At 33.6% G+C, this 144179-nt stretch overlaps 8 protein-coding genes, 1 long non-coding RNA gene and 3 pseudogenes across 11 annotated transcripts in view; 6 read left to right on the top strand and 6 right to left on the bottom strand.

The window, feature by feature from the left end:
* The window catches only part of LOC134279496 (uncharacterized), a 3746-nt gene extending 1036 nt beyond the window's left edge, over positions 1-2710 (top strand). Inside the window, exon 3 of the mRNA XM_062761903.1 lies at positions 1127-2710. Within this exon, the coding sequence (XP_062617887.1) occupies positions 1127-1335 (209 nt within the window). The 3' untranslated portion in view covers positions 1336-2710. The remainder of the gene's footprint in view (positions 1-1126) is intronic.
* A 497-nt stretch (positions 2711-3207) lies between these two features.
* On the bottom strand, positions 3208-9364 carry LOC134279481 (glycoprotein-N-acetylgalactosamine 3-beta-galactosyltransferase 1-like). Its single transcript, XM_062761890.1, has 4 exons — positions 8851-9364; positions 8509-8568; positions 5582-6246; positions 3208-4146 (listed from the first exon to the last, which is right to left on the bottom strand). Exons 1-4 carry the CDS (start codon positions 8957-8959, stop codon positions 3988-3990), a joined length of 993 nt encoding a protein of 330 aa, XP_062617874.1. The 5' UTR covers positions 8960-9364; the 3' UTR covers positions 3208-3987.
* Positions 9365-41190: 31826 nt separating this feature from the next.
* Positions 41191-45362, top strand: LOC134279479 (glycoprotein-N-acetylgalactosamine 3-beta-galactosyltransferase 1-like). The gene is made up of 6 exons (XM_062761889.1): positions 41191-41209; positions 41895-41964; positions 42325-42494; positions 42975-43067; positions 43602-44266; positions 44529-45362. Exons 3-6 carry the CDS (start codon positions 42332-42334, stop codon positions 44694-44696), a joined length of 1089 nt encoding a protein of 362 aa, XP_062617873.1. The 5' UTR covers positions 41191-41209; positions 41895-41964; positions 42325-42331; the 3' UTR covers positions 44697-45362.
* A 1658-nt stretch (positions 45363-47020) lies between these two features.
* LOC134279504 (alkylglycerol monooxygenase-like) lies at positions 47021-52866 on the top strand (annotated as a pseudogene).
* Positions 52867-58220: 5354 nt separating this feature from the next.
* LOC134279495 (inhibitor of nuclear factor kappa-B kinase subunit alpha-like) lies at positions 58221-85421 on the bottom strand. Its single transcript, XM_062761902.1, has 19 exons — positions 85301-85421; positions 84865-85080; positions 84334-84492; positions 83025-83114; positions 81136-81260; positions 80837-80944; positions 80361-80490; positions 79835-80026; positions 79602-79733; positions 67738-67829; positions 67400-67501; positions 67062-67114; positions 61069-61133; positions 60576-60688; positions 60397-60446; positions 59993-60095; positions 59228-59372; positions 58717-58832; positions 58221-58403 (listed from the first exon to the last, which is right to left on the bottom strand). Exons 1-19 carry the CDS (start codon positions 85394-85396, stop codon positions 58304-58306), a joined length of 2187 nt encoding a protein of 728 aa, XP_062617886.1. The 5' UTR covers positions 85397-85421; the 3' UTR covers positions 58221-58303.
* Positions 85422-86274: 853 nt separating this feature from the next.
* Positions 86275-93968, top strand: LOC134279492 (putative nuclease HARBI1; annotated as a pseudogene).
* Positions 92993-95856, bottom strand: LOC134279493 (uncharacterized; annotated as a pseudogene).
* Positions 95857-97274: 1418 nt separating this feature from the next.
* Positions 97275-110058, top strand: LOC134279491 (inhibitor of nuclear factor kappa-B kinase subunit alpha-like). Of its 3 annotated transcripts, none has more exons than XM_062761900.1 (20): positions 97275-97486; positions 99491-99593; positions 99903-100118; positions 101990-102148; positions 102414-102503; positions 102623-102747; positions 103174-103281; positions 103575-103704; positions 103907-104098; positions 104413-104547; positions 104907-104998; positions 105453-105554; positions 105651-105703; positions 105880-105944; positions 106043-106164; positions 106589-106638; positions 106822-106924; positions 107221-107365; positions 107556-107680; positions 108269-110058. In XM_062761900.1, exons 2-20 carry the CDS (start codon positions 99498-99500, stop codon positions 108366-108368), a joined length of 2208 nt encoding a protein of 735 aa, XP_062617884.1. In that variant the 5' UTR covers positions 97275-97486; positions 99491-99497; the 3' UTR covers positions 108369-110058. The 3 variants fall into 3 exon arrangements, with proteins under 3 accessions (XP_062617884.1, XP_062617885.1, XP_062617883.1); XM_062761901.1 differs by having other exon boundaries at positions 97277-97489; positions 99493-99593; XM_062761899.1 differs by having other exon boundaries at positions 97278-97385; positions 99493-99593.
* Positions 110059-113394: 3336 nt separating this feature from the next.
* On the bottom strand, positions 113395-117341 carry LOC134279490 (intraflagellar transport protein 27 homolog). Its single transcript, XM_062761898.1, has 7 exons — positions 117156-117341; positions 115676-115755; positions 115286-115345; positions 114861-114920; positions 114471-114588; positions 114082-114191; positions 113395-113575 (listed from the first exon to the last, which is right to left on the bottom strand). Exons 1-7 carry the CDS (start codon positions 117190-117192, stop codon positions 113477-113479), a joined length of 564 nt encoding a protein of 187 aa, XP_062617882.1. The 5' UTR covers positions 117193-117341; the 3' UTR covers positions 113395-113476.
* Positions 117325-120585, top strand: LOC134279489 (histone-lysine N-methyltransferase EHMT1-like). The gene has a single exon (XM_062761897.1). It carries the CDS (start codon positions 117712-117714, stop codon positions 118648-118650), a length of 939 nt encoding a protein of 312 aa, XP_062617881.1. The 5' UTR covers positions 117325-117711; the 3' UTR covers positions 118651-120585.
* A 6488-nt stretch (positions 120586-127073) lies between these two features.
* On the bottom strand, positions 127074-128398 carry LOC134279503 (uncharacterized). Its single transcript, XM_062761914.1, has 3 exons — positions 128267-128398; positions 127442-127888; positions 127074-127142 (listed from the first exon to the last, which is right to left on the bottom strand). The coding sequence occupies exons 1-2, from the start codon at positions 128396-128398 to the stop codon at positions 127595-127597; spliced, it is 426 nt and encodes a 141-aa protein (XP_062617898.1). The 3' UTR covers positions 127074-127142; positions 127442-127594.
* A 5200-nt stretch (positions 128399-133598) lies between these two features.
* Positions 133599-142405, bottom strand: LOC134279478 (uncharacterized). Its single transcript, XR_009994633.1, has 3 exons — positions 142352-142405; positions 142115-142205; positions 133599-134682 (listed from the first exon to the last, which is right to left on the bottom strand). It is a non-coding gene; the product is annotated as an uncharacterized LOC134279478 (long non-coding RNA).
* Positions 142406-144179: the final 1774 nt, after the last annotated feature.

Here is a 144179-nt window from a genome sequence, read left to right as displayed (position 1 = left end):
GTTTTCAAGTGGATTTTTTATTTTTAAAAGTTTATTCATGTAACTTTCAAAGCATCAAATGTACAGATTTTTAACGATTTTTCGCGATAAATTAAAAACTAAACTTTTTGGCACCATTAACAACTGCCTCCTTCGTAAAAACAGAACTATAATATTTTCTCTTTTAGCAAAAATAGACAAATGCTTCTTCAATAAAATGAAAGTCACATGCACATGTAAAGGGAAATCTAAATGTGTACTCCGGAGTTTGCAATAAATGTTCTGGGGTTTCTTATTTACAGTTTCTATATAGTCTTTAGAGTATGAATTTCCATGGACATAAATTGTGCTCCTTTTAAACCTTCCTCTTGTACTTGTATGAAGCAGAATTTATTAAATATTTTTTGCATGAGAAGAAGAATACGATTGAAAATATTCAAACTTGTCCTGTTGTTAATTTGAAAACAGATTATATTAATTGCCACCTGGTAAATTCAAATTTACAAGATGACGTTTAGATAGCTGTACATTAATGATTTTATTTAATTGGTCGAAAGTATTCATCTTTATTTATGTAAATTATCATTACCTCATTAAAGTATGCTCATTTTTTCTCCTGCTATTGGGATGTTTTATGAATATAGACGTGATAGACAAATAAAAAAATTATATTGCATATCATATGATATACATGTATCCTATGGAACCAATTCGACATCCCAGTTATGTAGCAATTGCATTATCAGGTGCATATATACCGGTATATATATTGTGTCGTTATGTTATAACCAATACGGTATGCAAGGTTATGATTCTAAAATTAAAACCTTGGCAGGTCACTGACAAATAAGTTGACGGTACAAGGATTTTAACAGCCTCATTTGAAGTCACTATATCTCAAAAATGGGGTATCAACTTCTGTGGTAGTTACTTTTTCAAATACAAAAGGTTACATTGACTAGCATGTTTCATACATCATGTACATGCAATTACAAGTGGTTGTTTGAGGAATGCCCGGGTATCAACGAAAGCTGGAAACGTAAAATTATTGGCGATGTCTCTGAGTGAAAAATTCTCGAACGGGACTTAAAATAACATAAAATCAATCAGTCAATTAATTACTGTAAAACTTTACTTTTTCTTTCAGTTGACAAGGATGAAGTTAGAATTATACGCCAGTGTGCCATTAAAAATCATACTGAACTCGGTTGTTTCGAGAGAGCGGGTACCTACAAGATCAAAATGTTCTACTGCGAGTGCGAAGGTGACGGGTGTAATTCAGCGCCTCACGTGACAGTTTCCATAGCAACAGTCATCAGTTTCGTGACAGGACTTTTATTGTGCATGGTTTTATAGAAAGAACTTTTTTCTGACACTTTAAATAAGCGTAAGTAATTGTAGAATAAAAGGTGCCTCTTTTGAACAAATGATTTGTATGTGTGCATGCTTCTGAAAATGGATTTCCATTTCATTTTTATGAACATTTGCTGTAAATCAGTTATATTTCGCGGGAATTTTTTTTTCTTAGAGACAAAGGAAACAAATATTTTTGAAAGATGTCAAACAGAATTTCCTGTACTATTGCAACATTTGATATTGAGACAGCATTGAATGAAAGTTTAGAAAAATAAAGTTCTCGCGAAAAAAAATGTGATTAACAGTACACAGTACTTAGTGTTTTTTTGATGCAAATTAAGCATAACGGATTGATGTCGTATTTTGATTCCTTGTAAACTCACAATTTTGTACATATTTCTGCGATCTTTCGCAATTTACATGCTTTGATGTGGTAACATAATTTTGCATCTATGTGAAAGAAGTAATAAAGTTTATAATGGACACTTTACATAATGATACGATTGTACAGCATTTTAGTTCAAAGATCAACAAGTGACTAAGAGGTAACTGTTTGAAGAATACATACTACATATTCACTGTATTCTCTACATTACTTTTTGTTTTGCATAATCAAATTTTTTTATTGTTACAAATTTTATGAGTTATTTAGTTGTTTGTATAATGTGTCTACACCATTTTCACAAAATTTATCAAACACGCTATTGACGCTACCCATAGGTTATTATCCAATATCCATTCCTTTCCTCTTCAAAGGGGGTCGAAAGGGATAGAAACAAAAATTTTCAACTTAAAACAAAAAGTATCAAATAAGTAAGGTGTCCACCCCTTTCTCTCATTTATTTGATTGCACAAATAATTAACACAATCGCTCTAATCTTTAACATTCTTTTAAAATTGTGTCTTTCATGTACGATAGAAAACCACAACTGTTTTCCTAATGTTTCTTTTAACTTTATAATTTTCGGGATATACGCATTTTTACAAAGCAATTTTGCATTTGAAATGTGTTCTTTAAGGAAATAAAATGTATAATGCATGTACCATCGTGTAAAGTAGCTCGATTTTTATTCTCAGTCATTTGTATATACTACGTAAAAACAACAAGAAATCAACAAATTGTCATCATTTTTTCTCAACGTTACAAGCTGCGATAGGAGGCAACAAATAAAATTGTCACAAACATCATGTGGTTGTTAGATTTATGATGAGCTGACATTTATTTTAATTTTTAAAAGAATTATTCGTCAAGAATATGATTTAAAAGCAATGCAAAACACGAAGGTCTTCTGTAGAATTCACTTTGTATATTTCAAAAATAGTGTTTTTATAAGATTAGTGCACCTTTTTTGCAATAAATAATGACTGGTTTTGATAGCAGTTTCATTTGTTTATTCAACTTTATTGGTATAATAGGTTTTGGGTGTAAATTTTTAATTTACTAGATAATTACAAATATTGTAAATTTTGTATTTACCTCCAGTAATTTCAAAATTTCCAACATAATATTTAAGAAAATACATGTACTAAAACCTGTCATGTTGTAGATGGGAATTTAAAATTGTACTAAATTTTGTACTTACTATCACCGGTAAATTTATAATTTATTAGATGAAATATAGGGAGATAAGAAACAATATCCAAGCTGAAAGTCCATGAAACAGTATAAAATAGGAGCAGAGCAAACGCGGACCTCCAAAACATCAGAGGTGGGATCAGGTGCCATGGAGGAGGGAGTATCCCATGTTGACCAATCACATCTGCTGTGTGCTCCTTGTCATGACAACTCCAAAATTAATACCGGCTGCAATTATATTTTCAAACTTAAAACAAAAAGAGAAAATAACTTTTCATTTTTGTTTTTTTAAAAAGTTTTATTGTAAAACAGGTAAAACAAAGAACAATTATAACAGCATATTGGAAACAAAAAAATATCAGTAAAAAGTATAAAAATGATTGATTGAAATTTGAAGTACTTTTAAACTGTATGATCAAGGCTTTTTTTAAAAACTATCCTCATATTTATCGATATGGCAATACTGATATGAACACAAATAATTATAGAAGAGATGTCTTCTTCCAAACAATCAATCTAAACATAACAATGTCCAATGGTCCAGATACGATCAACCGGAATCCCCGGGATCGTTCTTTTATTACAAAAGAATGCACCATCCTGTTGTTGATGTTTAGTATTTTACATTCTGTGAAAGACGTCATAAAAGCGATGTACATGTATATCAATCAAAGAATCCTATTCGAAACAAGTGAACAAGTTAGTACATTCGCTCTATGTAGATATCAAACTGTAAGGACTAGCCAGTATTTTTTTTTTCATTCATTAAAAAGAATTTTTTCCTACATGTAAAAAGTATTCAACACGAAAGTTAAAAAGATATGAAACAAAATATGTCAAATTTTGCCATATGTTTCGAACCCCACCGAGCTTTTCAAATGACAACGCGCTTTTCGAACCCCACCGAGCTTTGACGCTAGATTACCGACATTTTAAAGTGAAGTATTTTGATACTGAATATCAAGTAAAATGTTTTGGGACATGGAATCCCAAGATATTGAAGCTCTGCTCCGGTTTTAACAGAAATACTTTTATCTAGAAAATACACGAAAAATTGAATTTAAATAACAGCACGACTATTTGAAACTGGCCTCTTTGTTGAATGATCGTGTTTTGCGTACGTCCTGTATGATGCCGTACGGACGTAAGTGGTAAATTAGATAATCCATTACGTACATGTCGGGAGGCGACATGTAATGGAAAGATATACTGTAGTCACTACAGCATCCAAGGCCCTACAATAAAAAAATGAATAATAAATACATAAAATTATGATTTTAAGGATATTAAAATTTATGAAAATTATGAAAATTGCAAGTAATTCTTTTGAAAAACAAGGAAAATGTTAACTTTCTCATTTATATTTAAAAAAGAGAAAATCAAGATGAAAGACCACCTGGTCAATAATTATATATGTTAATACAAATTTGATGAACGATCTTGTTTGTCTAAACATGAATATATTTTGTTTCAAATTAGTATTTCTAAGGAATGTATAAAAAGTCAACATTTGATTTTGTTAAAAACTTCAAACTGAATTGTATTTGCATATATAGTTAAGATGCATTTGCAAAAAATAAGATATCTAGGAGAGAACTCAAATAAAACAAAAACTTCTAATTTTACATGGTGGTAGAAAATACAAAAAATTAAAACGAGCATTTGTTGCAAATGTTGTGTTTATACTCATCGTTAAATTCAAAACTTTCAGGTACAGTATATTTTATCATAACAGTATACAAGAAAACATTGATGTAACCATCAATTGTCGCCCAGGAAATAAATAAAGTAAACAATGGAAATGATTCTTGATCACCAAACCCCTTCGATATGTGTGAAAAAGGCATGCGTCTAAATGATGGAGACGATAGTCGAGAATATTTTGAAAACGTATAGTTGGATGAAAATCGAACGAAAACGATAATTATCCTTTTAAACTTTATCAATTCCTCAAGTAAATGTTGGCTGCATAAAATATAAATTGAAAGCAGACACATACATCACCTACATGTATAATTAAAAGTGTATTTCACTTTAAGAATATAAAACACGAACTGTGTAGAGTGCGTTTTTTATGCGATAAGTAAAATTCGATGCTCTATAAAAAAGGGACCTCTCGTTTTTTCGATAGTAAATGATAAGCAACTTTATATATTAAATATGAAAAACATACATATTTTACAGATTCACTTTATGAAAGTAAATATATTATTTATCTCGAAATTTATAAAGGGAAAGAACATTCTGATTAAAAATCTTGTTAATGTTCAGAAAACCGTTGATTTTGAATAACTTCTCCCACCCAATTCCCATACACCCAACACTTAAACTTATATGTATAGAGCAGCCCGGTCCTCCGGGCTGCAATAATTTACTTATTATATTGAAAATCAGAAATTAGTTTAAGCAATATAACATTACATTTACTAATGAAAATACACTAGAGATTTTTGAATTTATCAGGTGACAGTAAATACTTTGCAATACTCATGACGGTAACGTTTATATAAGAGTGCACTTGCTATATACATGTTAGTGCAGTTGTCATTGCAATAGAGTTTCAAACGTGAAATCTACAAGCGCCAACATAATCATTTTTGTTTCGCTCCGTTTAACAAACGATTTTAAAAACCTAAAAAATCATATTTACGAAACGTTTAATTCCTTTACCTTTTTAGGGTAACTTGCCGCGTTGTTGTAAAACCATTCAGGATATAGACCCCTTAAATGTGCACTCGGATTAAATGGATGAAAAGTCTCCTTCCCATAAATATCTAGCGAATCTCCTGCCTTGATGCCAAGATGTTGCATACATTTACCAATTTCTGCGTCTTCCGCCCCGCCATCTTGTCTACAGTTCACAGAGTCAGAGAGACCTTTAGTCACAAATTTCTTCAAGGCTTCCCTGCTTAAAATATACCCCGCCCCTCCACTGAAATACCCCTGTTCCACTATCACTTTAAACTTGTGCCCAAAATATTGCAAAGAATTTGGATCGTGATGAGAAAGAAAATATCGTAAATTCTCTACGATCATATAAGTATCATCGTCTGCTTTGAGAAACCAATCAAACTGGTCCCCATAATGTTCGTAGCAATAGCTAAACGCCTGTATTGTCTTTGCCGTTAAATGTTGTCGTCCCTCCGTTGTATTAAGGCCGATGGTCGGAAAGGAAGCGTTTGTTTCACTGCTGAAGAACAATGCTTTGTTACAGCGCTTTGCCCATGTATTTTTCACTGCGGTTGCTTTCGTATCCAAGTTTTGTGGTGACGTCATGATCCAGCATAAAATACGGACTTTCTTGGATAATCCAAGGGCTATGACTTCATTGACATCTGTACATTAAGAATACGTGAAAAATGAACTTTTTAAAAATATATTATACATTCATGCAATTGCAATATTAAACATTTCTTGATTGGGTTCGAGGGCAACATGTGTTTTGCAAGAACAAATGCCGAAGACAGTTTGGTCGGAAGGGTCAGAAGAAGCATCTTGCCTCACAGAAATGTATCTTGCACTGACTACCATGTTGTCGACAATTAATGACATAAAACTGATTCTACTGTGACTAAAAAAGTTGCTGCACTCCAATTAATATCTCATCCACAGGTCCGATTAAAATTTACTTCTCACTCAGAGGTCTTTTTTAACCAGTCAGAAGTAAAGAACAATATCTTTGTGAAACACTGATGCCCATATATGGCAGAATATGGCAAGTGTTGAAGTTTCTTAACTGTAAGTCAAACTTCAAGGTCAGAATCAAAAGATTATTTTTTCGCATTTATCCAAAGGAAGGTCTTGTCTCAAGGAATATATCGGTGAAATATGAAACATATGAAACATATGAAAGTGTTCAAAAGTTATAGCCAAAGTTAAAGATTTTCAAAATTGGGTCAAACTCTAAAATCAAGGTAAAAAATATTTATACTCATTGAAAGGTTTTGCCAATATTTATACTAATTGAAAGGTTTTGTCACAATGAATGCACATGTGAAGTTTGAAAGCTCAAGCAAAACTGTTCAAAAGTTATGACTCCAAGGTCAAGATATCAAAGGTGGTTCCAATAGAAAGGTCTTGTCACCTGTGAAATATGAATTGCATAGACCCAAACACTCAAAAGTTATGGGCAAAGTTTTTGTAGACAAACAGATAGACAGATGGACGGACGGACAGGGCAAAAACTATGTACTCCCGATCTTCAGGTATGTGGACCTAACGATACTAAATTTCCTACCGCTGGTAAAATTATAAAGCTACCGATGCTTAAATATTTGTTAGAATACGTTAAGCAATGTAAAATTAATGAATTTCAGTCATTTTATATATTTAGATTTATATATTCACATTTTCTTTATGATATTCATGTTTTCATTTTTTAAAATTTAATCTCGATTTATTCACGTAGTGAATATGTAATTTTTTAAAAGCATTTTGATCATTTTTCAATAATTCATAAGCAATTTACAGCCACATGTTTGTTTATTTTTATATTAGCTGCAGATTTGTACGTTATGGTTTTACATGTATATACATGTATTTGTCTTTGACCATAACGCTACAGATCCCGTAATGCAAAAAGGTGCAATTTACGGCGCAATATTTTTTGTGCACGTTTGGGGAGAATTTCTCCACTTTCCTGCATCGGTCAATTAACCACCTTTCACTCCCTAATTCTAGGCACATTAAGCTTATTCAACTAATCTGTATACTTTATCCATCTCCCAACCCTTTATAGTCGTCCCTACAAGTGATAAACTCGTTTGATTAAAATTACTTGTAGATTGCTGAAAATTCACTTCAAGCGAGTTTATTGCCTGTAGAGACAACTATAAATGGTTGGGAGGTGGATAAAATATACATATTGGCTACAGAATGTGTCTAGAATTAGGGAGTGAAAGGTAGTTAATTGATCGACGCTGGAAAGTGGAAAAAATTCTCCCCAAAAGTGCGCAAAAATATTGCGCCGTAAATTGCACCTTTTCTGCTTTACGGAATCTGTAGCGTTATGGTCAAAGACAAATATATAAAACCATAACGCTACAGATCTGCAGCTAATGTAAATAGTAATATTTGACAACTATCTGGAGGCGTTCATTTCAATATAAAGTAGTAAATTTGATTTATGGGAATCTTCAGAAAAGGCCAGTTAATTAATTTAATTATTATGCAGTGCCAAAAATGCAGTGATCATGATGTTAAAATATTTCACAGTTTTTTTCTCTTTCGATGTGCTTTATAAAATACAATATAGTCAGCAAATGCACATAAAATTTGTGTAGACCAGTTAATTAAACTAATTATAATGCAGAAAATAAGATGCATTGGTCATGAAATTTAAGTAAAATTCATTTTTAAACTTTAGTTAGCAAATTTATGCTCAACACGTGCAGTGAATTTCATATTGATGCAAGAAAAATTATTTCCTTTCTGCATTGTAAAATTGTTTGCCATCGCAAGGTACTATTGCATTCATAAATTATCGTCCAATATTCAAAAAATGGAAAAATGTATTTCATCATAGTTTTTTTTTTAAATACATGTGCTATAATTCTTTGAAGAATAATTTATCTTAAAACAAAAAAGATTTACTCTACCTGAATGTCTAAAGTGATCTATCTCAACTCTTCCACTAAAGTCAACTTCATACTCCGCATCTTTAAAGTAAATGCAAATATTTGTACGTATGAAAAATGTTTACATCATCTAAAAATAAGGTATTATTTATTTTCGTTTTTTTTTCTTCAATTTTTGAAAAAAATACATGAATAACAATTCACATAAAAAAAATCACCGAGTGGAAATTGAAGATTTCTAACACGATTATTTTATAAATTTATTCTTCATAAGCGTACATCAAATTACACATCAAATCATCTACAGTTAATTAATCAAATACGATAGAATATTTTGACCTGACATTTACATTGGACACCCACCTTTAGCAAGTCTTGAATACTTATCCAAAAACAATACACAAAAGCAAAAGGTAAAACATCCCCCAACAAACAAACTTCTCTGATGTCGTCTGGTCACAACGTTTAACATTTTTCAGAGTCCAGCAGGCGACAAAATTCTGCAAGTCACAGACTTATGCTACTTTCACACGTATATATCTTTTCTTTGAATTCATCAGTTATCAATTTCTTCTTTCGCGCATCTTGTCACATTTCGCAGTCTATTTCACGACTCTAACAACAAAAACTTAGAAGTACAAACTGGAAAAGAAAAAAAAATTTTTTGCACTATGCTTGTCATTTCTTCACAACTCCCAGAATCCAGGGGAAGAAATAACGGCGCGCAATATCCGTGACAGTACAGAAAAGATCATGCATACAAATGTATCTTCATGTGTTAACTCCAGTAGATTTGACTTGATTAGACAGGAATTATAGTTAATAATTAAAGTCACAGTTAGGTGAAACCAAACCGCAACTTATGATGCTACGCCTCTTGGAACGTATAAAGGAAGGTCTTTGGTTTGATTGACAAGGCTTAAATATTTCTAATTAGAGATTCAAACATAATTGTTAATGATAAATTATTTCAATTACGTTGCATTGATTTATTCTTTTATTACATAACTCATTTTTCGCAAACGGCAAACTTGAGAATAACAAGATGTGTTTGTGAAACATTGATGCCTAGTATAACAGCTTTTGGCGAAGGTTGAAGTTACTCAAATTCAAGTAAAACTGTAAGGTCAAGGGATGAAATATGTCGTAACTCAAAGAAAGGACTTGTTCTCAATTAATATAATTGTGTAATATAAAATCCAAGCACTAACCAATATAAAGTTATCGCCAAGATTGAAGTTTTTTAAATGCTGGTCAAACTCCAAAGTCAAAGTCTAAGGGTCAAATTTAAGTACCCAGGGAAAGTCTTTATAATTAAAAATACATGTAAAATCAAAGCCCTAGTACCAACTGTTTTAAGGTTATGGCTAAGGTTAAGGTTTTCAAAAGTAGGTCAAATTCATATGTCAAGATCAAAATTGTTGGTATCTAAAGGAAGGCCTTGGCACATGGAATGTGCCTGTGAAAAAAGAAGACCCATTTAGTAACTGTTTAAAAGTTATGCCCAAAGTTAAAGTTTTTAAAAAGTGGGTCAAACTCAAAATTCAAGGTCAAAATATTCCTGAAAAAAGGTCTTATTACAATGAATACACATGTGAAGTATCAAAGCCCTGGCACCAATTGTTCAAAAGTTATGGCCACGGTTAAAATTAGGTAATTTCTTCCAAAATTGGGTCAAAATCCTAGGTCAAATATGTTTCAAATATTTTGGCATATGTATGCCCTGTCAAAAGGAATATATATGTGAAATATGAGAGACATTGCTCAAACCTATCAAAAGTTTTTGATGACAAACACATGGACAAACAACAAGATAGACAGACGGACAGGCAAGACAAAAACTACCTCAGACTCTTCATAAAATATAGATTGCAACAGACACAAATTAAAATGCATATTATGAGGATCTCAACCCCTCCCAAATTACACTGGAGAAAATTTTGAAACTTTATATCTTTTTTCTTAATGGACATCAATTTTAGGCGTTTGGGATCCTGTTAAAGGTAGATTTTTTTGTAAGTAAGAGGTAAAAGAACTACAGCACATCTCCAACAACAAGAGAAAATGTCTACACTATACCAACGATACAATTATGTGTACAATGCATAAACACGGTCTCCTGAAGAAAACAACAGAGGTGGGATCTGATATCCGGTGGATTGGGACAATCACACCCGCCGTTAGTCCTATGTATTGATCAGGTACATGTAGAACATTCTGTAGTCAAAATTTTGTACAAAAAACCCCAAAACCTAAAAAAAGGCATAAAAGAAGTCAGTCAAATTACGACCCATTGATTATATATATATATGTATTTGCTAATAAGATTAATATAACGTAATGCTGACTTTAAACGATGACGTTGAAATCCCTGCAACAGCAACTTATGTGTGAGTAGCTTGCTTCGGTTTAAAAATTGATCGCATGCTCTCGAGTAGCGAATAAGTTTGGAGACATAAACGCCAAAAGCAGGTGATAGTGGAATATCACTTCATGAATAAGAAAAGCTGACGATGGACGATGGAAAAGATTAAGACATCTCGTCTGTCATAAAGTATTGTTGTTAGTTGTCCTTAGTCTTGTAAAACAACCAAATAGTAAAAGGATGTGGCAAAGCAGGCAAACTCTGTGGCGTTAAAATGAATCTAAAGATAAAAAGTTAAAAAAAAAATGAGACATTTAAACAAATTCCTAAATTTCTCTTAACACACTGTGAAACTTCTGTCCCAAAAAGGAAAGTGACCTTTTCAAAAAATCGGAACTATTACTTGTGTAGCAAGCAACAGGTTATCATAGGTACATGAATACAATTTTGTTTGTTAATTTTGTTGAAGAAATATCCCTTTTCCCTTTAAAGGGGCATAGATACAGTTTCAGTTAAATTTTCAAATTTTATTTTTCCACTTTTACAAATATTTAACTAGAGTCTTTCTAATGATCATCAAAAATTTAAACGTCAGATGTTGAGATACAAGACAGATTTACAGCTCCAAACCTTTGTTATGTAACCAAGGTCTGTGTCATGTTTCGTTTACATAGGTTAAAATGCTAATATATGTTCGTTCAAAGTAGATAATTTTAATACAAAGGTTTTCATTTTGTTATAGATATGATATTTTCTATATGTAAACAAAAACAAGGCACGAGCCTTGTTTACATTGTAAAGAACTTTAAGTTCTGTATCTCATTTGATAATCAACAAATGATGTTCAAATTTTTGCTAATCATTAAATGAGGCCTTAGGTAGGAATAGTAAACATTAAAATTGGTTTTAAAAATTCAGTGGAAACTGTGTCCATGCCCCTTTAACAGTACACGTAAAACCTGCTGTTGCATTGCTTTAACCGAGAACGATATTCCTCTGTCTGTGGTACTGTTTCAGATTCTGATCATGTATACAGACGGCTACTGCAAGACACACGTTGATTGGACCATTAATTTAATGCACTAGACACAGATTAACGGGCATATTATGGGGATCTAGTCCCAAAATAAATCACATTCTGCTGAAAGTTGCCTAAATGAAAAATTAAGAAAATAACTTTCTTACACTTTTTTCTAGACATTATGGACATTAATAATATAAGTATTTGGCTTCTGTTTCTGTGTTTAGTGAGGGTTAAAAGCATGAAATAATTTATAAAGTGCAGTCTCACAAATTATGAAAAAAAAGATTAATTCTGAAAATATTTACAAGTGTAGAATATTTAGGTAACCGTCTCTGTATTCAGTGACATTTTATGTCTGACAATTGTTTGCAACAAATCCTAGGAAACTGACAAATATTTGAATCAAACATACAGGAAAACTATACGTGATACCAAGGGTACTTTCTAGATACTAGCATTAGCATGGATTTCGATTTTAAAAAATCAAGTTGTGTGCAAAAAAATTAAAATTGTATCTTTACTAACCCATTTTCCTGATGGATTAAAATAGTATTTTGCTAGGAACTTGTTTCAAATGAAAATTTTCTGAAATAGAATAAAATTTATCATAGTAACACTTTACTAGCACCCACATTTAAAATAAGAAATATAATATTTATCAACTTTAACATTAAGGTGTTGGGTATTTTACCACATCATATTTCCAGTTGAGTTTCATGAATTTATTTCTCTTTTAGGTTTGACACGACTTATATATAATTCTTAAAATAAAGATATGACTTATTTATTTTTATTTTAGCAAACATTTTTTTCTGGACCTAATGTTACTAATAATTCAAAATACTACAAGTCATTAGCGTGCCAAAATAGTTTCGAAACCCACAAAATATAGATTTAAATTATATAATGAAACTTTAGAAATATAACAGATATATACATTTGAGTGCGATTTCAAGATATTTGTATTATATGTCTTTCCCTTTTTTTTTTAGGAGGAATGGAGGAAATATAAAAGGTAAAATTAACGAACACTGATCTATCTCAAAAATATCTATAAACAATACAAATGTGGGAAAAGGGTATAACACACGGACCTATGGAAATTCCAAAAATGGAATCAGGTGCCAAGGGAGAAACAAGCATCCCCTGTTGACCGGTCACGTCCGTCGTGAGCCCTAGTTATTGACCAGGTAGACAGAGCTTTTTGTAGTCCAATTCAGTATTAAAACAATGGCCTAACAATTGGTTTGAAAGAAGTCATCCAAAATACTGCACAGTTGCAAGTTCATTATAGCGGCCACAAAATTTAGGAAATGACGACCTTGATTGAGATTGTTGAAATCCCTTTGACATCACCTTATCACTAAGTACCATGCCTTAACTTGCCTTAAACATTGACTTAACCCAAAGCAATCCCTTGAGTAGCGAATACGTTAAGAAACATTACCACCATAGGCAAGAGTGTATGAGTTGACTTATATTCAAATCTTGCACGTTCTTGTAAACCATGGCATTATTTATCTTGAGTTTTTAACTACTTATTTTATGCACTAGACATAGATTAACAGGCATATTATGAGGATCTCGTCCAAATATAAATCACATCTTGCAGGGAAAAAAAATCTTACACTCTTATGCTTTTCTTATGTTGTGGCGATTACAGACATAGACGGATCTCCATTATACTATAATATTTACAATGCAATCCACGTACATCGAAGTAGTCCTAATGGCTGTGCATGTCTCATAATTTCAGATGGCATAATTTTGGCAAGTATTTTCAAGATGTCACGATTGCCACTAAAACAAAAATGTCCCCATTATCTCATTCTTTATCTTGAACTCTCTTCTACCTCCTTAATTGAATTTTTGGAGTGAAGATGGAAAACTTACTTGCTTTGCCCTCTTGATATGCGTATTATAAGACAATTCTTGATTAAAAATACCTTTTTTTGCATTTTCAAAGATAAAAAATGTTACACAAACAGTTTTCTCGACGATATTGCCCCGGTAAGTATAAAGCATGTATATTCAAAGATGAATTTTGGGGATACTTGTAACCACTATACATAAAATTGTAATTCTTAAAAATCTTTGTGAACTAGTACGACGTTCCAACAAATCAGGACAACCAGCTAGTGGACGTGGCCCTCTGAAGAATTCTTGTGAAAAAGTATTCCCAACATATATTACAGTACATTCCATACGACTTGTAAGTCTTCAAGACCATGTTATAACATTACCTCCAAAATAATCTGTACAAAGAGCATACTTCTTTGCTGTTTTTCCCTTCCAATATTATACAATTATGGACTTCAGTGTAGGTCGGGGGTTTTCTTACTTCACATGTCATTCATTGTGACAAGAACCTCAACTGGTTAAATATTTTAGACCTTTTGACCTTGGCCTTAGAGTTTGACCCGAATAAAAAACCTTAACCTTGGTCATATATTTTGAACAAATAGAACTCGAGCTTTCATAGTTCACAGGTGTATTTTTCATCGAGTGAACAATTCAAAATGTAAAAAGTGTAAAAAAAAAAAAATAAAGACTTTAAAATAACTATTTGTAATTTAAACAAAATAAACCTTTCAAAAACATTTTCAAGATCGAGGTCCAATAAAAAGAGTTCGAGTATTGACGATCATATAGGTCTGACACAAATATATAGTAAATAAATGGTGATTCATGTATATGTGAAATAAAGAGGAATCTATTTGTATTTTTATGATAAAATTTATGAATTTGTCATCTTAATGTTTTTCAAATGACCTTGTACATCAGAACTGTACAGTATGTATTTATTATGGGGATTTATTTTCGACAAACTACATAACTATTGTTCCATACAAAATGTTTCAAAGATTTGACGTTTATCACCTTATTAATATAGGAAATGCATTTAATGAAAGAACATAAATAAACTTACAAATCTGCTGCAGATAATCATAATTAACATGAGTATAATTAATTACTTGATTATAATACAGCTGGTGTTCTGATGATAGCTGAATTTTATTTGCATGCTATAATCATCTCTCGGATTGAGCTTTTTACTGGACCATAATGAGCTACAAGAACGATATTAACTGACAGACCAAAATCGTTTTCCCAAAAGAGAAGCAATGATTATAATTTTCTACAAAAAAGAGAAGTTATTAGAGGCAGGAAGACTGTTAATTAGCTTGATTTATATCCATTGTTTTTGATAATAAATGTAAATAAATGCAATATGATTCTACATTTAAGAATTTTATTATCTTGGTGCACCGATTATTGAAAATTTATGAAAGTATATAACAGATTTACCATGAGGAATCGCCGACAAATAACGATAAAGCATTACTAGTAACTACTATTAAAATGAACTGTTTTAGAAGGTACTTTGTGTAATTTGCACATCACGAAAAGTTATTTAAGAAAATTTTATTTATTTGTTAGACACTTTTGACGTTCATTTTATTTAAATAAGGCCAACCTGATAAATTCTTTGTAATAAAAATTGTACAGATATCAATTAAACCGAAATTGTTTCGTCAGATTTGTATGTTTTGTAAATAAGTTTGTTATGTAATAATTGATGTATTATGGTACATTTTCGGGCGCACAAGTCAACATAGATCAGCGTCTTTACTGATATCATATTATAAACAAATGATATTATTTAAAAAGTATAATATGTAAATTAATACCATAACCATTTTCTTCAAGGTTATAAGAGGTCTATATTGAATCAATTCCCTGCCGGGTAGCATAGAAAAATGTGTCTTTAAGTATAGTAACATTTTTTAGACAGTAAACTTATTTTCTTGAAGACAAGGTGATGTTCACAGTACTTCTTTTCGACTTTGGAAATGTATATATTACACTGCTACTACGCATGTGTAAAATGTTCTGAAACATAGAAGTCATTCCTAATGTATCATGCTCAAAACTTTGTCATGTATTTGTCGACAAGGTAAAAAGATGAAAAATTGTCATAACAAGTGTTTGAATGAATTATTCAAAATTATTCAAATATAGAATTTAAAAAATTAGATATTTAGATAGTCCAGTTAACCGAAAATCCTAGATATTTGTGATTCTTTGAAGAAAAAGTGACATGCATCTGTTTTGAAAAACAAATAAATTATGGTAGGTGGCCCGTTCGATCTATTTCATAAACTGTTCCATCATTCCAATATATTTCTTGGTAAAGGTTTAAGAAAACGTGTATGAAAAAGCACGAAAAGGTTTGGAATATTTGTAGATTAGAAAAACTAAGAAAACTGATACATATTTTATCAAAATGTATAATGAAACATAGTGTTATCATATTTTAAGGTTAATTTTCATAAATTATATGTCGTTTCAAACTGTAAAATATTTTAACATTCTACTTCATAAATATCAATTATGACAGATCAATAGAAAATGATACTTTATTTTATCATATTTGCTTTAATAGAAATACAGGAAAATGATTAAAAAAATTACGGATAATAAACAGCTATCGAATGTATGTATAAAATATCTGCGAACAGGGAGAAAACTACGTACCCCTGGGTATTCCAGAAGTAGGATTAGGTGCCTTGGAGGAGTAAGTATTCCCGTTGACCGGTCACAACTATCCATGAGCCATATGCATTGTTAAGCTACAATAATCTTCAAATTTACTACCAAAATCAAGGTTTTTGAAACAGTTCAACCAAAATACGACTCAATGATAAGTTTTTTTTTCAAGGTAATTTTAAAGAGCAGGATGCAAACTTTAAATAGTGGTTTTGAAATCTCTGGAATATCATTTTATCCATCAGAAACCCGCAGCGGTTTAAAAAAACATAGGTAATCAGAGATTACAGAGCTCACCTCAACGAATGTTGTCTTTAAGTAAGGCAAAGTCACACAATTCACCAAAAAAAAGTGTACATCCCAAAATGAAAATATTTATGCAATTTTGATCTGATACTTTGGAATAGAGCTATATAAAAACTTCAAATAGTTTTTTTTTTCAAAAATGTAATTAAAATCCAGCATCTGAAGCAAATTTGAGAGTTTCATCCCTTGATGCATCATTTGTGCAAGTTTGGTTTATACAATGTATATAAGCCTTATAGTTTTTTGGTAATAGACCTGCACCCATAACTTTTACCTGGTCCATTATCTGAAAAATGTATGTCTAATTCAGCATCCGAAGCAAGTCCATTAGTGTGCATCCTAAGATGTATCATTCATGCAAGTTTGCTCATTATAGTGCTCATAGTTACTTGGAAATGAAACCTGCACCAAAAACTTTCACCTGTTCACTCAAACGGAAAATGTAGGTCAGATTCAGCATCCAAAGTAAGTCTGGTAGTGTGCATCCTTAGATGTACCATCCATGCAAGTTTGGTCATAAAAGGGCTCAAAGTATGTTGGAAATGAGAACTGCACCTAAAACTTTAACATGTTCACTCAACCGGAAAATGTAGGTCAGATTCAGCATTCGAAGCAAGCCTGGTAGTATGCATCCTTAGATGCATCATCCATTCAAGTTTAGTCATTATAGTGCTCATAGTTACTTGGAAATGAGACCTGCACCAAAAACTTTAACCTGTTCACTCAACCAGAAAATGTAGGTCAGATTCAGCATCCGAAGCAGTCCTGGTAGTGTGCATCCTTAGATGTACCATCCATGCAAGTTTGGTCAACATAGGGCTTATAGTTACTTGGAAATGAGACCTGCACCAAAAACATTCACCTGTTCACTCAACCGGAAAATGTAGGTCAGATTCAGCATCCGAATCAAACCCGGTAGTGTACATCCTTAGATGTATCATCCATGCAAGTTTGGTCAACATAGGGCTTATAGTTCCTTGGAAATGACACCAACACCAAAAACTGCACCAAAAATGTTAACCTGCTCCAAAAACCTTAACCTGGTCATTCCTTTGCTGAAATTGCAGCATCTGAAACTTTGACTGGTACAATGAAACACACTAGAAGCATCTTCCAAGCATGTCTAATCAATATAGGACATAGAAGTACTTTAAAAGAAAACTGCTCCAAAAAACTTAACCTGGGACGCCGACACCGACACCGACGCCGACGCCGACGGGGACGCCGAGGGTATTACATAAGCTCCCCCAACTTCGTTGAGGTGAGCTAATAATCGTTCTCAGAGCATACTTTTGAGTATCGAAGTAAGCTGGGAGACGTCTACTAAAATGCAGGTGATAATGGAATACTACAACATAAATAAAGAAAGTCGACTATGGAAAAGCTGAAATCACCTCGTTGTTAGTTTAGTTTAGTTGTTAATTCGCCATTGTCGTCTGTAGTAAGTATAGTTAATAAAACATAAAAATATGAAACAGGTACAACAGGCTATGTTGTTTCTTATGTTTTGAGTTCACTGGGATATATCGAGTCGACACATGAATGAAAATAAAAATAAGTATATTATTGATAAAGCTATGTGCATGCAGTTGAAGGCATCAGCAAGTTGTTTTTCTTTTTCTCATACATAAGTTTTTCAATAAAACACTCTTCGAGTATGAAGAAATCTTTAACTATAAAAACGGGTCGATTAATACCGTGAATCAATTTATATCCATTTTTGGCGTAATTGCACAAGACTTCATGCGAACATATAATTTTCTCGTATATTGTTTATTAGTATAGACTGATGATATACAACATTCCAGGGTCTACAAGACTAAACTTCGTACAGCCTATGTTGAAAAAAAAATGTTTGTTTAACTGTCCCAAAAGATAAATTTGTCAACAACAGCAAAATTAAAATTATGTTCATTATGATTTAATGAGATTTCAGCTGTTTGTTTATAATTTATCGCTTTCTCACAAAAAATCTGAAAAGGTACTTGTAAAATCACTTCGAAGGGTCAAAGTCTTAATGTTTAAGAATTGACTGTAAATTATGAAATGCTATATTACAAAAAAATAATGATTACCTACAAATCACGTACTTTAGACACATGAGCGTTGCAAACATTTTCGTAATTGCATAATATCCTTCAGGTTTTTCGTCTTAAATTCTGAATATAAGATGATCACCACTATACATGTATAACTATACGTGTCCTGCATGCTCAGGTCCTAATGGCGAAAATTGTTAATTCGTTTAGTTCTAAGAGGAATTCACAAGAAAAAAAATGATTTCTTGCTTTCATTATATATTTAAATTCTTTTCTGGTTTTCTCTAAATTTGTTTTTGTTTTAAATAATTACAAAAGGATAAACATGTACCATAAGAAAAGGAATCCTTAAAGTAAATGTAGCATAGTGAAATGTGTATGAAACATATCAAAAAAAGGATTCTACAATTTCACAAGAAATGCAAATGCCTCTTGAGAAAAATTGGCTTCATAAATGAATTTTTGATTGATATTTATTTTGATTGATAAGGATAAATGTTCGATCTTATAAAAACTTCAAGCAATACAAATCTTTTAACAGGGCACGGACCTTTGGAAATTCAGGGGGTGGGATCAGGTGTCTTTGGAGAAGTAAGCATCCCCTGTTGTTTTTGTAAGATTTTTTAATGTTCATCTCGAGACTGAGACTTTTCTTTTCATATAGAGAGCACTTCTTCTTTTGACTCACTTGACTGGTCACATTGGTGCATTGTTCAATTAGACGGAACATTCCTTTTCCAAATATTGTACAGAAACAAAGATCTAACAATTGGTATGAAACAATTCAGCCAAAACAGGACTCCAAGGAAAGTTCTTATTTTCCACCTTACTTTTTTAAATGAAGAATCCAGTTGAAGGATCAAATTATTAAAGATAAAGTTATAAAAAAAAATATTATTTAAGCAAAAGAAACCCTACATAAGATTGGCGTAAGAAAAGAAGTTCGAGTATCTGACGATATCTGACACGAATACATGTTTTTTGTAAATGACTGGTGAAAGTGTTTTAAAAAAATAGTGTGACAAAATTAATGAATTTTACATTTACATAATTTTTTAAATCCCCGTGTACATCAAAACGGAACAAATTGTTTCCTATGGTTATTTGTCTTTGACAAACTACATATGCTATCGTCGCATAGAGAATGTTTCAAATATTTGACTTTTATAACCTAATTTTAATATAGGAAATGCATTTAAGGAAAGAACTTAAATAAACTTATTAAATCTGCTGCAGATAATCATAATAAACTTGAGTATAATTAATTACTTGAGTATGATACAGCTGGTGTTCTGATGATAGCTGAATTTTATTTGCATGCTATAATCATCTCTCGGATTGAGCTTTTTACTGGACCATAATGAGCTACAAGAACAATATTAACTGACAGGCAAAATCGTTTTCCCAGAGAAGCAATTTAAAATTTTCTACAAAAAAAAGAAGTTATTAAAGCAATTAGCTTGATTTAATCCATTGTTTTTGATAATAAATGTAAATAAATGCAATATAATTCTACATTTAAGAATTTCATTATCTTGGTGCACCGATTATTGAAAATTTATGAAAGTATATAACAGATTTACCTCTGTACATCTCGGTATACTGTAGAATGATTTCATTTTGGGCAAAGTTTTTGGCCCACAAACTAAAATTGTAAATGTTTTATACAAACATATGTTTTAAATTGTACTGTGATGGAAATTTAACAAACACATGGTTAGATTGTATTCAGAAAATATGTAATATATGTAAATTGTACTGTGATGGAAATTTAACAAACACATGGTTAGATTGTATTCTGTTATATTAGTATGGTAAAAAATGCCAATATGAATTTTTAACTTATTTTCTTGAAGAAATGGATGTTCTATTGTTTTTGAAAATAAATATTACAATCAATTTATTCAAAAGTGGTCTAATGTATCATTAAAATTTGTCATGTTTTTGTTACTTCAAAGATGAAAAATTGTCATAACAAGTATTTGACCTTATTCAAAATTTTGGATTTTAAAAATTATATTAATAAGTTATCTCCTAATATTTAGATTCTTTGAAATAAAAAGTGACATGCATCTGTTTTAAAGAAATATCATTATGAAATTTCGTAAACAGTTCATCCGTATTACCGATAAAGGTTTAAGAAAACGGAAAGATAAGGTTTACCACTGTAATAGAATAAAAATGATACATATTTTATCAAAAACAATCAAATAGTGCAGATGAATTTCATTATATTTTAGAATTAAAACTTTATCTAATGTGATAATTTATTTTTTATCTTCGCTTTTAATAGAAATGCAGGAAAATGATTTTAAAAAAAACTACTGATAATAAATAGCTATCGAATATGTGTATAAAATATCTACAAACAAGGAGAAAACTTCGAATGTTATTAAATTCATGGAAATTATGTCAACCGGTCAAACGAAAAAGCATGAAAAAACTTTCGTAACTTTATCCAAAAAATCTGATGCTGCTGTAATATCTTTTCCCTTAGAATGTTTTCACTCTTGTGTTTTTACCATTAATCTTTTGTTATGTTTTCTATATTGTGAATATATATAATCGACCAGTACTGTTTATATTGTATATAATGTATATATATATATTTATGCAAAAGCAATCACCTCATGTACCAAGTAGATTGGTCTGGGTGTTAATAAAACATGAAAAAAAATGAAACTTGAACTTGTTGTGTCTTATGTTTTTTTCACTGGACATAATGAATGATACAAATAACATTATTAAAAGCTATGACAGAAGGCCAAAATTGTTTTCCTTTTTCTCAAAAAGAAGCAATAAAACACTTTTGATATATAATTTTCCAAAAAAACAGAAGTTATTATAGTCCAGGAAGTACTGTTAATTAGCTTGATTTATATCCATTTATTTTGATAATAAATGTAAATAAATGCAATATGATTCTACATTTAAAAAAATGTTTATTATCTTGATGTGCACCACATTATTAAAATTATGAAAGTATATAACAGATTTACCATTTGATAAATCGCTTTCTCACAAATAATCGATAAAGGTTTACCAAAACTACTATTAAAATGAACTGTTTTAGAAGGTACTTTGTGTAATTTGCACATCACGAAAAGCTATTTAAGAAAATTTTATTTATTTGTTACGACACTTTTGACCTCTTTTTTATTTTAAAAATAAGGTTATCCTGATAAATTCTTTGAAATAAAAATGGTACAATATCAAGTAAACCGAAATAGTTTCATCAAATTTGTATGTTTCGAAAATAAGTTTGTTATGTAATAATTAATTTATCATGGTATTCTTTTCGACTGCACAAGTCAATATAGATCAGAGTCTTCACTGATACCAAATTAAACATAAGATATGATAATTAAATATGTGTAAATTAATGTCCTGACCATTTTCTTCAAGGTTATTAGAGGTCAATAATTAATAATTCTCTGCCGGGTACATGTTGCATGGAAAAAGTCTCATAAAGTTTAGCAACAATTTTTAAAATAAAGTAAACTTATTTTCTTGAAGACAAGGTGATGTTCACAGTATCTCTTTTTGACTTTGGAAATATATATAGTACGTATTTCACATTGCTACTATACGTATGTGTAAAATGTTCTGAAACATAGGAGTCATTTTTAATGTATCATGCTCAAAACTTTGTCATGTTTTTGTCGACAAGGTGAAAAGATGAAAAATTGTCATAACAAGTATTTGAATGAATTATTCAAAATTATTCAAATATAAGATTTAAAAAGTTAGATATGAAGATAGTCCAATTGTTCGAAAATCCTAGATATTTGTGATTCTTTGAATAAAAAGTGACATGCATCTGTTTTAAAGAAATGAAATCATGATAGGTGGTCTGTCCAATCTATTTCATAAACAGTTCCCTCATTCCAATATATTTATTGATAAAGGTTTAAGAAAACGTGTATGAAGAAGCACTAAAAGGTTTGGAATATTTGTAGATTAGAAAAACTAAGAAAACTGATACATATTTTATTAAATTGTATAATGTAACATAGTGTTAACATATTTTAAGGTTAATTGTCATAAATTATATGTCGTTTCAAACTGTAAAATATTTTAACATTCTACTTAATTAAATATCAATTATGATACAGATCAATAGAAAATGGTAATTTATTTTCTTTCTTTGCTTTTATAGAAATGCAGGAAAATGATTTTAAAAAAATACTGATAATAAACAGCTTTGGCGTATATTGTTTATTAGTATAGTCTGATGATATACAACATTCCAGGGTCAACAAGACTAAACTTCAAACAACCTCTGTTGAAAAAAAAAATTAAAAAAAATGTTTGTTTGACTGTCCCAGAAGATAAATTTGTCAACAACAGCAAAATTAACATTATGTTCATTATGATTTAATGAGATTTCAGCTGTTTATAATTTATCGCTTTATCACAAAAAATCTGAAAAGGTACTTGTAAAATCACTTCGAAGGGTCGAATTCTTAATGTTTAAGAATTGACTGTATATTATGAAATGTTATATTACAAAGTAGTAATGATTTCATACAAATCACGTACTTTAGACACATGAGCGTTGCAAACAGTTTCGTAATTACATAATATCCTTCAGGTTTTTCGTCTTAAGGATAAATAACACAAACAAACTTTTTTCAGAAATCAGCATTATTTTTCATAGATTTACATTTAAATTGACAACCTGAATAATGTTTACAAAGTAGAGCGGGAGGATTTTATAAGATTTATGTTATAAAGTTAAAAAATTGTGCAAAATTTTGTATGGAATTATATAGAAGGCAAAATAAAATCTCAAATCTAAGCATATTACAAGGAAAACCTACGATTTCTTTATATTTCAGGGATTTATTATTTGTATCAATACAAATCAGAATCAGTCAAAAAATATATATCAACCCGCGCATCCATTTTTTGTTTGTGGTAAGTACCCTTAAATTCTGAATATAAGATGAGCACCACTATATAACTATACGTGTCCTGCATGCTTAGGTTTTAATGGCAAAAGTTGTTAATTCGTTTAGTTCTAAGAGGAATTCACAAGAAAAAAATGTTTGCTTACTTTTATTTTATACTGTATTTGAATTCTTTTCTAGTTTTGTCTAAATTTGTTTTAGTTTTGAATGAATACAGAAGGATAAACTTCTACCATGAGAAAAAAAATCGTTAAAGTAAATGTAGCACAGTGAAATGTGTATGAAACAAGGATTCTACAATTTCACAAGAAATGCAAATGCCTCTTGAGAAAAATTGGCTTCATAAAATTAATGAGAATGTCAATTATGATGTAACAACATTACCCCCAGAGACGAGTAATTATGAATTAGTTAATATGATGAAGTTAATTAAGAACTTAATGCAGTTTTCGTGCAAAACACAGACTGGCTTTTTCTAAATTTTGTTCTACATTCTAAAAACCCCATCACATTTACATTGTATTTGCTTTTGTGCAGTGAATGACAGGGTGTGGTAATCAAATTTTGTAATATGTTATACATGTAATTAATTTTTCAAAAAATGAATCGGACATGAAAATAATTTAAATACCTTATAATAAGTTACAGACAGACGATATGTCCCTAAATAATATGAAATAAAATCAAATGACCAGTTAGCAATTGCCAAAACAGTGCAGTATACTTTTGTAGTGCCTGACAAATTATCTAATCAAAATAAACTTAGTTGGTTTTTTGTAAGTGAATTAAAAATATGATATTTCAAATTAGTGTTTTGAAAAAAAAAGTTTTTTTCTTAAATAAAGACTGGATGAAATATTTTTAATTATTCATTTTTTAATAAATATACAGTATGAGTCTTCTCTTTCGTACAAATCTCAACTTACAGTCTCCAGCATTTATGTCGGAGGACTCTTTCGACAAAGTTACGTACTGATAATTTTTTATTGAACGACTAATTTGGGTAAGCGAAAAACACTCTGAAGAAATGAACAATCCTCTTTGACTGGTGAGTAATTTTATTTTTATTTGCAAGCATATTAATGCCTTCTCATCTGAATGAGAATTTACCTACACTTATATTGCACTGCACTACAATGTTATGTCAATCAAAAATTCATAAGTTTAATTTTGTTTTACATGATTTTTTTTTATTGAAAATGAAGTTGAAACAAAAGCGTTTTTAGTATTTATTTTCTTTTTTTTTAAAAATAGGGTCAGACAGGATGCTCTTAAATAAAGATATCACTGCAGTGCTGCAATGCATCTCACTGTCTACTTAAAACACATTTGGTCTATCATTATGAAGTTTAACATTAAAATCAAGAATTTATCTGCCTGACTGACTGACGAGTGATCAGTATGAGACTCGATCAAACAAAGCGCCCACTGTAGAACAATCGAAGGCGCTTCTCAGTACTGCATGCTTATAGCCAGCAAGTGGTATTTGTTTAGTAAGGAGAAACTCACTCTACATGTAAGCCCAGTCTTATCAGATATGAGTGACTCTCTAGTCTTATATAGTATACAAGATTGTAATTCGTTAGTTTTGCCTAAACATTTGCATAATCGTTTTGTCTACGTTGTTCAAAGGGGCATAATTTGATTATCGAACTTTGTAAGAAACTTACATTATGCAAATTTTGGAACACATTTTTAGCCGCAAGAGTAAATTGTATATAAAGGGTGACTCTGGAGAGTGGATAGTGGTGAATGTTTCTACATCCTTGACTAGTTGTGCTTATTGAAATACAAGAATAACTGCACCATACTGCATTCTGCTGCAATTCAGTGCAACACATTGTACTGCCTAGTCAATCAAAATAAACGTAGTCAATTTGTTGTCATTGAATGAAAAATATCATTAAAAACTTTTTTATTTCATTTAGTGTATAGAAAAAAAAGTAAAAAAAAAACAACAAACAAACTGGATGAACTATTTTATTCACATTTTACTAATGACTATTCTCTTTCATATAAATCTCAATTAACAATCCAAAAACTTTATGTCAAAGAGCTTTTTCGACAAAGTTGCGCATTGTAATTTTTTTGTCGAAGGACTAGTTTGGGTATGCGCAAAACATCCTGAAGAAATGATCAATCCTCTTTGACTGATAAATGTTTTATTTCTATTTGTGAGAGAATTAATTAATCTTATCTTTTTAAAGATAATAAGATTGTAAGAATTTGACTTTAATACAATGCATTAACAGTGCAAACTTTAAATTTTTCTTAATTTGTGTTTAAAAATAAAAGTTGGAAGGGATTTTTTTGAATTCAAATTAAATTTAGTAAAATCTGAATGGATTTTATTTAAATCAATTCTATTGATATACAATTGTTCTTTTTCATATGAATCTGAATTAACAATCCAGCAATTATGACAAAAGACATGTTGACAGAGTTAAGTATTGACCTTTTTCCTCTTAAAATCAATTAACAAAAAATTAAAAATTTGTTAAAGTGAGACAAACTCCAAGGTCGAGGTCAGAGGTTCAGAATCAGTGATTTTCAGGGAAAAGACTTGTCACAAATACAAGTAAAATATGAAATCTATAGCAGCAACTTTTTATATTTAATTTATAGACAAGATTAAAGTTTTTTTTCTAAAACATTGGCCAAACTCTAAGGTCAAGGTCATGAGGTAAAATAATTGGTATCCAAAGGAGGGTCTTGACACAAAGAATGCACCTGTGAAATATGAAAGCCACAGTGCTAAATTTGAAAAAGTTATGGTCAAGGCTAACTTTTTAAAGTGGGTCAAACTCTAAGGTCAAAATCGAAAGGTAAAAAAAAGAAATCCAAATGGTAAGGTCTTGTCACAATTAATAAGCAAGTGAAGTATGAAAGCTCTTGCATCAAATGTCTTAATTTATATATAATTTTGCCACAACCTTAACAGTTACCATTAATTTTTACAGTTTTGACATTTTGGTCCACTTTTTAAATCTTTGATCTTGTACATATTGAATGGTTGTGTGCTGGGGCTTTTATATTCCACAAGTATGATTTTTACACAAACCTTTTTGGGGTAACAATTTTTTTGATTTTCTGACCTTGATCATGTAGTTTGATTTGCATTCGAAAAACTCTAACCTTTGCCATGTGTTACCAAACGGGATCATCGGTGTTTCACAAACACATCTTGTTTTTTCCCCTAAAATTAAAAGTACTTGCATGTTCTCATGAACTTTGACACCACCTGAGCCCCATCATAAAGAACAAATACATACATGTATATAATTCTGCAATTCATTTGAAATTTTGCGTATAAATATTTGTCTAATCTGGGCTCTTTTCTTCTTTTATAAAGAAGATTTTAAAAAATACTTTCTCCTTTGTTATTTCGAGTAAAACTTTGATTTCCTCTTGTATCTCCATCCTAACCCTTGTGGACACATTTCCTTTTAATAGATATTTCACTAACTCATTTTCCTCATCTTCAACAACCACTTAAATTCTTCCATAGGGTGAATTTTGGTATATTAGATGTATTGTATGAATGTTTTAGTTATGCATTCGTTATTTAATTGTTTGCTTTCTATGTGTTACAATGCACTTTTTCCACAAACCACTCATTCCTTAGTGCATTATAAGTAAATAAGCAGTCCCCAGGATTCAATATGAATTCTAGTACATAATGAAAGCTATAAGTATAATAATGTTGAATTTTATTAGGTCACCTGAGTAACTCAGGTGACCTATTGCTATCCGTTTTCGTCCGTCGTCGTGCCTCGTCCGTCGTGCGTCGTGTGTTAACATTTGAACATTTTCAGCTTCTTCTCTGAAACCATTGAACCAATTTCAACCAAATTTGGTATACAAACATCTAAGAGTGACGGGGAACAAAACTTATGAATTTTATGGTCCCCCGTCCCCATGGGGCCTGAAGGGTGGGGCCAAAACCACCAACATTAATGCAATTTTTAAAAATCTTCTTCTTTACTCCTGGACATCAAGCAGGCAAACTGTTGGCATGATTGTAATGAGCATTGGGTCCTCTACCAAAATTGTGAAATTCATGGCCCAAGGGACAGGGGTTCTTGTGCTAGGGCAGGGCTATATAAATTAAAAATGCATTATTTCTTTGAAAATCTTCTTCTCTGCTCTTGGGTATTAAATAAACGAACTAAGTGCATAGTTATGTTGAGAAAAAGTGCCTCTTCCCAAATTGTGAATTTTTTGGCCCCAGGGTCAGGGGTTCTGGTGTTAGGGCGGGGCTCCATTGATCATTTAGTGAAAATGCATTTATTCTTTGAAAATCTTCTCTGCTTCTGGGTATTAGATAAACTAACTAAGCACATAGTCATGATGAGAAAGAGTGTCTCTTCCCAAATTGTGAATTTTATGGCCCCAGGGTCAGGGGTTCTGGTGTTAGGGCGGGGTCTATTGATCATATAGTGAAAATGCATCAATTCTTTGAAAATCTTCTTTTCTGCTTCTGGGTATTAAATAAACTAACTAAGCAAATAGTTATGATGAAAAAGAGTTCCTCTTCCCAAATTGTGAATTTTATGGCCCCAGGGTCAGGGGTTCTGGTATTAGGGCGGGGCTCTATTGATCATATAGTGAAAATGCATTATTCTTTGAAAATCTTCTTCTCTGCTTCTGGGTATTAAATAAAGTAACTAAGTACATAGTTATGATGAGCAAGAGTGCCACTTCCAAAATTGTGAATTTTATGGCCCCAGGGTCAGGGGTTCTGGTATTAGGGTGGGGTTCTATTGATTAAATAGTGAAAATGCATTAATTCTTTTAAAATATTTTCCTTTGCTCCTGGGTTTTATGCCAATGATCCAAGTATATTTAAGGAATGAATTTAATAGCTACCCATTTTATACGGTATAAACTGGCTTGGGGCAGTTTACGCTTTCTAAACCGCGAAGCGGTTTATAAAAAAAAGCGTAAACTGTTCCAACCCAGTTTATACCGTATCAAATGGGTAGCTATTAATTTCATTGCTTAGAAATTTAATTTTCATTCATTTGATGTAAGAAAAAAAGATGATTGTTCTAACAAAATGACTTCAATTTGTACAAAATTTGAATGTAACTTCAGGGGGATTGATACGTTTTTGACGCAAGTCATTGTGACGTAGGCAACCCATTTTATACGATATAAAGTAAATTTTTTATCCAATCAAATACAGCGTTACAACCAGAATTAAATTATATATTCATGATGAAGAAAGGTGCATCTAGCAAAGTGGTTTTTTTTATGCCCCCCTGGGTCAGAGGGTGGTGGGGGGGGGGGGGGTTAAATAGTCTGAAAATAAATTAATCTTTGAAATCTGCTCTTAATCAACCAATTTATGATAAAATTTGCAAAATTTTGAAATATGTGGTCCCAGGGTGGTTCCTTTGGGGCGAGGTGCACAACTGGTTATAAGGTGGAAGTGCATTTTCTCTGTTACTCTAATCTACCTCTAAGTATTAAATTAATAATTATGATAAGCAATGGTGCCTCTTTCAAAATTGTGAATTGTGAATTTCATGGCCTCTGGGGTAAAACACCAATCAATTTTAATTGTTTGAAAGTTTTTACACGATACTCAGGTGACCTATAAGGCCCGTGGGCCTCTTGTATAAATTCAAATGAATATTACTGTACTTCTGAAGGGTTCTAAATGAAATGAATCTCTATTTCAGCATTGAATGTATTCTAATATATGTTATTTGGTTAAAAAAAAAAGGGGGAATTAGTGTAATTTAATTCAAATCGAACATTTATACTCTAATTTCAAATTTATTTTCAAATTCTTGTAAAAATCCCTATCGAACAGCAATGTTGAAAAAAAACATTTATTTTGGAACTTCTGAATGACGAACCATCATAATTTTACAGTAGATTTTTACAACATTAACTATTATTAACTTTAATATTTTAAAATGCACAAAAAGATGGTTAATCTGACAAAAATAAGAAATACAGATTTGAACTTATCAAAACTGCATCAAATAAACCTAATTATCTAGATTATCATACACAACTGATGTAATTCTAATTGCATTGTAATCAACTCATAAAATGGGATTTTGTAATGAAGTTTGTAAGGTATACTACCAGTACTAATTAACTGACTAAAACCCTTTTTTCCGAAAAGAGAAAGCATAATTTATTATTTTTGACAAACAAAAAGGTAACTTAGTAGCAGAAATTCTGATTTCTTTTTCAGCGTTTGTATGCATAATCAATTTATTGCATGGAATTACAGTACAGTTATACCATAAGAATTGTTGACAAGCAAGAGATTAGCTGTCAGTTTAGATTTAGCAAAAACTTTTTCATAATAATTTATGGAACGCCATCACTGCCTTATAGCATAAAACTATGCATTCATTATGCCAATCTATCATTACGTGATGTGAACATATCTTTACGTTATGTCAACTTTTCTGGGGTGATGTAAAAAAATCTTTACATCATGTCAATGCTGCATTATATGAAGAAAACACATTCTTCCATTATGTCAGCACTTTATAAGTTGAAGTTCGAAGTTCATTATGTGAAGTGAAAGTATGTTTAGATTGTGTTAAAACTTTATTACGTGAACTGAATGTTTCTTTATATTATTTCATTTCTTTAATAAGTTACGTCAAAATTGAATTACGTCAAGTTAATTTCGTTTTACAAGTGTTCTATGATTAAATTTATCAGTACTTTAAGTCAAAGTCCATTCCCTTTTGTGAGTGTATATTTCTATTATAACAAACCATTATTACGTGATATGAATGTATCTTTATTTTTACGCCGAGGTCATAATGATGTAAGGTGAATACATCTTACCTTTATGTCAGTGCTTTATTACGTGATGTATAAAGGTTTATAACATAATGTGAACATATATTATGGAGACAGTCCCGGCGTTCCATATTATATCAACACTTTATTACATTATGTCAAAACTCCATTCCTTTATGTGGATATTTGATAAGAATATGTTAACTCTTTCTTATGTGATTTAAAATTATCTTTACATTGTATTAACTCTTTATCACGTTGATTACAAATGTTCATTACGTGCTGTAAAATACATTTACATTATGCCAAAGTTGATAACCGTGTTTTCACGACTGGGAAGGGGGGGGGGTCCTGATTAATTAGGACAGACGCATTATATGAGGGGGGGTCTGACTTTCTTTTTTTCCAGACATAAATTTATCATAGAAAATGTTCATTTAAATTCCGCACCCACTTTTTGCTGAAGTATAAGGGTAATGTAGCATATTTGGAAATTTTTTTGAGGACTGATCGAAATTGGACCCCCCCCCCCTTTCACCCGAAATAGGATTTTCAAGTTTGGACAAATTATTATTATCATTTTTTTTTTTCCTGTACGTTATTTTTTTTCTGGCTGACAAACCTCCCCCAACTTTCTAAGACGATGCAACGTCACTGGAATCAGTCATTTTTCAACTACTAGTATTCCAGGACCAGAATTCTGTCACCAAAAATCTACCAGTCCCTCACTTAAATCAACTGACCATGCCTCAGTAAACATGGGCACATATCAGTGGCAATCTTGGGTTCTTGAAAAGAGTAGCTGTAGGGGGACGGTATGGTGTCTAAGTTGGGGACCAGGGGGTGAAAGCCTGGAAGCTCTAAGGCTTTAGGGTTTTTTTTTCATATATAAAACGTTTTCAATTTATTTCAGTTATACTTTATGTGAAACTAATGCAATGTCCTACAAAGTAAAACCAATTGATTAATTTCGTGCATATTTTGGTCACTAAAAATGGGAGGGCGGGATCCCCCCTTTCCCCACCCACCCACCAGTGCACGTACGCAATTCGATGTGTTTACACTTTTAAAAAAAGGGAGGGTTAAAGACAGATAAAAAGCTTAGGACAATGTTTTGTAGTTAGATTAGAAGTTTCGGGCTTTTTAAAACAATTCAAAATAAAAAGAAAAATATTGCTGCATGACACATACTATTTGATTTGCGATAATTAATTGAATTTCGACGTTAAAAAAAATCAATCGCATGAATCGTCAATAAGGATTCCACGGGAACATAATCCTATTTATAAGTTTTAACCTGATATTTAGTTAAGGATTAATTAAGTCTTGTGTATAATTTAATATTTGATATGTTTAATTTAAATTATTTGCATGTTTAACATATATGCATGTAATATTTAAAACACAAAACGAACTTTTAGGCATAACGTAAACCTTACGTCACACAATAAAGAGTTGAAATATTCTAAGATATACTAACAAGAGGCTAAGCATTTTAGACACAGTGTAAAGATACAATGGCATAACATAATAATGATTTTACAAAAAATAAGGGAAAATTGACATCATGTAATAGATTCCCGTCGTCATGTAGCATATTGTTGACACAATGTAGTGAAGAATTGACCACATGTGACAATTCTTTTCACATCAAGTAATGAAATTCTGACATCATGTTATAGCGACTTGATATTGAATTAAAGATTAATTCACATCATGTAATGAACTGCTTAGACCAAATAGCAGAGAGTGAACATAATGTAATAATGAGTTGAAATTATATAAAAACATCTTTACACCACGTAAAATTGTTTTGACTTAATGTCATAAAGAGCTGATATAATGCAACGGAAGATTGGCGCAATGTAATTGAAGTGCGAGGTAATGTCATAAAGATTTGACATAGTGTAATAGAAAGTTGACATAATGCAATAGTAGTGTGAGTAAATGTCATAAAGAGTTGACATAATGTAATAGAAAGTTGACATAACGCATAGTAGTGTGTGTAAATGTCATAAAGAGTTGACATAATGTTATAGAAAGTTGACATAACGCAATAGTAGTGTGTGTAAATGTCATAAAGAGTTGACAAAATGTAATGGAAAGTTGACTCAATGCAATTGTAGTGTTCTGCTATAAGGTAGTGACGGCGTTCCATAATAATTAATACATGTATTATCTCTCATCAAGAAGGTATCATACTACATGTAACAATTATGTTCCAAAATAATCTGTTTTAGAAAGTCTTCATTGTCCACTAATTTAAGATACTAAATTGCATGTAAAATTATTCAAAACGTTTATATCGTTTGTAAAAGATGCTTTAAACTCTGAAATTTTCATTTTGAAAATGAGACAAATCGTAATAATTTGCAAAATCAATGCAAATACTTTATCACGTACATCAAGGTGAAGATTGTTTAAAGCAAACCGAAAAGGAGAATAGTTTTCTCTACATGTACATGTGTATTTAGTAAAAAGGCCATTGGGACATAAATATGTTCTTATAAGACTTTGTCAGATTCTTTCACCTTTTTTTCTACGTATTTGTAAAAGTTTTAGCAACAAGAGTACTTTCTAATGTATCTTACTCAAATTATCGTGTATTTTTGACATGACAAAAATACGACAAAACGTCGTCGTTACTTTTTATTTGAATGAATTATTCAAAGATCTTGACAAATAAAAAAATGGTTGCAAAAATTTTTATAAACTCAGTCCAACTGACCGAAAAACCCTGATACCAAATGAGTGTACTTTTGAATTTCTTCAGAAAAGTTACATGTTTAGGATTTAGACAAGCTTAAAACAATATCAAATATATAGAATAGTTTAATAGATATTTATATATTGATATACTAGATTATGTTACATCAAAAGATATGACTTGATCAAGTTAAACTTATTCATGACAGTCTTAAGTTTAACTTAATAAAGTTTAAACTTTTAATGTTACAAACGTGTATATAGATATGCACAACCTGTAAATTATATATTTCTGTCTAATTTATTTCTATCTTAAACATTCTTCTATTTATGTAAAGGTTTCAGCAAAATTAAAATCCTTAACCCTACAAATAAAAGCACAATAATTTCATTCATAGAGAAGGTAATTATGTGTGAAGTCTGTAAAAAAACTAGAGGTACTGTGAGCAATGAGCTCACTAAATGATACCCCCCGCCTCCCATATGATTATAACTGATGACAAAGTCTATGTTTTGCTGTGCCCGGGAAACCCAAAATATGTGTCGGATCAAAAAGTAAAATAGGAGGTGCACAATGGCAATATGTAATAAAGATTCTGCGAAATTTCACCAAATTTCATTCAGTGGTATGAGAGGAGTTGCGGATAAGAGATGGGTACCCCAAAGCGTAACAGACGGACGGACGGACGTACAGACGGACGGAATTAACGATTACTATATACCCTCCCGCTTTTCAAGCGGAGGGTATAACAAAAGACGAATTTCCTCTTATTTGAATTGTCATCGAACTCTGTGTCCGCCAAAAAAACAAGATGTGTTTGTGAACACTGATGCCCCCGTATGGCAACATAGCAAAGATTAAACTTTTCTTAAATGCAAATTCAATTAGTTGGTACCAAAAGTAGGGTATTCTCACTGGAAAACAATTGTGAAATTTGGAAGTAGGCCAATGTAAAAGTTTTTTCAATAAGTACAAAAATCTCCAAGTTCAAGGTCAAAATGTCATGGTAATATATATTTAATGAAAGGTCTTGACACTTAGAGTAATTATGTAGAGTATGGAAGCCCTAGCCCTGGCCGTTCAGAAGTTATAACCAAGGTTAATGTTTTAAAAAGTAGGTCAAAATCCAAGGTCAAAGTCAAAGGGTCAATTTCTTGTTATCGAATGAAAGGCCTTGTCACAAGGATTATATATGTAAAGTATATGAAAGCACTACCCTTAACCCTTAAAAAGTTTTGTCAAGGTTTGCTTTTTTAAAGTAGGTCAAATTCAAAGGTCAAGGTCAAAGGGTCAAAGTCCTTAGTATCCAATAAAGGGTCTTTTTACATTACATATAATAAGTATAAAATCCCTATCCCTTATTGTTCAAAAGTGATGGCCAAGGTTAAAGTTTTTTCACAAGTACGGATATCTCCAAGGTCAAGGTCAAAGGGTCAAGGTTTTTGGTATCCAATGAAAGGTCTTTTAACAAATAATACATACGTGAAGTATAAATGTCCTGGTACCTATTGTTCAAAAGATATGGCCAAATTAAATTTTAAAGTTTTCATGTAAAAGTGGGTCAAACTCCAAGGTCAAAAGGTCAAATTTAGTGGTACCCAAAGAAAGGTCTTGTTACAAGAAATACACACGTGAAATATGAGAGTCATGGCTCCACTAAATCAAAAGTTATTGGCAAGGTTAAAGTTTTTGCGGACAAACAGACAGACAGACGGAAGGACACGACAAAACTATATACCCCCGAAACGTCGTTTACGGGGGCATAAAAATTCTTACAAAATTATTGGCATCATGTACCTTTGAGCAAGCAAAACGCCAAATTTTACACGCTCTAAAGAAATCCGCTATACGGGACCTTTGGAGGATAGGATTCACACATGGTCTCTTAATTATTAGGGGTACTAACGACATGCACATGATGGTTTAAAATATACTTGCGCAGAATAACGGAGTATCATATGACATTACCGGTAATTAAAATTTAAACTAGAGGTACTGTGAGCGATGAGCTCACTAAATGATACCCCCGCCTCCATATAGTTAAAATGGCAAAGTCCATGATTTGCTGTGGCCGGAAAACCCAAAATATGTGTCGGATCAAAAAGTAAAATAGGAGGTGCACAATGGCAGTATGTAATAAAGATTCTGCGAAAGTTTCATCAAATTTCATTCAGTGGTATGAGAGGAGTTGCGGATAAGAGATGGGTACCCCAAAGCGTAACAGACGGACGGACGGAATTAACGATTACTAATACCCTCCAGCTTTTCAAGCTGGGGGTGGGGTATAATAATGGCAGTGTCCATGTTTTGCTCTGGAAAATCAAAAATATATGTCAGATCAAGAAGTAAAATAGGAGGTGCACAATGGCAATATGTAATTAAGAAAAAGTGAAGGTTTCATTTCTTCAGTGGTATGAGAGGAGTTGCGGATAAGAGACGGGTACCCCAAAGCGTAACAGACGGACGGACGGACGGACGGACGGACGGAAATACCGATTACTATATACCCTCCCACTTTTCAAGCGGGGGGTGTAAAAAAAACATGGGTTGTAAAAATATACATGTGATCTAGATATAGCTTGTGGGTATTTTTTTCTATGCAACAGTCTTAAACAAGAAAGCCATTGGCCACAATGTTCACCTTAGTCACTCTAATTGCCAAACTGTTCGTCAACAACATTTCTAACTACACGTACATTTAAAATTTTCCCATCTTAAGCTTTTATAAACTAGAGGTACTGTGAGCAATGAGCTCACTAAATGATACCCCCCGCCTCCCATATGGTTATAACTGATGACAAAGTCCATGGTTTGCCATGGCCGGGAAACCCAAAATATGTGTCAGATCAAAAAGTAAAATAGGAGGTGCACAATGGCAATATGTTATAAAGATTCTGTGAAAGTTTCATTAAATTTCACTCAGTGGTATAAGAGGAGTTGCGGATAAGAGATGGGTACCCTAAAGCGTAACAGACGGACGGACGGACGGACGTACAGACGGACGGACAGACGGACGGACGGACGGAATTAACGATTACTATATACCCTCCCGCTTTTCAAGCGGGGGGTATAATAAATTCAAATACTGTACAATACAGATGCAGAGTGCAAAGTTTAGAATGAAATATATAGATATAACACACAGCATTCAATTAAGCTCAAAAGTCCATTTCAAACAATGCAAATTAGGGTCAGAGCAAAAAAGAATCTCTAAAACATCAGAGGTGGGATCAGGTATCATGGAGGAGCGAGAATCCTTTGTCGTTCGGTCACAACCGCCGTGTGCTCCTTAACATGAACGGAAAATAAATGAAAAACCCGTAATTCAGTGCATAACTTATGTCTTAGAGCAATTACTATAAAAAAACCGTCTATCAGCATTTGACTCAATGAGAAATTGTATATTTGCTGACAAGTTCATTGTATCGACCATAGAACTCGGTAAATGTTGAAACTCTTTAATTATTCTTTCATTCTTTGTAATAAATCGCAATTAAAGCAAGCAGATTGGCTTTTTTCATATGCATATTCATATTCTAAAACAATGTTAATTATTCACAAACAAGTTGATGTAAAGAGAATATCAACAGCCTCGTTTAAAGTCATCATTTCGTAAGTTCTATGGTCGATACAATGACCTTTTCAGCAAATACAGTTTTTCATTGGGTCAAATGCTGATTGACGTTTTCCATACTAATTGTTAGTCCATTATCTATACACTGAATTGACGACAGATTTTCCCGTTATTTCCCGATCACGACGAGGAGCACACGGCGGGTGTGACCGGTCAGCAGGGGATGCTCACTCCTCCATGGCACCTGATTCCACCTCCGATGTTTTGGCTGTCCATGTTAGCTCTGCTCCTATATTTATATTGTTGAAAAGTGGGATTATTTATACACTGTAATCGGTATGTCCGTCCGTCTAGCTGTACGTCCGTCCGTCCGTCCGTCTGTCTGTTACGCTTTGGGGTACCCATCTCTTATCCGCAACTCCTATTATACCACTGGAAGAAATTTAATGAAACTTTCACAGAATCTTTATTACATATTGCCATTGTGCACCTCTTATTTTACTTTTTGATCCGACACATATTTTGGGTTTCCCGGCCACAGCAAAACATGGACTTTGTCATTATAACCATATGGGAGGCGGGGGGTATCATTTAGTGAGCTCATTGCTCACAGTACCTCTAGTTTGTATTGTTTTATGGACTTTTGATCTTAAATACTGGTCGTTATCTCCATATGTTTCATGCAGCGGTAAATACCTTAATTTATTCAAAAGTATGGCCTTGGAATGTTTGATGTTCAATTTTATTTTATATAATATATAAATAAGTAGTCATTTCTAACTTATAAGGAGTGAAACCATCCCAGTAACCAAAGAGTCTCCACATCTGTTTCATGTATGGATGTTTGACTATAGACGGAAAGGCCCAATTAACGACTAAATTGTATGATAAATCTTTATAACCGATGCAGGCTTCTGACAGATAAATTGCTGCGATTTCGACAATCTCGTTTAAAGTCAGCATTTTATAAAATCCGACGGTTGTTATAGTGACTATATTAACAAATATAACCTATCATTAGGTCTATTTTGACGAAAGGACAAAGTAGAGTAACGGCCGAATCTGGCCCCTTATTTGACGTAAAACTCAGAGCACTGGTAAATTGTGATACATGTAGATAAGATCTTAAAATGATGCTTTCTTTAAAAGCAGTTTGGATTCAAAGCTTACTTGGTACATGGAAACTATTTTAGGTTTCAGAAAAAGGACATTTTCCCAATTTTCCTCGATTCTGGTGGAATTTCATCATTGTAAAAAAATAACTAGTTAATGTCACGAAGAAAACTAGTAGATTCACTGTCCATACAGTCACTACCTTAATAGTAGTTTTACCGGATATTGGTATATTTACTAGACAAGATTAGTAAATTTAGAATATATAACTTTCACTAGGTATCTAAGTATCTATACAACCCCCTCTCCACAACTCACTGTCTTAACCAGTAATATGAAAGTTTACTAATCACGACCAACGCTTTACGAAACACACTAGTTATACTGACTAGGTTTTTCTGTTATTTGACATCTTTTCCCTTCGGAAAACAAGGAGCACAAACTTGCCTATCTGAGACTTTTAAACATAAAATGCATCTGATAAAACTGCATCTGATACTAGTGTATAAAAAAAATATATAAATTTCGTAGATAGGCAAGCTTGTGCTCTATGATATTTTCCGAAACAAAATGTGTTGTAAAATCGATGAAAATTTGCATAATAAGGAAATTCGAAAATTGACCTGTTATCGGACCTCTCTGGGACCTCTGTGTATTTCAAAACTTAGAATCAATGCTCATTTTGTGGCAGGGGTGACAGCATGTTTTTATGGAAAAATTGATGCGTCACTCTGAAAGACACTCCAAAATCTGGGGCCAAAAAGGGGTCTTAGCCTATCTTGTCCTTTTTCATACGAATTGTTAAATGCTTTTGTTTTTAAACTTCATTTGACTTGGAAAAGTTCCGTCTACCTGATGAATAGACAGAGCTTGCGGCGGATGTGACTGGTCACTCAAAATGCTTACTCCTTCTGGGCATGGTTCCACCTTTGAAATTCCTGGGGTCTGTTTTATGACCTATATAACATATTTTCAAAAAAGATTTCTAGCAATCACTATTTGTTTTCACCTTATTCATTTGAAATCATGCTTGTAATCTAATGTGAATGATATTTTTCAATAAAATATTCATTTTGTTGAGAAATGTATTTCTCTTGAGTTTTTCAATTTTTTGTACACTATAAATGGAAATTGTAAATTAGATGTAACAATATTAACCTCTCCCTCAGAAGAGGGACGTTTTATAGGTTAAGTTTATAAAGTTAATTATGTAATTTATTAGACGTTTACGGTTTCATTTCATGCCAATTGTATTTGCCAAAATTTTTATTAATGTTGCCCTTTTCTTCATATTTTGAAAAAAGTATGTTGTATACAGTAAAAGAAACTTTGTGTGAGTCAAATTTTGTAACGAAAAGTTTGATGATCACATTAATTTTTTTTTTACTTTAATAATTGCAAAAATAACTTTTTGCCATCAGAAAATGGAAGTTCTTATTTTTTTTCCACAAAAGGAATGAAAAATTGTTTGAAAGCCAACAACATTAAAACAACTTTAAAAGACAATATAAAACTGTTTTTAAAACACGCAGAAACAAGATGCGTTTGTGAAAACTGATGTCCTCGTATTGCAGCTTAATAAAGCTTCTCAAATGCAAGTCAAACTCCAGAGTCAAGGTCAATATATAAAAATTAAAAATAATGGTATTTTAATTTTTGAGATCAATCACTGTTTGTTTTCACCTTTTTTGCCAAAATTTGAAATTGGCTGTATTCTAAGATAAAAAAGGTTTAAAACAATTTTGATACATATATGACTGTGTATATATACTTTTTCCAAAGTGTGAATCACACACACTTTTTGCAGTTACATCAGGAATTTAATGGAAATTGTAAATTAGAAGAAATATTAACCTCTCAATAACAAAAGACACAAGACTTTTATGGTTTGATTTATAAAGTTAATTAAATAATTTTGGTAAAATAAGTACTTATTTTTGTCATTAAAATGCCAGGAAAATGAGCTATGTTCTCTAGTCAGCAAGATGTTGAATCAATTACACATATTTTCTTTTATTTTGTACCCAATTTATTGTATGTTGTGTGCTATTTGAAAAAACTGAAAAAATAATAAAATTTTGTATGTAAGTTATAGGCTCTTGATGATCACATTAATTTTTTGTTACTTATTAAACAATAATATTTCAACAATCCCAACATTTTACTAACTATTCAAAGTGAAAAAAATTATATGTGTATTATAAATTCGCCATCAGGGAAAAATGAAAAATTGTTTGAAAGCCAACAATATTAAAACATAAATATTAGAAGATAATGTCATAATCATATTTGTGTGATTTGTGTATTCATACACACATTCATGATATTTCAAAATTGTACATTTTTACATTTTTAACTCTCCCAACCTTGGTGTGTCTGTGTATGTGTCATGTCAAAGTTTGTATTTAAAATCAATAAAAAAAAAATAAATGAAATATATAAAAATAATAATAATGGCACGTTTGCTCAGAAAAGGAAAACAAATGCGAAAAGCACCAACTTTTTATTTTTATACTTTTAAGGTATGTTAATGTTTTAACTTATTGAAAGACCATTTAAATTTCAACAAAAAAAAATCATAATGGGAATTGTTGAACGAGAAGATGTCAATTTCTATCCTCATCTTCGTATTTTTTAAACAGTTTTAAAATGGGTATCCTTCCTGACAAAGGAGCTTTTTATTTTATCATCTTTTATTATAGAAGCACTAATATACTTGTCAAGTCAATTTACAGATGATCCATTGCACTAGCAACGTGTTTTTATTCTACATGTATAACTGGGTTTATGTTTTTTTGTGTGTGTTTTGAAGGCTCATCCATTGCTTTGTTAGAGATATCAGTCATCTTATCATTTATATCTGGATCTGTACCAGCTAGTACGTACCCTTCATAGTATAGGACGAAGATGAGTAAAAATATTAAAGAACTGTTATATTTTCCAATTCATAAAATATTAATTTTGACTTATGCTTTGTTTTTGAATATATGCAATAATCTGAGATAATACTATAACTATTCTATTTATTAAAAAATCTGGTCCCAAACTTCCTCCTCTCTGCATGTCCACATTTGCCAAATACAAAATGGGATAAAAACTACAATGAACTGTGTAGAAAATTATGCAGACTTTATCTTATCTTGGAGCATTAAATTATCAGAATACATGCCCTTGTAATGGATTAATGACGGATATCCGATATCGAGACTTTCTCATAAACAAGGATGTGGCCAGGGAATCTTAGGGCGAAATAAATACTCGAGTAGGCCTACTGCACTGTTTCACTTTTATGAATATTATGGGAAAAAATAAGAAGATTCTGTGGAAGAAAATGTGAGCAAATAATGGAGGTGAGTTGTGATTAAATGGATCGATCAGGTATTTTATTAGAACAATTTAAATCTAAGCAGAAGTAAGTGGTTGAATACATGCACGTGTATGTATTTAGAAAATATTAATGGTGTAAATAATCAGAAAAATATTAAACAAATGCTCTTTCAAACTGGATCTCTTTGAAAAAATTCCTCTGCGGCTCAAATATCTCCCTCTCCTTTATCTTTGCTGGACCTTGAAATGTTATAAAAATGGACAACATATATGAATTAATTAATTATAGTATTTTCTTAAACTCTCTCTCTCTCTCTGTATGTGAGGGTGTGTGTGTATGTGGGGGGTGGGGGGGTTGTTAAGATGTTCACCTTCGTCCAGTACACATACATGCAGTTGCTTTTCTTTGTACCCTCCAATTTCAGCAACGTATTTGTACGTTGATCTCCCAAGAAAATCGGGAAAAACTAAAAAATCGATGAAACTTCCACTTTTGGATTTAGTCCGAATCTTTTCCACGGTCAGTTAGTTTTTTATACCCTACAGGACGGATTAGGGGGTATTCCTGTCATTTAAATACCTCATTGACACGGGTGACTGATCAAAAACCTTCTGAACCATAATATTCGCACAGGTATACATTTACTTTTCAATAGCGAGGAACCTGTTCCAAGTGCATGTATAATCACGAGTGTCTTCATTCAACAGGTTGTTTATGCTGGCTGAGGGAAATAGAATAGGATATATACATAAACTGCCATGGTTTTTCGAAAAAGGTAAGATTTGGAAAAATCCATTTCTGTGAGATGCTAATAAAATATCATTGGTGATAAAATGATAAAAATGGCGTTTTCCTGGTATACTAGTACCTGTTATCTGGTTATTAGAATACGATGTATTGATTATTTTCACCTTTTCATTGGATTCTACAGGTATTCTCTCTCTCTGTCTCTCTATCTCTCTCTTTCCCCTTCCCCCCTCTCTCTCTCAATTATTATATCCCGAAACATCAATGAACAAACAGGAATACTTGACAGATAAGATGCAAGAAAAAAAGTTGCATTAGAATTACGCATTCCAGGTACAAGGAATCCTCATCCTTTTTATTCACTATAATAGATAATAATTATACAGGGTTGTGGCGGATGACAGTGGAATATAGTGGCGCGGACAAGGTCCAGGTATTCGTGATGGAGGGGGACATATCCCCCCGCAACAGACCTCGGGTGGGGTTCCTCTTCGCCCTCGTCTGTACAACTTTCAGCTTCTCCATGTTCTTCATGGCAATGAACAACTTGTGGTATGAAGGTAATAAATTAAAGACTGTTGACAAATGGGATTAAGAAATGGTCATTTAAAACTGTTTCTTGCGGTGTTAGGCCTAATTCAATGGACAAATTAAGGAAGTAACGTTTTTAAAGGACAGAACATAAATTTCAAGAGCTTTTTTTTTTTAAAATAGATTTATTACGGAATGTTCCCAATCCCATTTTTCGGATCCTCCTCTCAAAAAAAAAAAGATCTTGAAAAAGATACTTTTCAATTCAACAATCAAAACTTGGCCAGGAAAGCCGTAAAAAAAGTAGATTTCGAGTGTTGTGTAAAAAGCAAAGCATTTTCACCCTTCATACTAGACGGCTGTTCTTTATCCTCTTTTATCCTCCATAAAATTCCTTTTTGCTTATAATGAAAAAAGTAAAAATAATGTTTAAAAATAGGTAAGAATTGATACTGAGATGTGACGATACATATGTTGTATTTATTTCCCTGTTATGGCTGTGTTCATAGGCGATGTAACAGAAGATAACAGTGAAGTCTTGGACTACGAAGAATTCCGAGGACTTGGGGGACCAATACTACAGGATTATCACCACCATAGCGGTATTGATTAATTTATACATGTATCAAAATCACATCAATCTGTTGTATACCTTAAATAAAGTTTTAAATTATATACAGATATCTAGAATTTTACATAACGAAATTTGGAGATAACGAAAAGTATTCAAGCTCAAATGTCCATTTCAAACGATACAAGTCAGGAGCAGAGCAAATATGGACCTCAAAAACATCAAAGGTGGGATCGAGTGCCATGGAGGAGTGAGCAGTCCCTGTCAACTGATCAAACCCGCCATGTGCTCTCATAATTGGGATAACCGGAAAAATTCATAGACAATTTAGTGTGTAAATAATGACAAATTGTATTTAATGACAAGGTCATTGTATCACATTGATAGTACTTTGCTGTAATTTCATCAATATTATTTTGTCAAAATATTTTGACAAACCCTTTTGGTTGAAATATGTTCTGTTTTTTTTTTCTCTGGTTTCAAAAAATGCAAAGCATATTATCTCTTACTATCCCTTTATGTCTTTAGATTCAGTTTCAAATTTTGTTCCTTCGTTTTCTTGTAGATGTCAACGAAGATGCTGCGAATGACCTTCGTAAGAAAGTTCGTGTCTTGTGCTGGGTGATGACTGCGCCAAAGAACTTGGCCAAAAAAGCAACTGCCGTGAAAAACACGTGGGGAAAACGGTGCAATAAAGTGATATTTTTCAGTAGCCAGACCAACACCTCTTTCCCAACAGTCGGTCTACAAGTGTCCGAAGGGCGCGAACATTTGACTGGGAAAACGATACAAGCGTTTAAATATTGTTACGAACATTATAGGGATCAATTCGACTGGTTTTTAAAAGCAGACGATGACACTTTTATGATAGTTGAAAACTTGAGATACTTTTTGTCACATCACAGTCCCAAATCTCTAGTTTTCTTCGGGCATAAATTCAAGCCTATTGTGAAGCAGGGTTACTTCAGTGGCGGTGCGGGCTATGTCTTGAGTAGAGCTAGCCTAGATAAGTTTGTAACGGAAGGCAGCGTCAACCCGTTCATCTGCAGGCAAGATGGCGGCGCGGAGGACGCAGAACTGGGTAGATGTATGATGAAGCTAGGGATAAAAGCAGGTGATTCTTTGGACATGTTTGGCAAGGAGACTTTCCACCCTTTTGTGCCAATCGCTCATCTGGAAGGCCACCACCCGGAGTGGTTTTACAAATACAGCGCCCATAAGCCACGAAAGGTAGATCTAAAAGCTAAATTTCCCAGCATCTCAAATGGAATGCCCTTGATAAAACACAGTCGATATATTTGTAACTAGCGTCAGCTAAATTGGTGGTTAGATTTTTACATGTTTTACCTCAGTTATCTGAATTACAGTTTTGTTCTCATGGATTTTACTTTCGAGAGTAACCTAGAAAAATCAAATCTTGAATTTGTTTCATGTTTTTTGTAATGTTTTGTTTTAAAACTTTTATCGAAATCTATCTTTTTCCTCCTTACAGGGTCTTGGTTGCTGCAGTGACTACAGCATCTCCTTTCATTATATGTCCCCCTCCGATATGTATCTAATGGACTATTTATTATACCACCTTAAACCTTACGGCATTGTCCAACAGCCAGGGAAGAATAAACACTTTGACAGCGATCCAGAACCTCACAAGGACGAATAAATGTCGCTCATTGTTCAGTCTTTTATATCAATTTTTGTTTATTTGTTATGTACAATGTGAAATTGAAGAGTTGTGGTGCTTGAAATATCTATGCTTTAAAGTTTATCATCATTTTTCACTTTACGAATTTTTTTGCTGTAATTTAACTTTAAGTGCAATCTGCAATATTATTTTATATTCATTTTATTTAGTACATCATTGGTACATCGAGGGTTTATCAATATACAGTTTATGAATACAGTAAATTCCTGATGTAGCGAATATGTTTAAATTCGGCGAAATGATTTACTATAGGTCTAATTTGTAAATCGTAAATTGTTAAACTCCGGATATAAAAAGAGTGGTTATAAATAGGGACATACTTGTATATACAGTGTACTAAACTTATAGTACAACCATAGGTTCTTAACGAATGAAAATTGAAAGTTCGCTATACGCGAAATTTACTGTATATGATTTTGACTGGTATTTACATACATGTAGGCCTACTTTTTTATGACAATGCATATTCATCACTTGGATCATCTGCTAGACCATGTACCACGTTTACTCAGTATTCAACTTTCTCTAAACACCCTTGTGTTCTAATTATTTATGCTGGTTATAGTGTTTCTGTGCACTAAATGAAATTCGAAAATATTAAAATTAATATGTGACAATCTGAAATGATTTGATGATTCACATTTGAAAGCCGATGGAAGATTTTTGCGCTCTTTACTATAGGAGCTGCATGTATTAGTAACGCAAAAAAAAAAAAAAAAAAAAAAAAAAAAAAAAACCTAATTAACTTCTGTTTTAGCTCTTGAGTATACAGTTTATAAAGTTAATCATTGAGGGAGTTAGCAAGATCCAATTCCCTAAGACCCTGTCCTAGGATCATGAGACAGGCTAAATTTCAACCTTCTATAAAAAAAACTCTTAATTTGCATATGCCAGCAGATTGATGATACAAAATTAAAAAGAATTTTCATTTTGGACTGCTTAATTTCTAAAAAAGATTTCAGCGCATATGCATATCTAGACTTAAGCTTAAGATGCTTCATGATCTTGGGGCCAGGACTATTTCACTTGACAAAAGTAATGTGTCGATGTATCGATTTTTTAAATGCCCGATATGCACATGGATGCATTCATAACAATGTCAACCCGTGCACGCACGGGTCAAAGTCTAGTTTTATATTTTAAAAAATCGAACATTTATTTGACAAAGTATAAGTTTGCTTCAACAAATTTGTTTATTAAAGCACGCCGAGACACATCTTTAACGCTTAGTTCAAGATGGACATAATTCAGGGGCGTAGCAACAGGGGTTTTTTTTTTTGCTTGTCAACTTTTTCAGGTAAGTAAAAAAAAAAATTCTTCTGGCTGGCCCCTCCCAACTTTCAAAAAACGATGCTACGCGCCTGTAATTCAAAGCCTGTATTTTGCTTTGCACTCATAGAAACGAAGAAGCACACATTTCAATCATATACTGACTCAACCAGGAAACCTGAACCAGAACTTCTGTCGTTGTTGAGCTCTCCGAACGAACTGTCCAGCAGACTGTGTGTCTAACATAAAAGAGAAAAACAGAAGAAAAAATATTATTTATGGTCTTACTTCCTGGACAGTTCGGTCGTGTACACATTTAACCACATGGACAGGGCCTGTGATCTGTGTCTAGTTTCTGTCAGGGCTCTCTCTGTAAGGGAATACATACAGTTAGTAACACGATTTATTTTCAAAATTATTTGTAAACTTTCACTGTCAAGAACTTATAAATACTGGAAGTATTCTCTGTCCCCTTTTCCTCTAGGGTGTTGAATTCGGCATTGAACTTTATCCTCAAGTGTCTGTTTTCATATCACATGTAATGCACATGTGGAACACAGGTCTACACTTGTTTCGTATACGGAGTACAGGGGGTGCCCCGTGTACGAAACAATTTAAGTGCCTGTGATGTGGAATATGAAAGCCCCATTTCTTCTCATACAAAAGATATGACCAATGTTAAAGTTTTTTGTGACAGACTGAAAGACTCTCTTTTCATTCAAAAATCATGACCAGGATTAAAATTTTTGTGAATCAATTACTGACAGCTGAATGCTTTGGGCCGGGAAGGCGGCCGGGGGGACGAATATACAAGTTGTAAAAAACAACAAAAAAACACAAAAAAATTGCTAAATTCAACATCACAGTAAGAAGTGTTAAAATTACAATAAATGTTTCGCTGTCCATTAATATACAGGTATAAAAGAGTTTCCAAAAATTATACGTGAAGGAAATAATGTAAGCTCGTGCTAGCAACTCCGGAATTTTTATCGTCGATCCGCTTAGGTTCTTAGTTTAGCGCGACATTGGCTGTATCCGCGTTGAGAAAATGTCCAACCTGGCCAAAGTCCCCTTCTTGACAGGTGTCAGACGGTTGTTTTATTTAGTGACAGTGAATGAAACTTCCTTTAAAGATGTCGAAGAAGTTCCACTTTACATTAATGAAGTAAGACTTTGTACTGTCACTCCATCATTATTCCTTTAAGCGTTGTGTTACATAACAGGTCCAGCACAATACCCCGATAAAGGTATATAGCTTGATAAAGCTATATAGCTTTATGAAGGTATTTAAAATACCTTGATCAAGGTATTTTATGTAATGAAAATTCTAAAAAATTATTTAATATGTTTTACGGTGTGACCGTTGGGGCGAGCGCAGTTATGTACAATAAAAAACCTACACATGTACTGCCTATCATTCAAGAAAAAGAAAAAAAGAAGAAAACAAAACAATAAAAAGAAATAACTTCCGAAGCATCGGGATCGAGATTCCGAACTTCTCGGAAGTTTCCGACAAAATCGGAAATACCCGAGCCGTTAAATGACGAAAGTATGACGTCAGATAAAAAGTCCTGTGTTGACTTAGGATGCAAACGATAGTTTTATGGCATGGAGATTGCATTAAAATGTTTTTTGTATTTTTTTTCAAGTAAGTTGTTGCTATGTTTTAGCCACCATGTTGCTATGCACCGCAAAGGATTATTGGGAGTTTGGAATTTTTTCACGCGGTGAGATAAAAATTTCTTGGAACAATGTGCAGATTTCAACCCGAATTTCCTCCATTCGTACACGTTAGTCTATTGAGCTCGCTAAGCAAGCGGCGCTTCGCTATAAATTAATTACTGAAAGTCGAGTTCTGAGTTGTTGTCAGTAAATTCACCCATGCATGTAAAGTACTCAAACACAAACAAATCAGTACAAAAACGTGTCGTGTGAGGAGACGTTATTTTATGCTTTCTTTTTGATACCAGAGTGTTTTTCATGCACGAGTAGACACACTGACAAAAACTCAGAACTCGACTTTCAGTATTTAATTTTTAAAGAATTTTTTTTGAATTTTCATTACATAAAATACCTTGATCAGGGTATTTTAAATACCTTGATAAAGCTATATAGCTTTATCAAGCTATATACCTTTATCGGGGTGTTGTGCTGGACCTGCATAACTTTGGATAAGCATAAATCATTTCCAATGATAATTTGATTCTATAACTACATGTATATCTATTTGATAAAAATTAAAAAAAAATTAATGATGCTATTTTTATCTGCTTATTGCAAAGCAGGGTTGGGTGGAGGTACAATCTTTTCAAGGGTATTCAGTGCCAATTAGGCAACACCACATTCATACAGTACTAGATTCTATTGTTTGCTCTGTGTGAATGTTTATGTATCAAAAAATACTATTTGATCAAACATTTTACATATTAAGTGCAAAAGATCTGGGATTAGAAATTTGGAACACAAACAATTGTGATACATGATGACACAGTCCTTGCATTTCTTCCCATCTGAGTACAGATTAAGAATTTCAAGGGAAAAAACTCTCCCTTTACCCTCACTTGTGCATCAATCTAAACATTTCAAATTACACCATATCCAGTTATCAATTATCTGTTGCCTAACTTGCCTATCGTGTATAAAAGACCCATTAACATGTCTCTTTTGTAAAAAAAAACACTTGACCGGCATCGACACTTAATGAAGTCAGAGCATTCAGTGACTGGGCGTGTAAAATCATGATTAGAATGTGCAACTTGAAAAATTTTAACTGTAAATTGCTGAAACATCAAATTTTTTGATTATCTACAAAAGAAATTGAAATGGATGACAATGATTATAAAATTATTTCCGAAGATGTTAAAAATAAGGAGCTTTATTTCTTTCTCAGGCAACCCCCTTCTTCTTTGTGTGCATTTTTCTGGAGATGGCAGTCATGTGGTACAAAAAGGACAGGAAAGCCCGATTCAATGATGGTGCTACCTCCATAGGTGCTGGACAGTATTCACGACTCCCAATGTTAGTATTCTATGACTTTTAAAATTTTTGAATGTTTGTTTTTTGATTAAAGACGACATATCGTGCATTATGTAAAACATAGCACTATAGTTATCAACCTTGGCCATTGAATAATCTTTTAGAGAAAGTGTGTATGCAATCCAAATGAAAATTCCCTATTTGACAATTTTTTATGACTCTTTCGTTGTCATTAACTTCCTTCTGTGAATAAAAAAATGTTTTCTGATTTTCTTTTTGTTCATCTGTAGGTTTCTATTGAAATCCATTATGTACACTGGATATATATGGGTGTACGACAGATACCATATTTACGAGTTGCCATGGGACTCTGCGTGGACATGGTGGATATGTTTTCTGGGGGTGGATCTAGGATATTACTGGTTTCACAGATTGGCACATGGTGTGAAATTTGATAAAAAAATATATTAAAGTATTATTGAATGACCTGTAGCTAAAATACTGCATCTAATTAATCTATTTAGATTTTGTTGTTAGTAGTTGTTTCACAAATTGTCAGTATACACTTTCAGTCAAAATATAAAGTGAAATGTGTAAACAGAATTTTTTTGCCCTTGTTGCAAGTGTGCAAATTTAAAGCAGTTCAATTTCAAAGGAAAAAGTATTGTCTTTTAATTACAACTGTGTTTGGGCAAATTTAAAGCAGGCGAAAATTGTTTTCAAGTGTGAATGACATAAACAACCCTGCATGTATACAGTAAGTCTATTTTGATAAAGATTATTTTTTTCTTCAGAGGTGAATTTTATGTGGGCTGCCCATCAAGTACATCACAGTTCTGAGTACTACAATTTCACGACAGCTCTATGACAATCTGTGCTTCAGGTTTACACTTCATGGGTAAGATTTTATTCTAATGCTTATTTGAAAGCATTAGTCTTTTGAAGGATTTTAAAAGCATTTAGAAAATTCAATTAACATTGTAGAAAATGGACAAGAAAGGGGACATTGCATCAGAGACATATAAAACCAAGGCAATTTAAAGCGTAAAATAAACATGGATCGGTTTTCTGCCGAATTATATTTCTTCAGTAATTAAAACAACAAAAAAGTCTGTTTATCGCCTTCTCGAGCCAAAATATTAATTAAAAAGTTTCTGTTTACATCGTCGGTAGCCTCCATTTTAACTCTCGCACAGTCCGAGATTTGAAAAATTGTAAACAATAGGACCTGCGAGATTAGAGTGTGACTAAAATGGGTAGGAAACCCGTAAATCACTTTATATTTGATAACGAAAACCGGGCTTTTGATAATCACGAAATAAATACTCATTCTTTCTTCATGAAATTTACGGACATAGTTTATTATTCTAGGATTGGCCTTCGCTGAAGGTTTTAGGTCAAAATGTTTTGTTTTTCAATGATTATCACCGATTGTCCTTTTCCAAGTGACTAAAATGGTGTGAGCATTGCTCATTTTAGCGGTTTAAACTTAATTTCGGCAGTATATTTACAATTATTTCATTTGGATCTTTGGAATTGAACTTTAACTACCTAAAACATTTAACTGTTGCAGTAATAAATCACGATTATTGAAAATATACGCATTTTTTGAACACACCCATTGCCAAACCACACGTTCACCCGGGAAAAACCTTTTATTTCCGAAATACTTATCAGAGAATGACATATAATTGAAATATAAATGACTCTTTTTTTTTTGCATATTTTTATTAATTTTTCCAATTTATTTCTTAGATGTATCATATTTAGGTACTGAATTAATATTTTTCTCTGGCAATCCAATTATTAATTTGTCCCGCAACAGCCTGACTTTGACCTGTGCATTCATGAAAAATGACAAAAACCCTAATAATCGACATTTAATTTCATTATGATTGAACAATTTAACTATTTGAAGTTAATAAACAACCATTAAATGCAAATATCACAAACACTTTCGATGCATTAAGCTTAAAATCGCCAAAATGAGTAAACCGGACTCGCTACCCATTTTAGTCACCTGGAAAAGGACAATCGGCGATAATCATCGAAAAACACAACATTTTGACTTAAATTCTCAACCGAAGGCAAAACCTATAGTTATAAACTATGTCTGTAAATTTCATGAAGAAAGAATGAGTATTTATCTCGGAATTACCAAAAACCCGGCTCTCAGTTTTCAAATTCCCGGCCCGGCCATTTCGCTACCCACATTCACACTCGCGAGATTACGCGAGATTTCAGGAGAGTTGCGAATCTCTGGTTTTATATGTCTCTGATTGCATGTTTTATTTAAACACAGTGTATATATTTCTAAGTTTAATTTCAGGTTTTCTTACCTTCCTCTTGCCTTATTCATGCCACCCTCTGTTTTCATGGTTCACCAAGAGTTGAATATTTTGTATCAATTTTGGATCCACACTCAGGTATGTAATACAAGCATATTATGTACAATTTGGAATATTGTAAATCACTTTATATTTGCTTAAACTTTTGTGCAAAATTTTGGGAGACTGTCTCCTTGTGAAACTTCATTCTCAGGTATATTTAAATTGGTAAAAATTATATGGATTCATAAAAATTTTGTCTTTATACCTATAACTACCACATACATATCTTATGATAATATGGTGTTGCAAATACTCTGGGATCTACAGTATAAGGATTATTGTGTTTTTGTTGATGTATCTAAATGAATACCCAGGTATTATTTGTTTTTGTAGTACGTAAAATCTCTGGGTCCTCTGGAATACATTCTGAACACACCCAGCCACCACAGAGTGCATCATGGGAGAAATCCGTACTGTATTGATAAAAACTACGCAGGCACTCTCATCATCTGGGACAGGCTGTTTGGTAAAAAAAAAATAATTTCTTTTGTTTTTGTCAATTTCCTACTGGTGACTTTTATACATAAATACTTGAAGTGTTCATATTTAGGTAGAATTAATATTTTGGTGCAATTGATATTGAGCTACAGCCTGACTACCTCTGCATCATGATTTTTCAGTAATACTCTAAGAAATACTTATTACACTGATTTGGGATTGTGCCAGTTAGTTACTGATTTATGTTTGTATTACAGTTTGAATATGCAGAAATAAATGCACCAACATGTAACAAATTCTACAACCTAAGTATTGTTTTAGGTACCTTTCAAGCTGAGAAGGAAGAGGTTGTGTATGGTCTGACTCATCCATTAAACACATTTGATCCAAATGTTATCCAGGTTGGTGTTAGCCAGATCAATTTTTTGAACATATATGTATACAGTGATTTATTTTAAGCCAGTTTTAAGCTGAATCTGTACCTATTTTTAGTTTGGGTATCTGAAGTACATGATTGAGAGATTCAGGGAGATGGATGGGTGGAGAAACAAACTGAAGGTGTTGTTCTGTGGACCAGGATGGGGCCCTTATACCTATGACAGGGGATATAAAGGACATCCCTGTGGTGTGTATTAAATTTGAATATCAAGTTGACATACTGTAAATGTATTACATTTAGCAACTTTTGTCTCAATTTCTAAATCATTCATTTCACCTTTTGGTGGAAAGCCGCTCATTCAAGTATATCGCTAAATGTCCCGTTTCATAATTTATATCTAGCACATTCAGATAGCACTAAAATCAAATCTACGCTAACTTGTTTAAAATTCAATTCCCTCTAAATATCATATGCACCAAATAGAATACATTTACAGTAAGTTAACATGAGTGATTTTAACTCTCATTATTACACATCTCACTAAGATGACCTAGAAGTATTGTATTCATGTTTTCTGCAATCACCTGCTTCATAGTAAACTCATGTTTATATGCGTGTTTTTCAGGTGAAGGCCCCTACATGGCCCCAGTACGATGTCAAACTCCCCGCCTGTTAAGGTATATACTCCATACTTGCGACTCTCGAGCTTACACTCTAATCAATTGAAGTGCCATGCCAGGGGAAGTAAGTTACTAATATATACGTAAAATGCTTAAAAGGAAATATTTATAGCCTGAAATCCAAGGTTTGGATTTTTTTGTTAAACCCCCAATCAAAGCCATTGTTAAAATTTGTACCGTTTGTATTTTTACTGGAGCATCCTTGCCTCACTAAAAATTAGAGCCTAGTTACGGCCTTGAACTGTCACTTAAAACTATTGCTTAAATACATATTACTTGAAATAAGCAAAATCATAGATATTTCTTGATATTGTTTTAAGCCAAATTACTTCCTTTTTTTCTACAATAAATGATAATATTAATACTGGATGAGTTAATGCAAATGCACATCTACATGAACTGTTTTCCAATAATAGGGATTGTCACAGTTATCTGTCTTGCTGTTTGTTCTCCATATTGGACTCTGTCTGACCTCCTTTGGGAAGATTTTTGATAACAAGTAAGTATGGAATGAAGAGGTGTTGGTGAAACATGGTGTTTCTAACTTAGAGAAGTCTGACAAAGTCCAAAGTGTTGTTTGGTCCAGAACTAGACATGTACCATTAACTCACAAGGAGAGAAGTTTGATCAAGTTGACATGTCTGAATTTCATCTTTTACCTTGATTTTGCACTTTAATTAAGTTTTGATCATTAAATTCTATATTGCTTTAGATAGTATATCTATTTACTGGTACACTGGTAGTGTATTGTAAAATATTTGGGCTCAAGTTAAGTAAAAACCAGACAAAAGGGCCCACATAAAACAAAGTCCTTCATCTTTTATCGAAGTACATTGTATATGGTAAATAAAATTGTAATTTCATTCGGTAAGTTGCATAGGCATTCATTCCTTAAATTTAGTTTTGAAGAAACTTTCAGAGTGCACGTCTCTATTTTTTAGTCCCTCTGCTCCCCAGTATGAAGTCCTAAGATGTCTGCTGACGTTAATCGGAGAAGTCTTGCTGTGTCACTATGGTTTCTATGGTGCCCCCGGTTACAGGCCTAGCTTCATTGTAGCTCTACAGGGAGTGTTTTTATTCTCTTTCTGCTTGTGGTCCTCGGTCTTATACAGCAAAACCATTAAAGCTCGGAAAGTGGAGTAGACTCAGCTCTTACTGATTTTTGTATGTGACAATCACCCAAATATCTGTGATAATATTTTAAATCAGGGGTTATTTGTATATCCCGGTACAACTTGTTGACATTCCAGTAATATTTTATATTATGATTTTATGATTTGTGATTTATACAGATATGAATGCTCCTCAGTGTCAAGTTGATAGTAAAATGATTCAAACAGTTACAAGACAATCAAATTGATCTCGGTGGGAAATAAACTGAGGAAAATGTTAGATTTTCTGTTATAGATGATATGTTTATGGTGCTATGAATTGCCTGGTTTACTAATTGATGTTAATCCGTTTTTGTAACAAAATAAAATTTATACTGCAATATCTTTTTTATCATTAACTCTTTAGTGTGCAGTGTAGAGATGGGGATAGGAGGGGGCCAACATAGGTATTACATGGGATGAAAAACAGTAGGGCCAGTTACTCAGGTGAGCATTGTGTCCCATGGGCCTCTTGTTGTTTTAGATGGTAGAGACCCATAAATTCATGTCTCGATCCATATGTTTAAGTTTCAAATTACGGTATCCTGCATGTCTATTATCATTCTTTAACCAAAAAATCAAGTCCCACAAAGCAATTTCTTTTTTCAAATCATGGAAATTTTATCCCAAAAAAGTAAATTTTATTTACAGTTATTGACTCGTTAAAAATTTTCACACCAGAAGAGAAAACTGATTCAATTCATAATTGTTTATTGTCATATATATGTACTCTCCATAATACTACATAATCCTTAAGTTTTAACTTAAAACATACATATAAAAGCACCATAAAACAAGAATTTATAACAAAATATCACAGTTATCTTATTACGAAACGTTTGCCTGCATGTCTGAATTTACCGGTAATTATGACACAATTATGAATTGTTTAGAACAAGTCAATTTAACAGAACAAGAATTTATGTAAGTTATGCAAACTTGGATTTGTACAATCATTTTCTGTATGAATGACTTTATATCAACAATATACACATAGTGTACAAGAATGAAAAAAAAATTTTAAAACCCCATAAATAACTCCTATTTCAGTAATTAATTAAAATACTGAAGTACGATGTTCTGAATCTGTCTCTTCAAAAATCTGTTTGAGAAGCATCATCTTACTTCAACCCCATCTTAATGGACAGAAGGGTTTTTGTTTCAATTTTCTGTCAACATGTACAAACAGATAATTAAATAGCAAAATGAAAGAGACAATTTATACAATGTTTTATGACTATGAATTGACAATGGCAGTAGCAAATTACTGGTATAGACTAACCATCGTATCTCGAGCTTGACAGGTCTCAAGATATTTAAGAGTATGAGATATCAAAAATGATTTCACTTTAACAAATAGTACACAGGTATTTGACATAACTAATCCCAGATACATATACAAATGTACTTCTTAAAAAATTACTATGATGAAAAAAAAAAAAAACAACCTGGACAAAACAAACAGACAGGGGACTATTGTTACATTAAATGAAACATGTTGATAATGTTTTAAAACAAAAATACCGGTATGTGTCTTTTTTCCTACTTTGCCAACCTTAGATCAAAGGAAACATAATATTGACATTTTATTCAATGAAGATCTGCTAAATTTCATGTAATGGATATCAAGAGGAACTGTTCAAGATACGAGGGACGTTCAATAAATAATGTCATTAGCTCGATGACATACAACATAGAAATCATATGACATTAATCTAGACTTTCTCTCATTATTGAATCTTTAATGAATTGATAACAGTTTATGTGACCACTTTTCATCACATGGTTTAATCGTGAGAAGCTGGGAAACAAGGGCTATTCGAGACACTGCATTATAAATGAATGGTAAAGAATCAGTAAACTAGAGTGAAAATAAAAGCTTCATTAAAGCTGCTGTAAAACGTGTTAAAAATCCCAAAGAAATTTTCACTGAAATATGTGACATTTACAGCAACCAATGCCTGTTTTATAGACAAATGAGCAGGTGGATTTCAATGATAAAAAAAATATATAATGGGCATCAAAAATAGGTACCGTCCTTGCCAACAAAAATTATAACAACTTATGTACTATTTGCCCAATTTCAACAAATAATATCTGATGATGTATGACTGACTTTAAGACACATAGCAAATTTGATATACATCATATCGGGAGTAGTTTACAATGTTTTTAAGAAACGTTTGACAGTAAAAAAGCTTGGTACTCAAAGATATCACCCTATATTTTGAAAAATGAGTGAAAACGACGTCGTGAAGGAATGTCTTAACAATTATTTTAAAATATCAGTAACTGTAGTTATCCAAGTTTGTTTCATATTCAAACAGATAATGGAACATGAATCTATTGCTTAAAACATTCAATACAAAATTTACCATAAGATGTACTTGATAAAAACAGCAATGGTCCGACAAGAGCAAAGGTATGCAGGAACACAAAGACAGATTTATATGCAATTTTCTTCAATATTAGTGGTACTATTGTTCAATTTCGTATTCGGGGGGACAGTTTAATTTTTGGAGGAGTCTAGAAAGCAATCTTTTTGCAAAAAAATCGAAAGGTTTATTAGAGGAAGGACCTAGAATCAGGAATCCACTACATTAAATTTCTTCATGACAGCGTCCAAAACCTGCACCTCTGAAGAGTAAAGGGGTTTTCGGGATAAAAAGAAAGTTAATATTTTCTCACATTAACAATATTCGCTAGATCTTTTACCTTTTGACTTGTTTCTAATTTCAAACTTGAAAAACCACCTTTCAGAAAGAAAAAAATAAGTCCAGGAAATCATTGGATCTGCTATTTTCCAGTATACTAAGGGTTATACCCAAAAATGTGTTCTAAATACAATCAGAAATTAAATAAAAACTTTAACGGACATCAATTTTAATCAAAAGAGATTTATAAGTAAAATCATGAAGACTAAATCATTAAAAAGCGTCTTTTGCTTCTTTCCGAGCCCCGATGACATTATTTATTGAACGTCCCTCGTACTTTAACTATTTCACTTAACAATTAAATTATTGCCTTGAAAACTTGTTACAACATATGTCCATGTCATGATCAACAAATTCTATTGATTTTCAAATATTAAAGGACTATTTTTACATCATTACATGTGAAGTAAGATTCACTTGTAATACATGTATTTATTTTTATCAACAGTTGACTTGATTTGACCTCTATGAGTCATTTTAAGTATTTGCATAAGATAGGGAATATACAGAATTCTAGTTTGATTTTCTTTGGAGTCTGGACATGTCTTTATGCCAAATGACATTTACAGATAAAAGCTTGTTGACATCATAACCTGTGTTAAAAAGACTCCTGCAACATAAGACAATGTAAGTTTTAATTACTGTAGACGTACTTTTTTCCACGGGGTCATAATTCTGCGGAAACTCTATTTCTGTTTAATCCGCTGGTAGAAAATTACGCGGATATCTTAAGAATCTCCTTATACGCCTTATATTTGTATTAAGTTTGATGAGTCTAATTTCCGCGGAAAATTTGTGACCGCGTACATAGCGTGAATTAATACCACGCGGAAAAAAGTATTTCTACAGTAATTCCAATCAAGGGGTCAAGTTATGGCACTTACAAAATTTATTTGATAACCATGACAAAAAGATTTTTTTATTTAACTGGGGAAAAGACAAACTACTGGCAAAATAAATATTATTGAGCAGAATATGAAAGTGTAATATTCATTCATAGTCAGTGTTCATCAAAATACATCTGATGGAAGATTTAATTAGTTCTACAATAAAGAAACTCCATAATCAAACACAGTGTACAACCTAGGTCATTCTAAAAGGTAACAGCCAAGATTAATGTTTATCAAACATTAGCAAACCACATTTGGTTCTTTCCAAATAATAAAACCTATAGGTACATGTATATACTGAAAGAACTCTCATTCAGGTATTGAAAAAGATACTTCATGTATCATTAACTTTGCCAACATCCCATTAACATAACTTATTCTAAACATTACTTTCACAAATAGGACTTTAATTTGAGCAAGCATGACATTGGTCCTTTGCAAACTAAATTTAAAACAAATTCAGTACAAACTTTTCAATCATCATTACTGAAATGTACCACATGTATATTCAGATCCAAGTATCAGATCCGTCCATATATAACATGTAGGTATTTTTTAAAACTTCCATGTTCATAATCTATAAAATGCTTTCATAAATATTGCACTTTCCCATAAATTTGAGACTTCTGGAATGTTTCCTCGCTTGGTAGTTGAGCAGAATATGAATGTAAGTCAGAATCAGGAAGTGTTCTTTTGTAAAGGAGGTAGAAAACTCCAATCCATTGAAGACATGTGTTCTTCATGTTCCTCCATCACTGTCTTTATAATGTCATCAAATCTGAAAAAAATTCCAATTGAAAGTTGAAATTCTCAGAGTGCTACAAACACAAAATTATATTTACCTACTTTGATGCATTTAATTCTAAATGTTCAAACAACTGAATATTCAGATAATGTTCTCTACTTGAAGTCAAATTATGAAGTTTGGAGGGATGCACTTCAAAAAAAAAAAATTCCAGACCTTCAGATTTAATATTCTTACATCATATATAAATATACATTTCTTTTACACATTTGAGATGAACATGCACCCTTAAATGTTTATACAGTGTCTAAAAACCCTAAATCATGGCTCTTTAAATGGTGCTTACTTTTTGACAGTCTCCCTGTTGTCATCGCAGACTTTCATGGACTCTAATGAAGAGGCACCCCAGGAGTTTGCAGAGTTACTTCCCTTGGAATCCTGCCTTGTCATGCCATTTTGTGCCTGCAAAGAAGGAGTTGCCTTTACTTTAGTTTCAGTACTTCAGAAACAGTCATTTTGTTTAGAATATCTTCACCTGCCTTAATTATTTAATTCCTCTATCTACAAAGCATTGGTTTGAGGAGGGTAGAGGGGCTAAATATGTCTGTTAAAAAAGTCATGGTACATGTTTTGGTGTATTTCATAAATTATTTCTATTAAGGAAAACGTGATTTTGCTGTTTTGAAAATTGTCCAAAATGAACAGCTTTACCCCTCCTAATAGCATGAAATAACAGCACAAGATCTCTGTGTAAGTGTCAATCTTTTGGGAAAGGGGTTATGAAAAAAAGAAGGCTTAAAAATGCATTTACACAGTAGAATTCACTTTGTTAGCTACAACTGTGGGCAAAAGCTTACAGCCATTTTGATCAGACTCCAGATATCAGATTGTCTCTGTTTCTGTGACTGTAACAGTTTGTTTGTGGCATCTGTGATCTGTTTACAGCACTGCTGAATGCTGGGTAATAACTGGAACAGTTCATGTTTACAGGCACAGATTTTCCTGCAATTAAAAAAATATTTTGTACATGTATATCTAATTTCAAAGGCAATCTTCAAATTCTTGTTGTTTCATGTGCCATATAAATAAGTTCCTACAAAATTTCTCCAAAGAAAAAAAAATACTTATAAAAGTTACCCTGGTACTTAAAATGTAACTAACAAAAATTTAAGTCACCTGTATCATATTGATCTTTAATCTGTGTTTAGATTGTGTAATGTATTGTCCAAACCCGAAACAAGTGTGCAGATCTCATCAACTTTTTTATTCCTTACCCTACGTGAGTATAATGATCCTGTAAAGTGTGAAGTTTTTGTACCTTGCCATAAATGTGTACAAAATCCTGTTAACTTTCTGTTCATACGATTCTGTAAATCGCTGTCCCTTCACACTTATTGTATTTAGAACCTTTAATCATACTTCATACTCTTACCCTCAATACATGTAGAGATCCTGTAAACATTATTCTTTACAAGAAATATTTTGATCCTGTAAACTATATTCCTTACCCTACAAGTTAATTGTGATCCTGTAAATATTATTCCTAGCCCTAAATGTTGTGATCCTGTAAACATTATTTCTAACCCTAAATGTAAGCAGATCCTGTATACATTATTCCTTACCCTAAATGTGTGTATAAATCCTGTAAACTTTTATCCCTATGGATGAGACACTTTACGACAATCTGAACCATTGGGCTGTGGTCTTTATAGATATCCCGTCCACCTGCATCACAAAGAAACTCATCATCAGAATTTTGAAAAACATATGTGCCATTCATGGAATACTCCGTAAAAATCTATTCAGATTAATTTATACTTCTAGTTTTTATTTCAGCATTTTCCAAGTGGTTGAGTGTATATTGTGACTATTGTTTTCCCATTTAATACTAAAAAAACACTTTTTTTCCAATCCCTTCACACCTCTCAAAAATAAAAAAAGTTCCAAGACTCTTCATCACACATTATGTTCAATATTTCAAAATTAAGAGAATGAATATAGAAAATTTGATTTATTTTTATCCAACCTTTGCCGGCTTGTCTCATGTCATGATATAGAGTTACAGCTTTCTTCTCTCTGAAAGTAAAATCATTTAATAAACTATCAATAGCTACGTAGGATGAAAATTCTTTTTTTTTTCCCCTTCATATTAAACCTAAAAGGCTTTTTTCACATAAAGCTGACATTTTTCTTTCAGAAACTTACATATCTTCTAAAACTTCATTCAGTTTGCCTCGAGCGAATGGACTCTTTTGTAATTCCACAATCTTGGTCTGTAAGGCAGTGGATTGTTGGTCTAGCTTGGTCACTTTCTCTCTCTACAAGAAATCAGGATTAAATACCTTAGAATTCAGCTTCACGGGATAAACTTTAAAGTGATTCAGAGAGGAGTGAGAGGGGTTAGAAATACAGTAAAACTCGGTTATAATGAAGTCACTGGGACCTATGAAATCACTTCTCTATATATGTAATTCGTTATATCTGTGTAATGAATTCGTTAGATTTATATAGCTGGGGATCCAAGATAACTTTGCTATATCTGTGAATTCGCAATATCTGTGTTCGTACTAAACGAATTTTACTGTAGTGAGAGCAAAAGAGGGAGGGGTGAGAGAGAAGGGGAAGAGAGATAGAGGGGGTGAGAGAGGAAGAGAGAGAGGATGGGGGTTGTGATGATGGATTCCTTTCAGTATTGTACCAGGTTTCTATGGACATCCACTTCTTCTCCAATTCTCTTCCATTTGGCCACTACCTTTTCAGTATCTGTAAAAAAAGAAAATCACTTTTTAATGTCAATGTCTTTTCAAGAATAAGAAAAATGTAAAAATCAATACATATGAAAGAATGTAATGTGTAAGAAATAAAAATTACTGTTTTCAGACATTTTGATTAAGGTTATATATAATTCTGTTCTCATGAAAGAAAGTGTAGATATTTGGTATCTGGAATGCAAATCTTTGAGATATAAGGAACATGTCTAAATGAGTTCTACATACATGTATGAATTCGAGTCTCAAAAAGGGCAGTTATTAAAAATCTTTATCTTATCTACGTCAATTCAAAAGTTCCTTCAGTAATTCTATCAAGCTTCTACAAAGCTGCACAAAATTTTTTTTTTTTTTTTTTGTTTAGATTTTTTTTTATTATCCCATCATATATTAAATTACAATGCTTAGTGCCAGGGTTGGGGCCCTGGATTCACTATGCTTACATGGTTACAACACAATCTTATCTTATGATAGGACAATTTTTTTTTTTTTTTGTTAATCCATTCACTCATCATTCACCACAACGGCATGCATATGTCTATATCAGTATCTAGCAAAGATATTGTAAATAGAAAAAATACACATCTGAAAAACTGCAGTTCTGTACTTAATAGCATTCAGATAACTTAATATAACTCAATCTACATATATAATTTTCATCTTAAAATGTTATCGCATTCCATCGTTTTTTGAAGCTGTCCATATCTCCATTTTTCTTATAAATATATTTCTCACAATTATAGTAGTATACAATTTCTTGTTTGACTCTCTCAAAAGATAATTTATTTTTCCTAAGTTTGGTTCTATAGATATACTTTTTAATTATACATATTACTAGATTAAATATATTGTTATATTTGTAATATTTTCCCAACAGAACATCGACCTTATTTAGATTTATATCAAGTCCAAACTTTTCTAACATCCAATTCAAAACGTTTTCCCAAATTTCTATAACAAACTCACATTCCCAAAATAGGTGGCACAATGTCTCTGGATGCGTTTTACAAAAGCTACATAAGTGCGAGTCAGTAACACCAATTTTGTATAAAAATGTATTTGTGGCTAAAATTCTATGTACAATTCTATAGTGGAACCATCTAAGCTGTATATCATTTGTTACATTAAAGAACAAAATATTTTGTTTTTTCCACCAAAGCTCATCAACATTTAAATCCAAAATATTCTCCCATTTAATTTCACTCTTTGGCTTTTTGTATTTCTGACTAACAAGAATATCATAGAAATCTTTTGCACCTTTCTTGCTTTTTATAATTACTTGTAGGAATTTTGGGAAAAAAGGTTGGTTTCTTTGAATTGTCATTTGATCATAATTCAACTGTAATTTTTTTATACAACTCAGTATTCCAAAAAACATGGTAAATGGTACTTTTAAATCATATAACTTACAAAATTCTTGATAATCCAACAAGGTACCATTTGTATCATAAAAATCAAAAATAAATTGTATGCCTTTTCTCAGCCATGACTTATAACAAATACTTTTTTTGTTAATACATATAGATTGGTTATACCATATAGGACTTAAAACAGATATTTGATCATCAGTACTTAACCTTAACTCTAACAATGCTGAAAAAACATCTTTCCAAAAAACATTTTTTGTATCTTTCTTAAGTTTTTTTAAAAAATCACTCCCATATATATTCAAGTATTTAAGATCTGGATTTAAATCCTTTAGTAATTCTTTCCAGGCTGATATACAATAACCATCAAGTAGCCTGCGAATCCATGTGATTTTTAAGCTTTTACAAAAGGAATCAAGACATGTCATTCTCATACCACCATTTTCAAAACTTTGACATATGGTATTTTTCGCCACCCTAGCTGTTTTAAAATTCCAAATATAATTAAAGAATATATCTTCAATCTCCTTTAGTTTTTCTTTAGATGGGCTAGGTAAGGTAATCAATAGGTGACTGAATTTAGGTAAAAGCAAGGTTTTTACAACAGTAATACGACCAGCCGTTGATAAGCATCTTCTAGACCATGATGCTACAAGCTTTTTGACAGTGTCAATCTTTGGAAAAAAATTCAAAGCAAACATAGCATCTAGATCTAAATCTACACAGTATGTTATACCTAGCACTGTAAATGGCTCTTGTGACCACATTAAGTTTGGATATTTATCACATAAGTTGTCATCATTATGAACAGTTGACCCAATCTTAATACATTGTGTTTTATCATAATTTGGTTTCAATCCAGAGAATTTGGAGTACTGATTAACTAAGGATAAGGTTGATTTGATAGATTCCTCTGAGCCATCCATCAATAAAACTGTATCATCAGCATATTGTAATAGTTTATATTCCTTATCTTCAATAACAATGCCCTTTATCAATTTATTATTTCTAATCATAATTCCCATTATTTCTGCACATAGTAAAAACAAATATGGTGAAATAGGATCGCCTTGCCTACAACCTCGTCCCATTTGGAAAAAATTTGAAAAGAAACCATTTTGGATAACGCATAACTTCGGCTCATTAAGTAAAATCTTTATCCATTTTAAAAAATTTTCACCAAAATTAAAGAATCTGAGTACTTTGTAAATGAATCTCCAAGATATAGAATCGAATGCTTTTTCAAAATCAATTAAGAGGATCTGACCTGGGTGAGCATTTTCTTTACAATAGTGAATAACATCATATAATAGCCTTGAGTTTTCACCAATATATCTACCAGCAAGAAACCCTTTTTGATTTTCATGTATTATTTTTGACAGGGTTAGTTTTATTCGGTTTGCTAAAACACTAGATAGAAGTTTATATGTAATGTTCAGTAATGTAATTGGTCTCCAATTTTTTAAGTGTTCCCTTGACTTGTTGCCTTTAGGGAGAATAGAAATTATTCCAAGTGTCTGCGTATAGGACAGCTGACCTGCTTTGTAACTATAATTAAAGGATTTAAGGATATATGAATTAATATCTGTCCAAAAAAACTTGAAAAATTCTGCTGTAAAACCGTCGGTCCCAGGCGTTTTGTCATTTTTAAAGTTTTTAAGAGCTTGAAATACTTCCTGTATTGTAATTTCCACATCTATAGAACTTTTTGTATCATTATTAATTTTGGGAACATCATACTTTTGAAGTAAATCCTCAAGATTAACATCATCTAGCTCATGATCTTTATTTTCATATAGTTTTTTATAAAATTTTCTTACTTCTTCCAAGATCTCTTGTTGTTTGTTTACATATTTACCATCATCATTGATTAAATTGTTGATATTCTTATTGACATAATTTCTTTTTTCTAGGGCACAAAAATATTTAGTAGGTTTCTCTCCATCTTCTATCCATTTACAATGACTTCTTAGTAAAAGCCCTTTTAATTCATATTTTCTAATCTCCTCTAAATCTGTCTCAAGATCATTTATCATATCTAGATAAATTGACAAATGGTTTTTTGCATACATATCATGTAAAATTTTTAATTGATTTTCAATTTTCAATTTGTGATCTTTCCTTTCTCTAGTTAGTTTTGCAGACATTTGTATTGCCATTTCCCTTATTTTCATCAGTAGTACATCAAGAAAAAGATTTTCTGAAATTTCTAAGGTTGATTCATCAATACGGTATTCATCATCTGTTTCTTTGATAATTTTTTTAACATTTTGTACAAATTCTTTGTTTCTCAATAAGGAGTTGTTAAAGCGCCAGAATCCTTTTCCACGTTTAAACTCATTAATAGTGATATCTAATTCAATGATAGAGTGATCAGTCCTATAGCCTGGCTTTATATTAACGTCACTTACAATTGATAAGAGTTCCTCTGACACTAAAAAGTAGTCAAGTCTAGCCTGTTTAACTGGGTTCTTTCTACTCCATGTATATTTTTTTTCATCTGGGTTTTTAATCCTCCAGGGATCTACTAAGTTAAATTTAGTTTTTAACTTTTCAATTTCAAGTTTGTTCTTTGGATTATTTTCCCTAACATAGTTATAACAGTCTAACTGGTAATCCTGTACTACATTCCAGTCCCCACACATGATTATAAAGTCAGTGTCAAATAGTTCTTCCACTTTATCACTAATTTCTGAATAAAATTTAGGATTATCTTTGTTTAGACCATATATATTTACCAAGGTGATTGAGTATTTGTTATCCACCATTATATTTGATATGATAAAATTTCCTTCACTGTCACTATAAACTTTAGAAATTTTAATTTCATTTTTGTTATTAAAAAGCGTTAAAGTCCCCCTTGCATCTGATTTTCCTGAGCTGATAAGTATGTCATTTCCCCATTGAGCATAAACTGATTTTTTCTCTGATTCTGTACAATGGGTGTCTTGTAAACAATATATAGATGATTTTAAATTTCTTAAATAGTTAAATACATCTTTTCTTTTTGCGGAATCATGTAAGCCTCTGCAGTTTACAGAAGTAATATTGAACTTAGTCATAATACATCTATATTGTTAAGTTGAAAAAAGATAAAAACATATACATGCTGCATACTCTCATTTCTTTCACACATAAATCAAAAATGAAAAATACTTCCTGTATGGTAATAGAACAGTTACAGAGGGAAAAAAAAATGTTGTAGACTGCATTGGGTCTTATCTTATCAATTAAACTTGGTCACATTATCAAAAACAGATTGTGAGCCATTTGATTACATCAAGTTTTCATTTGTTTAAAAAAGTATTGTACATCTTTCTTTCTATACCTTTAAATTATATTTGTTTTTGTACAAGTATAAACTAAACAAGTAAGCACTTGAAAGCACTTTAAAGGTTATAACATTCAAACACCTTCACCATAAGTCCAATAACGTTAATCTGCAGAAGAGAAAAAACTTCTTAAAACTACTCCGGATCACAGAATTTAATCCATTCTTTTTCGTCTTTTCTTCTATATTCGAGAATGACGTCATCTTTGACTTCCCGGATCCTCGTCTTCATTCCATCTTTCCTTAGCTCGTATGCTTTCTGTGCCAATTTCCCTCTCTTCTTCTTCAGGTGACCCGGCAAATCCGTCCTTACTGCATACCCTTGTGGTAAGGTAGCGTTCTTGGCGTGGATCAGTATCTGGTTCCGGTCTTCCATCCGAACGAGTTTTGCAATGATTGCATCTGGAGCTCCAGGTTTGTTGTAATTATTATTTGGATTTTTTGGTATTCTATGACAGTTTTGAATCAGGATATCGTCTACTGACAGCATGCCTAATTTTTGACGGAGAAAGTTCAGAATGACAGCCGACACATCTTCATTCTCGACTCTCGCAATGCCGTAGAACAGTAGATTGTATTTTCTTGATCGTGCCTCTAAATAAGTGATATGATCTTGCAACTGTCGTAGAGATGTCTCTAATTGGCTTACCCTTTCACTCTGCGGTTGTACAATCTCTTTGTCAATCTTTTCCAGTTCCGTTAGACGGTCATCCTGGTTCTGCAAAGCTACCTTCATTTCTATAATTTCCTCCTTGACAGTAGTCCGCGTTTCCTCTAGCTTCTTCTCTAACGTAGCGAGCCTCTCACTCATTGAGTTTTCTAATTTTTGTATGAGACTCGAAAATATGTCTCTTAGGTCTTTATTTGACACTTCGTCACCTTGTGCACTGTCTTTTTCTTTTTCTTTCTCCTTATTTCCTGTACGTGGCATCTTTTTTCCTGAACTTTCCGAATTTCCTCGAAGAAAAGTATGGTCCCTCCGCCCGTAGCATCCAGTGATATGCAGCAACCCTGAATCTTGCACAAACGCAAACCACACCTACTTAGGGACTCGACTAGAGCACATTACATTCAATATACCACGGCCCACACACTAAACCTTTACGATAAGACCCTCAGCCCTCGTTCCCGCTTTACGCCATATGCGTCGCCACACCGGAAGTCCAAGCTGCACAAAATTTTGGTTATTTATAGATTTATTTGAAAGTGAGACTTCTGCACTTACTTTGTACTCCATCTGACTTCTGGATTTCATACATGTCAAGGTCATGTTGTAAACTGAAATTATTTATAGACACTTTAAAACCACATTCAAACAAAAATTTCAATTCCATTTATTAACTCATCCAGTGCATTTACATGTATTATACATATGTATTATTTTGCAACTGTTTGATTTATTCATACAATTAGGCTCCAATTATTGATCAATGCAGTACATTTGAATTAAAAAGAAATACAGTAAAACTCACTTAGAGAGAACTTAGATATAAGGAATTATCAGTTAACAGGAAGATATGTATTTTCCTAATCCCTCATATGATATCATTCTGTATGTCCTACCATTCTTTGAAATACTGCATCTTTGACAACAGGTGATCACAACTACCCACCATATTGTTCTTCATCTTCAGAAAACTAGAGTTAGTTCTAAGTAAACTTAACCTGAAACAAAATACAGAAATTACTTAGAATATCAAATGATATGAACCAAGACTTTAGAAAAATTTAGATGCTAAAGCACAGAAAAATTTTCATTACACCAATTTTGCAGAATTACTCTAATTTTGAAATAGTTCCTTTTAATATACACTTCAAAACCTTATATGATACTGCTATAGTAACCACTTTGGTCCTAAATTGTCTGACTTCAATATACCACAAATTAACAGAAAACTTACATAGCTGCCCTTTGACTCTGAATGAGTCTCCTGAAATCCACCACTTGTTGACCACAGAAATAAACAGACTCTGCCCAGGCTCGCTTTTGTTCCTGTAAAAATAAAGACATTTTAAAATTTTTATTTGCAATATAACTAACCATACCTGTAATTTCTCTCAATATTTTACATAAGCCTTGAAACATGTTATGTATGAAAGAGGAATTCAGTGCTTTAATGCATAATCTACTAGATCTGAATTCAAACCTGCCAAGGCTCTAGTGTGAAAGTTTTGACATAACTGCATGTACACATAATTTACAGGACAGAATGGTTTTTAAAAAATCAAAAACATAAACAAGAGGCCCATGGGCCACAACGCTCACCTGAGTAGCATTGGTGATGTCGTTCTTTACTACTATGCCCCCGCCCCGGGTCACAATTTGAACAATTTAGAATCTACAGATTCTCTATTGTGGCCCCACCCAACCCCCGGGGGTCATGATTTGAACAATTTAGATTCTACACTACCCCAGGATGCTTCCACATAAGTTTCAGTTTTTCTGGCCAAGTGGTTCTTGAGAAGAAGATTTTTAAAGTTTGTTCCTATATATTTCTATGTAAAACTTGGATTCTCTATTGTGGCCCCGCCCAACCCCCGGGGGTCATGATTTTATCAATTTAGATTCTACACTACCCCAGGATGCTTCCACATAAGTTTCATCTTTTCTGGCCCAGTGGTTCTTGAGAAGAAGATTTTTAAAGTTTGTTCCTATATATTTCTATGTAAAACTTGGATTCCCTATTGTGGCCCCGCTCAACCCCGGGGGTCATGATCTGAACAAAAATGAATCTACACAACCTGAGGATGTTTCCACATAAGTTTCATCTTTTCTGGCCAAGTGGTTCTTGAGAAGAAGGTTTTTAAAGTTTGTTCCTATATATTTCTATGTAAAACTTGGATTCTCTATTGTGGCCCTGCCCAGCCCCCGGGGGTCATGATTTGAACAATTTAGATTCTACACTACCCCAAGATGCTTCCATATAAGTTTCAGCTTTTCTGGCCCAGTGGTTCTTGAGAAGAAGATTTTTTAATGACCCCACCCTATTTTTGTATTTTCTTTATTATCTCCCCTTGTGAGGGATCTTGGCCCTTTATTTTAACAATTTAAAATTCCCTTTACCTAAGGATGCTTTGTACCAAGTTTGGTTAAAATTGGCCTAGTGGTTCTTGAGAAGAAGTCAAAAATGTGAAAAGTTAACAAAAGGACGGACGGACGACGGACAAAATGTGATCAGAAAAGCTCACTTGAGCCTTCGGCTCAAGGTGAGCTAAAAAGCAATATTTTATCTCCCCCTTATTTGAAAACCAGAAGTCTCTGTCGAGACTGTAGCTCTGCTGGTTTATACTTAAAACAAAGGAAGAGAAAAGTAGCAGTTGGGACTTGAGACTTTAAATCAGCAATAAATAGAACAATGATCCTTGCCACTCATCAAAATAAAAATCGATGCACAGAATTATGTATCTTAGTATAGTCTACTTGTGTGCCAAGTTATACTGAAATCAGACCAAAACTGCAGGAGGAGTAGCATTTTGAAAGAATTTCACAGAAATTTTTATTTTTAGTAACCATGGCAACATTGTTCATTGAAATCAAAAACCGATGCATAGAATTATGTATCTTAGTGTAGTCTACTTGTATGCCAAGTTATATCAAAATCAGACCAAAACTGTAGGAGGAGTAGCATTTTGAAAGAATTTCACAGAAATTTTTATTTTTAGTAACCACGGCAACACCGTTTATCGAAATCAAAAACCGATGCACAGAATTATGTATCTTAGTGTAGTCTACTTGTGTGCCAAGTTATACTGAAATCGGACCAAATCTGTAGGAGGAGTAGCATTTTGAAAGAATTTCACAGAAATTTCTATTTTTAGTAACCAAGGCAACACCGTTCCTCGAAATCAAAAACCGATGCACAGAATTATGTATCTTAGTGTAGTCTACTTGTGTGCCAAGTTATAATGAAATTGGACCAAAACTGTAGGAGGAGTAGCATTTTGAAAGAATTTCAAAGAAATTTCTATTTTTAGTAACCAAGGCAACACCGTTCATAGAAATCAAAAACCGATGCACAGAATTATGTATTTTAGTGTAGTCTACTTGTGTGCCAAGTAATATTGAAATTGGACCAAAACTGTAGGAGTAGCATTTTGAAAGAATTTCAAAGAAATTTCTATTTTTAGTAACCACGGCAACACCGTTCATCGAAATCAAAAACCAATGCACAGAATTATGTATTTTAGTGTAGTCTACTTTTGTGCCAAGTTATATTGAAATCAGATCAAAACTGTAGGAGGAGTAGCATTTTGAAAGAATTTCACAGAAATTTCTATTTTTAGTAACCACGGCAACACCGTTCATCGAAATCAAAAAGTACGTAAGGGTTGCCCGCAACCCTGTGTCTCGCCTGCTGTCGCTGTGGTTAGTAAGAAATGATTGTCTGATAAACTGAAGCATTTATTGACATTTCAGAAGGAATAACTCAAAAATACAATAATAAAGAAATGGAACAGCTGACTTAATATCTAATCCCTTGGCGATTATATTGGCATTTATATATATATACATATACCCTGTAAATTCACAAATTATTGTGATGTTTTTATTATTGCGAATATTGCAACGTGTTATGAGTCGCAATAATTTGAACTTGCATTTTGAAATCAAATCCACTGTATATGTATCAAGTCATTCATGCAGAAAATGTAGGTGAAGATTACCTAATTATGGTACTGATATTGTTGGTTACCCATGATGTGTAGACTGACAAATTATCATGCCACTATAAGTTATAGTTGCTGAGATATGGACCTCCACCATAAATTTATGCAAAGTCACTCATGCGGAAAAATGTAGGTCAAGATGACCTAATTCTGGTACAGGCGTTTGTGGTTACCCATGATGTATCCACTGACAAATTATCATGCCACTATAAGTTATAGTTGCTGAGATATGGACCTCCACCATAAATTTATGCAAAGTCACTCATGCGGAAAAATGTAGGTCAAGATGACCTAATTCTGGTACAGGCGTTTGTGGTTACCCATGATGTATCCACTGACTAACTATCATGCCACTATAAGTTATAGTTGCTGAAATATGAACCTCCATTATCAATTTAACCAAAGTCATTCATGCAGAAAAATGTAGGTCAAAATGACCTAATTCTGGTACTGATGTTGTTGGTTACTTATAACCTGTACAATGACAAATCATCATGCCATTATAAGTTATAGATGCTGAGATATGGACCTCCACCAAAAATTTAACCAAAGTCACTCATGCAGAAAAATGTAGGTCAAGATGACCTAATTCTGGTACTGACGTTTGTGGTTACCCATGATGTATCCACTGACTAATTATCATATTCCTATAACTTATAGTTGCTGGAATATAGGTCTTCACCATAAATTATCATGAAAAAACTAAGTCCAACTTAAGGAAAAAATACGGAAAAATTTGAATTTTTTTTTTCAAAATCATACTTGGGATATAAATTTTTATCCATACTGAATATTGTGTCCAAATTTCAAGAAGACTGAATAAAATTTGAGAAAGTTATTGCAGTTTATAAAACTTTGACATTTGGGTTAACCAAAAGTTGGACGCCGACGACGACGACGACGACGGAATCTATGGTCGCTATGTCTCGCTTCGCGACATTCGTCGCAGGCGAGACAAAAACCGATGCATAAAATTATGTATCTTAGTGTAGTCTAATTGTGTGCCAAGTTATATTGAAATCGGACCAAAACTGTAGGAGGAGTAGCATTTTGAACAAGAGGCCCATGGGCCACATCGCTCACCCGAGCATTGTAGCTAGGAAAAAGTAGTAATTGGTTTACTATTGAAAAGTTTGAATCCAAAAGTTTGGCCCCGCTCTATCCCCGGGGGTCATGATTTGAACAAACTTGAATCTACACTACCTGAGGATGCTTCCATATAAATATGAGCAATTATGGCTTTGCTGTTCTTGAGAAGAAAATTTTAAAAGAATTTTCCTATATATTTCTATGTAAAACTTTGGTCGGCCATTGTGGCCCCGCCCCACCCCCGGGGGTCATGATTTGAACAAATTTGAATCTACAATACCTGGGGATGCTTCCACACAAATATGAGCAATTATGGCTCAGCTGTTCTTGAGAAGAAGATTTTTAAAGAATTTTCCTATATATTTCTATATAAAACTTTGGTCGGCCATTGTGGCCCCGCCCTACCCCCGGGGGTCATGATTTGAACAAACTTGAATCTACACTACCTGAGGATGCTTCCATATAAATATGAGAAATTATGACTTTGCTGTTCTTGAGAAGAAGATTTTTAAAGAATGTTCCTATATATTTTATGTAAACTTTGGTCGGCCATTGTGGCCCCACCCTACCCCCGGGGGTAATGATTTGAACAAACTTGAATCTACACTACCTGGGGATGCTTCCACATAAATATGAGCAATTCTGGCTTTGCTGTTCTTAAGAAGAAGATTTTTAAAGAATTTTCCTATATATTTCTATATAAAACTTTGGTCGGCCATTTTGGCCCTGCCCTACCCCCGGGGGTCATGATTTGAGCAAACTTGAATCTACACTACCTGAGGATGCTTCCATATAAATATGAGCAATTATGGCTTTGCTATTCTTGAGAAGAAGATTTTTAAAGAATTTTCCTATATATTTCTATATAAAACTTTGGTCGGCCATTGTGGCCCCGCCCTACCCCCGGGGGTCATGATTTGAACAAACTTGAATCTACAATACCTGGGGATGCTTCCACAAAAATATGAGCAATTATGGCTCTGCGGTTCTTGAGAAGAAGATTTTTAAAGAATTTTCCTATATATTTCTATATAAAACTTTGGTCGGCCATTGTGGCCCAGCCCGACCCCCGGGGGTCATGATTTGAAGAAACTTGAATCTAGACTACCTGGGGATGCTTCCACATAAATATGAGCAATTCTGGCTTTGCTGTTCTTAAAAAGAAGATTTTTAAAGAATTTTCCTATATATTTCTATCTAAAACTTTGGTCGGCCATTGTGGCCCCGCCCCACCCCCGGGGGTCATGATTTGAACAAATTTGAATCTACAATACCTGGGGATGCTTCCACACAAATATGAGCAATTATGGCTCAGCTGTTCTTGAGAAGAAGATTTTTAAAGAATTTTCCTATATATTTCTATATAAAACTTTGGTCGGCCATAGTGGCCCCGCCCTACTCCCGGGAGTCATGATTTGAACAAATTTGAATCTACACTACCTGAGGATGCTTCCATATAAATATGAGAAATTATGACTTTGCTGTTCTTGAGAAGAAGATTTTTAAAGAATTTTCCTATATATTTCTATGTAAACTTTGGTCGGCCATTGTGGCCCCGCCCTACCCCCGGGGGTAATGATTTGAACAAACTTGAATCTACACTACCTGGGGATGCTTCCACATAAATATGAGCAATTCTGGCTTTGCTGTTCTTAAGAAGAAGATTTTTAAAGAATTTTCCTATATATTTCTATATAAAACTTTGGTCAGCCGTTTTGGCCCTGCCCTACCCCCGGGGGTCATGATTTGAACAAACTTGAATCTACACTACCTGAGGATGCTTCCATATAAATATGAGCAATTATGGCTTTGCTATTCTTGAGAAGAAGATTTTTAAAGAATTTTCCTATATATTTCTATATAAAACTTTGGTCGGCCATTTTGGCCCTGCCCTACCCCCGGGGGTCATGATTTGAACAAACTTGAATCTACAATACCTGGGGATGCTTCCACAAAAATATGAGCAATTATGGCTCTGCTGTTCTTGAGAAGAAGATTTTTAAAGAATTTTCCTATATATTTCTATATAAAACTTTGGTCGGCCATTGTGGCCCAGCCCGACCCCCGGGGGTCATGATTTGAAGAAACTTGAATCTAGACTACCTGGGGATGCTTCCACATAAATATGAGCAATTCTGGCTTTGCTGTTCTTGAGAAGAAGATTTTTAAAGAATTTTCCTATATATTTCTATCTAAAACTTTGGTCGGCCATTGTGGCCCCGCCCCACCCCCGGGGGTCATGATTTGAACAAATTTGAATCTACAATACCTGGGGATGCTTCCACACAAATATGAGCAATTATGGCTCAGCTGTTCTTGAGAAGAAGATTTTTAAAGAATTTTCCTATATATTTCTATATAAAACTTTGGTCGGCCATTGTGGCCCCGCCCTACCCCCGGGGGTCATGATTTGAACAAACTTGAATCTACACTACCTGAGGATGCTTCCATATAAATATGAGAAATTATGACTTTGCTGTTCTTGAGAAGAAGATTTTTAAAGAATTTTCCTATATATTTCTATGTAAACTTTGGTCGGCCATTGTGGCCCCGCCCTACCCCCGGGGGTAATGATTTGAACAAACTTGAATCTACACTACCTGGGGATGCTTCCACATAAATATGAGCAATTCTGGCTTTGCTGTTCTTAAGAAGAAGATTTTTAAAGAATTTTCCTATATATTTCTATATAAAACTTTGGTCGGCCATTTTGGCCCTGCCCTACCCCCGGGGGTCATGATTTGAACAAACTTGAATCTACACTACCTGAGGATGCTTCCATATAAATATGAGCAATTATGGCTTTGCTATTCTTGAGAAGAAGATTTTTAAAGAATTTTCCTATATATTTCTATATAAAACTTTGGTCGGCCATTGTGGCCCCGCCCTACCCCCGGGGGTCATGATTTGAACAAACTTGAATCTACAATACCTGAGGATGCTTCCACAAAAATATGAGCAATTATGGCTCTGCGGTTCTTGAGAAGAAGATTTTTAAAGAATTTTCCTATATATTTCTATATAAAACTTTGGTCGGCCATTGTGGCCCAGCCCTACCCCCGGGGGTCATGATTTGAAGAAACTTGAATCTAGACTACCTGGGGATGCTTCCACATAAATATGAGCAATTCTGGCTTTGCTGTTCTTAAGAAGAAGATTTTTAAAGAATTTTCCTATATATTTCTATCTAAAACTTTGATCGGCCATTTTGGCCCTGCCCTACCCCCGGGGGTCATGATTTGAACAAACTTGAATCTACACTACCTGGGGATGCTTCCATATAAATGTGAGCAATTATGGCTCTGCTACTCTTGAGAAGAAGATTTTTAAAGAATTCTCCTATATATTTCTATATAAAACTTTGGTCGGCCATTGTGGCCCCGCCCTACCCCCGGGGGTCATGATTTGAACAAATTTGAATCTACAATACCTGGGGATGCTTCCACACAAATATGAGCAATTATGGCTCAGCTGTTCTTGAGAAGAAGATTTTTAAAGAATTTTCCTATATATTTCTATATAAAACTTTGGTCGGCCATTGTGGCCCCGCCCTACCCCCGGGGGTCATGATTTGAACAAACTTGAATCTACACTACCTGAGGATGCTTCCATATAAATATGAGAAATTATGACTTTGCTGTTCTTGAGAAGAAGATTTTTAAAGAATTTTCCTATATATTTCTATGTAAACTTTGGTCGGCCATTGTGGCCCCGCCCTACCCCCGGGGGTAATGATTTGAACAAACTTGAATCTACACTACCTGGGGATGCTTCCACATAAATATGAGCAATTCTGGCTTTGCTGTTCTTAAGAAGAAGATTTTTAAAGAATTTTCCTATATATTTCTATATAAAACTTTGGTCGGCCATTTTGGCCCTGCCCTACCCCCGGGGGTCATGATTTGAGCAAACTTGAATCTACACTACCTGAGGATGCTTCCATATAAATATGAGCAATTATGGCTTTGCTATTCTTGAGAAGAAGATTTTTAAAGAATTTTCCTATATATTTCTATATAAAACTTTGGTCGGCCATTGTGGCCCCGCCCTACCCCCGGGGGTCATGATTTGAACAAACTTGAATCTACAATACCTGGGGATGCTTCCACAAAAATATGAGCAATTATGGCTCTGCTGTTCTTGAGAAGAAGATTTTTAAAGAATTTTCCTATATATTTCTATATAAAACTTTGGTCGGCCATTGTGGCCCAGCCCGACCCCCGGGGGTCATGATTTGAAGAAACTTGAATCTAGACTACCTGGGGATGCTTCCACATAAATATGAGCAATTCTGGCTTTGCTGTTCTTAAAAAGAAGATTTTTAAAGAATTTTCCTATATATTTCTATCTAAAACTTTGGTCGGCCATTGTGGCCCCGCCCCACCCCCGGGGGTCATGATTTGAACAAATTTGAATCTACAATACCTGGGGATGCTTCCACACAAATATGAGCAATTATGGCTCAGCTGTTCTTGAGAAGAAGATTTTTAAAGAATTTTCCTATATATTTCTATATAAAACTTTGGTCGGCCATTGTGGCCCCGCCCTACCCCCGGGGGTCATGATTTGAACAAACTTGAATCTACACTACCTGAGGATGCTTCCATATAAATATGAGAAATTATGACTTTGCTGTTCTTGAGAAGAAGATTTTTAAAGAATTTTCCTATATATTTCTATGTAAACTTTGGTCGGCCATTGTGGCCCCGCCCTACCCCCGGGGGTCATGATTTGAACAAACTTGAATCTACACTACCTGGGGATGCTTCCACATAAATATGAGCAATTCTGGCTTTGCTGTTCTTAAGAAGAAGATTTTTAAAGAATTTTCCTATATATTTCTATATAAAACTTTGGTCGGCCATTTTGGCCCTGCCCTACCCCCGGGGGTCATGATTTGAACAAACTTGAATCTACACTACCTGAGGATGCTTCCATATAAATATGAGCAATTATGGCTTTGCTATTCTTGAGAAGAAGATTATTAAAGAATTTTCCTATATATTTCTATATAAAACTTTGGTCGGCCATTGTGGCCCCGCCCTACCCCCGGGGGTCATGATTTGAACAAACTTGAATCTACAATACCTGGGGATGCTTCCACAAAAATATGAGCAATTATGGCTCTGCTGTTCTTGAGAAGAAGATTTTTAAAGAATTTTCCTATATATTTCTATATAAAACTTTGGTCGGCCATTGTGGCCCAGCCCGACCCCCGGGGGTCATGATTTGAAGAAACTTGAATCTAGACTACCTGGGGATGCTTCCACATAAATATGAGCAATTCTGGCTTTGCTGTTCTTAAAAAGAAGATTTTTAAAGAATTTTCCTATATATTTCTATCTAAAACTTTGGTCGGCCATTGTGGCCCCGCCCCACCCCCGGGGGTCATGATTTGAACAAATTTGAATCTACAATACCTGGGGATGCTTCCACACAAATATGAGCAATTATGGCTCAGCTGTTCTTGAGAAGAAGATTTTTAAAGAATTTTCCTATATATTTCTATATAAAACTTTGGTCGGCCATTGTGGCCCCGCCCTACCCCTGGGGGTCATGATTTGAACAAACTTGAATCTACACTACCTGAGGATGCTTCCATATAAATATGAGAAATTATGACTTTGCTGTTCTTGAGAAGAAGATTTTTAAAGAATTTTCCTATATATTTCTATGTAAACTTTGGTCGGCCATTGTGGCCCCGCCCTACCCCCGGGGGTAATGATTTGAACAAACTTGAATCTACACTACCTGGGGATGCTTCCACATAAATATGAGCAATTCTGGCTTTGCTGTTCTTAAGAAGAAGATTTTTAAAAAATTTTCCTATATATTTCTATATAAAACTTTGGTTGGCCAGTTTGGCCCTGCCCTACCCCCGGGGGTCATGATTTGAACAAACTTGAATCTACACTACCTGAGGATGCTTCCATATAAATATGAGCAATTATGGCTTTGCTATTCTTGAGAAGAAGATTTTTAAAGAATTTTCCTATATATTTCTATATAAAACTTTGGTCGGCCATTGTGGCCCCGCCCTACCCCCGGGGGTCATGATTTGAACAAACTTGAATCTACAATACCTGAGGATGCTTCCACAAAAATATGAGCAATTATGGCTCTGCGGTTCTTGAGAAGAAGATTTTTAAAGAATTTTCCTATATATTTCTATATAAAACTTTGGTCGGCCATTGTGGCCCAGCCCTACCCCCGGGGGTCATGATTTGAAGAAACTTGAATCTAGACTACCTGGGGATGCTTCCACATAAATATGAGCAATTCTGGCTTTGCTGTTCTTAAGAAGAAGATTTTTAAAGAATTTTCCTATATATTTCTATCTAAAACTTTGGTCGGCCATTGTGGCCCCGCCCCACCCCCGGGGGTCATGATTTGAACAAATTTGAATCTACAATACCTGGGGATGCTTCCACACAAATATGAGCAATTATGGCTCAGCTGTTCTTGAGAAGAAGATTTTTAAAGAATTTTCCTATATATTTCTATATAAAACTTTGGTCGGCCATTGTGGCCCCGCCCTACCCCCGGGGGTCATGATTTGAACAAACTTGAATCTACACTACCTGAGGATGCTTCCATATAAATATGAGAAATTATGACTTTGCTGTTCTTGAGAAGAAGATTTTTAAAGAATTTTCCTATATATTTCTATGTAAACTTTGGTCGGCCATTGTGGCCCCGCCCTACCCCCGGGGGTAATGATTTGAACAAACTTGAATCTACACTACCTGGGGATGCTTCCACATAAATATGAGCAATTCTGGCTTTGCTGTTCTTAAGAAGAAGATTTTTAAAGAATTTTCCTATATATTTCTATATAAAACTTTGGTCGGCCATTTTGGCCCTGCCCTACCCCCGGGGGTCATGATTTGAACAAACTTGAATCTACACTACCTGAGGATGCTTCCATATAAATATGAGCAATTATGGCTTTGCTATTCTTGAGAAGAAGATTTTTAAAGAATTTTCCTATATATTTCTATATAAAACTTTGGTCGGCCATTGTGGCCCCGCCCTACCCCCGGGGGTCATGATTTGAACAAACTTGAATCTACAATACCTGAGGATGCTTCCACAAAAATATGAGCAATTATGGCTCTGCGGTTCTTGAGAAGAAGATTTTTAAAGAATTTTCCTATATATTTCTATATAAAACTTTGGTCGGCCATTGTGGCCCAGCCCTACCCCCGGGGGTCATGATTTGAACAAACTTGAATCTACACTACCTGGGGATGCTTCCACATAAATATGAGCAATTCTGGCTTTGCTGTTCTTGAGAAGAAGATTTTTAAAGAATTTTCCTATATATTTCTATCTAAAACTTTGATCGGCCATTTTGGCCCTGCCCTACCCCCGGGGGTCATGATTTGAACAAACTTGAATCTACACTACCTGGGGATGCTTCCATATAAATGTGAGCAATTATGGCTCTGCTACTCTTGAGAAGAAGATTTTTAAAGAATTCTCCTATATATTTCTATATAAAACTTTGGTCGGCCATTGTGGCCCCGCCCTACCCCCGGGGGTCATGATTTGAAAAAATTTGAATCTACACTACCTGAGGATGTTTCCCCATAAGTTTCAACTTTCCTGGCACAGTGGTTCTTAAGAAGAAGATTTTTAAAATATACCACCAAATTTTCATTAATCCCCAATTATCTCCCCTTGAATGAGGGCATGGCCCTTCATTTGAACAAAACTTGAATCCCCTTTACCCAAGGATGCTTTGTGGCAAATTTGGTTGAAATTGGCCCAGCGGTTCTTGAGAAGAAGTCGAAAATGTGAAAAGTTTACGGACAGACAGACAGACGGACGCCGGACAAAATGTGATCAGAAAAGCTCACTTGAGCCTTCGGCTCAGGTGAGCTAAAAATTGTTTACAGACAGACAGACAGACAGACGGACGGACGACGGACGCATTACTATCGCATAAGCTCTTCTGGTCTCTGACCAGTAGAGCTAAAAAACCCTTGAAATATACTTTACATACATTATATGGCAGGGCTGTTTTGGAGTCTTTCACAATGCTCTGAACATTAGGTGGCAATGGCTTGTTCTTTTTATCTCCACCACCTTGATTCTCTCCCTTGATGAACATGAACACTACCCAATCCTCCTCTCCCTGTAAAATTTAACATCACTTATCAAACTCTAATTTCTCTTATTTTCTCAGAATCTGAATCATAATGGCATTCATGTTGTAAAGAAAATCATAGAGCATACCGGAGCTGTCCAGCACTGATGTGCTCCAAGGTTAGGGTCAGGTGATGCCCCACTAGCCAATAGAATGTCTTGATCCTGAACTTTCACCCCTGTTTCTTTTTCAATATTTTCTTGAAGTTCAAGCATAGAATAGTTGTCCAGCAATGGGTAGGATAATAGTTGATTGTTGGCCACATATAAAATGTGCACTATCTGCAAATTACAATATCGACTTTGCTAAATTAAACTTAATTTGTGATATCTAGTTCATCATCGGAAACCCACACTTGGTCTTCCTCCCAGAGGAAAGAGAATCCAGACTAACTGTAAGTTTTCAACAATGTATGTAGTTAAAGTGTAATAGAATTTTGTAAAATTTTCTTTCCACTTTGGGCTGACATATACAGAATTAAGGTAAACACCTGTTAAGCAAATATCATAGGTATCAGTATTGTACTCCATCAATGTATTGCAAATCATGATATGTAATAGCTTATATGGCCTAGCTTTCAATAATCATGATACAACACTTAATCCCATTGCTTACCTTGATGCTGAGCATGGTGTCCAGGATTTTGAAGCACTGCGGTCTCCCCTCAATGAGCCCTCCACCTCTGGCTTTAGGGTCCCACCTCAGCATCAGTCGTAACCACTGCTCAAAATAGGCCTGCATGCTTCTAAAGAGGTAAAAAGTAGGCTCATATCAGAAACAGGGTCTCACAAAGCAGATCATCTTCTCACAAGAAAGCTAGAAAATAACTTTTATTCCAATGTAAATTATCACTTCCGTTATGCACAAATACTTAATTCACTTACAACACTCACAAACTGTTACTACAGGGTATATCCATTCCCCTACAACTTCTTTGCAAGAGGATAAAATGCAATTTTTCCGCATCTCATATTTCTTATATTCAGTATGATTTTTTCATATTTTGAAAAACTCTTCCTTATTTTCTAACCCCATTTCTGCAAATAAAAGTAATCTGTTCTTGTGCCTGTATTTTAAGATGTCCAAGTTACCTGCATAAATGTGTTGGTGTTACAATTTTCTTGGAGAATTTTACCACTCCTTCAGAATTATAAAATGCTGTTATGTCTTCGGGAGATTTTTTGCAAACTTCCCTATGCCTGGAATACAAACATTATTTCAAAGTTACATGTAAGTATAAAGCTTCACACAAAATTTGAGAACTTATACAATCATGCAAATTATCCTAGTAGTTGGTATTATTCAACCAATTTTATGATCTTGTTGCATTTTGTCCAAAGATATGAGTGAAGGCCTTTAGTTACATGTAATATTAAACATTATTACTTGCCATGTAACTGGTGGAACTTGAGGGAGAAAGGGACGGAATCCTGTAATACATTCAAACACCACAGTCCCAAAGGACCAGTAGTCTACCGTGCATGTGTATTTCTGACTGGCAAACAGTTCAGGGGCCTAGCAAAACAGTGTAAGATGCAGAGTCAGTTCTCAATTTACTGTGTGTAAAACAAAAGACTTTAACAAGAGGCCCAGGGGCCACAGTACTCACCTGAGCACATCGGCTAGGAAAAGCACATATCAGATCAGAACTAAAAGTTTACTGAGGTGGTGGTGGTGGTGGGGGGCTTGAATTTTAACCCCCCGGGGATTCATGATTTGAACAAACTAGAATCTACACTACCTGAGGATGATTCCATATAAATATCACTAATCATGGCTTTGAATACTTGAAAAGGAGATTTTAAAAGAGTTTCCCTATATATCCCTATGTAAAACTTAGGTCAGCCATTTTGGCCCCACCCTGGTCCCGGGGGTCATGATTTGAACAAACTTAAATCTACACTACCTGAGGATGATTCCACATGAGTCTCATCCTTCCTGGTCCAGTGGTTCTTGAGAAGATTTTTAAAGAGTTTTCCTATAAATTCCTATGTAAAACTTGGGTCGGCCATTTTGGCCCCACCCTAGCCCCGGGAGTCATGATTTGAACAAATTTGAAACTACACTATCTGAGGATGATTCCACATGAGTCTCATCCTTCCTGGCCCAGTGGTTCTTGGGAAGAAGATTTTTAAAGAGTTTTCCTATATATTCCTATGTAAAACTTGGGCCGGCCATTATAGCCCCACCCTAGCCCCAGGGGTCATGATTTGAACAAATTTGAAACTACACTACCTGAGGATGATTCCACATGAGTCTCATCCTTCCTGGTCCAGTGGTCCTTGAGAAGAAGATTTTTAAAGGGTTTTCCTATATATTCCTATGTAAAATTTGGGTCGGCCATTTTGGCCCCACCCTAGCCCCAGGGGTCATGATTTGAACAAATTTGAATCTACACTACCTGAGGATGACTTCACATGAGTTACATCTTTCCTGTCTCAATGGTTCTTGAGAAGATTTTTAAAGATTTTTCTATATATTCCTATGTTAAACTTGGGTCGGCCATTTTGGCCCCACCCTAGCCCCGGGGGTCATGATTTGAACAAATTTGAAACTACACTACCTGAGGATGATTCCACATGAGTCTCATCCTTCCTGGTCCAGTGGTTCTTGAGAAGAAGATTTTTAAAGTTTGTTCCTATATATTCCTATGTAAAACTTGGGTCGGCCATTATAGCCCCACCCTAGCCCCGGGGGTCATGATTTGAACAAATTTGAAACTACACTACCTGAGGATGATTTCACATGAGTCTCATCCTTCCTGGTCCAGTGGTTCTTGAGAAGAAGATTTTTAAAGAGTTTTCCTATATATTCCTATGTTAAAATAATGGGTCGGCCATTTTGGCCCCACCCTTGCCCCGGGGGTCATGATTTGAACAAACTTGAATCTTCACTACCTTAGGATGATTCCACATTAGTTTCATCTTTCCTGGCCAAGTGGTTCTTGAGAAGAAGATTTTTTTAAAATGCCATTAATTTTTCTCTAATTCATAATTATCTCCCCTTGGAAAAGGGCGTGGCCCTTCATTTGAACAAACTTGAATCCCCTTTACCCAAGGATACTTTGTAGCAAGTTTGGTTGAAATTGGCCCAGTGGTTCTTGAGAAGAAGATGAAAATGTGAAAACTTTACGACGACGACAACAACAACGACGATGACAACGACTACAACGACAGACAACTGACAAATTTTGACCAGAAAAGCTCACTTGAGCCTTCAGCTCAGGTGAGCTAATAATACAAATCAGATTCATTGCCTAGGAGAGATAACACAACTTACCAAGTACTGGAGAGTTCCAACAAAGGAGGTACAAACACTTCCTTGATCTAGCTCCTTAGCATAACCCAAGTCTATCAGTTTGTATACAGTCTATAAAATAAAATAATGCATTACATAGTTGAACTGGTTAGTGGCACAATCAAACTTATAAGTAATATCTAATCTAAAGTGGAGAATAACAAAGGTTTAAAAGAGGAATAGTGGAAACTTACAGGACAAGGAGGATGAATAAGTGGAAATGTAGGAGGAATGATGGAAATGTAGAGGAGGAGAAAAAGGAATGAACAGAAATGTAGAGGGGGAGGAAAAAAGAGTGGAAATGTATAGAAAGAAGAGGAGGAATGAGTGGAAATGTAGAAGAGGAGGAGGAGGAATGAGTGCAAATGTAGAGGAAGAGGAGGAGGAATGAATGGAAATGCAAAGGAAGAGGAGGAGGAATGAGTGGAAATGTAGAGAAGGAAGAGTAATAAGTGGAAATGTAGAGGAAGAGGAGGAGAAATGTGTGAAATGTAGAGGAGGAGGAGGAGGAATGAGTGGAAATGTAGAGAAGGAGGAGGAAAATGAGTGGAAATGTAGAGGAGTAGGAGGAAAAATGAGTGGAAATAAAGAGTCAGAGGAGGAATAAGTGGAAATGTAGAGGAGGAGAAGGAGGAGTGAATGGAAATGTAAAGGAAGAGGAGGAGGAGGAATGATAGGAAATGTAGAGGAAGAGGAGAAGGAATAAGGGAGAATGTAGAGAAGGAGCAGGAATGAATGGAAATGTAGAGAAGGAGGAGGAATGAGTTGAAATATAGGAGGAATGAGTGGAAATGCAGAGGAGGAGGAATGAGTGGAAACGTAGAGGGGTAGGAGAAATCAATGGAAATGTACGGGAGTAGGAGGAAGACGAATAAGTAGAATTGAAAGGAGGAGGAATAGGAATGAGTCAAAATGTAGAGGAGGAGGAGGAGGAATGAGGTGAAACTGTAGAGGAAGAGGAATGAGTGGAAATGTAAAGGAGGAGAAGGAATAATTGGGAAAGTAGAGGATGAGGAGGAATTAATGGAGATGAAGAGGAGAAAGTGGAAATGTAGAGGAAGAGGAAAACTGGATAAGGCAGATTGTAAGGAGGAAGAGTTTATCAGGAAAAACCAGAAAGTAGAGAAGTTCTAAAAGAAAAGTTAACCCTTCAAAGCACCTAATTTTGAAATTAGAACAAAACAAGAATTGACAGGTTACATCAATTTTATGGCTAGAACACATAAGTGAAATTAACACTACTCATACAAAGGTCATTTGAAATTCAGTGGAGGTACATAAGCTACCGAACCTGTTCCTCTTGTGTCTGCAGCACAATGTTTTCTGGTTTTAAGTCCCTATGAATGATTCTTTTACCATGTAGATATTCAATGGCTGAAGCAATATCCCTCACAAGACACCGAATGTCAAACTCCTTTAGTCCAACACAGTACTCTGGTTTATTCAGCACCTGTTGGCAAAATGTTTAATGTAGTTCATTTATTTTGCTATGTCTCTTCAGGTCAAATATAATATAGATATATTAGAGTTTTTTAAACAAAATATAAAACATCGTCTTTGATTCTCTCTCAAATGCAGCCTTCTTGATACCTTAAAGTATATAAAGATTTGTCGCTTAGTTATGCTGAGCTGCATTCAAGTCTGAAGCTTATAAATAAGATGGACGTAGATCTTTAATCCTGTTAGATATACGCTAGCCAAGTCTTTCAAAAGACCCATACATATATATCTAACCTGGCAGCAAGGCTAGCTGTTAAGATCTTGAATGCCAATATGCCACAGATTTTTTTTATACTGTCTACTTTGAATTATTGTTATATACCTTGCGTAAATCCCCTCCAGGACAATACTCCATGGCCAATAACGGGAGCTCTCCGGTACCAACATTCAGTACTGGGGGTACCTCTTTGGCAGCTATAACATTGGGGTGATCTAAACGTTTCATAATGTCCACCTCTAAGGTCCATCGTTCTCGATGCTTCTGCGTCATTTCACTTTGAACACGACACTTTTTTATGGCAACATATTCTCCTGAATCCTGTAGCAGGGATGAAAATACATGCATGATTTTTAAAATAACTTGTTTTACAATGCAAAGTTACATTATGTATTTTGTATTCAAGATATATTTGAAAAGATATTTGAAAGAATTGAATTTGAAAGATACAGACAAAAACCTTGAAATCATATAAAATACTCTAGGATATTTTAGATATTGATGTTCGAGATACTGAAGTTCATCAGAATCTATATTTTACCTCATTTTTCCAGAGAACAACTTGACCAAAGCCTCCAGACCCAAGAATCTTTTCTTCCACCCATTCACCTCGCTTTGATGGCTGAGTGAATGCCATCTTGATTATAACTCTTGCACCCTATCTGAAAAAATACAGTTTTTTTAACATAAAAGAAAAAAAAGCCATGGTCAAAAGAGAGAGTTGATGTTATACCTCAGTAAACCTCAAGTAATAACACACCTGTACAGATTTGTTTCTAATCATATGAAACTGAACCAAAGGCTGAAGTGTGCAGGACAGTCAGATATTAAGGGATGGATTGACGGAAGACATAAATGACAAATGCTACACATCATTGCCAGATTCATGGTAGGGCATTAAAAATCAATTTTTTCCATAATTTTTTCTCTAATTTTTAAACTTATATTGAAGACAGATATTTAAAAAGTCATAAGATTACAATTTTTATTTTATTTATGATGCTAATTTCTTCTTTTAAATGGCTCATTTTTTCAGTAAATTGAAGCATCCACAATTAAAATGACATACGTTGTAATTTCTTTAAGATGGTAAGCAACTTTTCTTCTTTCAAACTCTGTTTCATGGGTTTACATCATATCACAAATAGTTCTTATTTTGACTCCACTAAAACACTTTTAAACTTGTCTATAAAGATGATATATTCAGTGACAATCACAAGATGTTATTCCAAGGCATTATTGTATGTACCACGGTACATGTAATGGCTTTGGGATTGAGTATTTGGTTGAGTATTCAGTAATTAGTGTAAGGTCCTGTTTGGTCAATACCTTTCCTCAACTGTAAGTTATATTTGGTACCCAACACTGAAACCTACGAGTGGTTTAGTGAGTTTCAGTGAGGTATTCAAGGTGGAAAACTTCAAGGAGTGATGCAAGAGTATTATGGCGATTTACCGGAAGTAAGTTCTCCCAGTTGGTCAGAAGAACAGTGGCATGGTTAGCAGGAGGTCCTGGCTCCGGGGCCATAAAACTTAGCCAGCTCACTTTTGAGATCAAAATTCGAGACGGTCTAGGTTTTTGGTCTCAGTCTCACGTTAGGTGTGCCATAAAAATTTGCCGTCTCGGTCTCGGTCTCACTTTCTTGGTTTGGTCTCACTTTTGAGCTCAAAAAGTTAGACCACATAAAAGGTGTCTAACTTCATAATTTTTGGTCTCACTTCCAATATGGCGTCTTCGGCAGCGAGATTGAATATTTTCAACATCATTCAAAGGCAGAGAAAAGCTCCCCGTCCGCGTGTTTTCAGGGATAGAAGTAATCCATTAGAAGAATTGGAGCCGAATGAGATCTATGTGAAATACCGTTTTCGGCCTGCTACTATCATGTTCCTTGTGGAATTACTGTACAATGATCTTGTAAGACCAACGAAACGAAACTCCGCCCTGCCCCCTCTTTTACAAGTGCTGGTAGCCCTACGGTTCCTAGCCACTGGATCATTTTATAACCTCGTCGGTGAACCACTGGGAATCACCAAGTCTTCGACTGGAAGAGCCGCTCGCCGTGTGTGTTCCCTTCTTGCGAGTTTCGCACAGAGGTACATCAAATTCCCCGTAGATCTATCCACATTCAAGAGTAGATTTTATGATATTGCAGGTACGTGTATTTAACATCTTTGATATACAAACTATCATTTCACATTCAACGCGAAATTACTCTGTTTTATAATGAGGGCATATATGTTATAACGCACAATAAACTGAGTGTATTTCCCTTTAAATGAATAAAAAAACATGCAGCTCCATAATAAATGCTCTAACATAATAAAAAAAAAACACACATAAATCTTTATCTACCTTTCGTTCTTGATAAATATCGGCATACTCTAATTGGCCTAGCTGTTGTTTTCTTTCACACTCCATTGATAAAAGAATTACCACAAGGGAAACTAGTGCTAATTGTAACGGGGACCGTTACAGATGTTCCCCAAACGCTCCCCAACTCCCTTTTGGTGCCATATTCCCTGTAAGCTTCATTAAATAAGACAAACTATATGCATTTGAGATTTTAACGTTTACCCACAAGTGTACCAAGTTCATTCAAATTTGAGCATTGAACGTGTGCGCATGTAAATGCATGTGAGTAATGACCATATCATCTTGTCTACACAATCTTTATATTTTAATACACTAAATATTAAAGTATTTAATCCAAAATTATTAAAAAATATGCTCATTCAAGTGTATTTTTGATTTTACTCATTTCACGTGCAAGCTAGTGCATGCATAGCATGGAAACCATACCTTCTTGTAGAAGTTCATTACATCTATCTATGTTCTAAATCCCACCCCGTTTGGTTGAAAACCAAGGGAGTTATAGCTGTTTAAAGTTTCAGCCAATCAGATTGCAGCGCACGTACACGCACGTGTATGCATGTGCATGGTGACCATACCTTCTTATAGAAGTCCATTATATCTATTTATGTTCCAAATCCCATCCTGTTTGGTTGAAAACCAAGGGAGTTATAGCTATTTAAACTTTAAGCCAATCAGATTGCAGCGCACGTGCATGCATGTGTTTTCATGATAATTGTTATATATCATGTTGTAGGATATCATTATGCATGGCTATGTTCAAAATTTCAAAGGATTTCGTCAAAAAACAAGAAAGATATTGAGTGTTTAGTTTCAGCCAATCAGAGCGAAGCGCACGTGCATGCACGTGAGATCTTGCTATTTTGACCATGTCATATTGTCTATGCTACTAATATATCCTTACACTATGAGTTTCAAAGCATTTCATTTAAAAATATAAAAGTTACGGCTAATCTATTATTTTGGTCATTTCACACGTTGCACGTGCACGCTCTTGCAAGCACGTGCGCGCAAAATGACCTTGATTCCGCAAATCTACATAACATGCCTACTGACTCTAAAAAGGTTTTACCTTCATCGGACGAACAGTTTACAAGATCATTCCCGGACAAAAAAGTACCCAGGAAGAAGAAGAAAAATAACTAGTGCTAATTGTAACGGGAACCGTTACAGATGTTCCCCAAACGCTCCCCAACTCCCTTTTGGTGCCATATTCCCTGTAAGCCTTATTAAATAAGACAACATCTGTGCATTTTTAACTTTAACAACGTTTTACCAAAAGGATACCAATTATATTCAAATTTTAACATTGCACGCGTGCCCATGTGAATGCACGTGCGTAGTGATCATATAATCTTGTCTACACTTTCTATATATTTAAATATACTTTATATTAAAGCATTCAGTCCAAAAGTATTAAAAATCACTCATTCAAGTGTATTTTTAATTTCACTCATTCCAAATGCACGCACGTGCGTGCACGTGCATGATGACCATACCTTCTTGTTAGAGGCCCTTTTATCTATCTATGTTCTAAATCCCATCCTGTTTGGTTGAAAACCAAGGGAATTATAGCCATTTCAAGTTTCAGCCAATCAGATTGCAGCACACGTGCATCCACGTGATTTCAAGAATTTTTTTCTTAATCATATTGTAGAATATCCAAATGCATGACTTTGTTTTAAATTTCAAAGCATTTCATCAAAAATAAAAGGAGATATAGCCATTTAAAGTTTCAGCCAATCAGATTGTAGCACACGTGCATGCGCGTGATTTCTTGAAATTTTTTATATATCATATTGCAGGATGTCTTGATGCATGACTATGTTTTAAATTTCAAAGCATTTCGTCAAAAAACAAAGGAGATATAGCTATTTAAAGTTTCAGCCAATCAGATTGCAGCGCACGTGCATGCGCGTGATTTCATGAAATTTTTCCATATCATGTTGTAGAATATTCTAATTCATGACAATGTTAAAAATTTCAAAGCATTTCGTCGGAAAACAAAAGAGATATTGAGATTTTTGTTTCAGCCAATCAGAGCAAGGCGCACGTGCATGCGCGTGAGTTCGTGCTAATTTGACAGTGTCATACTATTAACACTATTAATATATCCTTATGTAATGAGTTTCAAAGCATTTCATCAAAAAATGTAAAAGTTATAGCTATATTAAGTATATCAGTCAATTCACTCATTTCACGCGCACGCACGTGCAGGCGTATGCGCGCAAAATGACCTTCGTTCCGCACACCTACACTACACACCTATTAACCCTAAAAAGGTTTTAGGTCAGTTGGGTGAACAGTTTCTGAGAACACTCGCGGACAAAAAAGTACCGGAGAACAAATAAGAAAAAAAAAATAATAATAATAATAATAAGAAACCGAGTAAAAACAATATGTTCCCAAACTCCGTTTGGGGAACATAATAATAATAACTAGTGCTAATTGTAACGGGAACCGTTACAGATGTTCCCCAAACGCTCCCCAACTCCCTTTTGGTGCCATATTCCCCGTAAGCCTTATAAAATAAAACAAAATCTGTGCATTTTTGACTTTAAAAACGTTTTCCATGAAGGATACCAATTATATTCAAATTTTAACATTGCACCCGTGCGCATGTGAATGCACGTGTGCAATGATCATATCATCTTGTCTACACTTTCTATATATTTAAATATACTATATATTAAAGCATCTAGTCCAAAACTATTAAAAAACACCAATTCAAGTGTATTTTTAGTTTCACTCGTTTCAAATGCACACACGTGCGTGCACGTGCATGATGACCATACCTTCTTGTAGGAGGGCCTTATATCTATCTAGATTCTAAATCCCATCCTGTTTGGTTAAAAAACAAGGGAGTTATAGCCATTTTCAGTTTCAGCGAATCAGATTGCAGCGCACGTGCATGCGCGTAATTTCTTGAAATTTGTTGTATATCAGAGTGCAGGATATCTTAATGTATGACTATGTTTTAAATTTCAAAGCATTTCGTCAAAAAACAAAGGAGATATAGCCATTTAAAGTTTCAGCCAATCAAATTGCAGCACACGTCCACGCGCATGATTTCTTGAAATTTTCTATACATCATATTGTATGATATTCTAATGCATGACTATGTTTTAAATTTCAAAGCATTTCGACAAAAAACAAAGGAGATTTAGCCATTGAAAGTTTCAGCCAATCAGATTAAAGCGCACATGCATGCACGTGTTTTCATGAAAATTTGTATATATCAAATTGTAGCATATCCTAAGGCAAGACTTTATTCAAAATTTCAAAGCATTTCGTCTAAAAACGTAAGAGATATTGAGATTTTTGTTTCAGCCAATCAGAGCGAAGCGCACGTGCATGCGCGTGAGTTCTTGCTAATTTGACATTGTCATATTATCTACACTATCAATATATCCTTATATAATGAGTTTCAAAACATTTCATTAAAAAATGTAAAAGTTGTGGCTATTTTAAGTATATCTGTCATTTCACTCATTTCACGCGCCCGCACGTGCAGGCGTATGCGCGCAAAATGACCTTCGTTCCGCACACCTACACTACACACCTATTAACCCTAAAAAGGTTTTAGCTCAGTTGGGTGAACAGTTTCTGAGAACACTCGCGGACAAAAAAAGTACCGGAGAAGAAATAAGAAAAAAAATAATAATAATAAGAAACAGAGTAAAAACAATATGTTCCCAAACTCCGTTTGGGGAACATAATAATAATAATAATAATAAGAAACAGAGTAAAAACAATATGTTCCCCAACTTCGTTTGGGGAACATAATAAATCTTGTAAAAAAAAAAATGAATAACCACTAGGGAAATAAATATTGTAAAAGGTGATTTTTTTCTCACACCAATTAAGCCTAGAAGATAAAATTTATATCGACATGTCATCGAATGCAAATTGCTGGATAAAGTTTTTGAATGATCATGATGATACATATGTATTTTCATCAACAACAAATTGATAACTTAAGGAAACCATCCCCGGCCTGTTGAGCACAAAAGTTAATAAAGAATAATAGACACCCCCCCCCTTTTCAGTAGATCTATGCATGTTACCAAAAAAGTTAATAAAAAATAATTTTGAAATTATATAACAATAGAGTACACAAAATTTAACCAAAAAAAGCAAGAAGGGTTGATGAAAAACGGAGTAACTGTTGCTATTCATTTATTCTGAGATTCTGAATGTTTTCACATACATCCGTATAATCATTTACGGATAGATTGTAATGTTAGGAGTGCTCTAGCTATTTTAGGGTAACTTTTTATAAGCCAAATATTAATTTTATTTTTAATTACGTATTAAACATGTTGAACTTTAAGATTTAAAAAAGAAAACTTTGTACTCTGGCCTCTCCTTTCCATCTAGTTGGAATTTCAAGAATCGCACTTCTAGCTTGTGTGCTGTTTTGAATTTTTCTTTTTCTTTTCTTTCCTTCTTTTCTTTTTTTTTTCTGGTCCCCATGTACCATGTAGTGCCGTTAAAAAACGTCAACGTGATTTTGAGAATTAACGAAAGTGATCTGTATTTGGTTCATAGGATTCCCAAATGTGGTTGGTTGTGTGGATGGCACTCAAATTAAGATAAAAGCTCCGAAGGAAAACGAGGCTGATTTTATAAACAGGAAAGGTTTCCATTCCCTAAATGTACAGGTATAATACAAGTAGGGTAATCTAAAACTTACATTTAAAATTTTCTTGTGTGGGTTTACATGTAAAATTTTAGGAAAAATTTAAATGTACACTTTTACGGAGATGTTAAGCATAGTTTCCTTCATCTCAAATCTCCATGAGCTTAGATATTCGCTTTTTTACGGAAATATATATGACATGGTACTAAAAATAATGCAGGTTGATGATTCCAGATTATCTATATTTTTTGAATGATGTCCTTATAACAATACGTGTCCTTGCATACGTAAGATGTAGTACTTCTTGTTTAATGTTTATAGCTGTGGCCCTTTGTAAATTTCACGAAGAATTTGTCCTTGGATACGCAAATGAATTCAAGAACTAATATTACCTAATACGATATTGCAGATGATATGTGGCCCCGATTTTTCAATCACAAACGTTGTGGCCAAATGACCTGGATCAGTCCATGATTCAAGAATTTTTAAAGAGTCTGCGTTATGCAGAGAATTTGAAAATGGTACGTTGTTATGACTTAATCAATTTCTCGTCGATTCTTGCCTGAAAATTGCAATTTCTTGTTATTTATAAATAATTTATTTTTCATGTTTCCTGTTTTGGAAAAAAAAAAATTTTGAAAATTTTAAAATACGTATGCTTCCGAATAGGTGTGTTTCAGTTCATCAAATCGATTCATGCACTCTAGTATAATTTAAAAAAAAGTAATGTAATGTCAAACATATATAATTTTAAATTTTTGTTGAAAATCAATTCAGCAAAAAAAGGTCTTTATTCAGCTTGATTTCATAAAAGAAATTCATTTAAATTTTCACTGCAGGACACATACAAGGAATACTTTTGGGAGATTCGGGGTATGCCCTCAAACCCTACCTTATGACGCCATACCTGAACCCATCTGAGATTCATATGCAACGGTTTAATACTGCCCACTGTAGGACAAGGGTGTTAATAGAACAGACATTTGGCATCATTAAGCGCAGGTTCTCATGTTTACATACTGAATTACGAGTATCACCCCAGAGGGCCTGTGTAGCCATCATTGCCTCTTGCGTCTTGCACAATATTGGCATTTTGCGTGGAGACATTTTGCCAAATGCGGACATCGACATTAATGATGAGTGGGATCAGGCGGAAGACTTGGGAGGCGATGGCAAAACTGTATGTGACCACATAGCCTTGAACTACTTCTGAGAGTGAGTATAATTCTCTCTGTTTTTCTAAAGCAAACAGTTAAAAAGGAATTCAAGCGCTTATAACAATAAACAAATGACAAATACTGAGAGTGATTAATATGGAAATCTATTAAAACACAAGAATGAATTAACATACTATATATCCAATAAGACGTGAAATCTAGGCCTACTACAGGTGTATATTTAATAAAACTATTATTGCTCCTCAAAAGTCCTCACACATGTAAAGGCTCAGTAAGCAGAAAGTTCATTACAATATCTCTTACCATATCTGAGAATCTGCATTCCAGTCAATCTACAAAAACGTGACCAATTAAGATTTTTCTATGTCGGTTAAAAATATACCGTTCCAATATATCTTGACTATAGATTTTATGATCGACTTCAACTCTAAAATCTCAGCATACACAGTCACATGGTTTTGTAAATATTTACCTATACATGTATATATAAGCAGTTAAAGTTTCGATAAGAAAATAATGTAATGTTGAAAAACTAATTCAATTTCAAATCTTCATATCGCTTCATATATTTACAATTTCAATATGGAATTCTCAGCCGTAAAAGAGTCCCAAACAGATTGCGATGAATAATTTTTTTCATGTTTTATATCTTTAATTGGTCCATTTATCGTAGAATGACTGATTCACAGTTCAGTAAACTGTGAAAGTGATAGGCAATTGGAGGGCATCAGAGAATTTTTTTTCATTTCAATCAACTCAATTTCGGACGAGACTTTTTTCATTTTTAGTTTGATGTATTCTATTTGTAATTTAACCTTTTCTTTTTCAGTACATAACACCTCTACGTGTATGTCATTAACGTTATTTTTTCTTTTTCTGGATGGATCTTTAGGTGTCTCTGTCTGGAAAGCATTAGACTGTGCTGTGCTTGAAGGTCCGGGTTGTTCTTCAATGTTCTCTTCTGGATTGGACACTGACTGTTGTTCTAAATTTTACATAACGAAATTTTTCGGTATTACATATTATGAAAAATAAACTGGATATGTATATGTAAATAAATTCATAATGTCAATGTATTATTAGCTTACTTGGCAAAATTTATACAAATACATTTTTATTTATTTTTCATTTAATTTTTGTTTACCTGAATGACGTGAAGTTGATGCGCTTTGTGTTGAAGTTTCTAATCCTCCCTCAATACCCTCCAGGGAGGGTCTTCCGGCTAGGAGGGAGAGCACAGCCTCATCTATAGGGGAGGGAGAAGGGGGCTTTGGACCTCCACCTGTCACGGGATACTTCCCCTGACTATTTAGTTTTTTAGCTGCAAAAATGGCAATTATTTATTACAATAAAGTCGAGTATATTTTAATGCTAAACGGTCTTGATAATTACTGAAATATAGCCACAGGTAAGTTTATTTAAAAATTAATATATCTTTCTTCGTTTAGGTGTGTAGCATACCGGTATATGCCAAAATATATGATCTTTTTTCAGACTATAAAGAAATAATGATTACCTCGTTGCTTCATGTTTGACCATTGTTTTTTCACTTGTTTCACGGTTCTTCTCTTAGTGGTCCCTTTTCTAAATGAGTACGATAAAATCTTCATCACATCATAGAATAAATATTTATGAAATTTGCATTCATACATTATCTCTTTATGAAAATATGCATGTAATGTCATATAGACGGGGGGGGGGGGGGGGGGGGGGGGGGGGGGGCAAAATGAAGAGTACCCTGCCTGGTGCCTTAGAGTCAAAGCGAGTTGTCTCTCTTTTACTTTATATAAATAGAACGGTGAATGATATAGATGTCATGATGATGTAATTTATGTAGCTTGTATATTTTAATAACTTTTTTAAAGATTTATTCTCTCACATGTAAATGAAATTAAATTTTATTTCAAAATAACAAATATGACCTATGACCTAAAGAAGACGCCTTTTGATTTTGAGGTCAAAAGGTTTAATAAATGCTAAACTTGTCACTGTGTTTTGTTTAATTCCTCGCAAATTCAAGTTTTCCGATGGTTCTCGATTAGGATAGGAGAAGCCCCAGTTTCAAATCATGCATACTGGATTTTTTCTCTCCATTTTCCCCTAATTACTGAATGATAGTATTTAGCATATGAAACGAAGTTATGGCGTACATATACAAACTTCATCATTGAATCATAATTTCAGTGTGATAAATATTTTTAAGATGAGTAAGTATCTCCTCTAAAATAATTATTATAATTTCATTTTTCTTTAACTTTTATATCTTTTCTCAGTATTCATGTTTTCAAAAATGTATTAAAATGTTGGGGGGGGGGGGGGGTTTAAGAGGAATATGTTAGAGAAAAACACCTATCCGAATTTATATTTAAAAAAAACAAGCAGCAATGGAGAATACACATATCATGCATTTACAGTATATTTAAAACATTTTTAACCCACCCCCTAAAAGTGACAACGCACACTATACATATATATAATAACGGGTTAAAATATGGCCTTAACTTTTTTCATAAATAGTTCTTTTTTTTCTGAGTTCTACCCCCCCCCCCCCTTTTTCTTCAATTCTCGTTTCGCTAACATTGATCAAGTAAATAGAATATCCCTCATTTTTAAAAATTTGCTGATTGCATATATAATATTAAGTAAGATTTTGTTTATTCCTAATAAAATTTTAAAGAAAGTTTTTATACTTACGCATTGACAATTGCAGTTATATATATCTTCCCAAGCGCGATTTTTCTCTGCTTTGCCGCACTGGGCACCTTTAAACTTGGAGTCTAAAACATCAACCCGCCGACTTGCTTCCTCGTATAATATTTCTTTTTCTAGCTTACTCCAGTATGGTTCGTTAACGTTTTTTTCCTCATTATTTTTTGTTAAAAGAAATTCGATATCTTTATCTGCCATGTTTCTTTACCTGCGTCTTTGATGAAAGTTGATGACGTCAGTGACGTCAATTATTAAAAATGACGTAACAATTAACATATAGTAAGCATAAAGAACAAAAACAGTCTTTATTTTGAATTTTATTTTAATACGTTTTAATATTGCGCAATACCTAGTGGGCGTGGCACTGTCACGTGTAAACAATATCCCACAATGCACTTGGTATCCTACTCAGTTTTGGTCTCACTTTCTGTCTCGAGTTAGAAAATTTAAAATGAGCTCAATCTCCCTTTATGGCACACTAAAAGTGAGACGGTCTAAGTTTAGCCCGGAATCTGAGATTTTTAGGTTGAGCTCAAAAGTGAGCTGGCTAAGTTTTATGGCCCCGGAGCCTGGTTTCAAGTCCCAATTAACTGGCAGTCAGTTATTTTCTTTACCATTACACTATTGTATCAACTTTACTGTATCTTATTCTATGTGAAATGGTTTGAGCCGTGGATATCGGCCTAGATATCTCAGTCGGTAGAGCATCTGAATAGTGATGCAGGGGTCCCAGGTTCAATTCCCAGTCCAGTCATACATTTTCTCCTTTCCTGTTACAAATTTGGTACCGACTTGACCACTCCTGGAAGTGCAGGTGAAAGTCCTGCAAGGGGCTAATAAGAACTTTGGTTGTGTTTGTAAGGACGAACACCATTTAAGGAGAAAGGAATGCAATGGTTTGAGCTGTGAATATTGGCTTGGATAGCTTAGGTGGTAGAGCACCTGACTAGTGATGCTCATGCTCATGCAGGCGTACCGGGTTCGATTCCTGGTAAGTCCAACCATACATTTTCTCCTTTCCTGTTATATATGTTCAATTATCAGTTAATTTAAAGTGTATCAATTTTTCTTGAAAAATACTTGAATTGTACTGTATACTTACAGAGAGAGAGAGAGAGAAAAGGGAATAATTTTTGTCCAGTTACATTATGCCTGACAAATGTCACCTGTAACTGTACACATTGTAAACACTAGATCTGTGGATGACATCTATATTTATCAAAAGTGTAACACGTTATACTTTGAATGCTTTCAAAATATATTCCAAATTTAAAACTCTTACTTACCCAAACCTATGTTTATCTCACCATCCACTTTCAGTTTTGTTGAAGGTTTTCTCTCGTTTGGGGGAATCCTATTTCGGAAATCCTCTAGTCAATATAAGGGGTGACTAATAAAAGTAAGACACCTGTTAAACAGCTGTAAACGCTTTTGCATTTTATATTAGGCGAGTAAAAAAAATTAAATCTACACTCTTTTTGTAATCATCAAAATAAATCTCATTTAAATAATAAACCTTTCAAATATTTTTTTAATTTTTTAACAGACAATAGACAATTCAAAATATTTTTTCTATACCTAACAGGAATTAGCATAACCTGGATATTCTCCGGATATTGCCAGAGTATTCCGAAGTGACATAGTTTGCGAAGTACACAAAACTGACGAAGTATATCGTCTATTCCAAGATACAGTGCTACGAAGAAACCATGAATGAATGATTGCATGTAACTGGATAAGTTGAGTGTTAACACAATTTTTCAGGAACTGTCACTCGTGGATTTTGGATGGTGTCTTCTTATGACATGAGTCATCATTGACCTAGTTTTTGGTAAACATTTCACCAGTGTTCATGTCTCACAATTCTGTTTACTAGCTAAGCCTACAAATGATGAGATTTCTTTTATTCTTATATATTTTTAAGCATTAACTCAAACTGAAATGTAATTTACCGTGCTCTTGCTAGATGATACAAGGGATTTGCTATTTCAGACTGTTGATCTGAATGTTGCAACGGTTTTTTTCTTCAAAACATTTTCCCCTCCTGGCTCCAGAAATATTTCATTGATCAATCTTTGTTTCTGCTTATTTGTCACATTTTCAACTTCTTTAGTACTTATTTTTCAAATAACCTGGCATTAAGAATTCTGGATGAATTGAATAATCAAGAAAAAGTAAAAGGAGGATGTCTAAATTGATAATGTTCTTTAATTCTCAAAAACCAGTGGTCCAGGAAAAAACTGGAAATCACTTTTTATTCACAAGAATTTTATTTTCCTGTAATTATGTAAGACTGTCTGCTCCCAAAAATTTTATTCTCATGTACGTTTGTAATTTATAAAAGATTATAAATAACAGAAACCACAGCTTGCGAAAATTTTGTCTCGCTAATAAAAACTTCATAATTTACTTGTGAAATTAAGGTGTCATGAAAATATAGTACTCTACAGTGCTCTGACAAGTGCCAGCAGCCCAGAATCCTGACATAGTGTTCCGGTATATTCAAGTTTGTTCATTTTTGAATCATGAACCATAAGCATAGGATGGAGTCACAAATGGAAATCATCAAATTTTTATGGGAATATATGTAAGACTTAAAAGTGTGATGGTGATGCTAAAGTCCGATGGTCTCGCCAAACCCTGATGGTCTTCGCCAAACCCCGATGACTCGCTGTCTTTACGGATGCCAAAGTTCGATGGTCACGCCAAAGTCCGATGGCTAGAATCCTATGAGACACACATCGCACTAAAGTGCGATGGTCTGCTATGCCAAAGTCTGATGGTGCGGAGGAAGGATCAATGTTTATGATGTCAGAAAAGTCCGACGTCATGCCATTCTCCTGCATTCAAAATCCATTGAATCAGTATTCGTCTCTTGTATACAATTTTACTGATTTTGCTTATTGTTTTCACCTGGCCAGTAGAGGCATTAATTATAGGGTTAGTCCTCGCACATCACTCCACTGATAAGGGTTAGTTCTTGAACACTATTGAATTGATAATGTGTTTCTTCAAGCCCACCCGAGAGATTTTATGGTTAGCCTATAGTCCTCGACTTATTTGGATTAGTCTAAAACCCATCCAAGATATTCAGGTTATAGTTACAAAGCATTACGCATTTTTCGACTGATTAGGGTTAGTTTCACACCTATATCCAAAAGATGAGGGTTAATCTTTTGCATTTAATATTTATATGTATTTGTATTTATTTTAAACAGTCGGGCCTTGGCATGGTGAGGCATCACATTTTTGCGCAGTAGTACTATTATAACATCATAAACGTTAATTTTTTTCCGCACCATTGGACTTTGGCATGTCAAACCATCGCGGTTTGGCGCATACCTTTGGACTTTGGCGTGACCATCGGACTTTGGAGTCCTACATATATAAGTAAGAATAAAAATTAATCTCAAGAAAGGAGAGTGGATCATGTCAATTCATATTGCTTTGCAAGAAATAGCATTCTTGGATATTGAGGATTTGAGTTTATTTAAATCACCCACCTCCCCCTTTCAAGGTTGGGAGATCAAATTGAAAATCAAAATTTTACATAGAAATTTTTACTGATTTTTTTTTGGTGAAAATCTCAAGAATTTTAGCCATGATTGGACATAGTTGACTTTCAAAACTCTAATAGATCTGCGCATGGGAATCTCCTCCTCTTGAAAAGTATGGCACTTGAATTGCTACTATGCATTATCCAACTGGTTCTTTTTTTTTTTTTTTAAATACTGTTATACCTTACAGGAAAAATCTTCAGAATAACACGAATCATTACATTGAAAAATTCTTCAATAATTGCTTATATACATGCATACCTGTATTTCTCTTCAGGTGACATGGCTAGCAGTCAGCCAGTGAAGAAAGGAGAATGGTTGGAGGAGAAGGTACTGGGCTCAGGTGGCTTTGGTCAAGTTGTTCTCTGGAAACATGAGGTAAGCCATCCCCCAAAAAATTATATGATTATATATATACTGTATACAGGGAAATTTTCACCCCCTTTTTATTTTAGCCCCTTTCGCCCTCCCCTTTTTTGGGCGAATTTTAAATGGGCGAAATTCAAAGAATACAGTAAAATTTCTCAAACAAAACTTTGATTGTGTGGATTTAAAATGGGGCAAACTTGTTTGTAAGTGTGAAAGGGCAAATATAACATGGGACGAAAATAGCCCTGTATACAGTATTGTAAGCTAGGATTATTACCTAGGATATCTTTAATCTGAATCAATGTAAATATCTGGCAGAGTAACACAGAATACATAGCCCTGAAGAAATGTCGGATACAGAGTGAAATGAGCCGGAAGCACAAGGAACGCTGGACCCTGGAGGTGGACATCATGAGGCGACTGAACCACCCTAACGTCATAGCAGGCAAAGAGGTCCCATCGGAACTGAACGTCAGTGTGGGGGAGCTACCACTTCTAGCCATGGAGTACTGCTCAGGCGGAGATCTACGGAAGGTATCAACAAACTTACTCTATATCAAGTTTCTGAATTCCTTGAAATTTAGATTAGGGACATTGAAATTAAGTTTCACTGTGTTCAATTATATTTTTTTATGCCTATTAATGTGGAAACCATGTATCAAATTCAGTGTTTTTCTTTAATATTCTACCTGCAATGCAAATTTAAAAATCCATTCTCATAGAAAAATGGCAAGCTTTAGAGATATTTAAATTTCTGTAAGAAAACAGAATTTTTGAAATACATAAAAATTCGTATGTGTGATTACCAGGGCAAATGGTGTGTAACTTTGCAGGAAAATATATATAACCCCGTATTTGCCCTCGCAAGTGGGTAGATTTAAAACTAGGCAAATTCAAAGAAAAAACATTATCTCTATCATGGGTAAATTATAAATGGGGCAATATTGTTTGCAGATGTGAAAGGACAAAAATTAGATGGGGCAAAAATAACCCTGTATATACAGTAGAACTCGGTTATAGCGAAGTCCTGGGGACCTGTAAATTTAATTCGCAATATCCGTTATTCGTTATATCCGTATTACGAATTTCTATAACCATCAATCTGATTAAAATCAGATCCTTTGATCCGCTCACATAAATCGCTACACAAGGATCTGAAGAAACCCCATTCAGGGTCATCTCCTGGTGACCTTTGAATTATCCAATCAAATGTTCACTTTGGAGAATTGGAAAGTATCTTGGAATTCAGATACAGAGGGGAAAGGCCCAATGATACACAATTGGAAAAATCGTGACCTAGTTTCTGTAGCCTGTCAAGAGAAGGACCACACTCTTTTCTGTACAGTAGTATAATAAGTACTTGCTTTTGTCTTGTTTTATAGCTCTTTGTTTTGTACAAAATGATAAGATCTTCTCCGCTGCTACTTTCACTTCTATATTCGTTTTCCCGAATGTCGCTTCAGTACGATCTCTCTGATTTGTCAAAATTTTCATGAATATTTTTATGAGAAAGGTCACCAGGAGATGACCCTGAATGGGGTTTCTTCAGATCCTTGTGTAGCGATCTATGTGAGCGGATCAAAGGATCTGATTTTAATCAGATTGGGCCAAGCTTAAAATATTCTTTGTTTGCAGTTGCCGACCTATAATTTATAGACTGGGTAGGTAGGTAGGCATTCCTTTTTTTTTTTTTTTTTTGAGAAAAAATTGTTTTTAATTTTTCTTACTAGATAACAAATAACTGAGTTTTTTAATAGGCCTACTAAACATGAATAAGCTCCACTCTTGTTATAAACCACTGATTAATAGAAACATCAAAAATTGAAATTGAAACAGTTTCAACATCCTGAAAAATTGGGGAAAAAATTAATATTACAAAATCGCTAAAAAAAATTTGGGTCGGTGCATTTTTAGTGGGTCGGTCGGCAACTGCAAACAATCAAATTTTTATTTTAGGCCTTGTATAACCATTATATAGAATTCGCACTATGCATGTTTTCCTTCAAGAATTACTACCAACTATGTTAGTGAAGCAAATATTACAAAACATATCTTCGATAACTAAGGTTTTCTTATGCATTGAATTTTATATACAAATGCTAAAAGGAAATATAGTAAGTTCAATTTATCAATTTTTTAAAATCTTTGAAAGTTCATTATAAAAGATTTAAATACATTATATTTAACCTCAACGGGACTCAAAATCAGTTCGCTATATCCGTAAATTCGTTATATCAGAGTTCGTTATAACCGTAAAATTTTACAAAGATTTGTGAAGAATTTTGCCGGGGACCCAGAAAAACTTTGCTATATCCGTGAATTCGGGATGCTATATCCATGTTCGTACTAAACAAGTTTTACTGTAGTAGTTTTAACTTTGAACATTGAATCTTTTTTGTTGGTAGGTTTTGAACAAGCCATTTAATGGTGTAGGACTGAAGCAGTATGACATCCGATGTCTTGTCAAAGACGTGGCCTCAGCAGTAGAGTACCTACACAGCAAAAGAATCATACACAGGGACTTAAAGCCAGAGAATATTGTGTTACACCCCACAGAAGAAAGGGTAGGAATTTGTCACTCTCCGCTATTGTTTCTAAACCTTTCTGTATGGGGAAAATATTAATACAGTCAAACCTTGTTGTCTTGTACTCTAAGTTAATTTTGTAAAAAAAAAAAAAGTTTAAATTTTATTATATACTGTAAATCTCTGATTATTAAATAAAATCAAATATGTACATGATTCATTAAAAACGAAAATTCTGAAAATTCTTTTTACGGTGGTAAAAAGCTTAGAATATAAGAATATTCTGTATGTTATGTTATTTCAGGTTGTATATAAGGTTATAGACTTAGGTTATGCCAAAGAATTGGACCAAAACAGTATGTGCACATCTTTTGTTGGAACTATGCAATATCTTGTAAGTAAAAAAGAAACTGAAGTTGTCTAATTAATAATTAGCAGTGTTCAAAAGTAACTTTTGATTTAATTGGCACCTTGCACAATGCACTTGTAAATAACACTGTTCCCCTTTGCCAGGCCCCCGAGCTTTTTGCCAGTCAGAAGTACACATGTACTGTGGACTACTGGTCACTGGGTACCTTGGTATTTGAGTGTATCACGGGATTCCGTCCGTTCTTGCCACAGGCTCCACCTGTCACATGGTACGTTTTACCCCCAACTGTTATATCTCTCTCCTGTCACACAACTGACTACTGTGGAACCGTTTTAATTGTTTGGGGGGGAGGGGTTCAATGTTTGTGGGCAAGCAAAATTTTGCTGGCTTGTGGAGTCGTAGTTTCATTGGTTTGCCGGTACTTGTTTTTATGGTAAATTCAATGAAACAAACTATCTACAAAATAAACGGGGATGTTAATTCAAGGGTTATGAAGACCCACAAAATCCACAAACATTGGTCCCCCATGAACGAAGATGATTTCACATTAGCTCCTCTTGTCACATGAATAAGCTTCACCATTTACATGGATATGGTAAACTGCACTTGTCACATATCCATCCTTTCTTATAGCTGACATATACATGTACAAATGAAGTGTAAATGTGGCATTAGTTTAATGGTTATTTTCTAGGCATGAAGAAGTACGCCAGAAGTCACCAGATGACATCACTGTGTATTATGACTCGGGCGGAGAAGTGAAATCCTCTAAGAAAATCGTTACACCAACGCATCTGTGCAGGTACATTTTAAAGTTAAATTTCTACACTGCTTTGAATTACACTATACAACCATGTCATTTACCACCATGTTTTGATTATGTATCTCTTCAACAAGAATATTTGGCACAAACATGAAATAAATTTTACCATGTTTTTCAATGCATAATGAAATTCATAACTACTTGCAGACATTGGCACTCTAATGCAAATTATCCTGGTTCCATGATTCATGAACTGTTGATGTAAAGGAAACATCTTGTAAACTTTGCAAAATAAATAGACATTTATAGCAATATCATATTTTATTCTTCAGGAGTATGCAGGCTTACTTTGAACAGTGGTTGAGTCTCATGCTGAGATGGGACCCTAAATCTCGGGGAGGGGGACTCATTGAAGGAAGGCCACAGTGTTTTAAAGTCCTGAACACAGTGCTGAATGTCAAGGTAAGCCCCCCTCCCCTCAACTAGCCCTGTTTAATTGTAGATGAATCTGTCTGTGAATTCAAGTATTTTCTTTTTATTTCCATTTGATGAATGATGTTAGGTTTAATCAGTAAAGATAAATTCCTGAAAAAAAAAGCAAAGAAAAAAGTCAAAAGCTAGGAACTGTATGTAACAAATGAGTATCTCTAATTTGATATTGTAGATAGTCCAAGTCTTATTTGTGCCAAATAATCAACTTCTTTCATATCCACTGGTGGAAAACTACTCTATGCAAGATCTACAGCAAAAAATTGAAGAAGAAACAGGGGTCAAAGTTCAGGATCAAGACATTCTATTGGCTGGTGGGGCGTCACCTGACCCTAATCTTGGTGCTCATCAGTGCTGGACAGCTCCTGTATGTTATGTAATTTTTTCTACACACTGTGAATTATCTTAAAATACTTTAGTTTCCTAATTATAGGTGAGGAATAAATTGTCGTATGATTTTGCGAGAAGCAGAACTCACAAAATAAAATTACTCTCTTAAATTTTTATGGCAATAAAAACCATGCAAAATATCTTGATCAACCCTCATCTTACAAACTATTGCTCTCGCAATCTGACATCTGAAAGCCATTTTGTGTTAATACATGTAAGTGCTCTTGAAAATGATGATTCTACAGTGCCAGTATAATTTAGAATTTAAAAATGATATTTTCTATAAATCAGGCAGAAGAAGACTGGGTGGTGTTTCTGTTCATCAAGGGAGATAATCAGGGAGGCGAGGGAAGCAGGAGGAATAAGCCTCTACCCACTAATGTACAGGGAATATTCAAGGAGCACACAACAGTTCTTCCATATCCAGTATGTATTTAAAAATTTGGTAATGTACAAGGTAAAAATAATTTTTCTCCATATCTTTTACCTCCTGTACTGTACTTTGAAAAAATACTGATAATAGACCATTTATGTTTAGTTGAACTTTGTTATGTTGAATACAAATGAATTTCAGTTCCAACCATTGTGTTCTAATCCTAGTTTTCTCAAATCCTTGGATAATTCCAAGTTTAATATAGGTCCCATCAAGTTTGATGATTGTCTGTAAATGATATTTGTCAAATTTCAGGGTAACCAGTGGATGTATTTTTATTCCAGAAAAGTTCAGTTATTTTACCATACTTTTACTTTGTGACAAAATATTGCCATTATGATAAATTGTACAGGAGCAGAAGCGAGCGTGGGCAGAGTGTGTATATTTCTGTGGTCAGCAGGTGGTGGATTTCAGAAGACTAAACCTAGGTCAAAGGGCAGCTATGTAAGCTTCACTAGGGGGTGGTTTAAGGGAAATAATGTATACAGGGTTATTTTCGCCCTGTGTTATTTTTGCCCCTTTACACGCTTACAAATTGGCCCATTTTAAATCACCCAGTCCCTGTTCAGTTTGAGAATTTCTACTGTTTTTTTTTTCAATTCGCCCATTTTAAATTCAACCACTTGTGATATGGGCAAAAGGGGCAAAAATAAAACAGGGGCGAAAAATTCCCTGTATACAGTAACTCAGTGCTGAAATAAAGCTGAATATTATGATATAAAGAGGTGCCAAAAAAGAGCCCCCAAAAGGGCAGATTATCATTAAAAATGCAAGTCATTTGTAACATGAAAGTCATTAATTAAACCATAAATTGAAACGCTTAGAGAACAAACCAAGATGTCAGAATCATTTTTGATTTGCTTAAAGGGTTATGACTTTACTTTTTCTGTACATTTAGGTTGAGCTTACTAAGAACAAATAACAGTTTTTCAAAACTGGAGAAGAATATGGTCAGTAGTTATGAACAACTCATGTCCAAAATTGAATACTTCAAGGAGTGGTGAGTGTTATAGTTCCAAAGGTATTTTTCTTTTGCTTGAAAATTCTTCTAAATTCATTGATGATTTAAATGTGTCTTAAAATTGTTTCTTTTCAGTTTGCAACATGACTTAGATTTGTATGACATTCAAAGTGGGGAACAAGGAATTAGTAAGTTTTGTTCACATTGAAATGAAATTGGTGAATAGAAAACACCCTCTCTTTCTCTTTACTTTGAAGACATTTCATGTTGATTTTAAGATATAGGATCAACCCACTGTAATTAAGCCAAAATGTTTGGATAGAAATGCAAAGCACTTAGACATACTGAATGATTCTCCTTACAGTTGCAGAAAAAGTTGTTGCCAAATGGAAGAAAATAGGGGAGGAGATTGAAATATACAGAGATTTGGTAGTTATGCTGCTCCTAACTTTTTCCCTCTCTCTTTTTTTTTTTTGATTAGGTTTTTTCTTAATTTGCGAATAATGCACTGACTACATTTTTTTCAGAAACACAATGTTGACAAACTACATCAGCAATCTTTAGCACTGCAGACCAAGATCTTGGAATTACAGAAAAGTCCATTTGCCAGAACCAAACAACATGAAGTGTTGGAGAGTCTTGAAAATTTGTAAGTTTATATTGTAGAATAGGTTATCAAAATTGAACCATTACTGATATTATTCAGACTGCATAATCAGTCATTTTCACTTGTATTCAAGCTGCATGGACTCAAGCCTACTAAACTAAAAATGATGAAGCATGCTTAAGCACTCTTCTTGATCAGAGCATAAATGATATAAAACTTAACCCGCATTAAAAAAAATGTACAAGAAAATACTGAGCAAAATACATGTATCAAGTTTACAGAGTAAGATATTTTGGATGGAGGGAATCAGTCTTTGCCATAATTGTATTTTACTTTGACCATCAAATTGTTATGATGCATGTACCTTTACAATGTCAGTACTAGTGTCACATGTTATCTTAGTGTGCAGAAATCAGGATTTATAGTATTTTGATTCTCACTTAATATTTATCACTTTGTCATTTAGATCTAAGAAATCCAGTGATTTATACCAAGAGTTGAGGCAAGCAGGCAAAGGTTGGTTAGAAAAATTATTTTTAAAAAACTATAATTACAAACATGCAGAGACATACTGGTACATGTATCTCATATCTTAAAATCATTATTTTATTTTGATAGAAATGTAAAAAAAAACATTTGCAATCATTGAATCAGAAGTATGATTGAATTTTTCGAAGAAATAAACTCATTTACTTGTAGCTGGACGTGAGCAATTCAAGGATCACAAGCCCATGGTACAATTAGTTCTGAAATGTATCCTCAATCGAGATCAGAGTCTACAGGACCTCTATACACATCTGGGGTATGTATCATTGAGTTGCATTATGTCCAGAATGTTAAATGTATAGTAGGCATTTTTGTACCTGCATGTGAACAAATTGAATTCCTGTGGCTTAGATCTTTTTGTTTTTCTTGTTTCCACAACCAGCCTTTTATTTTCCTATTATATAAACTCAAGGTATTGTAGATATGTATGCTCTCAAGGTGTTGTAGATATGTATGCTCTTTATACTGATATATGAAACATATAATACCACTTTGTAGCTCACATGAGCCAAATGCTGTATTTTTAAACTCTTTCTTTCATATTTTATGTAGGAAAATCTGTGCCTGCAAACATGAACTGTTCCAGTTATTACCCAGCATTCAGCAGTGCTGTAAACAGATCACAGATGCCAAAAACAAACTGTTACAGTCACAGAAACAGAGACAATCTGATATCTGGAGTCTTCTCAGATTAGCTGTATGTGTATTTGCTTACACATTTTATTTTCTATCAAGTGCCTCAAAGCAAAACTTAGTTTCAACCTTGCAGATACAAAATGTAGCTATTTTATATGTAAAAGCTGTGTTGCCATTTTTATGAGAACAGCAACTCTGTTCCAGAAATCTTGCAAGGAGTTGTCCATTCTTCACTTTTTTTCTTTTGACAGACTGAGAATGGATTGAACCATCAAGACAAGAGTAGCGGCCATGCCAGCATGTTGATTTCTATGTATGGAGGGGCGTCTCTTGACTCCATGAAGGCATGTGATGAAAACAGAGAAACTGTACAAATGTAAGCATTTACAGTAAAAAAACATTTATAGAGAACATGCTTATAATGACTCATTCCCTGTTACTTTAAAATATATATCATAAACTTAATGAATGTAATGAATTATGGTTATAACGAAGTAAAATTGTCCATCTCTGGCACTGTTATAAGCGTGTTCTACTGTATTCAGTATCTTAAGTATAACACATACATGGCCAAACTGTCTGAAAAATGTGAAAGTGTTTGAAATTACAGAGTTGAAATTCAAATTTTAAAACAAGGTTGAATCACATTGACATATACAGTTCCTTGGTATTCAACATCTTTAAACTGATCATTAAGAAGTATCTTGTGAGCTATTTCATATTGCTGATGAGCATGGTTAGTATTTAACATATTGGCAGTATGTTTAAAATACAGTCAAACATTGTTATCACAAAAATTGACTGGACCAAAACTTTAATTCAGAGATTCCAAAAAATCAAGATAAAAAAAAAGAAAAAAGAAAACATGATTGTGATTGCCAGTTCACTTTGACATATTCTTGGTATTTAAGATTTCAGTGATTGGGATAATGGAATTCAACTGTTCTGATGTTAATTTTTGTAGGTGTGACGATATGATAAAGAGTTTAATAGATGAACAAGAGGAACATTTGTCGATGATGGACTGGAGCTTTCTGCCACCAATGAAACCCAAGGAACCATGACACTTCAAAAATTTGTCAGGCATATAGTCTAATAATGTCTTGGAGAGGAAATTAAAACTTCCACCAACGAAAGCTCTTCTCTCAAGTCCTTCAAAATCAGGATAAGATTTTTTACTACCAGTATTTTAGAATGAATATCTTAAGCAGCATTCGTAACAAAAAAAAATCCTACCACTGGTTTGATCTTGGGTTAAACCGTTCATTTATTAAATAAGATTTTTTTCTATTAATGTGTTATTTATAATTTTATTACATTTCAACCTGTAACTGCCATGATTTATTTGACTTGAATAGGGAAAGACATTTAGTACAGTTAGTGACTTGAAAGAAGGAAAGAAATATAATGGTCTAGTAACTTGAATCATTCCTATTAGATTTGAACTGCAACATTTCAGACATCAGGCTTAAATACTCATATCCTGTTATTCTTGTTAAATGTATAGGTACAAATATAACTATCCAAAAATTAAATGCATTGAATCTAGGACACATTCCTTAGTAATTTTAGTGAAATTAATTCTGTGGTACATACACATGTAGATAGCAAGTATTAAGAAGTATTAAAGGTTGCTGCTTGCCACAAAGATACCGCAGTAATCATTTTATCAGTTTTTGCTAAAAGCATGCAAATATATATTTAATTTTCTTGTTTTGAATATCTGTTGTAAAACAGGCTTGTTAATAAGTGTACCCAGGTATATGTAGTTAAGTTTTCCATTTGTTTGATAGGACTTAAAAAAACTGTCTTGAAATTGTTTACAGAATTTATTAATTTATAGAATATTTTATTTTTATGGCATTGTTTATTTTCTTAATAAGGAAGATTTTTGAGAGTTTATTTTTATTTCTTTCACACATATTTGGACTCCAAAAATTTTTTGTTATAAAACCACACAATTTGGCTAAAAACCACCTTTCTTCTGCATGCAATTAACATTAGTTAGCAAGTTTTGAAGAAGATGAAAAAATCATTCAATACATGCTCATGTGAACTGTATCTTTGATGATTGGGGGAAGGGGGAGGGGAAAATCTCAAACTGAAAAAAAGTGAAAGAAAATGATACATACATGCATATATATGAGGATTTAAAATGGCAAAATTTGCAAAGTTAAACTGTAGATAAATGGCAATGAAATTAGATTTTGTTTTACATGATGTTTTAGAGTATATTATAATGTAGGGCAGCTAAGTCTTTTTTTTTCTTCATGTGTTCTTTCTATGCATAAATGTCTGATTAATAGGAAAATCTACTGGGTTTTCATTTTTATTTATGACAAATTTGACAATATAATAATGAGAAAAACCATCAAAAATGGCATTGTACATAGCTGTTGAAAATAAGTTACCAATTATCTATTTATACAGTGTACTTTAAATTATATATTTTTATCTTAAAATATGGATGTACCATAATTAATTTGTATTTAAAATGCATACTGCTTAGTACATGTATAATAGAGCAAGTCAGTAAATTAACACAAAATCAGAATGAATCACTTTTCTCATTAATCAAGTTCTTCATAGGTTTGCTACATAACAAAGATGATCTTACAGTATTAATTTGAGGTGTAATGGTAGCTGATTTTTCCTTCTTTAAGGATAAAAAAGAAAGGATTTTTTCAGGTACCCTTAAACTTGATTGTTCATTTGTTAAAGAGTAAGAGATATGTAAGTATAAATAAACATGGATATTTAATATGAGTTTTGAATATGTATTAAGTAGTGTAAACCATACAAGTTGAATTATTCCTATGAATTACCAGGATAATGTATTGTTAATATAGAATAAGCTAAAAGAGTAGTATGTTGTTGAATATTCATGCAGTATTGTTCACCCCCAACAAATAACATTTTCACATATACAGTGTAAAAAGTTTTTGTGAGAATTCAAGTTTCTGTTTTTTATGTGCATATTTTTTTTTTCATTTTGAATCAATTGTATTTCAAATGTGTCTGAAAAACTTTTCTCTATATCTTAGTTGGAGAAATTTTGATGGCATCTTTTTTTTTTAATAATCTATTTACCTAAGCTAAAGCTCTAATGAGCTATTGTGATCAAAATTTGTCGGTTGTATATCAGGATATTAACTTTTGAACACATCTTTATAACCACTAGACCAATCAAAAATAAAACTTAGCACTGAATGTGCATCCTTGGGTGAAGCAATCTAATTATGGGTGAAGGGGATTTGTGTTTGTTAAATTAAAGGGGCATGGTCACAATATCATAGGCCAAAATTTCTTCTTTTTTTTTATTGTTTATTAAGCTGAACAAGTATTTTTAATGGCAAGCCAAAATTTTAGTGTAAGGTGATGTAAACAAAGTTTATGCCATGTTTTTGTGTACATTATGTATAAAATAAAATGTTTAATATGTTATGTATAAAATCATTACGAAATTCATGAATGCAAGGAACAAATTCCTGTTAAAGCTTAATATTGTATCCATATAATGTGTGGATTCAAGTTAGGTTATGTCATGAACCCTCGAGTTTGGCCAGAATATGTGGTAAAACTTTTTTCTTGTGAATTAAAAGGGGGGTGCTAGTTAAGAAGAGAAACAAGAGTTTACTCAGGTGAGCGCTGTAGCCCATGGACTTCTAATTAAAAGGTATTTGCACCAAGAAAGCAAGTTTCATTGCTGAAATATACAGCATTACTTTTTTTATATGTGTGTTTTCTAGTCTATATTTTTAGTTATTAGTTTAGATTGCAATAGGCATTTTCTAAAGGCTTTAATTACATAGCAGATGTATAAATGTTTATATATCATGTAAATATTAATTTAATAATTGAAATATAGTTCAGATTATTATGTAAATATTTATTAATTTTATTACATGTGTATTGCAACATTGTTATTGAAATACAGTTAAAGTTATGCTGTTTATAAAAAAATTGTATAAATTAAAAATTTGCAATAAATTCTCTAAATAATATATATGTTCTCCAGTTATTGAAAATCAGGGTAAATACTGATGTGGTGTCCTTTAGTCCATTCATCTATTAGGCTTCAAGTTATATCTTTTTCCTATCTGCAACTCCTCCTACATCAGTGAATATTAAATGGAATGTATATATGTCATGCCATTCATCTTTGCTAGCGAAGGGTTTTTAATCCACTCTGCTCTCTGGAGTGGAGTAGACCGAAAATGCTTTGCTAGCAAAGATGAGTGCCATTGTGATCTTCAATTTTATATTTCGATGACACATTTGGAGTTTCCCATAAAAAAATGTGAACTCTACCATTCTTTCCATCATATTGGAGAAACCCATCTCTTTACTGCAATTCCTCCTACACCACTAAATAAAACTTAGCGAGACATTCCCAAAATGGGTACATGTATTACATACATATAGTGTTATCATGCACCTATTTACTCTTTTGATCAGACAGGTTCTGGTTTTTTCCTATGACAAAACATGGACTTTTAATGGCCATTTAAAGCTTTTAGGATAGCTGGGTTATCATTTTGTGGACTCACTGCTCACAGTATTTGTTTAGCTAATTAAGTTGACTTGATTGTACTTTGACTCTGAAATATCCTCAAGGACTAACAATTCTGATTAAATTGAAGAAAAAAAAGTTGTGAAAAACCAAAGGATAGGCTTTGATAGAAAAGAGTGATCAAACTTGAATTCTACAAAGGACCAAACACAATTTTGCTGTATGAAGGATATGGAGATAACGAAAAGTATTCAATCTCGAAGTCCATAAAACAATACAAAATAAAAGCAGAGCAAACATGGACCCCCGAAACATCAGAGGTGGGATCAGGTCCCATGGAGGAGTGAGCATCCCCTGCTGACCGGTCACACCCGCCGTGTGCTCCTTGTCATGATCAGGAAATAACTGAAAAATCCATCGTCAATTCAGTGTATAAATAATTAACTAACAATTGGTATTAAAAACGTCAGTCAGCATTTGATTCAGTGATAAATTATATTTGCTGACAAGGTCATCAACCATAGAACTTTAAAAAGATTAAAACCATTTTCAATTTTATGTTTCATCAACTTGCTTGTCAATAATTTACCTTGTTTTAGAAATTGTTCATACGTAGTATGCTCTTGCGTATCGAATCAACTGAGATATATATACTCCGTATGCAGGTGATGAAGGTATATTGCTGCATAAGTAAAAAAGTTGACAAAGAAAAGTTAAAGTCATCACGTTTATCATATAGCTTGGTTGTTAGATTACCATTAGCGTCTTTTTCAAGTAAAATATCCAAGTACATGTATGAAGCAGAAGCGTCTGACTCTGGTATCTCTTATCTAAAGCTCACCAGGATATATCGTATCGATGTAGGAATAGAAATTATCATTATTAATTGACAATACGTCGTCGATATATCTAAATGTTGAGTTGAAGGCCACAGCAAGTGTTTTCTTCTTTTCACGCATAAGATTTTGCATAAATTCTGCTTAATATGAATATATAAATAAGTCTGCTAATAACGGAACGCAATTTGTACCCATGGGAATTTCAACCTCAATAGTTGATTTTTACATTACTGGTATGTAATGAAACATGTATGGATTGGGCAGCTGGCATTGCCTTTATAAGCCCTTTCCTATATTGTAGCCATTTACTTTAGTTCAAGAAGGGGCAGAAAATACAGTCTTGAGGCCCGTTTTACAAAAGAACTTCATACAACTAAGACTAAAAACTTAAAAGGATTGTAGAAATATGCCAAATACACTTTAGTCTCTTTAAAATTGCTAGCTTTAAAACACCTTTCTAGATTCCCTTTAAAAAGATTAAAACCATTTTCAATTTTATGTTAATTAGAAAGTTACAAGCAGAACTAAATGTTGGTCTTAGTCGTACGTTCTTTTGTAAAATGGGTCCCATATAGATACTAATTATGAAAAAAAAATTAACAAATGTGGGCAATGCATTGCAAAAACATAGCAAAGAAGGCAACTTGTAATATATTAATGACCCCATTGATCACAAAAGACCAACAAAATGCATAGGGTCTGAAACAAGTTTCAGAAACTTAATAAAGAAAAACACTGTTCATTTAATAATTTAATACATGTATATTTTTTAAAAAGAGGAGGACGGAATGTACTGCAGAATACAGGTAATATTGGTTCATTATGACAAGGTTTTAAAAGTCTCTAATCTGTCTTGATACAACTTGTGAAACTCATTTGCAAGGTAGTAGAAAGCTGAATCCACATTTTGTGTTTCTTTCTGAAAAGACAGAAAAGACGTCTTTAAGAAATTTACATGTAACATGTGACCAATAAACACATTTATTTAGGAAATAATTCCTTATATTGAGATGTATGTCCTATATTCAAAATAAAGTTCAATTTTTTTCTTGATGTAGTGAAATCAGATGCAAACTGCAACTTTACATTTCCATACAATGTAATTGAAAAGAGTTAAAATTAGACATGCTAGGTAAACATATCATTCATTAATATCCATCTTGAAAATAAAAAAATATTCTTGCTATGTAAAGGCTTTTAATACCATTGTATTTACTGGTGCTAGTGACAAATATCACTTTCATTTATACTATTTTTTTTCCTCCAAAAAATAATTATATTTTATGATAATCAACATAAAAAATGTGATATACCCATAATCCAGGAAAGCAAAATACAATTAAGTCAGAAATAATCAGGGATTGAAAATATCCCTGCACAAAATCAAAGCTCTATATACCTCTTGCACTGTTTACATATACTTACAGCTGAACATTCAAAGTACTTGAGTCCGTTACTCTCAGCGAATTCCATGCCTGCCTTGGGACTGATCACTCTTCTCTCATCCAGATCTATTTTATTTGCTATCAGGACCCCTGATCAAACATTGAGTGAAAATTTAAACCATTAACAAATATACTAAGATTTTGTATGTGAATTTGTAATTTCAGTACTGTTTAAGAATATGTGGCAAAAAGGAAACATTTGTTGTTCAACTGAAAGTCTCATTAATGAATGCAGTCAAAGGGGACAGAACTCACATGAATTTCCTGTCAATAAATTCTCAGCATGTTAGTATAGTTTTTCTTTTTTTTTGTGAAATAATATGTTAAAAATTCCTGCATGATTTTTCCTTTTTTGAGTATTTGGCCTACCTGGTATATGTACATCGGGTTTTTGAGATTTCACCCGTTCTAGCCACTTGGCACAACTAGAGAAGGACGTTTCACTGGTTACATCATAGACCACCATGATTACTGAAGGATGCTCCCACTAGTAATGTAAAATACGTACTATAATTAATCATCGGAGTAATTAAAAGATTTGTTAATCAGAGCAAAAATTCACACCTTGAGATGATTGATGATAACTAAATGACCCCCCTTTCATTTACTTTCTGAATTTTAAAAAATATTTTAAGAGTGTGATTTCTGAAACTCTAGTGTGTCTTATCCAAAATTTGACCAATAGCAATAATTACAAACTGTTCTTCAGCCTATATTTACAAACTAGAAAAACTGAGAAAAATATATTTATGTACTTACAAATTTTTGCACCAGTTCTGAGAAAATTTCTTTTCCAGCAGAGTCATACATGTACATCTCCTGAGAAACAGATCAATCAAAAACACTTGTACAATATGTATGAAAGAAATATTGGTGACATGTCTTGCAAACTAGCATCTCTATTGTGCCTTAACTATAGTTTTGTCAATGATGATAAAATAGATTAATATACATGTACCTGAGACAATCCTAAATCTGACAGGTTCATGAATAAAGTTTATTAATTTTCCAAATCTCTTGGAAAGTCATATTTCTTGTTTATGAAATTAAATAAATGTTCTCAAAATTCACATAAATTTCATTTTAGATTTAAAAGTTAAATTTTTCAGTGTAAATCAATCTTTGATGGAAATAAATTTCAAATGAAATAGAACTGCATCTTATCAATCTAGCTGACATCTTACCACACTGTCTTTTGAATCTGGAATGTTGACGTGCTTTACAAGTAGTTCCACCCCTGTTGTCTATCAAAATGAAAATATAAACTCCTATTGTCAAAGTTTATAAGGAATGAAATTTTCATTTGTAAGAAATCCTAAGCAATAATCAAACAAGAAAGGAATTCACTCACTGAAACCCAATATCTTTACTTCTTTACTAAAGCAAAACACTATCTCAAATTGCAAAACTAGTTAATATAGCTACTATTACTGATCTCTGGTAGAATATTTTATTGATTATCTATGTATTATCTGTGGAGCTGTTCTTAACAGTCTGTACTAAAATGAAACTATTTGATGTGGTTTTATACTTTTTTTAAACAGAATCTTGTATTTAAATAGTTTACTACATACCATGTTATAGTTCTTTGGAAAATGTGAACCATCACTATGAAATGCCTGACAAAGTGAGCTTTTCCCAACTGTGGAATCACCTGAATATAAATAAATTATAGATTATGATATATATCAAAGGCCTCATCCATTACTGTGAAGGTCGTTGAACCTTTTGAAGAGTTCACAAGGCCTGGTTAAAATGTCAGGTCAATTTTTGGATACTTGTGAACTTAAGTTCAGATTCATAGCTTATCTATTTCTAGTACTCAGAAACATCACTTTTAGAGCTGATTTCAATAGACCAAACGGATTACGCTGTTTTTGACGTGCTAACACTCTGCTTGTCGAGTCAAGAGGTTTAAATACTACGTCAAATTGTCACCACATCAAAGGAAATAGCCGAGATCACTTCTCTTCCATGCTAAGGTTGGTTAGCTGCAACATACAGCTTATTTGTTGGGTAAGAAAGTGGAGTAGACAGTCCTGATCTCGTCTACTTGAATATTACCAGCATAGTTAAATGACTTTATCAAACTTGAATTAATCAATGAAAGCACTTTATGATTTTTTTCAGTCCATTACGAATATTCAAATTGGTCGCTTATTTCATTGTATCGCAAAATTTATCTTTTTCTTATTTGCGTACATGTATAAAATTAATATCAAGTAGTGCATAAGTCATTGATTATTGCATTTATTTGCTACATGTATCAATCCAAGCCATGCATTCTGAGGTTGTTGCAATTTATTACTTGTAAAATACAGCTGAAAAAATTTAATAGAGCCCCCTCTCTATGCATATATTCGAGAGAAATGGTAAAGAGGGAAGGCCGGGGAAACGCTAAAATTTTATTGATTAAAAAATGCATAATATATAAATAATGCTCTTTTTCAACTGTTTAATAAGATTTGTGCTGTCTGTCCCCGTTTGTAACGTCGGCGATGTGTATTGCAGTTGACTGACTTTAGCTTGGGAGAGAAGTGATCTCGGCTTCTTCTTTTGATGTGGTGACAATATGATGTAGCATTTAAACCTCTTGACAAGCAAAGCGTTAGCACGTCACAAACAGCGTAATCCATTAGGTCAATTGAAATCAGTTCTATGTTTTGTTTATAATATACATGGTTGAAACATTTTATAAAATAGATTGCTGATTTTTATGGCACATCAAATAACAAAATCCTGAAGAAATGATGGAACTGGAAAATGTTAAAGAATATGACTAACCAATTTCATGTGATTCAACCCACTAAAAAAAAGAATTTTTTTTTCATGATCTCCATTTTGTAAAAACATTATGGTAACATGTACTGGCCTATATTGTTATACATTATATTGCACTGTATGAGTGTATTATGAACCTGGCCTGCACAAATAGTTTTGTGCAGTTTTGAGAATAATCTAACGGAAATTCAGATGACTGACACAATCCCTAATATTGATACAATAATTTTTATCATTAGTATTGCTTTATCCATAAAAATACCACAAACATACCCACAATCACACATTTAGCTCTCAAACAAGTCGGCATTTTTTATCTCTCCTTGTGAATGTTTAGGTATGTTGCAAACAGTGTCAACAAATATGTAACACGATGTTTGATTGGCTGAATCAGATTTTGTCCAATGAAAATCTCTTTGACATTTGATCCGAAAATACGGAAGTGTCAGTGCTCCAGCATCATAAAATATCGATATGTAAACAAGATTGTGACGCAGAAAACAATTAATGAGGCAGTTGGCTCCAGTTTCATATTTGTAATCTTAAGTTTTTAAGTTTACGAAGCGGGCCCTACAGAAATTTGAGATGCTTTCTTAATAAGAAAAACGTGACGCATTTATCTATCCATCAGTATCCGCTTGCGTCTTTCCTCATCCGTCGCTAACCACAGGGGAACGGTTGTCAACATGCACAGAAGGTGATAATGAATTTAATGTGTTCTAAAGATGTCTCTTGCGACGCAGCGCTACAGGCACAGCTGAGAAGCTGATATTTTTTTGTAGCCGGGAAAAGTAAGATCAATTTATTTTACAGTTTTCTGAGGGACATCATGCCTGTGAAGATGCAGAAGCCGGGTGATAGAGGGGTAGATAATTTGTTGTGCACGTCATTTCAGGCCATCCATGAGTATAACCAATCTCACCTAGTCTTTGATTTGTACATGGCTGTTGTTTCTGGAGAAACCCAGTTAGTGAGAAATATATTGCTTTCCCATCCAGATGTGGATTTCAATATTCTAGTGAAAGGAGCTACTGTGCTTTCATTGTCACTCTACAAACGTCACTTTGACATATTCGGACTGTTAATGAGGCACTGTGAAAAGAGCAGGAAGTTAAATTTAAACATTTGCAGCAAAGACCACCTTAACCGAATTGAACCACCAGTAATCACAGCGTGCCGAATGCACTTCTTAGAAGGAGTAGTAACTCTTATAAATGCTGGAGCAGATATTGATGCAGTGGATAGCAATGGTCACACTGCATTATGGGTAGCCTCACGACAACAGATGCCAGATCTTGTGGAATATCTCATCTCAAATGGTGCTAGTGTAAACAAAACAGATCGTTTTAATTACACACCTCTTCTTACAGCGTTGACCTACAGAGTTAGCTCAATTATCACCAAGACTCTGATTTTGCATGGAAGCAATTTGGAAGGTCCGAAAGTTTCTGTCATGGCTCAACAAACACCGCTCTTTTGGGCAGCAAAAAGCAAGAATATTGAAATTGTGCGCCTGATTTTGTCTGCGGGACTGCCTAGCTCGGAAATCAAGAATGTTCACCGAGCATTGCTTATGGATGGAGAGGTGGACTCTCAAATTCTTAGTCTTTTGAATTCAGAGTATCAAAAACCACCATTGCTGAGGCAGATTTGCAGGAGAGCTGTGAGGAACTGCGTCAGCAAGTGCTGCAACGGAAAAGACTTTATTAAAAATATAAATGTTTTGCCTCTGCCTGTTATAATAAAACAATATTTGACTTTAAGATGAGCAATTATCATTTAAAAAGTAAATTAGTGTTGCTTATATATACATGTGCTAAATGATGGGAATCTGTTTTTAGAGGTACAGTTGTTCTGACAAATATGCATGCTTATATCTTGCCTTTAAATCTTCGTTATCATATATATTAGATTAGTTACCTTTGAGGGTATGTAGATTTTCCTAAGATTTTAAAATATCTGAGATATTTTTCATACTTATATCTCAAAGTTTATTTGATATTTGTCAATACTTTTAATATATGTCCTAGTGGTAGAATTTAAGAGAAATTCTATGTGTTTTCTTTAGCTTTTTTGCCTCAAAGGTTTTTTAGATTCATGCATGGACAACACATACTACATTAGATTTTCTGAGCTAATTGCACTCCTATGTATTGTTTAGTCTCTGACTTGTGGAAACAATTACCGATATCTACATGTTTATTTAATTGTTTCTTCACATTTGCGTAGCAAGAATTAAGACCTTCATGTAACCTTTTTAGCATCACTGGAACTTGAATGATCCTAAATTTTTGTTGGACCTTCACTAAGTAGGAGTTTTATTGCAGTTTATAACATATAAGAAATACTGGTGTTTATTTGTTTTACTAAATCTTACATTTGTAGGTTTTTTTTCTATATCTATTATATCTACTGTCAGATACTTATACTGAAAATATATTCAAATTAGGTCTTTCCTTTTTTTTCTTCTGTGTTATAGCATCTTCAAATGGATTGATTTTCAAGGTAAAAAAAAATTATTAACAACCAAAAATTTAGATTTTTTCAAATTTTCTTTTGGTTTTAAATCTATTACGGTTGACATATCAATGATTCACATAAGAATGAATTGGAATGGTCTTAATTCACATGCTAAATTGTTGAATGTAAAATGCCAAACTCTATACATGTGCTTATATTATTGAATTTTATGTACTTGCTAAAGATGTTTTATATAAGGACTGCAAAGCAGTATAAATTGATGTTATCTATTAATGCCATGCATGCCAATTTTTCATCCTCACCTGAATTATTTTTTAGTACTTGTACTGTGCAAGAAATTGCCTAATTCTAGTCATTTTGTGTATAATATACAATATTTTAAAATACCGAATATTTTAATGACTATTTAACATGTGCTGAGAAGCTTACTGTATTTGTTTTAGTATAGTAAATGGTTAACAATTTGTACTCATATATCTTGATATGTGTTTTTGGAATGGCACTCATTCGTTCTGAAATGGTGAAGTATATAAAGATTAAATGGCCAAATGTGATTCACTGCATCGAGTATATTCTTGTGTAGAATTCAAGGTTCATTGGTAATCTGATAAGGGACTAAGGGAGATAACTCATAACCAGGATTAATTTCTTTATTATTGAATTAAAAATATCATGTGGAAATGTCTTTTTTGACAATTTTCTCCTTGCAAGCTATGCTAAAATTATTTGCTTTTTTTTTCATTACGGAAAATATGTTTCTTTGAAAAAAATCATAAAACAATTTAAAAACATTTAAGTAAACGGGGTATCAACCTTTTTTCAAGCTATGGTAAACAAGAATCTCTAGACAGCCTAATATACTAACAATAAGAAGATGAACATGCATTGCTTATAAGACAGATTTGATAATTAAAGTCTGTGCCATATGGAGTGCCGGTTTTCCAAACCTAGATGTATTATTTATAATGTAAATGTTAATACATGTATATTAGATTAACATAAATTGTAACATGAGACATTAAGTTTGTTAAAGAGTAAAATTTGTGAAGTGAACATGCAAAACAAAACATGACATATAAAATGTCCCATGACAAAATTGGTGCTTTTCAAATTACCAAATTAAAGATTGCACATTGTATTTCTCATTTTGCAATTCTGTGTTTTTCCTTTTTGTTTTGTTGTATCTCAGCCAATTATGACATTAAAGCTTTAAAACTTTGAATTTGGTTTTTTTTATTTATGATTATTACATATATATATATATATATATATATATATATATATATATATATATATATATATATATATATATATATATATATATATATACAAGAGGCCCAGGGGCCACAGCGCTCACCTGAGCACATCGGCTAGGAAAAAGCACAGATCAGGTCAGAACTGTAAAGTTTACTGAAGAGGTTTACTAAAGATGGATTTTTCCTTTATTTTTCTATGTAAAACTTTGATCGACCTTTGTGGCCCCACCCTATCCCTGGGGAGGGGAGAGGGGGGTTTTTGATTTGAACAAACTAAAATCTACACTAAGGAGGATGATTCCTTATAAATATCACTAATCACAGCTTTGAAGTACTTGAGAAGAAGATTTAAAAAGATTTCCCTATATATTCCTAGGTAAAACTTTCATCGGCTGTTGTGGCCCCACTCTACCCCCGGGGGTCATGATTTGAACAAACTTGAATCTACACTACCTGAGGATGATTCCACATGAGTATATAAGGTCCTGAGATGCATCAACTGACAAGATTTGATAATCCTAGTCCTTATAATTGGTAAAATATCTTTTTTAACAAATCATCAGTTTAAGTCAGCTTATAATGAAGTAGATTTGGATACATGGCCTTTATTAATCAAAGTACTCAGAAGTACAGAGAGCCGGGCTCATTTACAGAGCAGAATGGATTTCCTAGTCCTTATAATTGCTAAAATATCTTTTTTAACAAATCATCAATTTAAGTCAGCTTATAATGAAGTAGATTTGGATATATGGCCTTTATTAAAAACTAGAGGTACTGTGAGCAATGTATAGGAAAAACTTTAAAAATCTGCTTCTCAGGAACTACAGGGCCAGAAAAGCTGAAACTTACGTGGAAGCATCATGGGGTAGTGTAGATTTTAATTTGTCCAAATTTGATGGTCATTGACCCATGGAGTCACAATAGGTATACCGGCTATTACAAGGAGGAAATCTGGTTAAGAACAGCATGGTCAAAGCAATTCAGTTGAGTGATGTAGACCATGGGCCTCTTGTTTAAATTTTGCAGGTATTAATTATGCGCCCCGATCGATAGGTCCGAGGCATATATTGTTTTGTCTCGTCTGTTTATCTGTTTGTCTATTGTCAACATTAACCTTTGCCATAACTTTGGAACCGTTAGAGATAGAGACCTCATATTTGGTATGCATACTCAACTAATTATGCTCTTTCAAATGACACCAAGGTTAATGACCTTGTGACCTTGACTGTGACCTATATGGTAAAAATATTTTTTGGGAACTTTGTTGCCACCCGGCACATAGTGTTTCACAAACGCATTTTTTTTAAAGATTAATTTTAATGCATATCTTGGACATTATGATGCCACTGATCTTCAAAACTTGTCAGCTGATGCGTCTTTGGGCCTTGAAGTGTGTCAACTAAAAGTTTGGTCACCATGAACCATTTTGTGAATTTTATGAATAACCTTGTTTTATAACATTTAGCTCATCATTTCGCATGCTGAGGTTTACAATCGTTCAACCTTGTGAGTTGTACCATGACAGTAGCTCAGTTGATAAAGAGTTTGCTCCTGAACAGGGTCCTGGGTTCAATCCCTGGAAGCAACTAACCTAAGTTGACTAAAAATAGGTAGCAAGTGTTCCTTTGCTAAGCACTAGGCACTGTGAAATGAAAGTTGCAGGTTCTTTGAATGATACTTTAACACCCCAAGCCATGTGTCAGAGCAGGCATTGGCATCCCGGACTCTGCAGTAAAAGATCTCTAACTGTTCAATGACCTCAAGTGCTGAGTAAAGGTATAAATCTGAAGCCATTTGATGGTATGTGATGACATCTCTATATAGTGTAAAAAAAAATTTCTAATGGGAGGGATGTTAACAACCAACTACCTTGTAAGTTGATGTACCTTGGAGTCTTGAAATGTTTCTTAGAAAGTCTGATCATAGTTACCTAGTTTCTGAATTTTTCAGGTATTTATTTACGAATTGATTTTGATGTAATTCTATATGATGGACACTGCAAAGTCTGGGATCATCATCCTTGTCAGCCGACAGGTCCTAAGGTCTCGGAGTATATTAGCAAAAACATATAATTTTTATTTTTACTAAATTATCAATAGCGTGCTACTCTTATATACCAGAACCATGACAATCACTTTACCCTGACCATATTCACAATAACCCCCTTCCCCTTTTTTTAATGGGTTTGAAGCATTTTAAAAAATATAGAGCCTTTTAAAACTTGAAACATTTGTCTCTGTTATATAGTATAACAACATGAATTATATCCATACCTTGAAGCAAAGATCATTTATCTCTTCTCCTGCTGCAATTATGGAGGAACTAGAAAGGTGTTGACTCCAGAAATGTCAAGAGGTCCTTCATCTGTTCAGAAACCAAATATCAGGACTGTGATTAAATTACTTCATGTAGGAGGCACCCTCATGTGCATCTTTAAGGCATAAACCATGCTGTTCTACTTCACTTCAATTTATTTCATTGAAATGAGACAGGAATCTGTGAATAAAAATGAAAAAAAAAATTAGGACAATGAACATTATATAAAACAAGAGATGTTTGTAAAACAATTTTGCCCCCTCCTCCAAATGATTGGAATTTTTCCAAGTCCAAGGGGCAAAACTCTGTCATCAATAGGTTGATCGTACTCAAAACAAAACTTGAGTTTTGGCATGTAACACATCGTATGAAAAATCAATTTTCTCAAGAACGTACACCAAAAAAAGATAGATTTTATTATCCCTGTATGGTGCAGATTCATATTTTTCAAATCATAGCTTGAAGTATGTAGGTTGGCCAAACATTGAGGGGTATGAATGCTTCACGTGGAATTCAGATACTGTAGAAATACATTTTTCCGTGTGGTATTAATTTACGCAGTCACAAATTTTCCACGTAAATTTGTCCGAGTGTACTTATATAAATGTAAGGCATATAGTGGCAGTCTAAGAAATATGCGTAATTTTCAACTCACGGATGAAACAGAAATTGAGATTCCACAGAATTATGACTCTGTGGAAAAAAGTAACTCTACAATATCTATACCGGGAAAATCTAAAATTACATGTAGAGATGGACATGGATGTCCACTGTCTTATGTTCATTTACTATAAGCAAAATGATACAAGAAGTGTTTGTCAAACACTCAGATGCCCCTACCCTGAATTTTTTGGATTATTTTATAGTTTTAATATTTTTTTTAAAAATACACAACAAAATTCCTACTTTTCTTCAGTATTAGGTATAAAGTGTATGACACTTTCTGAAAAAGCAAGGATGTGTGAATCTAATGAGTCCCAAAATTGGTAGTTAAAAAAATTTATTTTATTGGATATGCTATGCTATAGTAACATATGAGTTATGAATCATGTAATTATGTTCAGAAAATATGAACTCCAAATCTATGTCCCCTTTTTAAAATAACTGTGGAAAAGAATTACAACTAAAACTAGTTTGAATATGAGAATAAGAGTTTTTTTCAACTTGTAGGCATCAACTCAAAAGTGTTAATATTCATTCGAAGGATCAACAAATTAAGCTGCATATGAAAATAATGATTTTGCATTCATTTCAGCAAAACACTGCTAGATTATTGAAGATACCATTTGCTAGAAATTGTTTGATAAGATAATTGATGCATTGTACATACCAGATGAACTGATATTTTACAATGATTTTTTAAAAGTTTGATCATTTGAGTGTTCATTAAATTAGCACTCCTTAGTATGTACATTCAGTAATGTACATATAAACACCAAAACTTCTCCTCTGCTTTTAAGGGCTTGGAACCTTCTGCTTGAAATAACATGTTAATTCAAGCAGGCAGCATTAAAAGTTTTGTGCCTTTTTTCCATTTTTTTTTCTTTCTCTCTCACTTTTTTCTTTTTTTTTTTTTTTTTTTTGTTTTTGTTTTTTGTTTTTTTTTCACAATTTTTTTTCATTGTTTTTTTTTTTCATTGTGTTTTTTCTTCTTTCTTTCTTTTTTCTTTTCTTTTTCTTTCTTTTTTTTTCTTTCTTTCTTTTTTTTTTTTTTTTTTTAATTTTCTTTCTTTTTTTTTTTTTTGCCTGTTTTTTTTTTTTTTTTTTTTTTGCACAAAACTTGCCAATGAGATAAAAATAATTTCAAATTTACAATTCAAAATTCAACACGACAATTCACATTTTCACATCATCAATTTACAATTGCATTAAACTGTTAACAATAACAATTTAACATTTTAAATCATTGATATAACATTAACAAATCAAAAATTAACATTTACAAATCACCGGCAATTTAACATTTGTCATTGAGGCAAATCACTATTTTACGTTTTTAAATGCAATTTTACAATTTTATATTCATTTCTTTCACGGCATATTTAGTCACATCAGTATATATAGGGCATTCAATTTCACTATAAGCTTATAACAAAAAGGTGACTTAACTTAGTATATACAAATTATTCTTTCTACAACAGCTGACAGAATTTACACATTCTATGAATACTTATGTCCTATTATACAATCATTACATCAGCTGAAACATATTTAACTTCATCAAAACAATTACAATAATGAACCATTTTCTCATTGGCATAATAATAAAAAGATAATTAAAGACAAAGCAGCCTCCAACTAGTCCCTTTCAGCTTCTCCTCCCCGAGCCAGCCTGGCAGCCGTGGCGGTGAAGGAACTTAAGTTCCAACCAGTAATGCCCCAGGGTATCGTAAAAACCTACTTACAACTAGCCTTCAACTACTTCATCTTAACAATATGAATATATAGCTAATGAAGAAGAAAGAGAAAGCTGGGGTCAATGTGGGAGGAAGACGGAGTACCCGTAGAGAACCCACGTGTCCGAATGGGCGACCCCATACCCTGACATAATTCAGACACCCTTTACAAAAATTTATTTTTTTAAAATAGTCTTTGAAAAAAACATTGTTACTAAAATGGATTTACATCAGTGCTTTAAAGGTGTGGATTAATCATTAATTAATTCCTGCTTCTTCATCCACACACATGATCTCAAGGATGTTCCTTCTACAAGTTCCTTTGATTCTCTGTAATTGAACAAGGCAAGAGGTAATTGTCAGGTTTGATAATAAAATAAATTATGAAGAGACCTATATGCTACATTGCTCACCTGAGCTCTAAGGCTAGGAAAAAGCAGAAATCAATACAGTACTGTAGATCACCATATTTTCACAACACCTTAGTTTAGTGACTTAGCTATTTGGCATTAATTAGTGAAACAACATTTTTGCTAGCTGTTGTTTCTGTTGTATATAAACATTAATAATGCAAATATACACAAGAATAAATTTTTGGCGAGCAGACAGCCCCTCTTGAGAAATTTTCACTCATATAGCAATGCAACATTTTTCAGGGGAGGGCTACAAATGTAGACCTATACTTGGTATTAAGGCTATAGGAGCAGTGAGGGATTTTTTTTTGCACCTACTGCAACATGGCACCACAGTTTAAATGATCTCAGTAAAAGACTGGTCTTCTTGTCCCACAGTGGGATTCGAACCCACAACGGTAGGATCAACTTCTTTATACCATGCTGCTCTATAGCAGATTCTCTTAAATACCACTGTACCATGCAACAACAACACAAAATGTGAAAGAAGATGGGGGAACAAGGTGGGCAGAATGCCCATAGCATCGGATATTTAAAAAATTGTATTCAATACGTGAATTGAGTATTTACCTTGACCTTGCTTAATATAAAAAATAAGAAGATTTGGAATATGAAAATGTCATATACCTGATCAGTATCAGCAATTCACTGTGGTATGTCTTGGTGAAAAAGTCAACATCCATCAGGCATAAATTGTCCTCCAGGTGTTTCCACCAAGTCTTGTTGGGAACATCTACATTTTGAAGATCATTGTCCATCAAGCTTGTCTGTGTTTATTGTTTCCACCAATTCCTTCTGGGTGTAGCTGGTGTTTTCACATATTGGATTATCATTGTCCATCAAGTTTGCTTCAAGATTCATAATGGCCTTGCCTCCTCAAGATTTATTTCACTAAGTCTTTTTGGAAGTATTTGCTGTTTTCCCATCTTTCCACCAATTCCTTTTGGGTGTAGCTGGTGTTTTCACATATTGGATTATCATTGTCCATCAAGTTTGCCTCAAGATTCATAATGGCCTTGCCTCCTTAAGATTTATTTCACTAAGTCTTTTTGGAAGTATTTGCTGTTTTCCCATCTTTCAACCAATTCCTTTTGGGTGCAGCTGGTGTTTTCACATATTGGATTATCATTGTCCATCAAGTTTGCCGCAATATTAATAATGGCCTTGCCTCCTCAAGATTTATTTCACTAAGTCTTTTTAGAAGTATTTGTTGCTTTCCCATCTTTCCACCAATTCCTTTTGGGTGTAGCTGGTTTTGCCGCAATATTAATAATGGCCTTGCCTCCTCAAGAATTTCACTATCATTGTTTTCACATATTGGAAAATTTGTCCCATCTTAAAAGAGGTTCATCAAGCTTGTCTATTCCAGTTGTTTCCACAAGGTTCTGTTGGCTGCAGCTGCAGTAAAAGTCAGAAGAAAATAATTGGAGAAAATACATCACTGAAGTTTTTAAGGAAAATCCTCATTTAACTTTTTAAATAATTGTTATGTTGTCTCAACAGTGGTTAAACATATATGTTTTATATTATTAAGCAAAAATTCAATATTGGTGTAAAGAGTTGGTTTATCTAGCTGAACACCATAACAAAATTCAGCTATTGCTGACTTTAAGAAATAAGACCAGCTAAAATTTTAGCCAGCTAGTTAATTTGACTTTGTTAATAAAATGATCTTAGATTATGATAATGTCACATACCTGATAAATGTCAGATCAGCATCCTTTGGCTATTCATCCTCCAGTTGTTTCTATCAGGTCCTTTTGGGTTCATCTACTGTTTTCACCATGTACTGTTGGGCGCATTTGCTGTTTCCACATCTTGGAAGATCAGCAAGTACTGGCTATGCATCATCAAGTTGTTTCTATACATGTCCAGTTGGGTGCATCTGCTGTTACACATGTCTTGTTGAGGACATCTACTGTTTCCACATCTTGGAAGATCAGCAAGTACTGGCTATGCATCATCAAGTTGTTTCTATCCATGTTCAGTTGGGTGCATCTGCTGTTACACATGTCTTGTTGAGGACATCTGCTGTTTCCACATCTTGGAAGATTAGCATCCAATGGCCCTGTCTCCTCCAGCTGTTTCCACCATGTCATGCCCTTGTTTACGATCACAAGCTTTCTTGTCTCTGACCAATAGAGCTAAAAATAAGTCAGGCTAAAAATAAAAAGTCAGCTAGTAAATTTGACATGGTTAATTAAATGATCTTTAATATATAAATATTGCATGCAGTTGAGTGTATATTATACTGAATGTTTTATACAAATACATATGTATTTGTGAACCGTGTTCACAAATACCACAGTTCACAGTGAACCGTGCACACATAAATTCTGTGCAGTCGCTATTTTTGGGAATAGCACCCGTCCTCAAGCAATGTTGTCTGTTGCTATGCTTGAGGGCATGGCTTCATTATTTAGCGGGTAATAGTGTTTTTTTAAACAGATGTTTCTCCACCAATCAGATTCAACTAATTTACATGAAAGTATAATATTTTTGATTATCTCATACACATGTACCTGATCAGTGTCATTATCTCGTTTGATATGTCTTGTTTGGAAGGTCAACATCATCAGGCAAGTCTCCTCCAGTTGTATCCACCATGTCCTGTTGGGTCTATCTTCTATATCCACCAAGTCCAGTTGGTGCATCTTTGTTTCCACTAAGTCCTTTTGGAAGTATTTGCTGTTCCACCATTGCCATAGGGTACATCTGCTGTTTCCACCAAGTCCAGTTGGGTGCATCTTCTGTATCCAACAAGTCCTTTTGGATACATCTGCTGTTTCCACTAAGTCAAGTGGAGTGCATCTGCTGTTTCCACCATGTCCAGTTGGATACATCTGTTGTTTCCACCATGTCCAGTGGAGTGCATCTGCTGTTTCCACCAAGCCCAGTGGAGTGTATCTGCTGTTTCCACAAAGGCCAGTTGGGTGCATCTGCTGTTTCCACCAAGTCAAGTGGAGTGCATCTGCTGTTTCCACCAAGGCCAGTTGGGTGCATCTGCTAAAAATATCAACAGCTTTATTTCACTGCATGCATTTTACACTAAAATACCCTAGTCAGTCCCTTTCAACTAAGATTTCATTTCCTTAATTTCTTAGATTTACATTTTTATTCTGTTCCTAATTTTTGGTCTTTGATTTGTTTAAAATGAATGCATAATAAAGGTGACCACTTATAATATAGTTTTATAGGATATTTTATTGAAAAAAATAAAATGACCACTCAAGAAAGATCTCTGCTGTATAAAGATGATTACTATGAAGTTTTGCTGTATATATCATCGATTTGAAATGGAACATTATAAATCTATAATCTAACAATTATACTTCATTTCATTTTTCTATATACGGCAAAACTTGTTTAGTACGAACAAGGATATTGCCAATTCACGGTTATAGCGAAATTATCTTGGATCTCACCTGGCTTAATAAATTTAACAAATTCCTTATACGGATATAACGAATTATGGATATAGTGAAGTAATTTTATAGGTCCCCGTGACTTCGTTTTAACCTAGTTTTACTGTATTTTTCAATTATTATCAATTCAATGTTTTCTATAATCTTACCTTATCGATGATGGTTTAGAATTTGGCTTATTTCTCTTCTTCTTTAGTGAATTGTCCAACTATAAAATACTAACAAAATTTTAAAATAGAGCTGAAATAATAGATACTGAGTAAAACTCGTTTAGTACAAACACAGATATTGTGAATTCACAGATAATAGTGAAATTATATTCAATCTCTAGCTATATAAATTTTACTATAATCATTACACAGATATAACAAATTATGGATATAGCGAAGTTATGTCATAGGTCCCAGTGACTTCGTTATATCAACCAAGTTTTACTGTAATAAGGCCCTCAATAAGACAGGTGCTTTGGGTGAAACACACTGTTTCCTCCTTATCCAACATTTCTAATGTTGATGCTAATGCACAATGCAACAATGAACATTAGACATATTCTTAGGAATAATAAATGCAAAAACAAATAAAAATCACAACAATAATAATTAACAAAAATTCATAACTATCATAACAATTAATTAAAGATATCAACTAAAGCAAATAACTAAAACACATAACTATAACAAATAACTTAACTCATAACAACTAATTAAAGCTCATAACAATAACAACTAACTACTAATTAAAACTCATAACAATAACAACTAACACTCATAACAATAACAAATAATAAAAAATCACAAACAACAGAAAATAACTTGAGCTCCTAACAAGTAAAACTCATGACTGCCTCAATAACAAATAACTGAAACTCATAACAATGTCAACTAATAAAAACATTAAAAACATAATGTAACAATTAACAAATAAAACATGAAAATTAACAACTTTTACAACCCTCACAAACAAAACACTGTAATAACAACTCAATAAACTATAACAATTATAATAAAAACCTAATGAACAAATAACAACAAATACTAACTAAGGAAACAAAATATAAACCAAAAAGTAAGAACTAAAATAACAAAGAGACCTAACATCAAAGAAATACAAAAAAACCTCCACTCCAGCGTTGTTGGCATGCTGTTCCAATCCAATATGCCCAGCCTCCTCCTCCAATGATGAAGAACCATCCCCCTCCAAGTGCACCATCTCCAACGATGACATCCCGACAAAGAGAGAACAGAAAAGATTAGACAAAGAAAAAACAACAGAACAAAAAAACAATAGGAAAGAACTACTACAAAAAATGTGTTGAGAGTGAGGAAGGGGAGGGAAATGTTAGTATTAATTAGTAAGAGTGCAAAAATGATAATGAAACCAACTCACCTCTGCTTTTCCTTAACAACTAAGCAATACCTCTGTTCCAGCGTTGTTGGCATGCTGTTCCAATCCAATATGCCCAGCCTCCTCCAACGATGAAGAGCCAGCAGCCTCCTTGTGCACCATCTCCAACGATGACATCCCGGCAAAGAGAGAACAGAGAAGATTAGACAAAGTAAAAACAACAGAACAACAAGAGGCCCATGGGCCTTATAGGTCACCTGAGCATTATCTCAACTTTCCTGCAGTGATTGAATTATTATCATGTTTTAAGCAATGCTATTATAATAGCATTTACAAGAGAGTTTGGTTACTTAAAATACCATAGGCAGGGTAAGAACAAAAGAATGCATTTCAACAAATCAGTAAAAACAACAGATAGTGACTTATATTCCACATATAAATTTTAACCCTTGAATCAAATTGGACAATTTTTAAAAAGGCATCCTTGCTTTTCAAAAATATTTGATTAATACCAAGGAGCAGATTTCAAACAATTCATTCATTTTCAAAATAACAGCACACCCCCCAACATGGTACTGTTGGGGCCATGAAATTCACAATTCTTGAATGAACCTTTGACATAACTATATAGGTAGTTCATCTGCTTAATACACAGCACAAAAAGAAAAATTCAAAATTTAAAAATTTTTTCACTATCACAATGTAATTAAATAATCTTAGAACCAAACCCTAACTAAAACACAAACTATAACAGGTACTTTGCTCATCATAACTATGTTCTTAGTTAGTTTATTTAAAACATAGGAGCAGAGAAGAAGATTTTCCAAGAATTCATGTATTTTCACTATATAATCAATAGAGCCCCGCCCTAACACCAGAACCCCTGACCCTAGGACCATAAAATTCATAATTTTGGTAGAGGCACTCTTGCTCATCATAACTATGTACTTAGGTAGTTTATTTAATACCTAGGAGCAGAGAAGAAGATTTTCAAAGAATTCATGTATTTTTACTATATAATCAATAGAGCCCCCCCCCCCAACACCAGAACCCTTGACCCTAGGGCCATAAAATTCACAATTTTGATAGAGGCACTCTTGCTCATTATAACTATGCACTTAGTTAGTTTATTTAATACCCAGGGGCAGAGAAGAAGATTTTCAAAGAATTCATGTATTTTCACTGTATATAATCAATAGAGGCCCGCCCTAACACCAGAACCCCTGACCCTGGGGCCATAAAATTCACAATTTTGGTAGAGGCACTCTTGCACATCATAAGACTATCTACAATAGTTAGTTTATTTAATACCCAGCCAAAGAAATAATGCATTTTCCTATATAATTATTTAGCCCTGCCCTAGCACTAGCACCCCTCCCCAGGGCCATGAATTTCACAATTTTGAGAGGACAGAATGCTGATTACAATCATGCAAACAGTTTGACTGCTTGATGTCCAGGAGTAAAGAAGAAGATTTTTAAAGATTGCATTAATTTTACTGGTTTTGGCCCCACCCCTCAGGCCCCAGGGGGGCAGGGATCATGAAATTCACAATTTTTGTTCCCCTTCACCCATAGATGCATTGTGCCAAATTTGGTTGAAATTGGTTCAATGGTTGCAGAGAAGAAGCTGAAAATGTTCAAAAGTTTACGAACAACGATGACGATCGACGTACGACGAAAGAGAGAACAGAAAAGATAGCAAAGTAAAGTTTACTCAGGTGACCTAAAAAGAAAAGGAAGAACTACTACTACAAAATATGTGTTGAGAGTGAGGGAGGGGAGGGAAATGTTAGTACTAATTAGTAAGAGTGCAAAAATGATAATGAAACCAACTCACCTCTGCTTTTCCATAACAACTAAGCAATACCTCCGTTCCAGCGTTGTTGGCATGCTGTTCCAATCCAATATGCCCAGCCTCCTCCAACGATGAAGAGCCAGCAGCCTCCATGTGCACCATCTCCAACGATGACATCCCGGCAAAGAGAGAACAGAGAAGATTAGACAAAGAAAAAACAACAGAACAAAAAACAAAAGGAAAGAACTACTACAAAAAATGTGTTGAGAGTGGGGGAGGGGAGGGAAATGTTAGTACTAATTAGTAAGAGTGCAAAACTGATATTGAAACCAACTCACCTCAGCTTTTCTTTAACAACTAAGCAATACCTCCATTCCAGCGTTGTTGGCATGCTGTTCCGTTCCTATCCAATATGCCCAGCCTCCTCCAACGATGAAGAACCAGCAGCTCCATGTGCACCATCTCCAACGATGACATCCCGGCAAAGAGAGAACAGAAAAGATTAGACAAAGAAAAAACAACAGAACAAAAAGAAAAGGAATGAACTACTACTACAAGAAATGTGTTGAGAGGGGAAGGGGAGGGAAATGTTAGTACTAATTAGTAAGAATGCAAAAATGATAATGAAACCAACTCACCTCTGCTTTTCCTTAACAACTAAGCAATACCTCCGTTCCAGCGTTGTTGGCATGCTGTTCCGTTCCTATCCAATATGCCCAGCCTCCTCCAACGATGAAGAGCCAGCAGCCTCCATGTGCACCATCTCCAACGATGACATTCCGGCAAAGAGAGAACAAAGCAGATTAGACAAAGAAAAAACAACAGAACAAAAAAACAAAAGGAAAGAACTACTACAAAAAATGTGTTGAGAGTGGGGGAGGGGAGGGAAATGTTAGTACTAATTAGTAAGAGTACAAAAATGATAATGAAACCAACTCACCTCTGCTTTTCCTTAACAACTAAGCAATACCTCTGTTCCAGCGTTGTTGGCATGCTGTTCCAATCCAATATGCCCAGCCTCCTCCAACGATGAAGAACCAGCAGCCTCCATGTGCACCATCTCCAACGATGATATCCCGGCAAAGAGAGAACAGAGAAGATTAGACAAAGAAAAAACAACAGAACAAAAAACAGAAAAAAGGAACTACAATAAAAAATGTGTTGAGAGTGGGGGAGGGGAAGGAAATGTTAGTACTAATTAGTAAGAGTACAAAAATGATAATGAAACCAACTCACCTCTGCTTTTCCTTACATGTAACAACTAAGCAATACCTCCGTTCCAGCGTTGTTGGCATGCTGTTCCAATCCAATATGCCCAGCCTCCTCCTCCAACGATGAAGAGCCAGCAGCTTCCAAGTGCACCATCTCCAACAATGACATCCCGGTAAAGAGAGAACAGAGAAGATTAGACAAAGAAAAAAAAACAGAACAAAAAAAAACAAAAGGAAAGAACTACTACAAAAAATGTGTTGAGAGTGGGGGAGGGGAGGGAAATGTTAGTACTAATTAGTAAGAGTACAAAAATGATAATGAAACCAACTCACCTCTGCTTTTCCTTAACAACTAAGCAATACCTCTGTTCCAGCGTTGTTGGCATGCTGTTCCAATCCAATATGCCCAGCCTCCTCCAACGATGAAGAACCAGCAGCCTCCATGTGCACCATCTCCAACGATGATATCCCGGCAAAGAGAGAACAGAGAAGATTAGACAAAGAAAAAACAACAGAACAAAAAACAAAAAGAAGGAACTACTATAAAAAATGTGTTGATAGTGGGGGAGGGGAAGGAAATGTTAGTACTAATTAGTAAGAGTGCAAAAATGATAATGAAACCAACTCACCTCTGCTTTTCCTTAACAACTAAGCAATACCTCCGTTCCAGCGTTGTTGGCATGCTGTTCCAATCCAATATGCCCAGCCTCCTCCTCCAACGATGAAGAGCCAGCAGCTTCCAAGTGCACCATCTCCAACGATGACATCCCGGTAAAGAGAGAACAGAGAAGATTAGACAAAGAAAAAAAAAAACAGAACAAAAAAAACAAAAGGAAAGAACTACTACAAAAAATGTGTTGAGAGTGGGGGAGGGGAGGGAAATGTTAGTACTAATTAGTAAGAGTACAAAAATGATAATGAAACCAACTCACCTCTGCTTTTCCTTAACAACTTAGCAATACCTCCACTCTAGCGTTGTTGGCATGCTGTTCCAATCCTATATGCCCAGCCTCCTCCAAGTCTTTGTAATACCATCTCCAACAATGAAGTCTCCGCAAAGAGAGAACAAAGAAATCCATTCCAGTGTTGTTTGCATGCTGTTCCAATTCATTTTGCCCTTCCTTCTCCAAGTCCTTATTACTTCAACTTCATAATGAAGTGCTGGGAAATTGAGAAGAAGGAATAAGGTGAAAAAAGGCAAACGAACAAATTAACAAAGAAAACACTTTGTTAGAGAATTGGGAAGGAGATGAAAACATACTATTAGGTAATCAGAGATCAAAGTTCACCTCAACGAAAGTTGTCTTTAAGTAATGCAAAGTCCCACAATTAACATTCTAGAAGTTACATCCCAAAATGCAAAATTTATGCAAATTTGATCTGATACAGCTTGCAGTTGCTTAGAAATAGACCTATCCAAAAACTTAAAATTAGGCACCCATCAAGATAAACTTGCACCCATAACTTAATTAATTTTGCCAGGTCCATTATCTGGAAAATGTATGTGGGATCCAGCATCCGAAGCAATTTAAGTCTATCAACCTTAGTGCAATAAAGTTTGAGTCCTAGAGTTACTTGGAAATGGGACATGAACCAAAACATTAACCTGTTCACTCATCTGGAAAATGTAGGTCAGATCCAGCATCTAAAGTGTGCATCCTAAGATGTATCACCCATGCAAGTTTGGTCATCATAGGGCTCATAGTTACTTAGAAATGAGAGCTGTACCAAAACATTGACCTGTTCACTCATCTGAAAAAGTAGGTCAGATCCAGCTTCCGAAGCTAGTCCGGTAGGCAAAGCAGGTAAAAATTTCTCTGGACCAATAGCATTTAAGAAAATGCACAGTCAGTCCAGATGACCATTTGAAAAAAATTGAGCATAATTCAAATTTTAAAAAAGGTCGGGATCGGGATGCACATCTATTTTTAAGCCCCACTTAAAGGTCACAAACACCAAAAAAAAAATAAATGGCCGCTTATTCAATATGTTGACGATAGACAATTTTATTTGTTATGGCAAAGTCAAAGTTCATGTCATTATGTCTAATGTTAAAGGTGCATGGACAGAGGTTTGAAGTTAATATTTTCTGTATAATATTACAACTTATATATGACTGCCGTCATGAGAAAAGGGCCCTTATCTTTTGACGTCACAATGCCCGGAAAACGACGTCAAAGTCACGGTATTGTAAACACGGAAGTAATTTTTGTTGACTGCAACTTGTAAACAAGAAATAAAATTGAATTTCAAAGCGTAACAAAAATTTTAAACTTCATACGGACATTTTTTCATTGGTATATGATATATTTACAATTTAGTAAGTAAATTTATTCATAATTTTGTTTAAGTATTTAACTTGATGTAGATATATGGGGGCATTGGACATGCGCGTTGCTAGCCCTGGAACAGCAATTAAAACGATGTCTATGCATGACTAAATTAAAAATGCTGCATATTTGTTTTCCGAGCAATTTACAAATGCTTATTTGAATTTTGAATTGAGTTAAGAAGTCTTAATATTAAAAGGTATATTCCATACAAATGTATATATTTTTTTCAGAGAGAGAGAGAGAGAGAGATGCATATATATAGTAATTACCGTTCTAATAAGCACTACTTTTTTCTGAAAAAATATATAGCATAATTTAAAACGTAATTAGCCATTTTAATTTTAATCCATAGTTTATCATACTGATATACCCCGATAACCAGCCTTCGGTGGACTGTCGATTTTAAAATGTGTGTAAAAAAAAAGGGGGGGGGGGGAGACAAGCCAAAAAATCTCCGAATAAAAAGACCGGTAAAAGTTAAAGCTAAGAAACATAATCCATCTTTGTTTGAATAAAGATATTGGTAACATGGGAGATCCAATCCTTTTATATAAACAATAAATATTTTTTTTACTAAATTAACAGTAATAGAATATGCTAAGGGGGGAAAATACGGATGATGGGGATGCATGCCACCAAAATTTTGCTAAAATAAATTTTGTTTCAAAAACTAATTTAAAATGATCAAATAAATACATTCAAAGGAATCGTATGGTAAAAATTACTATTGTTTCAAATTTCTGAAATTGTTTCGATGAAATGAATGAATGAAATCCCACTGGAACCTATTTTGCAATATGTTAAGAAATTAAATACAGCTATTGTAGACTTTCCCCAAAAGCATTATACCTAATGTTGAAGAAATTAACAATGAGGATTTTTATAAGTCAAAAAGGGGGGAAAAACTATAGCTAAGCAAAAAGACATACGAATTTCTGGATAACATCAAATACATCACTGAAAGAGCAAAAAGTATGTGACAAATTGTTATGGGTATAATTTCCAAAAGTTATGAAAGTGTTTAAAATCTTTAAAAACTTTAATGAGCGTGAAATATATATCACTGACTTTTCATGATATGAAATAAATAAGTCACATTTTGCGTTGAAATCTTCAACTCTGATACATGTATCAAAATACCCCCGCATATCTCGACATTAATTTCTTAAAGTTCCGAGATAAGACTTTATATCATAATCCTAACATGACTCTACGGAAAGTAATTAATAAACAAACACTAATTTTTCTTCCTTTAATTAAAATATTGGCCATTACAGTCGCACGCAAGTAGCAACGGAGGTTGGGGTGTACATTGAAAGTCCCCCCCCCCCCCTGACCTCCACACACATACACACTTTTTTGTTGCATCATAGTCAAATTCGTGCTCTATAGGGCAAAAAAAAGAATAAGGCACTGTATTATGTTTGATTAAGAAAATTTGATACTGAAAGAAGACTGAACCTACCTTCCTCCCTCCCCAACGGCGAAATTGGATTCGAGTTTCGACACACACACCTTTGGGGGGTGGGGGGTGAGTAGGTTTTTTTTTTAAAGTAGATTTATTTTTTTCCCCTATCTGAACCCCCCCCCCTCATTTTCAAACGAGTTGTGTGGGGACAGGCGAAGGTACGAGTCAAATGTTTGTTTTATTTTGATATGTTTGGTATGTTCTGAAGTAATAACTAGGGGAAAATGGCTTGCCTAAAGATTTTCAGCGAAAGAGAGTCAAATTAGAGCGGTATACTATTATTTAATTAACAGCATCGCCTCATACAAAAAGCATTAACGTATTTTGGACGTAATGTTCAATATAAGATAAGACAATCGCATCGAAAAGTGAAAAACTTATAAGGTATCAAGTTAATAAACCATTGTCACGGAGGAAAATGAATAGATGACCGTTCGTGGCCGTAAAAAATTGTTTTGCTTGTCAAGGAAAATTTGATGGTTGAAAGTGCCCACAACTGTAAAAAATATAGCCCCCCCCCAACTGAAATGGCTTCCTAAGGGCCTGCCGTTCTTGCGTAAAAATATATTAGTATTCATTCAGCTGTTTCAAATAGATTTTGAAAGTCGGGTGAAATGTTACGGTTCGTCAAAATTTAGAACAATTTTTATGCACAATTCCCATCTCTTTGATTATAGTTATACAATATAATACATAAATCATTTTTATACATAAATCATATATATTTTTGGTGTGGCCGGATTTAATAGAGGGAATAATTACCAGAGGTCCTTATAAGAATATACAAATGTTGTGTTTAAGTGAAACAGGGTACAGGTGCGACAAATTTTTTTTAAAAAGTTAATGTGCAGAAATATTTCTAACCGATTTAATTGTGATTTACTTCTTTAAAAAATAAGTTAAAAGACAGTTTCAAATTGAGGTATAAATTCAAAGAAAGTTTTTCACTTATATGGAGACACCACCACTTGCCGGTGGAGAGCTGCAAATGTTGTCCTATACTCAGCTCTCAGAGCTATTGAGCAGGGAGGGATCTTTTTCGTGCCAGCACCTACTGCGACACGGGACCTCGGTCTCATTCGAAGGACCGGTCTCCATGTCCCACAGTGGGATTCGAACCGGCGACGTAAGGATTGATTCCTTACTTCCTTGCATGTAAGAAGGGAACGTATATTTTTTTTTCATGAATGTTTATTAAAGGAATAAACGTTTTAAAAAACAAGTTTACATATTTTGGCGTATCTGAATTTATTATTTCTCAATTGAATTCTTCGATGATACAGAAAATACACGGTGTTTTTTTTATCGTAACAGTTATAGGGAATAAATGTTGGTGAGTGGATGCTGTCTAATAAGATTTTTTTTAAATATCGGGATCGATGTGCTTTTTGCGAGGCGTGCCCCTATTTGCGTGCGGTGTCCTTCTGCATCGGATTCCCTCTCTATATATATTTCTTTTAATCTTTAAGTGTTACAACCTCTCTATATATATTTATGTTATAAAGCTTTTAATCTTTAGCATGAAAATAGTGATTATATACGAAATCCCTTAGGAATACAGTCAAACCTGTTTTAAGTGTTACAACTGCTTCATATATTGTATAAATTGAATTTAAAAAGTTAATTTTATATAAAAAGAATTTGTTAATTTATATGGATATAAAATGTTCAAATACATTTCCCTGATTTTCCTTCAGATTATGTAATTAATAAAGCATTCCTAGATTGTCATGAAAATATTCAACAACTTAATTTGTATATTAAGAACATCAATAAAGATCTTTTAACAATAAATCCATATTAATTAAATCCCCCACCTGCAATTATTGGTCATTAACTCATTATCATCTGTTCATGTTTGGCTTCGTATGAATTACACATGACAGACGGAAGTCTGTGACAAAACAGACAAAATGGCTAAAATTAGCATGAAAATAGTGATTATATACGAAATCCCTTAGGAATAGTTAAATACTAGTCGCTTGGAAGAAAAAATTAAATACTTCCTCAAGTTTTTAATTCTCAAATCGATTGATGTTATTTAAATAACGTAATTTCAAGATTTTTTTGAAAATTGAATTAGACGCAGGCGACGTCATGATAACGTTTTCACTGACTAACGTCAAAGTTATTTTTGGAGCGCCTCACTAAAATGCTCATAAAATAGGGAAAAAGTGAGATATTTTCAAAATTTGTCTATATTTGCATTCAGAAAGAGTCCGGCTATCAAAATTTACCAAAAAGTCATTTTGTGAAAATTTGACCTTAAGGGCCCTTTTCTCATGACGGCAGTCATATTTTAATAGCATTTCACACAAAAATAAATTAAAAATCTTATTTCATTTAAAAGTTATTAAAACTTCCAATTCTTTGGTGGGTTTGATTGACACATCTTTGCACTAGCTTTCACAATTTTTAAATTTTATTCTTAATACTTAGGAGAAGTGGCAATCTTGTTGCCAAAATTGAACATAAAGAAGTCTAATATCATATTTTATTTCCCTAGGCACCAAATCACATCAAATTCATGTTAAAACTTGTGAAAATAAAAAATAATTGATTTTCCAGGAGAATATTTGAAAATTTCTTTTTTTATAAATCTCAAAATCTAAATTGTTTATGACTACCATTTTTTCTTTAAACCTATAAAGAATTATATCTAAGGTTAACAAAAACACATATTTTATTATTGTTGACCAGTAAAAAATAACAAAACAGCCTTTTGAACATGCATACCCCCTATTTTGGAATATGAAATTTTTCAATCATTCTTTGCAAAATTTAAAAAAAGTAAAATTTCAAAAGGAGAAACATGCTTAAAATCAACAAAAATAGATCTCTAGTTTTTTGGTTTTTTTTTTTAAATTAAAAAGCTTTATGTCCATAAAGGCAATTAAGAATTATGTGTCTTTGTTTGTACTTAATGACATACATGTATAGATCCTATGAATAGAGTACAAAGTGTTAATTTCCATAACATCAAATGTATAACAAATGTAAATCAAATGCTTGTATGACACTATAATAAACAAATATATACCTGCTACATGATTATCAATCATCCAAAAATATATTATTTCTGTAAAGAAGTGATAATTAAATTTTTTTTTATTGGTGTGTAAAATTAAAACCAGATCCGTAAAAGTATGGACTTTCATTAAAGCAAAATGAGCTGCATTTTTGACCATTTTATTTAGCTGTTACCGGTATATGTGTTGCGTATACGTATCGTGATACGGAAAAATACCGTTTTTATAATTTAAAAGTCCAAAAATTTTTCATTTATTTGTTCAATCTTTCAAATTACAATTATAAAATGTCTAGAAATATTGAAAAAGGTGAAAAGAACGGCATCTTACCATCCAACCATGATTAATTTTATGTAAATGAAAATTTCAAAAAAGTGAAATTTTGTTTTTTTAGCACACTTTCAAGAAAAATAATGACAGTTCATTAAAAATCAGTGTGAAAATTGCTTGTAAAAATAATGATATTATATATAAATGCTTATATCATACAAAATTTTTGGCGATACCCATCCCTATTATTTAGCTGTTGAAAATGTGTTTATACTATGATAAATGTTTTTATAATTTAAACCTTTATGATGAATTAGACTAGAACAAAGTAATAAACAAAAGTTTTGTACAATCTAGTAATGTATTATTTAAGAAATCAATATTGTATAGGACGACAATAATGTAATATATTGCTTAATTACAATTAAAACAAAAATTTTCAGACTGCAAATACATTGTATGAGTATAACAAAAGTTTATATTGCTTTAAATTGAAATGTTGATTACAATTATGCAACAAAAATTTTTACATGTACACTATAGCAAATATATGTTGCTAAATCAACCTATTTTGGATAAACCAGAGAAAGGAATATAGCTAATTCAATGTATGTGGTCAAATCTAGTAATTGTAACCGACCTCTGTAATCGATTCTTTTGCCTGACCATAGTGTACTCTTTGCTATCTTCATGGCCATATAGGAAAGCCACCCCCAATAATTTTGCTGATATACAGGGTGTTTCATAATATATGTTACATTTTATATCTAATTATTTTTCTTACCTATCATACTTCTATTACAAACTATATATATCATTTTAAACATCAAATCCTGCATTTTTGTTCCATCTGAAAAAAGTCAAGGAAAACTTGGTCTTACAATGATTGTGTTATAAACGCAGTTATCATAATTTGATGTTCATGTTACCAATATTCATTTAGAAGTTGCTGAAATGAATTTTTCAAAAGAATAGAAGCTTTCTAGGATGCTTATCAGAAGGCTAGTAACAAGGTTAAAGGGCAGGGACAGGCAATATGTGTGATAAATGACACGGTATTCCAGAAAGCCTAAAGCTAGTCTTTTAAAGAAATGGAGATTTATTCGGTGAAATGGGGACTCTTAGCTAGTGTAGCAAACTTCCGAGAAGAGTGTTTGATAGATATTTTAAGAAATTGATGCTGGCAATATCAGCCTTTTCAGCATACATAGAACTTTGAAATATGATTTGAAGTTATAATCAGTATTCAAATTTCCAATAATAAAAGGAAAGAGTTTGACCTTTGCATTTGACAATCTCAGCCTTTGGGCTCTTTTCTGTAGGGGCCCGGTTCTTAATGAACAGGGTCTAAAATCCTAGACCACAGATACTGAATCAGCTCAAAAAGAACATAGACCTTCAAATGAGGAGTGTCTAAGCAGAAATATGTGACAAGGTTTTATAACTTGTTTTTTGTTTTATGATGTCAATTTGTAACTGTCACGTGATCTTACCTGCCGATGACTGCAGAAAGACTGCTGCTCAAATGAAGAGATACCGTCAACTGGGCATTTCCCATTTCACCATATCGTCCAGGACGTACATCTGATAAACAAGGAAAAATCTTTGAACATTTGCCCAACTGTCCTGTGTTCACAGTCCTGATAAACTAGTTTTACAAGTTTGGAACAAACAAAATCAAACTTGCGCTACAAAATGGAACAAAATGCATTCATTTCAAGACAACTCACCCGGTGTAAGAATTCAAAAATCCATGTCAACTTTAAAACACGACAAATGATTCAACGGAAACATATCACACTCACTTCCAGTATGGCGACTTGTGAACAAAAGAACAACAGAAAAATCCCACCAAAATGAACACGTGACTAAAGATCGATCATCGAGAGATCAAAGTGCATCCAATGAAAAACAAGTCTCGTCAACCGATATATTCTATTTATAGCATCAACTGACCCCAACAGTGAATAATGCTCTATCTCGTTCACCAGAGGCCTGTTTAGAAAGAGCGAGCGCTAGTCAAAATTCCTTAATCCTGCAAAAGAAATGTTCGTCAGTGCTCGCTCTGTTGAACAAGCCTCAGGAATCATTCGAAAGAAGACTAACCTTTCTTAAACTACACACGTACATCCAAATAACAACACCCCCCTCCAACAAAGTGAAATACTTTAAATGTATCGGGGTCTCCACAAATTTTACCTCTCGTACCTCTCTTCTTGTGTTTATTGTAAAAAAAAAAAAAAAAAAAAAACAGTTATATTGATATCATTATTTGGATTCATTTTTATGTCACAGCGTATTTGATAGCTACAATTAATTTTCACTCTGTTACCCATTCTTTCCGGATATGCTACAAACCTACAACAAATACATTCCTTTTTTTCTTGCAACTATGCTTTATTACTTTATTATTCATATTTTGAAATTTTTGTTTGAATCTTTTAAGCACGCGCATATGATTCGAAATTTTTCCCACACAGAGGGGTTAAAATCGTATAAATTGTTTTTAAGTATTAATTTTATTTATTCAATTTACATCGGCGTTATTACAAACTATCTTAATTAAAATAATTGAAATTCTGTTTCAATATGCCTGCTCTGTCTTCTGCGCAGTATTGAAATGGTAGACTTGTTACCCTGTGGCCTTTTTCACAAAAAATCTTACGACTAATACTAAAATTTCATGACTCTGTAACTCTTGATCTAATAAAGATATTGTTTTCCTAATTAATTCATTGCAATTCAATCAAAAATTTTTAGTATAATGTTATAGAAAAATATTTTTTGCACACATGTTTGATATTTGTTTTTTATATTGAATGGGTAAAATTTTAAAAAAAAAAAAGTCCTGGTCGTAAGATTCTTTTTGAAAAGGGCCACTGTTCTTTATGAAACGAACAAAAATCCCGAAGTATAACAGTAATGTTTCCTCTATTAAATAGATTAAGAAATTCCAAATTAATGCATTTTGTGTTTATTTTCACAATATTTTTCATTGCATTTGGCTAGAATGCCATATACGACAGCCAACTGCTTACTGCCAAATGTCAGCTGCTTACTGCCAACTGCCACACATATTTGAATAAATTTTATATTTGTATTGATATTTATATGAATTTTCACAAAAAGGGGGAAAAAGGCACTTTAGTTGATTTTTTTCCATTAAATAACTTTTAGGTAAAATTGAATTGAATAAAATGACCAATATGTTTTATCTTATGTAATATTCAATATATGCGGTTGATAAAGTACATTGTTTATTTTTTTTATTTGTTTTCCTGTTTGAAATAGGTAATAAAATGACTATTTTCTGCTTTTAATCGTTAAAGAAGCCCCCCCCCACCCGGAGACAACAAAACCTTTGAAGAGAGAATAATAATAATAAAAAAGATTTGTCGTTTCGCAGAGAAAGATGTTTTGAAAATAGATTTCCGTTTTCCATTATATTCTATAGTTAAAAATTTTCTCAACACACAGATGTATATCTGTGTGTGTTAATGTTTCACATTTAGATCGGGGGGGGGGGGGGGGGCAAAAAATTTTACAGCCATACGTTAA

This window comes from Saccostrea cucullata, unplaced genomic scaffold (assembly GCF_032062105.1).
Source record: "Saccostrea cucullata isolate Sc308-1 unplaced genomic scaffold, CSIRO_AGI_Scuc_v1 ctg97, whole genome shotgun sequence".
In the NCBI taxonomy this organism is placed as follows: Eukaryota; Metazoa; Mollusca; class Bivalvia; order Ostreida; family Ostreidae; genus Saccostrea; species Saccostrea cuccullata.
The sequence above is the reverse complement of the archived record's forward strand: the minus strand, read 5'-3'. Positions and strand labels throughout refer to the sequence as shown.

Excerpts from the sequence above, each read along its gene's own strand:
- LOC134279481 (XM_062761890.1), bottom strand. The coding sequence starts at position 8,959 with ATGTTAAACGTTGTGACCAGACGACATCAGAGAAGTTTGTTTGTTGGG. Across the intron at positions 6,247-8,508 it reads AGATCACTTTAGACATTCAG|ATGTCAATGAAGTCATAGCC; the intron begins GTAGAGTAAATC and ends CTTAATGTACAG. Across the intron at positions 4,147-5,581 it reads CGGCAAGTTACCCTAAAAAG|GGCCTTGGATGCTGTAGTGA; the intron begins GTAAAGGAATTA and ends TTTTTATTGTAG.
- LOC134279479 (XM_062761889.1), top strand. The coding sequence starts at position 42,332 with ATGACAGTGGAATATAGTGGCGCGGACAAGGTCCAGGTATTCGTGATG. Across the intron at positions 43,068-43,601 it reads GGATTATCACCACCATAGCG|ATGTCAACGAAGATGCTGCG; the intron begins GTATTGATTAAT and ends GTTTTCTTGTAG. Across the intron at positions 44,267-44,528 it reads GCGCCCATAAGCCACGAAAG|GGTCTTGGTTGCTGCAGTGA; the intron begins GTAGATCTAAAA and ends TCCTCCTTACAG.
- LOC134279495 (XM_062761902.1), bottom strand. The coding sequence starts at position 85,396 with ATGGCATTCACTCAGCCATCAAAGCGAGGTGAATGGGTGGAAGAAAAG. Across the intron at positions 80,945-81,135 it reads CAAGTTCCACCAGTTACATG|GCATAGGGAAGTTTGCAAAA; the intron begins GCAAGTAATAAT and ends TTTGTATTCCAG. Across the intron at positions 60,096-60,396 it reads CATGAGACAAGCCGGCAAAG|GTGGACGGGATATCTATAAA; the intron begins GTTGGATAAAAA and ends TTTGTGATGCAG.
- LOC134279491 (XM_062761899.1), top strand. Across the intron at positions 104,999-105,452 it reads CTAGGTCAAAGGGCAGCTAT|GTTGAGCTTACTAAGAACAA; the intron begins GTAAGCTTCACT and ends CTGTACATTTAG. Across the intron at positions 106,925-107,220 it reads GACCTCTATACACATCTGGG|GAAAATCTGTGCCTGCAAAC; the intron begins GTATGTATCATT and ends TATTTTATGTAG.
- LOC134279490 (XM_062761898.1), bottom strand. The coding sequence starts at position 117,192 with ATGCCGACTTGTTTGAGAGCTAAATGTGTGATTGTGG. Across the intron at positions 114,921-115,285 it reads CAGATTCAAAAGACAGTGTG|GAGATGTACATGTATGACTC; the intron begins GTAAGATGTCAG and ends TCTGTTTCTCAG. Across the intron at positions 113,576-114,081 it reads AGTACTTTGAATGTTCAGCT|AAAGAAACACAAAATGTGGA; the intron begins GTAAGTATATGT and ends CTGTCTTTTCAG.
- LOC134279489 (XM_062761897.1), top strand. The coding sequence starts at position 117,712 with ATGCCTGTGAAGATGCAGAAGCCGGGTGATAGAGGGGTAGATAATTTG.
- LOC134279503 (XM_062761914.1), bottom strand. The coding sequence starts at position 128,398 with ATGCACCAACTGGACTTGGTGGATATAGAAGATAGACCCAACAGGACA. Across the intron at positions 127,889-128,266 it reads GAGATAATGACACTGATCAG|CTCTATTGGTCAGAGACAAG; the intron begins GTACATGTGTAT and ends ACTTATTTTTAG.